A 144179-nucleotide genomic window follows, 5' to 3' on the forward strand; every position below is an offset into this window, starting at 1 on the left:
ATCAAAGGTTGCAATGATAGTATCATTGTTAAATCAATGTTCCTGATTTAGTCTTTCAACATTCATAAGGAAATCCATAGTGTCCTTGATATATGAATGAAGTTTATGGACCAGTGGTTGCATTATGGAGTCAATATATAGTGAAATTCTTTCAGTGACAGTATTGGTGGATGAAACAATAGGTTGTCTTGGGTTGTTGTTGTTTCTAATGGATCTTTGGTAGCATGTGAAATCTTCCCGTAAAGGAGAGGTTAATTAAAAGATCAGCAAACCCAGTAAGTTTTCAAGGAGAAATTTATGGATTACATTGCCAGTTTTTTTTATTTAGGTCAGCTATGATATCATGATTGAGGAGTTTGTATGTAGAGGTGTCATTTAGTTGTTTCAGACCTTCAGAAATATAATCCTGAGTCTTCATCAAAACAACAGCTCCTCCTTTATCAGCTGGTTTTATGGATATGTTCTTTCTAACTCCAAGTTGGCTGAGGGCCTCTCTTTCTTTTCTTGATAGATCATCAAAGATGCATCCAGGTTTGTATTTATTAACTCTTTCTTTAATTGATTAAAGGAAGGTTTCTAATACTGAATTTCTCTTTGGGTTTGGTGTCCGGTTTTTTATGGGCAGGAGCTGTGAGAGAGGATTATGGCGTGGGTTCACAATATGAGTTGTGCTATCATTATGGAAGACTGGCATCTTCTCTCAAATACTTTAATATCAGTGTTCACTTGGGCCAGGTCATGCTTTCTAGGCATAGGGCAGCAGGCTTTAGACAGCAGTTTAATTTCTGTAAGGGAAATTCTATCACCTGTTAGATCCACTATAAGAGTCTTTTTTTGAACTTAGGAAGTTTTGGGAGTACTTTTGGTGTGTAGTCTCACTGTACTGAAGTCTTATAAATCTTCTATTTAAGAAGTTCAGAGAAGCATGCATGGTACCCCCTCATATTCCATCCTCACAATACTAACCTACTGTAAGGTAGATTAGGCTGAGGGCAACTGTGAAAGGTCAAAGAGAGAGCTTCGGCTATTGGGCGGTATAGAAATGAAATAAATAAATAAAATAAATAAAAGAGCTTCATAGCTGAACAAGGATTTGAATTCAGGCCTCCCCTCCATGCCCTGTCTGCCTTGCACTGGATCAAAGTCCAACATTCTATCCATTAGTGTACTGAAAGTTCTATCTGAAAATTGACTAGAAAGGGAACTATCACATTTTGTCACATTTTCAGTTTTCTTAGTTATTCTCTCAGTCCCCTTCTTTCAAACAGGGTATTTATTTATTCCATTTGTACCCTACCTTTCCACCAAGAAAATAGTGTTCCGGGCTAAGAACACAAGAACAATGATGTCTGAGAATGACACTGCTGTAACTGACCATCTCCAAACAGTTCAGAGGTAGGAGTACTGCAACAGATTTCGGAGGGGGCGGGGGAAAATTATGCTTTATTTTAAAGTTAGTATTCATGAAATAGCATGCAAAATAGATTTCTTATGAAGTTGCATACAAATCAACATTTATTTAAATGTGTATTGTATTCTTCCACCACTAGATTATTACAGAATCATAATGAAATAAACATCCTTCACAATTCTGACTAGTATTCTTATCTCCTTGTAACAATGGCTGGAGAAACTTTTGTAAATTATGCCCTGGTTTTTGAGCAGAAAGGCAGACTAGAAAATGTAAAAATAAATAATAAATAAGTGTCAGTATGTTCCTGCTATACAGCCATTTGAAAAATCAGTTTCCAGCAGGAGTGAACCACATACAGACAATACTCCACTTAGATTTGCGGTGATGGAGTTTACAACCTCATCCTCTGGAGTGATTGGTGAAGAAGTACACTGGATTTTCTGTCTGTTTTATGTGAAACGATGAAAAGGAGTGTCCTGTTGCAGAAATGGCCACTGCTCTAGTACCTGTGTGTCTTCAAATCAATTGATTTTCTTTGCATTTATTGTAGGGGATTGTGAAACATCCATACAGATGTGAAGAGGTATGCAACAGAAAAATATGTGGTTTCTCGCTTTGCATCTGTAGAAATACATTTGCTGTAGTGGAATAGCACCATTTACAACAAATGTTATCAATCCATGAATGGGAGGGTGGCAAGAGTCCTTGCAAATCTGATGCTGACAAGTGGGATTGTTCTTCGTATTCCAACATGGCAGCGGCTGACAATTTTAAACTAAAGCTGACACACTAAAAGCACTATAGCATTGTGATACGGTGAAAGCCTTATAACAATAATTCAAGACGCTTTAAAATCCATAGTGAAATGTTACTAAAAGTGTTAAAACAGGTTTTCTCCCAAACAAATAAAAAATGCCTATAACACTGCAATTCTAAAACAGATTGGCTGTGTTCGAATGATTAGTCCACGGCTTCATAAAGCCATCACATCTTGGCATTATTTTCCTGGTTTGTAAACCAATATTATGCCAGAGTTCCCTGGTTCAAATGGAATGGGGAACTATAGCTTAAGGCAAGCCAAGATCTTAATGCTGAAGCTGGCACACGATAAGAAGAGAGGAAGGTTGAAGGAGGAATGCACAGTTACAGTGTTAGTCCATGGCATCATAAATCATGGCTTATGAAACTATGGACAATCATCTGAATGCAGCCGCTATGTTGACGTAACTCTTGTTGCAATCAATGGCATAAGCCCAATACAGCAAACACTACTAATTTTAAGTGAATATATATCTGACCCAGCAGCCCCAGTGTACACAACCCTACTCCAATCCTAGCAAAGAGAATCAGGTGGAACAAGGGTTACTTACTTCATTTATCGACATAGGGACAGACAGCCCTGGACTGGAATCCCCATTATGTGTGTCCGAACACTGAAAGACAGCTTGGAACTCCCTATGTAAGCAGAGTTACATCTGTACATCAGATCACCTCAAAGGCTTTGCATTGGTGTACACAAACTTTCTCTAAGATGAATCAATCCCAAATTACGACAGCCAATATTACTTTCCTTTACAGGTAAAGTATTTGGCTTTCCCCACTTTGAAGTGGATAATTATTCTGATTTGGTAGAGTAGAGCCATCAGTCATTAAGAGGGCTGAGCACAGCACTATATTGCTTAAGAGGCTGCAGCAAATCCCCTGCATTTTTCTGTTCAGTCTCTTCTGTATATATATTGTGTTGCTTAATGTAGGAAATAACTGAATCTGGAACCAGGTATTTTACACTTTGGCCTTTGCGCAAAGCACGCCTTATGTGTGTGGCGCTGATTTCATTCCGAATCCACTCTCTAACCAAGTGGATATTGTGCTGGTATCTACTTAACAGCACTGATTCAGTGATGCACTGAGAAAAATCACTGCCGGCACGACTAATACATACTAACCCAAACTTTCCCACTATTTCTAAAATGTGTTCTTCCTTCCAGAGGTTAGGTGTTTGAAACGTCTTCAGAAAATCAGCTCCACAAAGAAGTTTTAGCTTCGGAACAACTGCAAGAATATAACAAGCATTACTTGTATTATCTTTTACTGAAACATCTACCAGTAATGATTTATTTGCATCTGTAGTTTATAGGCACTCATACATGCACAGGCATGCACACACACACACAGCCTAACTGGCAATATGGTCCTTCATCAGTTGTATTATTTCAGATCACAAGTGGGATCATATTTTTTTAATCTGTAAGGGAGCAATTGTATGGCCGCTAGACAGTATCTAGATGGCCATAGGATTTTTCGGATCCCAGAAACCCCCCTCCCCGCTCCCTCCCCCGCTTTCTCATAGATGCTGTGGTTTGTCTCCATCTCCATGCTTGTAAATGTAGTGCAGAGCAGGCGAAAAGGGGGCATCCCTAGGGGTTGGGAGAAGACCATGGAAATGTCTTTATGACGCTTCCTATGCACCATCCTGCTTCCCCCCTCTGACACGCCCTGGCTAAATGGCCAAAATTGGCTGTCTAGCCGCAAATGCATGGTAGCCAGAGTGCAAAGGAGAGGATCCCCTCCACACGCCATCCACCCTGCACTGGATAGTCAGCTGCCTCCAAGTTTGGAAGTGGCTGACTATCCCCATAGGATTGCGTCCTAAATGTCTTAATTTCATTTTTCCCCTAAGATACATAATAGTTTTAACATAACCAAAACATCAACAGCACACAATACATGCAATACATGCAGTTACATAGAGTTTAAAAAAAATATATATACATATGCTAGTAGATACAGGAGACATTGATATGGGATATATGATTGTAAAATAAGTTTCATCTTCTACTGCTACCAGTAATATCCCTGTTTCAATTTCCAATCTTCCTAGCTATTATTCCCTTCCAGAAATATGATTTAGTATTTGGTGGATGCTGGTCTGTGGGCATGTATTAACAAAAGTTATAAAGGGAAGCCACGTTTCCATGAATCTGTCTTGAAACCCTTTCTCCCCCACGCTCCTCATACTAAGTTGTACATCTGAATGCACACCTATCTTTGTGAGTGCTAGTCAGATAATACACACCAAGAACAATCTAGGGATATTGTCTGATTTCTTTCTCACAAATATACCACACTAGCATTTAGTGGCAGAATAACTTTCACTTAATCAGAGTGTACCCCCTGACTGACCCATATCTCAGGGTGATTGCACTAACCCTTCCCCCTACCCATATCTCCAACATATAGATCTAGGATTATGTTAGCAGGTTAATTCATACAACAAAGAAACTTAAACCCTACATTATGAGAAGTGGGGTGAAGCAAAGGGGAGTAGTGTCAGTGCAATCAGCTTCAGGATGCAATCCTATACAGAAGTAATCCCACTGATTTCAATAAGGCCCACTTCCATGTGAGTGTTTATAGGAATGCAGCCTCAACCATCTAACAAAGTGCCTCCAATTCCAAAGGTGTACATATGGGAAAGCATTAATATCTTATTCAGCGGCATGCTGCTGCTTCTCAGAGAGAAAATTTCAAAAAGAACTGACTCTGTTATAACTGGCAGTCCAATGTATGTATGTCTAAATAAATACATAAATTAAAACTGATTAACTGGATTATCCATGAATGCATGTCTCCACTGATTTTTTAGCCTTTGGTTGCGGTCCTATGCACACTTACCTAGGAGTAAGCTCCACTGGACCCAGTAATACTTATTTTGGGGTAAACATATATAGGATTACATTGCTCATGAGATAATTTCCAAATCCTAATCCCAAAACAACGTTACAATATTAAGTAATATCTTGGGATGAGAGGAAGAAGCAGGAAATAGCTTTCTTGGAGAGGTGGGTTGTGCTTAAAAAAATAGGGCAGATGCGTAGTCTAGCACTAAAAAGCAAGATTGAGCAGCCTTCCAGGAACTAAATTAAGGGCACAATCCTATTCAGATAGGCAGCTCCCTCTGAACTTGGGGGTGACCGCCTATCCAATGCAGGGCAGGAGAAGCATGGAGGGGATCGTTCCCTCTGCACTTCTCCTGCCCTGCATTTTCGGTTAGACAGCTGATTGTGGCTGTCTAGCAGCGGGAGGGTAGAGCGGGGGAAGAGGCTGCTGTATGACACACTGGATGTGTCGTACTGGCATTTCCACTCTCCCCGCCCCGGAATGCCTTCTGGGAATGCCCCTTTTTGGCTGCTCCATGCTTCTCTTGCGAGTGCGGAGCATGGGGCTGTTCCACGCTGTCTCTGAGGCAGCGTGGAAGTGGGGAGAGGTTGGTCCTCTGGGAACCAACCTTGGAGCATGGGCTCTGAGGTCAATTCCCGGAAAACCAGATATCCTATGGCCGTTTAGCAGCCATAGGTTTGCTCCCTACATTATTTTTTTAAAGGTTCATGAAATGGTAGAGCATTGCCAAGAAAAAAGGGTAGTCTTGTGGTTTTAAAGCTAAATGATAGCTAGCATGCTGAAATAGCAGGACAGCAGGGCAACGTACAGCTTTCAAGCTAGAACAAAATATAGAAACACTTTTAAGAAGCCATAAACTGGTGCAGATATGTGTGCGTGTGTAGATTTGTGTCACTGAGCATGAGTGCTGCCCTAGACACCTCTGGAATAAGTTGCCGCTTGGGGGTCCACCAGGCTGTGTGTATGTGTGTGTGTATGTATAAATAAATAAATACAGGAGGGATGAAGGCTAGAGCGCCACTGGAGGAAAGCTTGAGATGTATCTGAACACAGACAAGATTCCAATTGGACACCTACTGTGTGGCGGTGAAGGCAGCTAAGAAAGCCAATGACCTGGTTTGGACGTAATGACTAACCATGAGTTGTTCAAACCATGGGTAGTTGGGATTGTGTGGGAGCGAGCTACCTCCTGATCTCCAGCTGCTTGCACTTTGCTAAACATCCAGGAATGCCCCATTCCTGGCTTGTGCTCCATGACATCCGAACCTGGAACTCTGGGTTGTTCAGGTAAAAATGTGTTGTCCAATCTGGATCTGGATTCTTTTCAGCTTGAAAGATCAGATTCATAGCTTGGGAGTGCTCCTGGATCCAGGTATCAGCAGAGCTGAGGAGTGTATATGCACAATTACATCTAGTGTGCCAGCTGCAACCATTCCTGAGTCAGTCTGATCTGACAAGAGTTATCCATGTATGCTTTATTTACATCATGGTTAGACTATTGCAATGCACCCTACATAGGGCTGTCCTTGAAAAGCATCCAGAACCTTCAGTTGGTTCAAATGTGGCATCTACTCTGCTAACCAGGGCATGGTATCATGATCGTACCACCTCAATACTGAAAAATCTGCACTGGTTGCCAATTGTTTTCCAGGCTCAGTTCAAGGTTGTTGGTTTAACCTTTAAAGCTCAATCTGGTTTAGGGCATGGCTGAGAGACTGCCTATCTTGACATGAACCTGTTTTGTTATTAAGAACAGCAGGAGAGGCCCTTTTGAAGACACTCTTACTTGCAGATACCTCCTCCTCAGGCATGCTGGAAAGGGCTTTCTCTTGTGTTGCTCCCAAACACTGGAACACACTCTCTTTGGAGCTGTGATTGGTCCCCACTCCTCTGTGTTCAGGAACAGGGTCAAGATATATCCTTTTAACTTGGCTTTTTAAATTGCTGTAATATTTTTAAAGGTTGTTTTTCATATTTTACTATGTTTTATTTTATTATGTTTTTTATTTACTGAACTTTTTGTAAACCACCTTGGTTGGCTTCAGAGAAGCGGTACATTTTTTATATATGTGTATTCGGACACGACTGAACAACAACAACAATGTGTGTATGTATAAATAATTATTTGTGGAATTTATATACCACTGAATATAATAAAATCTCTCAGCGGTTAATATAAAATTAACTTTTCAGGAGCCAATGGATTAGAGCTTCTGGTCTATGTGTAGCTATCCCAGAACTCAAGACCTTCTGCATGTGCTCCACATCTGAGTTATAAACACTGCACTGCTCAGTTCACTGCTTAGTTCTCTACAGCTTATTCTGACAGAACAGTTACAAGACTAGAAAGGCTTCCTGGAAATAGTATCTAACAACAGCTGTTATCCTGCCCTCAGTTACGTGTTCTTATTCCAATCCCAATGAATTCAGTGAGTATATTTAGCAAGGTGCAGTTTATATGTTGAAAATAAACGGCACATTTGAAGGTTACTGTGTTTTTTTTTTAATGCTTCCTTTTTTAAACTGGAAAAATCCAAACTAATCAAAGAAATTATAAAGCATCACATGCATGGTACCAGTATATGTTCTGAAGCTTTTTATGGAGATCAGCATAGCAGTTTTCATCTGAATGAATGTACAAGCAGCGCTCTTTGACAAGCGAAATCAACTGGCAACATGGTCAAGCTATATAGAATACACCATCATCTATCCATCCTGATAGTAATGAAAAAATAACCCATGAGAAGAGCATAAGAATCTCTTTTTTAAAAAGGCATCAAATCTTGGAATGATGAAACCAGAACTGAACAACTAAATTGGTTTTTAAAGAAGGCTGCTGATAGAATCAACTCCAGAGGGAAGAAGACCGAGAATATAATGTCCTTGGACTTTTGAGGGCTACTGTTAAATAATGATCTTGCACTTTCACAACTGATAATGCTTTTCTAAAGTCAAACGCCTGTAATAGTGTTCCGGTTTCTCATGTACCAGAGCCTTTATTTTTGTAAGCTTTTGACTGGTATATCTGAATCAATACTGGTGGAGAGAAAGTTATTATAATATTCTGTAAGACCTTTTCAGGAAGGAAAACCAAGCTAGCCAAAGGAGAAACCACTGTCTGTAAAAAAGGAAACAGCTGGATTTAACAGCCAGCAAGATCTCATTAAGAGACAAAGCTCTCAAACCAAAATAGGTAAGAAACCAGCCATGTTATCTGCCCAAGTTCAATTTGAAATGAAATAAAGATCAAGTGTCCCTTATAAAAGGGAAAAGACTACTGTGTATATGATGCTAAATTCGATGATCCTTATCAGAGATGTGAAGACCTGCTGAAATAAGTCACAGAGAAGCTAGAAGAGTATTAAATTGATAGCAGACCTTGTAAATATCTCAGAGGCGCTTTTGAAAGAAAACAGCAAATAACTGAGATGCTCTCAAAAATGGAAGATGGCTTTTACATTAACAAGGAAGTAGAGATGCTGGCACTGCTCTCCCAAGCCAAGCTTAGAAGAGAACTTTGGTGGCCCATTAAAGGCCACCTCAAAGGAGAGCCAAGCTTTGCTCTCCTCAAAGCAAAGCTTGGCTCTCCTTGCAAAGCTTGGCTTGCAAGCAAAGCAGAGCTTGGCTCTCTCCTCAAAGGAGAGCAAAGCCCCCAAATTCAGCTCAGATTGAAATCTGAGCTGGAGGCATCCCTGGCTGAACAATGCATTGCATGGGTAGGAGAGAGATCTTTCCTAGCTCAGCAAAGCCTCTGCAAGCCATGGATCATCTAGCAAAGTCTGAGTCTCCCTGTGAAGGTCTCTCAGCCTGGCCTTGGCCTGTTTGAGAGCCAGAGATTGCATGACTGGCTGGCACAGAGTCTCAGTGCATGCAATCTCTAGTTTCCAAAGCAGCTAGTCCAGTTACAGGCTGTAGGAGTGGAAGCCCATCTTCCTCACTCCATTATACTGAATAGGAGATTTCAGAGGTTGAGGGACAGGTTGTTTTTTTCAGTCACAGTTCAGGTAAGAAAAATGATCCAAGAACTTTCCAGTTTTGGAGGAAGATTTCAGGACATTTTCGAGTTAATCTGGGGTGAGTTTAGGTGTGCTTGTCCTTCCCTACACGGAAGTATTACTGACATACAACAGCAGGAAATACAATTTAGAAACAGGCATTGTGCAGGATATGGAAATGTTTGTCATCAGGCAAGCCTGCCCATAGCATGTTTTGGATTGAACCAAGTTTGGGAGAGGTTGAGTAGAAATCATTCACTGCTTCCAGGTGGCTGAAGGACATCTGCTGGGGCTTTGACTACACATCACTAAATAGAATTGAAATCTTGTTTAGAGTACATGCAGGGTAGAGAGAGGACAAGTAAGGAGGAAATCAGGAATTAAACCACGAAGTATAGTAATGGGAAGTATCCAAATCTTCCCTTGCACTAGTGGGAATGGCTGCTAGCACAACAGGAAACTAGCACTTTCTAGAGCAACTGGAAACTAGCAGAAACTAGCATTTCTGGAATGGAACAAGTCAGCAGAGCTCCCAAAAGGGAGCTCTGCTGACCTGCCTTGTCCTGGGAACATTTGATTTGGTGTGTTTCTGGTTGCTCTAGGAAGCACTAGTTTTCTGTTGCACTAGTGATTGTTCCTGCTAGTGCAACCTAAAAGAGTGCCAGTTTAGATACTGCCTTATGTATTTATCTAAATGAAGGCATCCCTGTGATCCACAGCATTTTCCATGTGTTCAAGGAGGATAGGCTCCACATCCAACCAAATGCATTCATTAGTCCCTGTATGTATAGCTGCCCATGGAACGTAACACAAGGCTAAAAGAGATGACACCGGAAGATGAGCCCCTCAGGTCGGAAGGTGTCCAATATACTACTGGGGAAGAGCAGAGGGTATTTCCAATTAGCGCCAGAAAGAGTGAAGCGGCTGGGCCAAAGCCGAAAGGACACTCAGCTGTGGATGTGTCTGGTCGTGAAAAGAAAATCCGATGCTGTCAAGAACAATATTGTTTAGGAACCTGGAATGTCAGATCAATGAATCAAGGTAAGTTGGAGGTGGTCAAACATGAGATGGAAAGATTGAACATCGACATCGTGGGAATCAGCGAACTAAAATGGACAGGCATGGGTGAATTTAATTCAGGTGACCATCATATCTACTACTGTGGGCAAGAATCCCTTAGAAGAAATGGAGTAGCACTCATAGTCAACAAAAGGGTGGAAAAAGGAGTACTAGGGTACAATCTTAAAAACGATAGAATGATCTCAGTACGAATCCAAGGCAAACCATTCAACATCACAGTAATTCAAGTCTATGCCCCAACCACTGAGGCCGAAGAAGCTGAGGTTGATGGGTTCTATGAAGACCTACAACACCTTCTAGAACTAACACCAAAAAAAGATGTCCTCTTCATCATAGGGGATTGGAATGCTAAAGTAGGAAGTCAAGAAATCACCGGGATAACAGGCAAGCATGGCCTTGGTGTTCAAAATGAAACAGGACAAAGGCTAATAGAGTTTTGCCAAGAGAACACGCTGATCATAGCGAACACTCTTTTCCAACAGCACAAGAGGCGACTCTACACATGGACATCACCAGATGGTCAATATCGAAATCAGACTGATTATGTACTTTGCAGCCAAAGATGGAGAAGCTCCATACAGTCAGTAAAAACAAGACCTGGAGCTGACTGTGGCTCAGATCATGAGCTGCTTCTTGCAAAATTTCGGCTTAAATTGAAGAATGTACGGAAAACCACTAAACCATTCAGGTATGTCCTAAATCATATCCCTTATGAATACACAGTGGAGGTGAGGAATAGATTTCAGAGATTAGACCTGATAGACAGAGTGCCTGAGGAACTATGGACGGAGGTCCGTAACATTGTTCAGGAGGCAGCAACGAAATCCATCCCAAAGAAAAAGAAATGCAAGAAAGCCAAGTGGCTGTCTGATGAGGCTTTACAAGTAGCTGAGGAAAGAAGGGAAGCGAAAAGCAAGAGAGAAAGGGGAAGATATATCCAACTGAATGCAGAGTTCCAGAGAATAGCAAGGAGAGACAAGAAGGCCTTCTTAAATTAACAATGCAAAGAAATCAAGGAAAAGGACAGAATGGGAAAGACTAGAGATCTCTTCAAGAAAATCGGAGATCTCAAGGGAACGTTTTGTGCAAAGACGGGCATGATCAAGGACAAAGAAGGCAGGGACCTAAGAGAAGCAGATGAGATTAAGAAGAGGTGGAAAGAATACACAGAAGAACTATACAGGAAAGATCTGAATGTCCCTGATAGCCATGATAGTGCGGTCACTGCACTTGAGCCGGACATCCTCGAGAGTGAAGTCAAGTGGGCCTTAGGAAGCATTACTAACAACAAAGCTAGCGGAGATGACAGTATTCCAGCTGAGCTAGTTAAAATCCTAAAAGATGATGCTGTTAAAGTGCTGCATTCAATATGCCAACAAATTTGGAACACTCAACAATGGCCGCAGGACTGGAAAAGGTCAGTTTACATTCCAATTCCAAAGAAGGGCAACGCCAAAGAGTGTTCAAACTACCGCATAATTGCGCTCATTTCACATGCCAGCAAGGTGATGCTCAAAATCCTACAAGCTAGGCTTCAGCAGTATGCGAACCGAGAACTACCGGAAGTACAAGCTGGGTTTCGAAGAGGCAGAGGAACTAGAGATCAAATCGCCAACATTCGCTGCATCATGGAGAAAGCAAGAGAATTCCAGAAAAACGTCTATTTCTGCTTCATTGACTACGCTAAAGCCTTTGATTGTGCGGATCACAACAAACTGTGGCAAATTCTTAAAGTGATGGGAGTACCAGACCACCTTACCTGTCTCCTGAGAAACCTGTACGAGGGTCAAGAAGCAACAGTCAGAACCAGACATGGAACAACCGAGTGGTTCAAAATTGGGAAAGGAGTACGACAAGGCTGCATATTGTCACCCTGCTTATTTAACTTATATGCAGAGTACATCATGAGAAATGCCGGGTTGGATGAATCAGAGGTCGGAATTAAGATTGCTGGGAGAATTATCAACAACCTCCAATATGCAGACGATACCACCCTAATGGCAGAAAGCGAAGAGGATCTCAAGAGCCTCTTGTTGAGGGTGAAAGAGGAGAGTGCAAAAGCTGGTTTGAAACTCAACATTAAAAAAACGAAGATCATGGCATCTGGCCCCATCACTTCCTGGCATATAGAAGGGAAAGAAATGGAAGCAGTGACAGATTTTACTTTCTTGGCCTCCAAGATCACTGCAGACCGTGACTGTAGCCATGAAATGAAAAGACGCTTGCTCCATGGGAGGAAAGCTATGGCCAACCTAGACAGCATAGTAAGAAGCAGAGACATCACCTGGCCGACAAAGGTCCGTCTAATCAAAGCTATGGTTTTCCCAGTAGTAATGTATGGCTGTGAGAGCTGGACTATAAGGAAGGCTGAGCGCCGAAGAATTGATGCTTTCGAACTGTGGTGCTGGAGAAGACTCTTACGAGTCCCCTGGACTGCAAGGAGGTCAAATCAGTCAATCCTAAATGAAATCAACCCTGAGTGCTCATTGGAAGGACAGATACTGAAGCTGAAGCTCAAATATTTTGGCCACCTAATGCGAAAACTCTTTGGAAAAGACCCTGATGCTGGGAAAGACTGAAGGCAAAAGGAGAAGGGGACGGCAGAGGATGAGATGGTTAGATAGCATCACCGATGCAATGAATATGAACTTGAGCACTCTCCGGGAGAGAGCGCAGGACAGGAAGGCCTGGCATGCTATGGTCCATGGGGTCACGAAGAGTTGGACACGACTGACCGACTGAACAACAACATGAAATTTGAGCCATTTTCAGTCATTTGTTTGTGTAATGTGGTGATGAGGGTGTGGCATTGCAATGGCAGACTCTTCCCCAACCTACGCATGTTCATTAGAATATGTATAGAGATCCCTGTGCGTGCAGCTAAATGCACAGAAAGCTTTCCAATCGACCGGGCAGAGTTCTCAACTGCTTAGAGATGGCCCTCTGTGTGTACGGCCATATGTGTGATGGACATGGGGGCTCCCTACAGAGCCTGCCACTGTGATGCCATCCCCATCCATTCACACCTGAACACCTGAAAAGGACATCATCAGTTTACAGTTGCATCCCCTGCAGCATTAGAGTCTCCTAAGTTTTGACCATGAAACGGCAGCCACCAAAAGTATGAATGTCCAACTTTCCCACTTAAGCACAGATATTAATCTGCCCAAGATGCAAGGCTTTATCACTTACACAAGGAACACTATTTATAGCATGAACAAACCTGTGAGTGATGAAGCAAACGATGCTGCTGCAGCTTTTTCTATGGGCCAATTGTTCTCCCCAGGCAGTTCTCTGATATGGTGTGATTTAAGCAGTTCTTTGTAATGGTGCCTGTGTTAAAATAAAGGGTTCTGTGTAAGGTAATCCTCTCAGAGATACACAAGGCGATTAACTTGCACTTTCAGTTTCTAAAACTCAATCGGCTTTTGTGCACTTTAGGGTTTAATTAGATGGTTGAAGTATTTGCCATATTAATTCTGCACACTGCAAGATTTGTGTCAATGGTGGCTCACATTCATGTCCAACTTGAATATCTTCGATTGACCATTATTTTGTTTTATGTTACTTTTACTCCTCTAGGATATATAATGGATGTAAAATGGTTTCTTTTGTTGAATCTCCACTTTACAAAACACAATAAAGTGTAATAAACATTTCAGGCATTTACATAATAAGTTAAAATACGATCACATTGAAAAATGAAAACCAATTTTAAACAGAGAAAAAGAACAAAAACAGAAGAGTCATTGGCTATGATCTAAATGACTTATTTAAGCATGCCCAGTGGATTTTTTTTAACCTTTTTCTTTTGAATAGGAGCCACCTGTGCTGTGTCAAAAACTGGCTTTGAAACTCCCCTTCATTCCAAAATATGTTCTCCATGGGTTGTTTAAGAAAGCACGAGTCCAAAGCTCCCTTGGATATGTAGAATGAGCCACAGTTATTTGGATTCCCCTTCATGGATCACTGCCTTGTTGTGGCGAAGGGGCTTGCGTAACTCAGTGAAGCCATAAGCTATGCCGTGCAGGGCCACCCAAGATGGACAGGTCATGGCGGAGAGTTCTGACAAAATGTAGTCCACTGGAGAAGGAAATGGCAACCCACTCCAGTATTCTTGCCAAGAAAACCCCATGGAACGTATCACAAGACTAAAAGATATGATGCTGGAAGATGAGCCCCTCAGGTCGGAAGGTGTCCAATATACTACTGGGGAAGAGCACAGGGCATTTCCAAGTAGCACCAGAAAGAGTGAAGCGCTGGGCCAAAGCCGAAAGGACACTCAGCTGTGGATGTGTCTGGTCGTGAAAAGAAAATCCGATGCTGAAAAGAACAATATTGTTTAGGAACCTGGAATGTAAGATCAATGAATCAAGGTAAGCTGGAGGTGGTCAAACATGAGATGGCAAGATTGAACATTGACATCTTGGGAATCAGCGAACTAAAATGGACAAGCATGGGCGAATTTAATTCAGGTGACCATCATATCTACTACTGTGGGCAAGAATCCCTTAGAAGAAATGGAGTAGCACTCATAGTCAACAAAAGGGTGGGAAAAGCTGTACTGGGGTACAATCTTAAAAACGATAGAATGATCTCAGTACGAATCCAAGGCAAACCATTCAACATCACAGTAATTCAAGTCTATGCCCCAGTCACTGAGGCCGAAGAAGCTGAGGATGATCAGTTCTATGAAGACCTACAACACCTTCTAGAACTAACACCAAAAAGAGATGTCCTCTTCATCATAGGGGATTGGAATGCTAAAGTAGGAAGTCAAGAAATCACCGAGATAACAGGCAAGTATGGCCTTGGTGTTCAAAATGAAGCAGGACACAGGCTAATAGAGTTTTGCCAAGAGAACACGCTGATCATAGCAAACACTCTTTTCCAACAGCACAAGAGGCGACTCTACACATGGACATCACCAGATGGTCAATATCGAAATCAGATTGATTATGTACTTTGCAGCCAAAGATGGAGAAGCTCCATACAGTCAGTAAAAACAAGACCTGGAGCTGACTGTGGCTCAGATCATGAGCTTCTTGTTGCAAAATTTTGGCTTAAATTGAAGAACGTCAGGAAAACCACTAAATCATTCAGGTATGACCTAAATCATATCCCTGATGAATATACAGTGGAGGTGAGGAATAGATTTAAGGGATTAGACCTGATAGACAGAGTGCCTGAGGAACTATGGATGGAGGCCCGTAACATTGTTCTGGAGGCAGCAACTCAATCCATCCCAAAGAAAAAGAAATGCAAGAAAGCCAAGTGGCTGTCTGATGAGGCTTTACAAGTAGCTGAGGAAAGAAGGGAAGCAAAAAGCACGGGAGAAAGGGGAAGATATATCCAACTGAATGCAGAGTTCCAGAGAATAGCAAGAGAGGGAAGAAGGCCTTTTTAAATGAACAATGCAAAGAAATCGAAGAAAACCACAGAATGGGAAAGACTAGAGATCTCTTCAAGAAAATCAGAGAAATCAAGGGAACGTTTTGTGCAAAGACGGGCATGATCAAGGACAAAGAAGGCAGGGACCTAACAGAAGCAGATGAGATTAAGAAGAGGTGGAAAGAATACACAGAAGAACTATACAGGAAAGATCTGAATGTCCCTGATAGCCATGATAGTGCGGTCACTGAACTTGAGCCGGACATCCTCGAGAGTGAAGTCAAGTGGGCCTTAGGAAGCATTACTAACAACAAAGCTAGCGGAGATGACAGTATTCCAGCTGAGCTAGTTAAAATCCTAAAAGATGATGCTATTAAAGTGCTGCACTCAATATGCCAACAAATTTGAAACACTCAACAGTGGCCACAAGACTGGAAAAGGTCAGTTTACATTCCAATTCCAAAGAAGGGCAATGCCAAAGAGTGTTCAAACTACTGTACAATTGCGCTCATTTCACATGCCAGCAAGGTGATGCTCAAAATCCTACAAGCTAGGCTTCAGCAGTATGCGAACCAAGAACTACCGGAAGTACAAGCTGGGTTTCGAAGAGGCAGAGGAACTAGAGATCAAATCGCCAACTTTCGCTGGATCATGGAGAAAGCAAGAGAATTCCAGAAAAACGTCTATTTCTGCTTCATTGACTACGCTAAAGCCTTTGATTGTGTGGATCACAACAAACTGTGGCAAATTCTGAAAGAGATGGGGGTACTAGACCACCTTACCTGTCTCCTGAGAATCCTGTACGAGGGTCAAGAAGCAACAGTAAGAACCAGACATAGAACAACCAAAATTGGGAAAGGAGTATGACAAGGCTGCATATTGTCGCCCTGCTTATTTAACTTATATGCAGAGTACATCATGAGAAACGCCGGGTTCGATGAATCACAGGTCGGAATTAAGATTACCGGGAGAATTATCAACAACCTCAGATACGCAGATGATACCACCCTAATGGCAGAAAGTGAAGAGGATCTAAAGAGCCTCTTGTTGAGGGTGAAAGAGGAGAGTACAAAAGCTGGTTTGAAACTCAACATTAAAAAAACGAAGATCATGGCATCTGGCCCCATCACTTTCTGGCATATGGAAGGGAAAGAAATGGAAGCAGTGACAGATTTTATTTTCTTGGTCTCCAAGACCACCGCAGACAGTGACTGTAGCCATGAAATTAAAAGACGCTTGCTCCTTGGGAGGAAAGCTATGGCAAACCTAGACAGCATAGTAAGAAGCAGAGACATCACTTTGCCGACAGAGGTCCGCATAATCAAAGCTATGGTTTTCCCAGTAGCAACGTATGGCTGTGAGAGCTGGACTATAAGGAAGGCTGAGCACCAAAGAATTGATGCTTTCGAACTGTGGTGCTGGAGAAGACTCTTACGAGTCCCCTGGACTGCAAGGAGGTCAAATCAGTCCATCCTAAAGGAAATCAACCCTGAGTGCTCATTGGAAGGACAGATACTGAAGCTGAAGTTCAAATATTTTGGCCACCTAATGCGAAGAGAAAATTCTCTGGAAAAGACCCTGATGCTGGGAAAGACTGAAGGCAAAAGGAGAAGGGGACGGCAGAGGATGAGATGGCTAGATAGCATCACTAATGCATAGGCATGTATGAAATTGGCCTTACCTGGCTCCGCCGGGTTCCGCTGGGGGGGGGAGGCGCTCCATCCCTCCCCCCCGGAATCCTGGCCGGCCGGCTCCGCCAGCAGCCAGACATCCAGCCGCTGGCTAGCAGGGACGCAAATGGAGGCAGCCGTAGCCGCCGCCGTTTGCATCCCTGTAGTCAGCCGTGATAGGCTACGTAAATCTTTATGTAGCCTATCATGGCTGACTTTAAAAAAACAAAACAAACGCGCGTATGCAGATGGCGGTGGCTATGGCCGCCGCCATTTCTGTTCCTTCTTTTGGCCCGTCTTGGTCTACGTAAATATTTACGTAGACTAAGACGGTGAAAATAAGGGGAACGCAAATATTGTTACGGACGCTATTTACGTTCCCCCTTATTTTCTCCGTCTTAGTGTACGTAAATATTTACGTAGACTAAGATGGGCCAAAATAAGGAATGCAAATGGTGGCGGCCGTAGCCGCCGCCATTTGCGTACACGCATTTTGTTTTTTTAAAAGTCAGACGTGATAGGCTACGTAAAGATTTACGTAGCCTATCACATTGTTTTTTTTTTTTAACCTAGCCATGGTAGGCTACGTAAATCTTTATGTAGCCTAACACTGGAAATGGCGGCGGCGGCAGCCAGTTGGAAGACCGGTTGCCGCCGCCTGGAAGGTCTGCCCCAGGTAAGTCTCGTCCTGGGGGGGATCCGCAGGGGGGCGGGGGGGTGGCAGGCCATTCCGCCACGGAGTTCGGGGGAATGCCAGTGCATTCGGCCTCACTGAGATCCGTGGCGGAATTCTCTGCCATTCCTACTAATGCAATGAATATGGACTTGAGCACGCTCCGGGAGAGAGCGCAGGACAGGAAGGCCTGGCATGCTATGGTCCATGGGGTCACAAAGAGTCGGACATGACTGAACGACTGAACAACAACAATTTGGATTGAAACAAAAAATGAAACTAACAAGGATTTTATAAGGGTGAGAATAGAAAGGTGGAAGAAATAAAGGAATAAAAATACATGAAAGACAGATCATGCTAGCTTAAGATGAGATACCCTATCTGACTTTGTTTCTGTTGAACTTGGGAAGAGGCAAAGCAGATACAGAGAAGGACCAAGGCAAAGGTGGCCTGAAGCCAGCAATGACAAAAGAGTTATCTAGTTGCCCAGGTCAGTGAGCAAGCTTGACCCAGATATCTTTATATGGGTTAAGGTGACCCACCTGACCTGCTCTGGCCTACTTGTGTAAAGAGGCTTCCTTGCTGATGTAACTGACTTCTCTGTAGTTTAATCTTTTGGGGAAAAGCTGTGTGGTAGCACACTGAATCCTCACCTCATCCTCCACCCCAAGTTCAAGGTCCACTGTGGGGGAATCATGACAAAATCAAACATAAGCCAGTATCATCATAACTAAGGGCCGATCTAGACTTATGGGTTTTTTCGCTTCCAGTGAGGTTTCACCGCCCGTCTTTCACACTACGCAGTGCCCGCCTTGAATTGGAACCGGAATTTCCCGCTTCTGTGCCCCCGCTTTCAATACCCTGATATCCCGGTATTTCCCCTTAATGTGCTCTGATTTTCCGCCTTCGCTACCGTAGCTGGTTGTAGTTCTCTCCTCTGCCTGTCCATATACGGCGGTGTTTGTATTTCCCTCCTGTCCAATCACAGCTCTCGATGTCCCCATGTCGTCTTCCGGCTACTGATCGCATAGCTTCCTCAGCACTCAATGTTTCCTCAGCAACAAGCAAAGGGTTGGATGTGTATGCACTTGTCTGGTCTCAGAAGCTAAGCAGGGTCGGCCCTGGTCAGTAGTTGGATGGGCGACCACCTGGGAATGCAGGCTTCCTGCACTGAGGAGGGGGTTGTTCTATCCCTTCAAATGAGACTAGGTTTTACCCCCTTCTATCCCCTGCTTCAGCTTTTTTTTTTTTTTAATTAAGGCGTTATCTTCGAAGAATCGAGGCTTCTCCGCAATTTTTTTTTTCTAATTCAGGCATGATCTTTGAAGATCCAAAGATTCGAAGATGTGAATCTTCGAAGATGCCAGCAACCCCTCCCCCCAAAATGCGAGAGCTGGGTGCCGCCACCACTGCCCCTCTTCCTCGCGCAGGCTGTCAAGGGCTGGCGTGGGGAAAAGAGCATTGGCAGACACCCCCTAGCCTCTTGCCCTGGCCTCCAGCAGGTGGGGGTGGAGAAGAGGATACATGCCTCCTTTTTCCCTCCACCCCCACCTGCTACAGTGGCAGCGGCAAGGGATAAGCTGGTTGTTTTCCCCAAGGCCACGAAAACATGCGAAAAATGACAAGCCTCTCCCGCGCCACTGCCGTGCAGTGGGCGTGGAATCAGCAGAAACAGGAAGAGTTTCTGATCCTCCAATGAGAGCTGCCGTGTTTAAGAGCAGGAAAACAGCACAGCGCTCGAGTGTGAACCGAGCTTGTGCATTCGATGAAGCACCGCAGTGGGGAAAATGGCTGAGTGTGGATAATCACGTTTTAATGCACGAGCGTTTAACCCGACAGGACACCAAATTTGTTGCGATGGCAGGCACAATGTAGATCGGCCCTCAGTCCCTATGGTGAGATTGCAAGAGCAGATTTTTGGTACAGTCAGGGCCTTTGCCAGGGGTGGGCAACTTGTGGCCTTTGAGATGTTTTGGCCTACAACTCCCATCATCCCTCACCATTGGCTATGCTAGCTAGCACTGATGGGAATTCTAGGCCAAAACATCTGGAGTGCCACAAGTTGTCCACCCCTGGTCTATGCCATTCAGGATCTTAAAAGCAGCAACACAACATTAATATGAATTCACTATTCTACAAGCAGCCTTGTAAGGGACATAAGGCAAGAACAACATGAGCATGGTTGCCAAGATCAGTAAACAATTGCACAGATGCATTCCAAGCAAGCTACAAGCGATGTAGATGACCCATTCAGGGGCCTACAGAGGTTGAGAGTATGCTAGAGTCTCCTCCCTATGAGCATTCTCAGGTCTGAAGTATGGACGTAAGTAGAAATGTGGTGGGTGCTTAGAATGCTTTAAGATAGAATAAAAGATTCCCCTTGTCTTGAGTGCCTCTACTGGAGGAAGTATCAACACTTTTTTCTAACAGCTTTGGGCTGCAATCCTATGCACATTTACCTGGAAATAAGCTCCACTGAACTCAGGGGGCTTACTTCTGAGAAGACATACGTAAGTTTGTGATGTTAATTAAATACAGAAATGCTGACTAACACTAGAAATTAAAACTCACACCAGATTTGGGAGCTCCAGTGTTCTGATTGTAACTCTCACAGTTTGGTTCAGCTGCATCAGTGCCACTAAGACCTGCACTGGCAGAGTCCAACCAAACTGAGGCACAATGTGAACTGAGGATTAGAGAAAAAGTACCAAACGATGTGAAGTTTACATGTTCATTTTGTATAGAGTTTTCTTACTCAATCTGTGCTAATTTCTGTCAGTGATTACACTTCTCCATGGCATTGCATCTTGCTTTATTTAGTTTATATTTCTCTATCTAAATTTTGCATTTATACAGAACTTGTGAACATGCATAAAACTTTTTTTATCTTGCCGATTCTCAACATATCTTACACGTAAAAGCCTGGTTATGCAATTTTTTAGATGCCGCATCACCAATCATTTCACTCACTACAGAAGACAGGCAGAGCACATGCATCAACCCTCAAACTGGGCAATGTGTGAAAACTGGGAAGGAATCCTCTCACAGCTGGACTGAGAGCATTAAGTAGTGTTTCCTGCTTTCACACCTTTTCCCAGCTGTTTCCTAGAATTAACAGCCATTTCCACTTGTCAAGACTGAAACAGAATCAAGAGAAAGAGAAATATAAACTAAATAAAGCAAGATGCAATGCCATGGAACATGATCAGTGACAGAAAATGATCAGTGACAGAACTGAGAAGTCACTGACAGAAATCAGCACATCTGGAGGGGAGACAGGGCACAAAGACTGCCTGAGCAGGGAGAAAGAAAGCTGGAATGCTTGGAACAGCTCTTCCTTGCCTTGTATTCAAATACAATTGTGACATCTGGAAGCTGCAGCAGTAGGCTAGAACTGTAAACACATCTTTTCTTGTTTTCATGCCTTCAGAAGTAAAGTTACATGACCCTAAGGGAATGCCTAAGGCTACTAATTCCTTGGGAGAAAAAAGATGTTTGCCCAGTTAGCATATGAAAGATGTAGTTTTTACACACACACACTGATTTAACATTACACAGACTTCTCCATCAGATGGAAGAAACTAGCCAGGTATTTCTAAACATTTGTCTTGTCTCCTATGTAGTTAATATTGAGAATGGCCTTTAATGCCAGCATATGGATGGGTGAAGAGTCACTGAGCCATAACGAGAAGCTACTGTGGGTGAATTTCGCCATGGGACTTCTTGTTGCGGTACTGGCCACCATTTTCAAAAATCAAGCCTGGGCAAGGGCAGTTTCCCATTACATGTTGAACCTGGCGAGGGTGCATTGTTGGGGTGATTAACAGGCCACCCAGAATCCATGGCCTGTTTTAGGGTTGCTGGTGGCTTGTTTACCATCCCAGCAATCTTGCTGCGTTCTCATACAACAACAAGTTGGAGTGCCCCCACCATGGCTTGATTTTTTTAAAATGCAAAACAGCAAGCCCTGCAGGGAAATTCACCCAGGGTGGCATGCTGTGACATGAGAACTAGGTTATTGTCTAGGAATTCCCACTATCTCAGCTACCAGATGAACAAGCCAGGGACATATGTAACCGATGTGTGCATGATAGCCTGAAACACATGCTACATGCATCGATGTATCACTGCTGGCCTCACAGTCATGATTGTGTTTCAGCTGGTTACTGTTACCATGTGACAGAGAAGATAAAAACATGTCAGATATTTCAAATGGTTCTGCCCTGTAATGGAGATAACTCAAATTTGCACTGAGAAGGAGAATTTTGCCTTCATCAGCGAATCAGTTCAGCAGGACTGCAACAAAGCATCCAAACATCACAGAACATCAAAATACTGATGGGACCTTTGCTGCAAAGAAGGGAAATGCACCTACCAGCCAACCAAAACTAAACCTATATAATCCAGACAAGCACAGATCAGACTGACTATATTAGAGTGCAATCTTCTGCATGATTAGACATAAAAACATCCCACAACTCCCAGGATTCCTAGCCAGCCATGTTGGCTAGGGAATGCTGGGAGCTGTAGGACATGCATGCTGGCTAGGGAATGCTGGGAGCTGTACGACATTTTTCTGTGTAATCATGCATAGGATTGTATCTTTAAGCTGTTTGCATAGCAAAAGAACTAGATGACGCAGGCAAACAAGGCAGCGGTAGCAAGAAATAAAATACCCACGATCACTAGCCGAGTTAGCCTGCAGAAAAGCCCTTCCTCGCCTCCTAAGTGTATTATATACATTTGATCTACATAGTTGTTTTGTTGACATTTACAATGAAAAGCATCCTTGAACCATACATAGGATGCTGCCTTTTTTGTGATCAAATGGTCCTTGACACGGCCCTCCATTTTGGGGTCTGCCATATCAGAGCAATGTGAAATGCATTCGGACACCCATTCTGAGGCATCCTTGTTAACGATGACAATGCCAAGGAAAAATTCCTTATATGAAGTACAAAGCCTAGGCAGTTTTTCTGAGGACTTCAGACTGTTTACTTTACTGCCATAGAAAACACAAGAGACTTCACATGAGGAATAGAAAATAAGTCTAATCACAGGAAAGGGAACAGAGTGACCTGGTTTGCCCCATCATTTTCAGCCACAGTGGCTTAAATAAGTCACTGTGGTTAGCTGCATGAGCTGGGCACCCATTCGTTAATACAACACCTGTTTGTAGCTTGTTGTGCTGTCCGAACCCAGTGACGGTGGGTTGTTGGTGTGGTTAACAAGCCACCCACAATCTTAAAACAGCTGAAAATTTAAGATGAAAATGATTGTCTGAATCCACTCTATCTGTCTGGAATGAGAAAGGGGGGAAAGGAGGAAAAATGGAATACCAAAACAGACTTCTGTCAAGCTGGTTGTAATTTTTTTTTACATTAAATGGTTTTAATGTTCTATATATTTTAAATTGTTTTATTGTGTGTTGTTTGGTTTTAATTTTTGTGAACCGCCCAGAGAGCTTCGGCTATTGGGCGGTATAGAAATGAAATAAATAAATAAATAAATAAATAAATAATAAAAAAAAAAGATGCAGGTAATGAAAAGACATGGCTATGAATGGAATTCAGACAATGGCCCAGTTTGCACAATCACGGCCTGTTCTTGGGTTATTTGAGGGTTGTTTCCCCCTCCAACAAGCCATGCCACCCAGGTTCAGAAGACATGACAAGGTGCACCCAGGCAGGTAATTAGGCAAATAGCACCCAGCATGTGCCGCAGCTTAAATAAACCACTGTGTCTTGTTTAAGCTGTGGTGATCATGTGAACTGGGTCATTAAAACAGTTAATACAACTGAAGGTGCCCTCCATGTACCATGGGGTAGGCAACCTGGTGCTGTCCAGATGTTTTAGACTACAACTCCCATAAACCCTGACTATTGGCCATGCTGGCTAGGGCTTATAGGAGTTCTAGTCCCAAACATCTAGAGGCCAGTAGGTTGCCGACCCCTGGCGCATTGCATGAGATTAGACTAAAGCCTCCTTCATGCGTTACTTGCATGAAGGGTGTCTACGCTAAGGAAGGGATCCTCCTGACATCAGGTGGCTTCCTCTGGCCCTGACACCCACGTTAGGCATGGAAATCTGAGCTGGGGAACCTACATGGAGACCTCTGTTCAAGTAGGCTTTCCCAGGAGATTAAGCCCATGTAATCAGGGTTCCAACTCCCGGAAAAGTCTATGTGCATAGTCTTCCCCATTGCAGTTGACCAGGGCTGGGGGCAAGGCCCTGCTTTCTATTCGTACACCCCTTTAATACAAGTAAATATTGAAGAGGGCTGAGGTCACAACCTGTTGTACCTGCACATGGACTGGGAGTAAAAAAATCCTCTGCAGAGAAGATAATTTAACAGCGCAAATCTCTGCATATCTACTTTAGAAGTCCCATTGAGTTCAATGGTGACTGAGCTCCACTGACTACAATGGCACTTACTTCTGCTTATACATGGGATTGAGCTATATGTTATATCTATATCTATAGACAGCTTTTAAAAATTACATATATCTAAAATAAAGTGACTAGTACGAGTACAAATTCAGTGTCTTGCTTTGTGGATAGGCTTACTGCATTACAAGGAGAACAACTGAACTATCTTTGAAGTTCATCAATTTGGTTAAAAAGTATTGCTTGTCAGGGTTTTGCAGACATCAAAGCATCCTTTCACTGAAGATTACAGTGGCATGGATAAAAGTCATCCAGTACATAAGATAAGTTGCTGCATCCTATATTATGTTTGCCAAAATCTGGGATTTCAGTGTACTTAAGAATTTCTTGTTGAGGACTGGGGCAATGGAAAGCTAACAGGCTGTTGACAATGGAGACAGTAGGATGCTGAGGCCCATCCCATGAGGAAGGATCTTTTCACTGAAGGTTACAATGACGTAGATAAAAGTTATGGAATACATGCAGCAAGCTGCTGTTCATGAACAGTTTGATACATGGACAGAGCCTGCATGAGGAACAATGTAAATCTAGTGGGGCCACCTTGTCATCTATTAATCTTCAAAATGTAAGTTAAAGAAACAAACTTAAGTTTATTTCTACAGGGTTGACCAGAAGATTATGGAAAGCATTTTCCTTTCTCCACCCACTTCCCACCTGCTTCTGAGCTACAGAGCCAATTTGTTGGCGTTGTAGGGCACATACGATAAGTTTTACTAAACCTAGCAATAATCTAAAATTAGACTATAGATAATAAAAGATTTCTTTCGCCTTTCTGATTATACAATGATTAGAACGACATTCGACAATTCGAATATTCTTTGACACACTCAGGGTTGTTGTGGAAGCGCAGATGCTTGTATCTGAAACATAACGCAGCATCCAGACTTTCAGTGCCGTATCTGAACTTTCTTCCTTTTTTAACACACTGAAGCAAGCCCGTAAGCCTGTGCAGAAAAAGTTCAAAGATGTGCCTGATGAAATCTCAGATGCTAGAAGGGACCAGGGATCTCAGAAAGATATCCTGTGGTCTGATGTGCTTCAGTAAAGGCAACATGGTGGCTGTGGGTGCACTCCTGGACACCCTTCTTGGTGCATCAAGGTGTGTGTGTGTGTGTGTGTGTGTGTGTGTGAGAGAGAGAGAGAGAGAGAGAGACAGAGAAAGAGACAGAGGGAGAGGAGAGAGAATTGAAGAGGGGAGTCTACAGGTGGTTAACCAGAGAAAGAGATGGGGAAATGTGTTTTCTGACAGAGCGATGGGAGAGAGAAAGAGTTTGCCTTTTATGAAATAGGCTTCTCCTGGCACTGAAAATTGAGGATTCAAAGGAGTTGTTTTGTGTATTGGGGCTCAGACCCCAACTCTGCCTTGCACTCCAATCTTTTGGGCAGGTTACTTGTCCTTTGTGACTAACTATGCCTCCCATGGTGGCCATTTCGTGGTGGTGCCCAGGGCAGTTTCTCAAATTGCCAAATGTCCCCACAGGCCCCCAAAGTTGCCAGCCACTGCAGTTCATCCTCTAAAACTCCTTGTGTCCTCTCCATGGGATCAGACTCTGCATCCTACTATTTCCAATGTCAGCAACCTGCCAGTTCTCCATTTCCCCAGTCTGGGTCAAGAAACTCTGAAAACCTGGATTTTGGAAAACATATGAGATGATGATTTCTTGAATTTGCTTGCCCTTAGAACAGAATTTTACTTTCAGTGTTGGTTAAACGTTCCTAAGATACAGCTTTTCCACGCTACCTTTGGATACACCAGTGTAAAAAAACATCATCGTCATTACCTGAGAACTGTAATGGTCTCACTCCAAAGCCTTTGCTCACTCTCCCAAGGATCAACTCTGACCCACTCGGATGTCTCCAGTGCAAGCTGAGCCATTGCTATCCGATGCTTTGCTGACACCAATCCTTGCTTTCCATAGTTGTCGCTAACAGGTGAAATTATACCTCCAATCACTTGGTACTTTCCTTTAGGAGAAAAAACACAACTCAGCGCTTTATATCTGTTTTGTAATGATGATAAATGAGAAACTGAAAGCTGTGTAAACAATAAAAACCACTGTTCCCTTTCCTCTGCGATTAAACTGTTCAAAGTTCTATTACTGAAGCATTACCTCCATTAGACAGTACTAAAAGGAAGAGTGGATAATCATAAAACCTTCTGCAAATAGAAACATTTTTCATCTATAATGCATAGGATGAGACAGACAGAAGATAAGGTTAATGAATTTTTAGTTCAAGTAACTGTACCAGAACAACTTCAACAGAGCTCAGTTGATGAATGTTTTAATTGACCAATGTTTATTTCTTAGTATCTGATGTATACTAGTTAACAAGATTATCATGCATTATCCTCATACAGAAGCAACAGTGCCATGTGTCTGTAAATGTTTTCTGCAACTAATTAATAGTGCAAATCAAAACAAATCAGTACAGACATGGGAGAGAATGGTTAATGAAAGGTTTTTTAACCCAAGACTGGAAAGTTATAGCAAAACATCTTTAACTGAACTTATCTCCTAACAGATCTCCATCCATATGACTGACCATGTTAATTAAAATATCAAAGAATCCCTTATATTTCAACAGTGCAATGAAATGTAACAAAATCATTATATACGTATTTAATTAATACACGTTTTTTGAGGCCAGCTCTAAAGTCCTCAATTTCAGTTGGGAGAAATCAGTACAAACTTTTCCTAAAAGTTGTAACATTTATCCAAGTATAAATAGCAAAGTAAGACTGCATGAGGACAAGCTTTCCTCCATCTGTCTCCCTACACTGCGTGCTAGATGAAAATGTCTAGCTACATAAATAATCTCAAATATTCTCATGGACTAACCATTGGGAACAATGTCAACCCGCAACTGACCAAGCTTACAGGCTTACTTATCAAAGAACATACATGAAGCTGCCTTATCCAGATCAGACTATTGGCCCCTCTAGGCCAGTACTGTCCACTGACTGGCAATAGTTCTCAATGATATTGAATCGATATATTTTACCTGCCTGCTGCATGAAACATGCAGAGGATGCTGGGGAGTCAATCTTGAACCTTATGAATGCAAAGTTCTCCACCACTCTGTCATCAATATCTCCCCTATTACTCTACTTATAGGTTTATTTATTTATCTATTTGATGCATTTATATCGACATTTTTAACCTAAATTAAGGTGAAGAAAATAGGGGCTCTACCATTATGGCATTATGAAAGAGTAGTATATCGTTTGTTGTTTAATTTCTATTGTATTTTTACTCCCAGGGAGAGGCACTGGTAGGGCATCCAAACTTGACCAGCTTTTGGTACGATGCACCTTGACTTAGAACAGAGGGTGCCATTTTCTGCTCCACCTCAGGCAGCAAAATGGCTTGGGATGGTCCTGCTTCACTAGCTTCTCATTCATTCCTGGGTCCTAAATGGTTGAAGTCCAGAACATGTAGAGAACTGCCTCCTACCATGTGAATCTGCTCATTCTCTCAGATCATCTGGGGAGGGCTTTCTGCATATCCTGCCATCATCTGAAATGTGATTGGCTGGAATGCATGATAGGGTCTTCTCTGTTGCCGTTCCTAGACTGTGGAACTCCCTGCACCTAGAGAGCCATTTGGCTGTGTCCCCAATGACTTTTCACTCAAAGTTGAAGAGCTTTCTGTTCTGGCAGGCTTTTAGCCTGCTGGACATTTAATTTTGATCCCCCCACCCCCGCCTCACTCCCTGTTACGTTGTTTTTTCACCAAGGAACCTAACCTTGTTTTTATGACTGTCTCCTGTCATTTTTTAACTTTTAATTGCTGTTTTTGATTTAAAAAATGTGTTGATGTAAGCCTGGGGTGGGCAACACACAGGCCACAGGCCATGTGCAGCCCCACCGTCACACCACAAAATTTGTGGTAGCTAGAAAAAGTCTATTTACCACTATGGGGTGGCAAATAGGTCAAATTTAGCTTGTTCTAAACCTAATTAACACTCCAAAAAAACCACTGACCCTTTTTGCAGCTGCCGCAAGGTAATTCCACAGGGCACGAGCAGGAACATGGCCTGTGGGGGTCCTCAGACCCCTGCAGTTGCTCACTCATTGTAAGCTGCCTAGGGTGTTTCTAATTGAGGCAGAAAGTTAGACATAGACATTTAAAATAAATATCCATATCCAAATAATCCAGAAAAATAGGTTTTCTGGTTTGGTTTCTTTGGGGTATTATCTTCTAATTGTCTCTCCAGCTTTAACCTACAACTGAAGCACCTGTAAAGCTGCTATCACCCCGATTACATTGCCGTCTTTTTTCTGGCACTTGATTTGACCCCCGAGGCCTTTTACTTAGTGCCCACCTTGGGTAACTGATTTCCTGAAGCTTCTGACTGAATCTGGGTCTCCCCTCCATTCTGCTGTATTTCTGGCACATCTCCCCCTGAGCACACCATATCAGCAATAAAGGCCGGCTGGGAACAGGAAAATAAAAGACCCAATGTAAAAATAAATGATGATGCAAAGCCAGGTGGGTGCCAAACATGGCAAGGGAAGGAGGAGCTAATGGCCAAGACCCAAAGCACCCTTGCCCTGTGGCCCACTTTCCCCAAAGACCAACAAGATCAGGGAGGAGAAAGCCAGTATCCTAAGCAGGAAAAGGAGACCCTGTAGGCCCAAGCTGTGCACAACCAACTGCTAGGACCCCAGGTGCAAGGCCTGGCACCGAGCTGGAGGCGGGAGGGGTCCCAAAATTGTAACCCCAAGTGGCTGCAAGGTAACTGCTGGGGCCTTCATACAAATTTACCCAAAAAGTATAGGGGAAGGGGTGAATGGAGGAGAAAGCAAAAAACTCCCTCCCCCAAAATAGGAGAACTCCCTATCCACATGAACTGCTGCACCTATCCTTCTGAAACTTTGCTGGTTTCTTACTTAGGGACAACTCTAGGCTGTCTGTAATTTTCAGAACAATGGTCCACAAGGAACATAGGGAGATAAGTATGTCCTCTTTTGGAGACCTCAAAATGTCAAGGCCACCCTTGCACAAAAACCCTTGTGGCTATCATTCTGAAATTTGGCAGACATGATCTCCTCTGATGGGACAATGAATCCTGAAGTTTTTATCCAATTCTTCCAAGGAATTAAAATGTTATTGGCAGTTCCCTTTAGAAGAAAATCAAAATATAAACCCTGCACCTATTTTTCTGACATTGGGCAGGTGTAATTCCCTTCTAAGGGATTACTATGCCTGAAATTATCATCCAGTTTTGACCAAGAGAAAAAAGTTACAGTTTTTCTCTAATTTCCCATGGCAGTCAACAGAAAGCATAAAGACTCATTTTTCCAAACATTGACTCAGGTTTGGTGCTGAGCTGAAGTGGTCTGACTACAAATTGGCCAGAGCAGAAGTGGGATGTTTTCCAAAATGCTGAAACGGGGTCTGAGTTGAAGTGGGGTTGGGGTCAGTGCACACTTCGCATGTATGTATGTATGTAATCTATACACACACGCAAGCACACTGCGTGCACACACCGCATACACACACACACTAGACGTGACTTAGACTCATATATATGGGCCTGTGCCCTGGATCTTTTAAGAACCCTGAATCAATGGGTTCTTAAAACCCATTATATCATTATGGGTTTTAAGAACCCATTATCATTATTAAACTTTTAATGATATGCCCCTGAATCATATCATGCCTGATCTGAGGTGCTGAGGATGTCTCCCTGAGTCCCACTCCCATTTGGTGTCCCGGTAACTGCTTGGGACTGCAACACCCACGAAAAGCGGCAGACTTGGAGTGAAGGCGAGAAGTTAACATGGCCTCTAGCTGGGTCTCGCTCTCCTCATCAGGAGCTATGACCTGTCTGTGTGGTTTGCTGGCCAAGAATGGAGGCCAGGAGGCACTGGTCAAGACCTTTAATAGCAGGAATTCTCATGACAGGGCTGGAATCCTGACCATCACACGATTTCAGACCACCCATTGTTTTGTGAAAGCCAGAATCCCCCAGCCATGAGAGTTGCCTCAAATTTTAGGTGAGTGTAGCCCGTGAAGCACAGAACTCCTCCTGCTATAACGTAACTAGTTGTAAATTCTGCCAGTTCCCAGAAGAGCATCTCCAATAAAAGACTATTGCCTATTGCAATTCCACCACCCTCGCTGTGTGATGGGAGTACCAGACCACCTTACCTGTCTCCTGAGAAACCTGTACGAGGGTCAAGAAGCAACAGTAAGAACCAGACATGGAACAACCGATTGGTTCAAAATTGGGAAAGGAGTACGACAAGGCTGCATATTGTCACCCTGCTTATTTAACTTATATGCAGAGTACATCATGAGAAATGCCGGGTTGGATGAATCAGAGGTCGGAATTAAGATTGCTGGGAGAATTATCAACAACCTCCAATATGCAGACGATACCACCCTAATGGCAGAAAGTGAAGAGGATCTCAAGATCCTCTTGTTGAGGGTGAAAGAGGAGAGTGCAAAAGCTGGTTTGAAACTCAACATTAAAAAAACGAAGATCATGGCATCTGGCCCCATCACTTCCTGGCATATAGAAGGGGAAGAAATGGAAGCAGTGACAGATTCTATTTTCTTGGGCTCCAAGATCACCGCAGACGGTGACTGTAGCCATGAAATTAAAAGACGCTTGCTCCTTGGGAGGAAAGCTATGGCCAACCTAGACAGCATAGTAAGAAGCAGAGACATCACCTTGCCGACAAAGGTCCGTCTAATCAAAGCTATGGTTTTCCCAGTAGTAATGTATGGCTGTGAGAGCTGGACTATAAGGAAGGCTGAGCGCCGAAGAATTGATGCTTTCGAACTGTGGTGCTGGAGAAGATTCTTACGAGTCCCCTGGACTGCAAGGAGGTCAAATCAGTCCATCCTAAAGGAAATCAACCCTGAGTGCTCATTGGAAGGACAGATACTGAAGCTGAAGCTCCAATATTTTGGCCACCTAATGCGAAGAGAAAACTCTCTGGAAAAGACCCTGATGCTGGGAAAGACTGAAGGCAAAAGGAGAAGGGGACGGCAGAGGATGAGATGGCTAGATAGCATCACCGATGCAATGAATATGAACTTGAGCACCCTCCGGGAGAGAGCGCAGGACAGGAAGGCCTGGCGTGCTATGGTCCATGGGGTCACGAAGAGTCGGACACGACTGAACGACTGAACAACAACAACAACCCTTATCTGAGACAAATGATTGCTCTGAAATTCAACAAAAATTCAGGGCTGGCAAAGGCTTTAGAATATTATCTAGTATATTTTGTAAGCAGGGGCAATCATACATAAACTAGCCCTGACAGATTATTTTTCTAGTTTATTTTTAGTAGATTCCATTAATGGGTCCTCTAGACTTTGCCAAAGTAATTTATGGTCTCACTTCAGGTGCACACTTTAATAGAAAGTACAAACCATTCTATTAAAGTGAAAATCTGAAGTGAAGCCATAAAATGGCATCATGTTTATTGCTGACCAATTACTTCAGGTCATTCATACCGGCTACAATTAAAGTTAAAAACTAGCTGTCCTACTTCCAGCCCTGTGGCAGAGAAATAAAGACATCCCTGGATTGTATGCTGAATCTGTAGCCATTTAAAATGTAAAGTTAGCCATTTTGAATGTGAAAAACTAACTGTACTGATCTCAGATACACAGGGCATCTATGGTGAGGCCTAATGATGGTGCCCCCCCCCCCCGCAATTGTGGAATGCCCTCTCCAGTGAGATCTCTCTGGCGCCAACACTATAATCTTTTCAGTGCCAGGTTATGACTTTCCTCTACTCCCAGACATTTGATGGCATATGATGGGGCTTTTTACTGCTAGTGGGTGTTTTTTTTTTTTTTTAAATCAGATTATGGTAGTTGCATTGTTAATTGTATTTCAAAAGGTTTTAATTTTTTGTATGTTAAAGGTTTTATATTATGTTTTATCATGTTGTGACCCACCCAGACAGCTTTCGCTATTGGGGAGTATAGAAATGTAATAAATGAAATGAAAGTGAAATGAAATTACCACTGTGTATTCTCAGATGTACTGATGAGGCCAAGGCAGCATCAGTTAGATCAGCTGTGCAGGGACCTTCTGGGTCATGCAACCCCATCCTAGAGCCAGGTGGGGCACTTTGTACCAATGAATTTGACCCTGTCTCAGTAATTTAATTGCCTTTTGGATGCATCCTAAATTAACAATTAGACCGTCTCCAGGAAAGCCTTCACAGAACAGGATGCCCATCCTGTCGACTGTGATTGGTCTAGGACCACCATTCAGTAATGATGTTCCCCTTCCCCTCCCGTTCATATAAGAGCTGGATCATGTCCTGTGTGCACAACCAATACAAAGATGAGCAATACTGAAGGTTCTAGATGCAATTCCTATATGGGAAGAAAAAATAATTCCCAATATTATGTGGTTTTGTTTGGTTAAGCAGTCTACAATGCTACACCAAGAGTAGGAATATAACATAATGAGTTTATATATTTATTTTATGACTTACAGCACCACCGAAGCTCCAGAGGCTTGAAGAAGGCACTGTTTCAGTCTTAAACAGAATTATCACAGATTACACTCTAACCTTTTCTCTAGATTACATGGAAATAACTTATCATGCAGTATTTAATTTTCCCAAGTTTCTGTAATGGAACATCAAAGTTAAACTCATGCCAGCAACTGCTGTGACATTAATTAAAACTGACACTAACCTGGCACCTGGGACCAGACATTTTCTTCTTTCAGTTGCCTAGCTGTTGGTCTAAATATGATGTATATCCCTGACTCAAAAAGAGAGTGGGGAGGGTAGTTGTATTAAATATCATGCCCCCTTCCTGTCTCTATCAGGTATCTGGAAACTCACTACGCATTCAACATCAGTTAATGAGGATTAAAGGGCAATTTCTGATATGGCTGCTATCAGGATTATACCTTGGTGCTGGAAAGGACCACACATTTGCTGGCAAGCAGTGGACATTTGGCTACCAGTGTATCAATCATCAAAAAGGATACACAACAATTGGTTTGGCAGGGTGTTCTTATAATGGATATCACATCATTTGGTGACTACTACTAAAGACGACAACTGGGACAGTACATGGGAACAAAAAGAACCATGATGTGTGGGATACAAGGATGATGCCCAGATGGCTTGTTATGCACTAAGACAAAGCTGCTCCCATAGGATATACCCACACTGACCTAGCCTCCAGTCAATTTCACCAGGTGGCTACACAGCATTTTCTTGCAAATGTCCAGCACATCCCGATTTACAGAATAGCAGGACAATGTTTCACTTTCTTTGTAAGAATAAGGAACAGGCAAATTCCCCCATGATCTGCTACTGACGTTAAAATGGATCATGTGATCCATTACTATTAACACTCCACATGGGATTTTGCCCCCACACAAGAGCTTGTACCTAATTCAATGGGCACAACCTTTCTACAAGCAGTCTAGACAGAAGACTTGTGCTGTCCCTCCCCAACCCCTGACTCATTCCACATCTCCCTTATCATAGGAGCTTTTAATTTAAAAAAGGAAGACTTTTTTTCACTGAATATATGCCACAATACCTATCTACCACCATGGCTGGATGGGGAACGTTGGAATTTGTAGGACTTTTTTCTGTCTAAATATGCATAGGATTGCACCCTTAGTGCCACAACTGATTCAACTTAACGGTTCCAAATCCACATTAGTTAATCAAAGTGTTTAGTATTTTAACCAGTTCTCAGTCAATACGTGATCGTGAATATGTTAAACTAGAACACTCCTCTGTTGAAGGAATGTTAATGATAGCACTTAAACTCATGAATTAGATTAAATACTCCTTGGGGAAACTCACAAAGATACTGATAGTGAAACTGAAACAAAATTTTTCAACATCAGAGTTACACTATTCTGTGGGTGAAGTCCACCCAAATTAGAAATAGATCCCAACCCCCAAATAATTGCAATCGAGCACTACTTTATTTTCTGTCCACTATATAGATTGTATATAAATAAGTTAATGTAACGCAACTGTTATATGGTTTACTCCTCTGTTGGAAAAGAACAGTATACACTACTTTTGTCCTTATCCTTTAACAATAAATTGTATGCAGCATCAAAACAACACCTTCCACCACAATATTTTTTTAAAAATAAACTACTTTCCTGGACACAGAACCAAAAGGTAAGAAGATGAAAGCTGCCTTGAGAGTATTACCATGCCTAAAAGAACTTTTAATTATGTATATGGATTTCCAAGGTTTCTTGCATCCTGGTACCAGCCTGGTCTACACATGTGTATCTACTAGAGGTGTGTAATGACCCCCATATTCAACTCAGACCCCAATTCGGCACTTTGGAAAACAGCCCAGTTCTGCTCAGACTGATTCAGAGGCCATACGCTTTGACCTGGGTACCAAACTGTAGCTGAGATTCTGAAATCTGAGGCTTTGTGCCTCCCACTGACCATCAAGGGAAATTTTCAAAAATCATTTTTTCTCTTAGTCAGAATTGGGTAATATTTGCAGGCATACTAACCTCTTAGGAGGGAATTACTCTTGCCAAATGTCAGAAAAATAAGTTGGAGGTTCTGTGCTACACATACACACCCACACACCCATCCATCCATGGGAACTGCCAATAACTTTTTATTTACTGGCAGAATTTGATGAAATCTGCAGGGATAGTTTCCCCTTCTGAAGGGATCAAGCCTGCCAAGTTTCAGATGAATAGGTACAGGAGTTTTTGTGCAACGGCAGTCATTTGAGGATATTCCACACTTATGCCCCTATATTTCTTGTTGACCATTGTTTAAAAATGACAGACAATCTAAAGGTATCCCTGTAGTTTCCAAAGGACAGGTGCAGCAGTTTATGTGAAAGTGGAATCTTCCTATCAGGGTGTGTGTGTGTTTGTGTGACAGAGAAAGAGAGAAAGAGATTCACGTCCACTTTCCTCCCCAGCCCTGGTTTTTTGGGCAATTTGTATGAGAACGGTGCAAATTATAGGTGTCCCCAAGCCAAGAAAACTGCAGTGTTTCAGAAGGATAGGTGCAGGGATTAGGGAGTTATGAAGATTGAAAACCAGTTTAAAGCATTTTTTAAAAAACAGTGAGGTCTGGTGGCGTTGGAAGAATGGCCATCTCACAGTCCTATCCTTGTCCCCCCCAAAGCACAGTGGCTGAAGCCCCTGGTAAAACATACCCTACAATTAAAAAGTGAGCCTTTCAGTCACTCAACTGCACTCTCTCTGCTGCCTGATCCCCTCACCCCAGCTCATCAATGCTTCACAGAAAATAAACTAAAAGACGTTATATGTAGGAGACATAAAGTCTGCATGTCTCCAAGCACAAGTTGGTAATGAAGACTCATTCTGGCCCAGGCTTGGTTCCAGTAACTTCAAAGGGAAGGCTGTTTTGCTTCAGGAAGCACCAGAAATGGCCTGAAGGGCCCCAATTCTGCTTGGGCTTTGGGTTTCATCTGAATCCAATGCTCATCCCTAGTACCTACATTAAGAAGCCTTAAGACCGTTTCCTTATCTTCAGTATTACAGGAAAGGAAAGCATTCATGTGATCTTATGCGATTCATTGTTGCAGTTTTTGGAAATAAGGAACAGCCCCATAAGGTGAACAACATATTGAATGGTATAGTATGATAATTTCACTTTACCATACCCCAAGTCTGAAAACAAGATTGAATTTGTAAAGCTGCCCATCTTCCAAGAGTGTGAAACATGAGCAAATCTCCCCAGAGCCTGTGAATGGGGGAGGAGGGAAATTATAAAGTAAAACTATCATCCTTTCTGAGCGGCAAGAGCGTATCACAAGATTCGTGCTTCGCGCAGACCCTAAAGAGAACCTGTGCAGTTTTGAAACTTGTAAGTTTAATGAGGAATTAATTATACTGGTATGTTTGCACAGTTCTGCATTCCTTCCCAAACAAGGAGCTCGCTGAGTTAAGGGGTTTCTTTAAAAATAGAAAAAAAATTAAAAAATGAGGTCAGACCTGAGTCTAACAGCCTGAACTAACACTCACTGCACAAGCAAGTTAAATTATAGGAATGAGCTGCCACAGCAACCACGGAACAAGCACAAACCATCCCCAAACACACCAATTCAGTTATTGCTGATGTGCAGGCAATAAAGTTTTAAGGCTGGGGAATGAACGCATTTTGTTAAAGAATTGTTGTTTCAGTTTGGTAAGAAACTGAGCATGATGACGGCTTTCTCGCAGGCTGGTCTCCGAGATTTCCTCCCATCCAACCGAAGACAGATGATGAAGCAATGGATTTATGAGGATAGGCACACTCCTCATGTCTTATGACAGAAAAAAATAATGAGAAAAGGATGGCGCAAGCTCTATAATATTACAGTACTAGTCACTAATGTTGCAAATCCTTGGTCTGAAGTGGAATTTTATAAGATCAGCACATAGCTCCTGGATTTATTATAGAGTATCTGCTAAACAGGTGGCAAAACCATGGGATGTACTGATTTGACTGCTACACATGTTCATCTGCAAGTTGATTAGATATATCAGAACAGGTAAAATTGCACATCCATTATTTCTATTAGAGCAGCAGCAAAAGCCATGGGAGATCTAATACCTATTTTTAAAGACAGCTTCAGCTATTGGGCGGTATAGAAATCAATCAATCTAATTCTAGAGGGAAAGTGAGTGGCTCAGGGACAGGACACATGCTTTGCATGCCGAGGGCTGTAGCTTCAATCCCTGCATCTTAAGCCCTGGTGCCATTCAGTGTAGACAATACTGAGTTAAATGGGCCAATCGCAGTGGCCCGCTAGTCACGGACTACCGGAGCCCCACAGTCCAGAGGCAGGGGCAACCCCAAAGGTGGAATCTGGTTGACTCCGTTCACTGCCACCATCGCACTGGGAGAAATGATTGCCATGAAAATGGAGTGTGGCTCCAGCCTCGGAGTCAGCCAGCACAACACCTTTGACTAGTACACACCAGCCAGCAGGCAACAGCGTTAGCTGCTTCACCAGCCTCCTAATTAGCTAGCTAGGAGGCCAAATGATGACCCCCTGCTCTGCAGAGCTTCCCCCCTCCCAGATAAAAAATGGAAAAAAAGCAGGGCAGTGGCAACAGGGAGGGAGCAAGAAATGTGGCACTTCCAACTAATAATAAAATAAAATAACCAAGCCAGTATAATTATTGCAATTTTATAGTTATATCTTATGGTTTTATCATTTTTGTTAACTGCTTTGATAATTCACTGGAAAGCGGTATATAAATGTGTGTAAAAAAACAAAACGGTTAAAAAGCAACAGGGCGGTCAATGTAGCAGGGGCACTTTTGCTGGGCCCCCTGCAAACCTAGTAGCCCCTCTGACTACTTGTTTGACTTGGTATAAGGCAGCTTCCTATGTTCTTAATATTATTAGGGAACGAGATCCTAATTAAACCTTTGCTATAGGTTTACGTTCCCCAAGCCCACATACTCTTGACTCTTCCTTCTCTAGTCCAATAGCTTATTTCTAATAATGGCTTGCCAGATGTTAAAATTGTCAGGCACTCCAATAGTACTCTTACCTGGGAAGTTCCTGTTTTGAGGTGTATAAGGTTTGCCTGAGGCCAAAATCTGAAGCCTTTTTATGTGGTGGCCAAAATGAATACAGCCAAGAAAAGAGGCAAAAAATAGTCACAAATGTTGTTAGTATCGAAGTGTGAGCACTAGGTGAGTGACTCCTTAACCAACGCCTTAACCATCTTACATTCTTCTCATTACAGTCCAAAACACTCTACTGAGAAAGATGTCATTAAAGGTAAAATATATAATTTCTGTTCTGCCAACCTAGCAGTTCGAAAGCAAGAAATTGCAAGTAGATAAATAGGTACCGCCTCGGCGGGAAAGGTAACAGCGTTCCGTGCACCTCGGTGTTCAGTCATGCCAGCCACATGACCACGGAAGCATCTTCAGACAGCGCTGGCTCTTCGGCTTAGAAACGGGGATGAGCACCGCACCCTAGAGTCGGACACGACTGGTTGGGGACACCTTTACCTTCTTATATAATTTCTGGCCATCCTTACATTGTAGGAAACATGCAAGATAATAACAGTGCAGAGGAACATGGGAGTCTGAGCAGATTAGCACTAACAAATTACAAAAAGATATTCGGCACCATCAGCATAGTACTAAAGGGCACTTGTAGGACAAGGAAATGAATCACATTATTGGGGTGGTAGGAGGGCTGGAATCTAACCATGATTCCAAGGCATGAAAAGTTAAATAAGGTTTCACATGAGTAATAATAAAATGCAGAAGGGTGCATTATTCTCCTAGCTATTCACTGGTATATCTGAAGCCTTTGCACATCCATTGCATTTAGGAAGTGATTTCATAACATTTGCCTACTGGTGTGAATAGAAAAGAGAGAAATTCTCTTAATGTACACAGACAAGGTTGCTTACATTAACGATTGGGAAACAGTGAATAAAATGCTGTACTTAGAATAGCAAATATGAAAAAAAATAGAATGATTTTGTGCGGAACTGAAAACAAAATAGTATAAAAAGTTACCAAAGGAGTAACTTCTACCAAGTGGAGAGTGAGGGGTGAATGGGGTATGGGGGCACCCACAGCCTTCCCATTCCTTTAATGTCCCACCAACTTGCTTGCCTGCATGCCTATGTTCGTGTCTGTGTGTACCGGTAGGTGTTAATGTTGAAACAGTGTACTGCACTCACAGAATCAATGAATTACACTCATTATGACCCTTAAGTTCAGAGTCATAGGTACTATAAACCATGAAGAAATGAAATTCAGAATTAGTTGAATAAAATTGCAGCAAAAATAATTCACTGGGGTCACATAAGCAGAAGTCCGCTCATACAGTGGGACTTTTCTGTCCTCCCCATTCCCCTGTAAACCCCTGCGTATTCCCAAATCTACTCCAGAAGGTCCCCCAACCCTCTGGAGCATATTTAGGGGGCACATTGTAGGAGGGAAGGGGAATCCGTTCCCCCAGCGGTGTCCCTTCCACTGGTGGGAAGACACCATTGGGATACAAACCCAAATTAGCTGCACTTAGGCCGCCCTAAAATCTCTGAAATCTAATTACTAAAATCACTAAAATCACTAAAATCGCTGGGAGAAACATTAACAATCTCAGATATGCAGATGATACCACTTTGATGGCTGAAAGCGAGGAGGAGCTGAGAAACCTCATGACGAAGGTGAAAGAAGAAAGTGCAAAAGGTGGGTTGCAGTTAAACTTCAAAAAAACCAAGATTATGGCAACCAGCTTGATTGAGAACTGGCAAATAGAGGGAGAAAACGTGGAGACAGTGAATAGGGATGTATGAAAATCACTTACCTTTTGGGGATTATGCTGATGGTGGGTGGGGAGGCATTCCATCCCTCCGCCCGGAATCCTCGCCAGGGGGGGAGGCGCTCCGTTCCTCCACCCCCGGAAACCTGGCTGGCCGGCTGTGCTCCGCAGCAATTCTGCGGAGCCGCCGGCTGGCTCTGCCAGCAGCCGGACATCCAGCCGCTGGCTAGCAGGGACGCAAATGGCGGCAGCCATAGCCGCCGCCGTTTGCGTCCCTGCAGTCAGCCATGATAGGCTACGTAAATGTTTACGTAGCCTATCATGGATGATTTTTTAAAAAAACAAAAAAACCCGAGCGTACGCAAATGGCGGCGGCCATGGGCGCCGCCATTTGCGTACGCGCGTTTTTTTTTTGCTTTTTGTTTTAATCAGCCGTGATAGGCTATGTAAAGATTTACATAGCCTATCACGGTGTTTTTTTAAAAATCTAGCCGTGATAGGCTACGTAAATATTTACGTAGCCTCTCACTTTTTTTGTTTTTTGTTTTAACCTGGAAATGGCGGCGACGGCAGCCAGTTGGAAGACCGGCCGCCGCCGCACCACCGCTGGAGCCGCTGCTGGAGACGCCGCCGCCAGGAAGATCCACCCAAGGTAAGTCCCATCCCGGGGGGGGGTGGGCCGTTCCGCCACCGATCTCGGGGGGCCGAATGCGCTGGCATTCGGCCTCCCCGAGATCCGTGGCGGAACATTCGTATATCCCTAACAGTGCCAGACTTTGTCTTTCTAGGCGCAAAGATTACTGCAGACACTGACTGCAGCCAGGAAATCAGATGACGCTTACTTCTTGGGAGGACAGCAATGACAAATCTTGATAAAACAGTGAAGAGCAGAAAACATCACACTGACAACAAAGGTCCGCATAGTGAAAGCAATGGTATTCCCTGTAGTAACCTATGGCTGTGAGAGCTGGACAATAAGGAAGGCTGAGCGAAGGAAGATAGATGCTTTTGAACTGTGGTACTGGAGGAAAATTCTGAGAGTGCCTTGGACTGCAAGGAGATCAGACCAGTCCATACTCCAGGAAAGAAAGCCAGACTGCTCACCTGAGGGAATGATATTAAAGGCAAAACTGAAGTACTTTGGCCACATAATGAGAAGACAAGATATCCTAGAGAAGATGCTGATGCTAGGGAAAGTGGAAGGCAAAAGGAAGAGGGGCTGACTAAGGGCAAGATGGATGGATGATATTCTGGAGGTGATGGACTCGACCTTGGAGGAGCTGGGGGGTGGTGATGGCCGACAGGAAGCTCTGGCGTGGGCTGGTCCATGAAGTCACGAAGAGTTGGAAGCGACTGACCGAATAAACCACAACAAAAAATCAATGAGCTGAATCAAGTTAGTCCTACTTAGAGTAAGACCTATTGAAATGAACAGGACCTAAATTACTCATTCATAAGTCTCATTGATTTCAGTGGGACTTAAGTGCAATTAGCCTAGTCTGGACCCAACCCACAGTTTGTGTTTGGCTTGCTAATAAGCTTTCGCAGCATCAGTGGTAAATAAGATAAGTTGGATGACCAGGTGCTCTCATCGGCCTTTTGCTTACCAAGGAATTACCTTCACTTAGGGCAACTGAAGAATCTATCTTGAGCAAATAACAGTATATGAGTCGACTGCCTTGACATTACTTTCTGCAGTGCAGGCCAGAGTGCCATTCCCAGGAGGTGGCTTGGACCACCCTTGTGCCTTCAAGTATGCTTCTTTTGTCAGAAGGATACAGAGGGAGTTTTAACAAGGTTCTGAACAATTAAGGGTCAAACTAGAGGTGACATCAATTGAGGGAATGTAATTAACATGCACTTTTTTGGTAATATAGATAGCCTGAGCAGCCTCCGAACCAATGGTGTGAAAGGATGTTTCCCTTGAAATGGAAATAGCAGCTTCAACAGGGTTTTTTTGTTGGGACCTTGGCCGGGAAAGTGTTAAATGTTCCCTTCTAAGCCATTCGGGCTTTCCGTGCTGCTATCTCCATAACAACAACAACAAAGAGTTCATTCATGTCCAGTTTGTACCTTAATAAGGGCAGGGCTGGATTCTTGTTCCTCTTTTAGATTCCTTTTACACTGATGCCTATGCTTTATAAACAAGTGACCAACAAGAAGAATTAATTGTTCCACTGATTGACTGATTGCATTTTTTTTTTTTTACTGCCTAACAGCCACAGCTCTATGGGAGGGGTTCACAAATAAAGTTTAAAACTATGAAATACTCAAAAGTAATAAAACACATAATGTAAAAGCTAACACAAATTAAAACAGCCACAGCATAAACGAAAATAAAACTAACAGCTGAGGACAACAACAGCAGCAGAGGACAGCAGCAGCGCAAGAATCTAAACAGCATTAACTCATTTTGAAAACTGAAAGCCTAAAAAGGCTAGGAAAATTACCCGGTGACTACCCGGCACCAAAGAGATGGCAACACAGGTGCCAGGTGAGGCTCTCAGGGCAGGGCATTCTATAATCGGGACACTACAACTGAAAAGGCCCCACAACATAAAACAAAAGGAGAGACTGGAAAGAAACACTGACCCAGTTCGCATGACATGGCAGGTTATCTTGTGTTAATTAACTAAATACACCATTTTGAATATGCAACCCCTGATCAGGCCAATCAGGATTGTCATCTGAACCTGGTCAAGGTAAGATATTCAAGGGTTACAGACGGATTGCAAATTGCACAATCAAAATGGCGGCTGCACACACCTGGCACATGCCACAGCTCATCTTGGGTTAAATAACCCATGATGAGCAGGTCGTGTTGTGCGAACTGGTCCATAATCTCCTGCTGAAATTGTCTTGTAACATCATAAGGGTAATCATAGGTGTTTTAGCCGTTAACAAAGCTTCCAACATCACAGTTGGTGTTGTCACTGATAATTGAGATTGTATTTGGTTCTGATTCTCCCAGTTACTCAGGCCTAGTTCTCCAAGCCTTAACTGTGAATGACTTTGTACTCTAAGGGTGCAATCCTATGCATGTTAAGCCAGAAAAAAAAGTCCTACAACTCCCAGCATCCCTCCAGCCAGCCATTATAGGCCATTTCGCTCTCTAAACATACATTGGATTGCATCCTAATGCACTAATATTGTTTTAGTATTTTTGGATCACCCATGCATCAATCTGCTGACTGCTCCTGAACTGTTTCCTGATGGTTTCCAAGCATCCACGTCTAACACTCCAGCTGTCAATGATTCTAAATCTCAGTCCTTTAAATTAATAAATTACCTGGTCTTCCCTATCTTGGATTTTTGCTGGTACCTCAGTGAACATGACTCAAAGAGCTACCTGGATCATTAGCTATTGTGCTCATCTTAGTGGAACACAGATACTGTTAAATCATTACTCTTCCAATCTATTTTGCAAATTCTGTTGGGATAAAACAGTTCTACATCATAAGGTGCTTTCATCATGCAATCACCCTGCCTCATTCATGGAATTTTACAGGGGGACGGGATCCAGATGTCATTGACCGGGTTTGGATAACTTGCTGTGGCTTGTCATGCATTGTGTTGTATATCCAACCCCCACTTGGAGGTTGTCGTGCAAGCATGGGTTATGCGAGGATTAAACCATAAAAGAGACCATGGGTTATGTGAGGGTTGTTTAACCCTCACACAATCTATGCTCACCAGGTTCACACAACACAAGAACCCTGAAGTGGGGATTGCATATTCAAAATGGCAGCCTCACATGCCACAGGCTAACCCACGGTGGCCTGTCGTGTCATGCAAACAGCCCTATTGTCTCCCAGTTGTAATCCTCCAATCTTTCCTCACTGCTTCTCCTGTCTTTTCCTCCCCCCACAAAAAATACATTAAGGAGGAAAAGATGGAATAGCTGCTGTCTTTTGGTTGGCAGCACTAGGAGCCATCTGTTTGGAAGCACCTTTAATGAATGTGCACTGTGTTTTCCCAATTTCTTTCTAGTTTATTTAGATTAAATGATAAGATAGATGTGACATTGCAATGTGTTTCTTTGCTCCTCCAAAAAAAAAAAAAGTGGAGTAAGGAGTAATCCTGTTTTCATTTCATTTAAATATGCAACTATGCCACTAAACCATTGACAAAACTTCAGTGTAATGGTGTGAAAATCCTATTTTATATCTACAGATTTTGTGCCTTATTTCAAGAGGCGATAAGGGTGCAAAAATCTCTATTTAGTATGCTGTGAAATATCTGATCTAAGTCTTGAACTTTAATTAAGAGGAATAAAAATGTGTGGAAATGATGTGAAACGTTCCCAGATTTCAAAGATCTGAACATTTCCTTATTCCAGAACAGCAGACCAATCTTCTGGAGAGGTTCATAAACTGACCTGTTTGATGAAGGTGATCTTTCGCCAGTTCAAACAAACGCATGTGCATATTTGTTATGGGGTTAAAGGAGCCACAGGCAAGAAGGACGAGGGGTGTCAGATGCTTCATCTAGGCAAGCAATATTCAGTTGCAACACCTCTCACCTTAAGAAGAAAAACAACAATCAATATAGCTCACCCAATTCTGAGCTTTCTAAAGTTGTTACTCAAAAGAATAAGCAATAAACCATCATTTTCAAAGAGTCCATCACTCGTTCACAACAGGTGAACAGAACGTATACCATAAGGCAGCCTTCCCCAAACTAGGCCTCTCCAGATGTTGTGGGCTACAACTCCCATGAACCCCAGAAAGCATGGCCAATGCTCAAGGGTGATGGGAGTTGTAGTCCTAAAAATCTGAAAGGACCCAGGTTGGGGAAGGCTATCATAAATACTAACGCTAAAATCAACGCTTTTATTTAAATTAGTTTTTAAAAGGGCAGAAAGACACAAATGCATTATATCAGTTATTTTTAACATTTACCCCCATGACATTGTCCCATGGGTTCCACAGAGTAGATCACAACACAGAATAAAATACAATAAAGTCATAAATATTCTGTGCAAGTGATTTCATAAATAATTTTCTCCCATCCTCACAGAAAGGTCTTTTTTTTTGGTATCAGCATTGATTCAGTCACTTTATCCTCTGCACTGATGGGGCCTTTATCTACGACCAGTCTTCCCCAATCTGGTGCCTTCAAGATGTTTTGGACTTCAGCTCCCATCAGCTCCAGCCAGCATGGTCAATGGTCAGGAATGCTGAGAGTTCTAGTCCAAAACATCTGGAGGGCACCACCTTGGGGAGGGATAATCTATGGAATACTCCCCCATTACCACTACAAGGAACAGTTTTGGTTGATCATGATCACAATGAGCATTTTCAAACATAGTGCATAATTTAAGCTTGCAAAAAGTTGTAGCCAAATAAATATATACGTGGTGACAGACAGAGAATGGGATCTGCTTTCATTACAGCATAACTGAAACCAGACACTGAGGCTGCTAATTGCTCCAGGGAGAAAGCTGCTATTGTTGCTAACAGCAGCTTCCCTTCCTGAGAGAATAGCAGCTTGGGGGGTGGGAATGGGATGATTTTCATCAGGACCATAGTGCAGCTTGACCCCACTGTCCCCATCCCCATCCCATGTGCGGTGGCTCCCCCGCTTCCTGCATTTACTTCTGCTTTAATAAGAAAACACAAGAAATGCAATCACACATTTCTTGTGTCGTCAGTTTGGCCCTAAAGTGCTAAAACAGAATTCTCAATTCAGTGACTTTTCTGTATAATCTCCAAAGACATTAAAACCTGTGAAGGCACACAAGAGGTTTCGGATGAATAATTTTAAACACAATTTGATTCCATTCCCGTCTTAGTTTGTGTCCTGGTCTGATTCTGTCAACCTTCTACCCAAGTTCTGAACTGCAAATATTCCATGTTTCTTTAAAAAGTGAATATTCAAAACATTACCTCAAACTTGCTATTCTGCAAGAACAACCACTGTCTACATAAAAGGGAATTCCAGATGCTTCAGCCCGTTTGAACTATGCCAGGTTTTCTAAATTAGGGGAGAATACACATGTGAGGAGAGGAAGCATGGTAACCCGACACTTTTCGTTGCCACTTTTGGTGCCGTCTACACATAGAGGGCAACTCTATGCAGAGGAGAATCTCCTCTATCCATGGAAGCTCTCCATGCAGTACAGAAAAGTGGGAAATCACTGTACCTGAATGTCACCTTGCAGAGGCATTTCCAGAAGCTTCCATGTGGGCTTCTGGAAAGATGTGGCCAATTCATTCCTCAAATTGCTTTGGGATTTGTGCAAATGAGAAGCAGTACAGAAATATTGCTAGTAAATAACAATAATACTCAATAAAAATTAAAAAATGATGTCTGTGTGTCTGTCTGCGCCACGACCATGAAACAGACATCTGAAACATGGCATGCATACTAAGGGGATGCTAGGGGTGTGCACCTCTGAGTTATTTTGTTTTTAAACTACACTGATTAATTTTAATTACTTTAAATGTGACTATGCGTTTGAAGCCTGGAGTACCATCTTCAGCCACTAGGAGCAGATTTCCCTAACCAGCACCCTTATTTATTTTTAAAATGTATTTATATACCACTTGATATCCTAAGATCTCTAAGTAGTTTACATAAAAATACATAAAATACAATATAAAAACCAATGTAAAAACCAATATACAATAAAAACACATTTTAAACATTAGAAGAACAGTAGAACAGAGTAGTACAATTACAAGTCAAGGAACGCCTGTGATGGGAAGCTTTGCAATCCATAGAGTTTGAAGCCAGTGCTGATCGGTAGGCCAAGAGACAGGGATTCTATGCCTGCCCCCTGCTGTGGGGCTGCCCCTCTCAAGGGAATGGAGAGGACAAAGGGGGCTTATAGGGTGCACTATGGCAGGGACTGTGCCTAGGAGTGCCAGCAGAGTTGGCTTCACTCAGACGCTTGGACTTCACAATGCATCCAGCTCTGACAACTGTATAAGTTTACTTGAAGGCTTTGTTGTATCAAACCTATGGCTATTCCAACCCGTGCAAAGCTCTAGCTCTGTTCACTGTTGATAATGATAATATAAATAAATGGGATACCAAATCAGAAGCAGAAGTGAATTTAGGGGTCATGGGTTCTCTGGCCTAGTTCTAGGAGTCTGCCTATGAACTAGACCTGCTGACTCATCTGGTTGACTGAAACATCTGTCACTGGTACAATCACAACTGGGATTTGGAAAACCATCTTGCAGCATGGAGTGCTGCTGTCAGGGTTGGCCCTACCATTTGGCAGAGTGGGGCAGTTGCATCAGGCGGCAGATGCTGAGAGGCAGCAGCAAGGTGCTAGAGGACAGAGCTGTGGGTGCCACACAGGTCATCTCTACACCAGCCTAACATCCTGCATTTAAAATGGGGCTTTCTGCTTCCATTTTAAATGCAGGATCACAACTCCCTTTTTCACCCACTTCCTTTCCCCCCTCCTTCTCCCCATATCTGAATCTTCCATTATCTTTCATTGATCTCGCCCCTCTTCTTTTACACTTTTACTCCTTTCACGGAGGAAACTGAAGTGGAACACAACAGGGTAATTTGATATCTCATTATCTGCGATCTATTTAAAACAGAATAAAGGGCATTTAGTGCAGGAGACACCTTGGAGGTTCACGGTGTCATGTAAAGATCCTGCAAACTTCCGTGAAGGAGCAATCTCAATCGCAGGATAAAAGTGCCCTGTCCTGCACCCCCTAAGCTAGTCTGCTCCCTTCAGGTGTGGCAGAGGATGCTATTCCATCACTGCTGTTGAAGAAAGCTTTAACGGTCATCCAGTCAGCTTTTGTACACAGAATGGGAGGGGGCACCATCATGTTCTTTGTCTCAGGCAGAAAAATATCTTGGGCCAGCCTCGGCTGCTGTTTAGGATTCCAGCTGCTCCATTTCATTCCCTTGTGGTTTTCCATCAGCATTTCAGGGCCATGAAGTACAGTTAGTCCTCACTGGGCTGTTTGGATCCCTTCTCTCCAACCAGGTTCTTTTCTTTATAAAGATGTTTTGTACTTCTGCAAACTTTGGGGTTCCCCCAAGCCTGCTGATAACTCCTTTTTGTGCATAGGTGGCACTATTTTGGCCACATAAGCAATGACACTCACCTCCTGAACATCGGAAATAGTGGAAATGAGTTGGGAAGAAATACATATTGCTTATATCTGAAACATTCAAGTTATGTCACGCTGTATACAAACAGGATATCCACAGGGCATTTTTTTAAAGATAAAATTCTATTTATCTCTAAGATTGAACAATACAGTAACAAAGGAAAAAAAGAGAAAGAAAAAAAATGCCTTAGAGCTCTCAAGGGAAATCTAACACTAGGGAAACCTTATCCTGTAACTGGTATTTCCACAACATAAAATATGATTCCTGTATTTAAGGACAAGGCTGGTCAATTTATTTTTCCTCTGAGAAAGCTTCCTTAGCTGCACTGAAGAAGCTGAAAAGAAAATCAGTTTCACTTGGCTCTAGCCTAAAAGCAATGGCTCGTGGCATTCTGCAAAAGCCTCTCAAATTGCCAGTATTGAGCCCTGGTTCTTCTCAGGGGTAAAAAAGAAGGTAATATCCCTAATAGCCAACTCTTTGGATGAATGGCAAAATCTTCCTCCAACAAGAACAAATTGTGAGCAGCCCTATATATACAGAACCAAACAATCCCAAAGAATCCATTTGCATTTCTTTTTTTCCAATATAGCTGATTTGCTATAGCTACAAACTCACAAAAACACTCAGCAAATAAGTGAATGTGTGCATTTTATTCTTGCTGAGAAAATTCTGGTATACAGTTGTAAACTAATGAAAGCCTAATTGAAAATGTATGATTGCTGTGAAGCTGCAGCTTTTACTGCAGTTTCTGTAACAACAAACATTGTACATTAAGGGCCATTAACAAAGGCCCTGAAACAACTTCGCTTTGCTTAAAGACCAAAGAAGCACTATCAAGTTAGCAAAACCCTGCTTAGATATAAATGTACGTCAAGAGACATTTTGCACTTTTTTTTCAAATAAGCTCACAACACTGTGGAATAAAATCTGCATACATTGTGCATTCTCTGGAAGAATGTGTTTCCTAAGAATTGCCCCTATTAAGCAGGCAAGCCAATAATCACAAAAAATGCCAAGGAAGAAGAAACAGGCCAAGGAATATTTCCCCTACACTTGTACATACAGAAGAGAGACAAAAAAGGAGGAGACTGTAGACCTCTTCACACATCCGCATGACGGGGTCTGTCATATTCCCGAGTCTTGACCCATCCTCTGGCTCTGAAAAGGCAGGGGAGGCTCCCTCCATAAACCCAACTCCTGCTGTGCCAGGGCTGTCCAGCCCAGAGGATGTGCCTCTACCTGACTCCTCAGATGCAGGGGACACTTCCCCATGACAGCCTTCACCACCACCACCACCCCGTAGGAGCCAGCGGCTGCTAGGAATGTACGGACTGTGTAAAATCCGTTTTGTCTGTGTTTCGCAAATTGTCAGGTGCCTTTTGTTCCGTCGTCCACCCATCGACAGAACCGATTTTTTAAGTTTCCGAATTTGTGCAAATTTGCACATGCAAAAATGTACACATTCCCCCAAATGTGCATTTTCACGCATTAGCCTATGGGGGAAATGTGCATGTTTGCCCCTTTTTTTTTTTTTTTAGGAAAGTGACTTACCTTTTCGCGGATTCTGCTCATGGTGTGTGTGGGGGAGGCGTTCCGTCCCTCCCCCCGGAATCCTCGATGGGGGGGAAGGCAATCCAGTCCTCCCCCCCGGAATCCTTGATGGCCGGCTCTGCTCCGCGGTGGCTCCGCGGAGCAGCCGGCCAGGCCACGGCCGTCTGCAGCCGGATTTCCGGCTGCGGTGGCTGCTGGGTAAAAAAAACGGCATACGCAAATGGCGGCTACGGCTTTTTTTTTTTTACAGAGATGTGATAGGCTACGTAAAGACTTACGTAGCCTATCACATCCCGGTTAAAAAAAAAAAGATGGTGGCTACGGTCACCGCCATTTGCGTTCCTTATTTTTCGCTGTCTTAGTCTACGTAAATATTTACGTAGACTATTACAGCGAAAAATAAGGAACGCAAATGGTGGCGGCCGTAGCCGCCGCCATTTGCGTACGCGTCTTTCTTTTTTTAACCGGGATGTGATAGACTACGTAAGTCTTTATGTAGCCTATCACGTCTCTGTAAAAAAAAAAACAGCAACCCAAAATGACAAGACTGCAAATGGCGGCGGCAGTGGCAGCCGGTCGGAAGACTAGCCGCCGCAGCCGCCGCTGCTGAAGCCACCGCCACCCGGAACATCCGCCCCAGGTAAGTCTCATCCCGGGGGGGATCCGCGGGGGGGATCCGCGGGGGGGGGGCAGGCCGTTCCACCACAGATTTCGGGGGGCCGAATGCACTGGCATTTGGCCTCACCAAGATCCGTGGCGGAATTCTCTGACATCCCTAGTTTTTTTCCTGTATTTTTCTATGACTAAATTTGCGCAAAATTCCCAAAGGTTAGAAAAACGGTCTACAAGCCTATGGAATCCACCTGACAGGGGAAAAGCCAGTCCACTGCAGAATCTGTGGGTCGGATTCATAAAAAATCCGAATTAATTTGGTTCCATTGCAGATTTCTCCGACACCCCTAGCGGCTACAGAGGTGAGGGGCAGTGAAGGCAGTTGGGCAGCTGGAACTCCAATCCTTTCCCAGCAGATACAGAGACAAGCTTCTGCTGTCTCTCTCCTACTCAGAATCAGTGTGGGGCAGCAGAGAGGGGTGGCCTTTCTCTGCTTCTGCCAGATGGTTAGAACTCCAGCACGCAGCAGTGTAGAAGCAACCCAAGTTGCCTGTGCTGTCCCCGGAGCTTGGAGCCAGAGAGGAGAGGCAGAAGTTTGTTTTTGCTCTTTGCTTGAACTGGCAAATGCAAAGCTAAAACAAAGACATCCACCCATGTGTGTGGGTGGGAAGGGAGTGGAGATCATCCTTCCCCCCTGTTGCTTCAGCATTAGGAGGAAGCCTTGTACTGCTCACCAGAGCCTGGATGAAGTTTCACCATGACAAGAAGGGTGAGCAAGCTTGTCAAACACAGGTCAGCAATTATTTCAGATAAAGGTTATACTTTCCAAGTAACTGTTGTGCCTTCAAGCTGTCTTCATAATAACATAAGAGCCATGCTGGATCAGACCAAGGGTCAATCTAGTCCAGCATTCTGTTTACACAGTGGCCAACCAGCTGTCAACCAGGAGACAACAAGCATGGCATGAGTGCAACAGCACCCTCCCATCCATATTCTCCAGCAACTGGTGTACATAGGCTCACTGCCTCTGGTACTGGAGGTAGCATATAGCCATCGGGACTAGTAGCCGTTCATAGCCTTTTCCTCCAAGAATTTGTCCACCCCCCTTGTAAAGCCATCCAAAGTGGTGGCCATCCTGTGGTAGCAAATTCCATAGTTTAACTATGTGCTGTGTGAAGGATGACCCTGGGTTCTGAGACGGGGAGAAAAATGTTGCATGGCATTTCGTATGGCAAAATCAGTTTGCTGCCACACTGCTGAGAGAGTGAGGCCACAACCTGATTTCAGCATATTTGCAGAACAGGTATCTTATTGAAAGGAGATCAGCACCTGTCCTATAAGCATCCACTTGAAACGTAGGGTTTGAATTTCCATTACAAAGACTTCTAGTAAAATTGAGGCCTTTGGAATTCCAGATATAAACCAACCCTCAGGAAATCATTAAAAAAAACAACCAAGAACCAAAACAGGCAATTGTGTTTTAAATAAAGATGTGCTGGTACAGCATCAGATCAGAAGAAGATACATAGCTGTAAGGTTTACTGCTTCAAAGCAATGCTTTAGAAATACTTCATTCTCTTTCATAGTTGTAGAGCACTGAAATGTCTACAATGACAGTGAAGACAAAGGAAAGATCTTCAGCTAAAAATACCCAACTCTGCTCAATAAGCACATAAACCTAAGTACCCACATCACAACCAGGACATAGCTGGGCATATCCCACCCACGTTGTTTCTACTCCATTTGTATGATCTTGCATGTTAACATTATTTCATCCCAACCAAAGCCTTCACTGCATCTTGAACTGGAGGGTCAAAACAGATATGTCAGGGCATCTATGTGTCTACCCTGTTCAAGGGCATCTCTACACCAGCCTAAAATCATGCAGTTAAAATGGGGCTTTCTGCTTCCGTTTTAAATGCAGGATCACATCGACTCCCTTTACCTGCTTCCTTTCCCCCCGCCCCTTTACCCCCCCTTCTCTCCGTATCTGAGTCTTCCATTATCTTCCATTGATCTCGCTCCTCTTCTTGCCATTTTAACCCTTTTCACGGAGGAAACTGAAGCAGAACACAATGGGGTAGTTTGAGAGCTCATTATCTGCAATCTATTTAAAAACGGAACAAAGGGCATTTAGTGCAGGAGGCGCCTTGGAGGTTCACAGCATCATGTAAAGAGCCTGAAAACTTCCATGAAGGAGCAATCTCAATCGCAGGATAAAAGGTCCATGTGAAGAAAGCCCAAATATGAAGCAGGGACTGGACAGGTCTATTCTTTACATTAGCCATGAGGGAAAGCAGCCAAACCCATTCTCTTTCCTCGCTGCACTTTAAGCAGTTTTCTCCCAGAATGGCACATTTCCAAAGAAAGGCTGGAAGAAAACTGTTTAAAGTGGTGGAACATAGTGAGGTTAAGGTACAGAAGGGTGAACAGGGTTTGTTTCCCACCACCACCACTTTTAATGTAAAGAGTAGATCCCTCCCTGCTTTGTAAGTGAACAGGACAGATGTAGGGCCCTAGGCACATGTGTATTTTCAAGGATTATTAATATGTGAATTTTCAATGAAGTGAATTGCTAAAACTGAAGTTTGTAAAATGTACAGCTACAGATTAAAACAGGTAATACTCAAATTCCAGTTTCTTATATCATAGTGATAAACTGCTGCAGAGAGAGAGAGAGAGAGAGATACTAACATGCATCCTCCTCTATAATCTGCCTCCAATTTAAATCTTCCTTATGCTGTGGTAGTTTAAATACAGTCAAGGCCAGAAATATTGGAGCAAGGATAACTGCTTTGGCAGTTGGCCTCTGCACACCACTACATTGAAGTTGAAAGGAAACACATCCAGATGGGAGCGAGGTCAGGACTTTCAGCTGTAATTCAAGGGGTTTGACAAAAGTGAGGCACTAACCATTCAGGAAGTACAGCCAGTGGCATACACACACACCCATTGTTGGGGGCCCATAAGTAATGGAACGAATGGCTAACAAGCAGCTGCATGGTCAGGTGTGGCCTGTTTCCTGGGTACCCCATGACCAATCAAGCAGATACAAGGCCTGGAGGTGGTTCTGAGTGTGACATTTGCATTTGGTAGCTGTTCACTGGAACTCCCAACATGAGGTCCAAAGAGGTGTCCATGTGAGTGAAGGAGGTCATCATTAGGCTGAGGAAACAAAATAAGCCCATCAGAGAGATAGCAAAAACAGTGGGAGTGGCCAACACAACAGTTTGGAACATCCTGAAAAAGAAGGAATTAACTGGCAAGCTCAGCAACAGCAAAAGGCCTGGAAGACCACAGAAGACAACTAAAGTGGATGACCGCAGAATTCTGCTCATGGTGAAGAGGAACCCTTTCACAACATCTAGCCAGGTCAAGAACACTCTTGCGGAGGTAGGCATGTCATTGTTAACATCTACAGTCAAGAGACGGCTTTATAAATGTAAATACAGAGGCTTCACAAAAAGGTGCAAACCACTGGTAACGCTCAAAAACTGAAAGGCCAGATTAGCCTTTGCCAGCAAACACCTAAAAAAGCCTACCCAGTTCTGGAATAAGATTCTTTGGACTGATGAAACCAAGTTTAACTTGTACCAGAAGGATGGGAAGAGAAAAGTATGGAGAAGGAAAGGAACATCTCATGATCCAAAGCATACCACATCATCTGTCAAACATGGTGGAGGCAGTGTTATGGCATGGGCATGTACGGCTGCCAATGGAACCGGTTCACTGGTGTTTATTGATGACCTGACTGCTGATAAAAGCAGCAGGATGAATTCTGAAGTATATAGGGCTCTACTTTCTGCTCAGATTCAGCCGAATGCTGCCAAACTGATAGGACGCTGCTTCATATTGCAGATGGATAATGACCCAAAACATACAGCAAAAGCTATCCAAGAGTTTCTCAAGGCAAAGAAGTGGGATGCTCTTCAATGGCCAAGTCAGTCACCTGATCTCCACCCAATAGAGCATGCTTTTCACTTACTGAAGACAAGACTGAAGGCAGAAAGACCCACAAACAAGCAGCAGCTGAAGGCAGCTGCAGTAAAGGTCTGGCAAAGCATCTCAAGGGAGGAAACTCAGCATTTGGTCATGTCCATGGGAGTCAACTTATGAGCCACCAACAATGGGTGTGTGTGTATGCCACTGGCTGTACTTCCTGAATGGTTAGTGCCCCACTTTTGTCAAGCCCCTTGAATTACAGCTGAAAGTCCTGACTTCACTCCCATCTGGGTTTATTTTGTTTCCTCAGGCTAATGATGGCCTCCTTCACTTGCATGGACACCTCTTTGGACCTCATGTTGGGAGTTCCAGTGAACAGCTACCAAATGCAAATGTAACACTCAGAACCAGGCAGTCATCGACTGCAAAGGATTTTCATCCAGCTATTAAAGGCAACCCTTAAGTTTGAAGTGATGTTGGTTTGTTCCATTACTTATGAGCCACCAACGATGGGTGTGTGTGTATGCCACTGGCTGTACTTCCTGAATGGTTAGTGCCCCACTTTTGTCCAACCCCTTGAATTACAGCTGAAAGTCCTGACTTCACTCCCATCTGGCTGTGCTTCCTTTCAACTTCAATGTGGTGGTGTACAGAGGCCAACTGCCAAAACAGTTATCCTTGTTCCAATGTCTCTGGCCCTGACTGTAGTCCTTATAATCCCAGTTTGTTATCCAGGAAAAAGAAGCAGGTCTTCTCCTCCCTTGCCCCTCTTCTTACCTCCTCCTTTTGTGCTCCATCTTCGGCACTTCACTCCTGGTCCATTTAAACCAGAATTCCCAATACTTCCAAAATGGGAAAGCCTGGTTTAATGTCAGTTTATCAACCAAATACTGAAACCACGGTTTGTTCCTGTTTAGTAATTCAGCATTAAACCAGAATTATCTGTTTCAGACTTAACAGGGAACTCTGGTTTAAAATCACATATTTTTACCTTTGCACTTGCTAGTGCAAGCAGACAGCCAGAACTGAAGTACTGAAGCCAGTGCACAAGAGGACGAGAGAGGGCAGGGGTGACGGAGAGCCACATGAACCTGACAGTCATTTTCCTGTTATTTTATTTATATATAGCCATGCAAACCAAGCAATCAGATACCTTCACCAAAGCACAAGTTATGTTTTACCCCCATAAAAACATTTCAAAAGATAAAAAGAAAAACTACCATTTTCATAAGAAATTGTACATAGATTCTTCCTGTTCCTATAAGGTACCAATAACAAATGGTAATACCAGTGACCACAGAAGGTTCTGCTGAAATAATAAGTTATTGGAGACCTTTATGATTAATTATGAGTATCTATGATATAGTGCTGTGCTTGCATTTTAATTTATGAGCTCCTGGACGTGCTGTAACATTAGTAAAATGAAGGGGAAGAAGCATACAGGTACACTGGACTGAGAGCCAGAGTGAATCTTGCAAGAATAATTGAAAGTAAGCAATAAGCAGGTGGGACAGCAAGGGAATATGTGTTACTCCCTATACTTTATATGAAGAGTAATCAACTGGCATAGGGGGTTGGACTCAATGGCCGTAGGCCCCTTCCAACCCTACTATTCTATGATTCTGATATTAGATCACTCAACTTTAAAGGCCTTTTCACAGTTCCCTTCCTAGCAGCTATCTTTTACTAGAAGATTGTTGAAAAGTGGCAGCTCTTGTGAGCCCCCCAGCAATTTCCAATAGTGAAAGCTACCTTTGCGTGGAATTGTCTACCCAAGAGGGCTCACAGTATATAAAACCTGAAGAACTCCCCAGAGGCATTTCGAGGAGCAGGAGGGGCTGGCTGTCCAGGTCTTTCAACAGAGGAATTTGAATAAGTCTGTCACCTCCAAGGTTGTTCGAGCTTGGTCTTCCTGTTAAAGGCGGTATGGCACAATTTGAGCCAATTTGCTGGTGTCAAGCATTCTACCCTTTACACTGGTAGCTTCAATTGACAGATTATGGAAGCAGTAGGCCCTGCTTGAAGGCTCCGCTAGCTTTTCAGCTTAGATTAACTCTCCTCCTGTCTTTAGACTCTTTTTCAGGTCCCATGTTGCATCTTACTTGCAGGTGGTAATGCAGGGGCGTCAAATCTCTTTCAGCCTGAGGGCCAAATGTCATTTCCGAGAACTTCTCAGGAGCCACCGTGCAGTGGTGGATGTGGCCAAACTTGCTAAAACACCAGCATATTTAGGTTAAAGCTCTCACTGGTGGTGACTATGCCTTTCAAAGCATTTCATCCTTTTAGAGTGGGGGAAAGGGTGTGTGGCCACCATGAAAATCCCAGAGGGCTGGATGTGGCCCATGGCCCTGCGGTTCTGCACCCTTGCTGTAAAGTGTAACTGGATCTCTGCAACAGGGCTGGCCCTGGCATGCAGCAGGGTCATTCCTAATCACGGGGGATGCCTACATGTGTACAGCAGACTCCCCTTTAAAAATGTTTCCCCGCATGTGGACAGCACTTGACATGATCCCACGCTCCTCTCCCATGCAATTACAAATGTGTGTCCCATGCAATTAGAAATGTGTGGAAGGAATCTTCAAATAGGACTATTACTAACCAGGAAAGGAAGGGGAGATTCATAAGAGCAGGGAGAATGGCTAAGGAGAACTAATATTATATGGTTTGGTGATCATGCGAATTGAAGCTGAGTGTGGACTAGCGATTGTATTCTAGGCTTCTAACATTAACACATTTGTATTTTATTTAAAGCATAAAATGAATAGTTTAGGGACCTTTTTCAAATCGTGACTGCATTACAATAACAGTAATAATCTGAGCCTTTTCATAATCAGTTACACAGACTGACCTGGATATTAAATTGCAGAACAGCAGGGTACAGATTGCTAAAATCTAAGTCTTTTACACAAGTCCTGTAAAAGTTTTTCAAAAAATCTTCCATACAAAGCAACTTGTGCATTGTAACTTTATCATCCCCTGTGTAAACAATTCAGTATTAGCATATTGTGTGATGTTTTATGTCACTTTTAAAACTCCCATCAATTACATTTCAGTTGCAGGCTGTCAAGTGTCCATTTTATTTTGGGGTATAAAGCATTGGTTTTAACCAGCAACAGAGTTGATAAAAATCAATTTTTTTTTAATCAAAATATCCGATTGTTTTTATTTAAATCCAATTTTGAAATTTTCTTAAAACAACTGGTAAAAAAAAGAGCCTAGGTCAAAGATATCATCACTAATACTAATTATATAACTTCTAATTAAATTCTATGAATATGTTAACAGCATTTTATGGAGATAGGAGATAACCTGATCAGTCCTATTCTGTACTGCAGGTGAAGTCTCTCTCTCAAGGCCTTGCCTCTCTCGAAGTGCAAAGATAGGGAAGGTCAATGAACAGAGAATTTCGGGAGATGGAGTAGATCTGAACAAGGAGGAATTTAGATATAAATACAAGGGAGGGGATTTGAAAATGAAACCAAAAGTGAACAGAACATATTCATTCAGTCCTGACTCCTGAGGAAACTTCTGCTGCATGTATCCTCCACAAAAATTCATGTGCGTGTTTTGTTAATGATGTTGTTTGTTGAAGAAGAAAACTAACTTAAGAATAAACAATCTTATTAATACAGTTTAAAACCCTGTTTGGTGGTGGTGACAACCATCTGTCAGGGATACTCTGACTTGGATTCCTGCAGTGAGCAGGGGGTTGGACTCGATGGTCTTGTAGGCTCCTTCCAACCCTACTATTCCATGATTCTATGACAAAAATATCATGATTAATTGAACAGTTGGAGCTGGTTCATCTCCTGAACAACTTCACAAGGTCATTCTTCTTTAGTACTAAAATGATCAAATTATCATCATTTGATAATTTTTAATTTTTTTAAAAATATTAATTTTAAAAAAATTAAAAGTATTTTTATGAGAATCTCAAAACAATTCAAAATAATTGCTTAGTGTGTGCCTACCTTCTAATGAAACCTACATCTCTGAATATGTATTAAGACTATATTAAACAATAATATACTTCTACTAAAAAAAATATGATTAAATAGAATCTTCCTCACTGGTGATTTAAACTGTGATTTAAATCATTAAAATTGAGCCCTTCAAAGAAGTAATTTAAATCATGATTTAAATCAATTTGATTTAAATAAAATCAACCCTAAACAGCAAGTGGCAATATTTCATCCATTGGCACAACACCTAACACTCAAGAAGCACTATGTCTTCATATCACGAATTCCAAAGTCTCGAGAGTCTAGCAGAGATAGACAGCTCTTTGGGACAGCCTATCATTCTCTTGAAGTTGCAATCTCTTCTGACTATAAGACTGTGTTTCATATTTGGTGTAGTTCATAGCTGAATAATCCAAACACAATCACTAACACAAACGCACTCAATCCAGCTTTTCACATTTTGAACCAGTTGTAAAGATTATTTTAATTCTTTTTTAAACTCTCAAATCTAGCTGAATTCTAACCCAATGCAGAAATACAGCACAGACGTTAGTTTCCAGTAAGGATGGACAAGGAGAAACAGTGGAGGCAACAGTGGAGACAGCATGCCCTTAGCACAGCCTGTTTTCCTGCTGGAGACTGGGATTGTAAATCCAAGAAACTCGCAGTGAGAACTTGGCACTCAAATGTCATTTCTGCCATATAGATAGCCCCTGGGCCAACTTCACCACCTTCTGCTGACTGAACTGCTTCCATCAGTGGAATGGGGAGAGGGACAGCTCCCTCTCTTCTGTACCCCGCCCCATGCACCCTCAAAATCTGCTCCATAGGATTAGGGGACCATCTCAAGCAGATACTGAGAGGGTGTGGAGGCTGCAGGGAGGAGTAGAGGAGAAAGTCTGACACTCAAGTGTAAGTCCACTCTTGTAACATTGGATCCTGCCCCTCTTTTAAGAAAAAAATGTGTTGTTTGTTTACACTTTTTACTTTTTACATTCTCTATACTGACAAATGTAGTATCTCAGATAATAAAATCAGAAATGTTAATGTTATCAGACTATTCAACTTTTTCAAGTTTCTGTCAACTTATAACAAAAAAACTAATTGGAATTTAATTGTGCACTTTCCTGTAATTCTAAAAATATGCCATGTCTAATAGTGATTTAATTATATAGTACTTAGCTGCAGAGCCTTTGCTTATCTAATATTCAAGCAAATAAAAATTGTCCATTTCCAACCATGACCATGAAACGGTAGGAATAAAGGAACAATGATGTGAAAAGCTCAATTAGGACCAAGCCAAATTTCAGGTCCCATTATCTCACCCTTCCCCAAATTGGTGCCCTCCAGATATTTTGGACTTCAACTCCCATCGTCCTAAGTCAGCATAGCCAATGGTTGGAAATGCTGGGAGTTCTAGTCCAAAACATCTAGGGGGCACCAGGTTGGGGAAGGCAGTATAGTCTGGCATAATTACCCAAGAGTTTCCCGATGTGCCCATCCCGTTCTTTGCAATGGGCTCTTTTAACAGTCCCTATCATTCATAACCATATTGTCAAGGGCTCCTTGGAGGCCTCTCTCAGTCTAATCCAGTAGCTAAGTCCAGACACAGACAAAGGGATTCTTTTCAAAGCTTTATTCCTCTTTTACAACTTAACAACTCTACCGTTAGCAACTAGATATGAGCAGCAGAGTGCCTATGCCCTAAGTTGGAACAGTTGGTCCCCGTTTGAAGGAGAATCACTGGCAGACCCTGAACTTATGGGCTAGGGAGAGTCCCTCCCCTTTTCCCTTGGATCCTCTGGGCGCAACCGTTGTTTGCGCGCCAACCAGGCACTACGCCTCCTTTCCGCGCCCTCCATTTGGCGCCGCTCCCTGCGTCGGCATCGCGCGTCCAGCAAGTCTGCTTCCCGCGCTCTGTCACTCCCAGGACTGCTATCTATGCTAGGAATGCCGGTGGGAGGAATCTCTGTCAGCTGTTGGCCCTGGGAAGGATGAGCACGCTCCTCTCCCAGGAGCGGCTGCTCTTCCTCAGAATCAGAACTACTCTGGGATTCTATGGGCTCAGTGTCCACCCTGACACTTATTGCAAGAAGAGGCACTAGGTGCTGTGGCCAAGTTTCCATAGGAAGTAAGGTTTGAGAAATCAGTAATGTTCAGTCGTAGCCCCACCAAGTCACAACCCAGAGATTCCTAGTGGATTCTACTGTGATTCTACTGACTCACAGTGGAATCAGGAGATGAGGCAGCCACATTGTACTCTACCCTGTCCATTGGTTTTCCTCCATTCTCCACCTGCTGCAGCCAGTATGGCCCCAGATGTTGCACACAGCAGTGGAGGAACAGAGACTGATGAAAAGATGCAGAGGGGCAAGCATTGCCACGCATTCCAGCAATGGCTGTAAAAGTGATAATAAAGGAAGCTCCAAGGCTAGCTTAGAGCTGGCGAGGGGCAGCAAAGCCAAGCGGGCTTTCTGTACCAGGCAGCTGGAGCTCTAACCACCTAGCAGGTGCAGACAAGCCTCAGTGCCTCCCGTCCCTCTCCAGTCGGGAGATGGCAAGGGGTGGTGGAGACTTGCGGGCTTTCTCTGCCTCTGCACTTGTTGGGCAATTGTCTGGAGCATGGGAGCTGTCCAGCCAGAAAAGGTCTGGGAAGAGACTGGGGACTTACATACGTCTGTCCCTAATTCACCAGCGGCAGCTGGGCCTGCTTCTTTGCTGGCTACAGCTGGATCTTCCTCCACACAAGGCGTCCCTTGCTCCCAAATAGACCCTTCCTCCTGAGTAAGCCCTGGGCAAAAGGGTCTTCTGCTGGTCAGGCAGGCCCTCCAACGCCAACTGTGCATCCCAGCTGGTTTGAAGCCACCAGTGGTCCGCAGAGCCGTGGGACGAAGGAAGGGTCAGGAACCCCGGCAGGGCTTGGGATGGGATCAAAGGGGCTCAAGAGAGGCAGCCCTGCAAAGGGACTCAGGTTGCTTCATGTCTTCTGTGGGAGTGGGGTTTGCTGAGGAATCCCACTCCTCCTCCTCCAAAGAGATCTCCCCTGGGCTTAGGTCAGACAGAAGCCTGATGCCAGTTGCTCCCCATCCTCCAGCAATTACAGATATGTCTCCACTGTCCCTCTCTTGCTCAGAATTGTGAGGGGCCATGGAGATGTACAGGGTTTCTCAACTTGTACTTCTGCCTGCCACTGGAGCTCCAGCCTCCCAGAAAGTGCTGGGACACGCCAACGCACCTGTGCAATCCCCTTCCAGTTTGGAGCCGGAGAGGGAGGGCGGAGGTTTGCTTTTGCTCTCTGCTTGCAGCTATCAAGTTCAGAGATTAAACAAATGGCAGGCTTCCACCCATGTTTGGGGTGGGGAGGAAAAGGGAACCATCCCAGCCACTCAGTTGCTCCAACTTTGGGAGGGAGCCTCGGACTCATCTCTCTCGCCAGGGCCAGGCTGACTGCTCACCATGGCGAGCCGGGCAAGCAAGATTCTTTAATGCTGCCATGAGGATCAAGTTAGACAACAAGGCACAGTTGTTTGAACTGGTGGTGTAGTAGATCCAGGGCTCGCGGGGACGTAGTGCATGTGCCACCCCCCAACCCATCAAAATTTGATGTTCCCTCTGAGCGAGCTGCAATTCTCACAGTAGCTGGGGGAGAATGAATTTTCCCAGCAACAATATACTGTTCCCTACTGTAATGTAAAGTATTTTGGGGTAGTTTGGTCATGAATGGCTAATTAAGACCCATTAGCTTTACAAAAGCTCTTGGTGGAGATGAAATTATTCCGCCTGCATTATTGGACCCCCCCTTGGGCGGTCGGAGGGGGTGGCTATGACGACTGTCGTTATGAGCACCTGCACTTCAACATTTTCTACTACACCAGTGGTTGGAACCGAAGTTTCTTGGGAACTAAATTATAAAAGGACTGGAATGTTATCTAAACTCCAAGAATCTATTATTATTATTATTATTATTATTATTATTATTATTTCTATACCGCCCCATAGTCAAAGCTCTCTGGGCAGTTTACAAAAGTTAAAACATTAAAATACAATATATGAAGTTTAAAAACCATTTACATAAAAGCATACAGACAGTATATACAAACAACATATAACTAAAAACAACTTTGAACTAAAAACAATTTTTAAAAAATCCAATAATGAAAGAACGGAGCTTAAAAACAGTATACAAGTCAGCCAAAGGAACAAGAGTTCTAAAACGGGGAGGTCTGCCAGAATAATAGAGCCTTAAATTGCTGCTTAAAGACTTTCAAAGAGGTCAGCAGGTGCATTTCAACCAGCAGGTCATTCCACAACTGAGGGGCGGCAAAGGAAAAGGTCCTGTTGTGTGTGGCTGCCAGTCTCACATTAGGCAGCCGCAGCAGATAGCCCTCAAAGGACCGCAGGTGCCGGACTGGGATGTCTTTTAATGAAGATGACCCATCAAGGCAATTCTTAAAACTTAGAAATTAAGCCTAGATTACCATGCCCACATACAGGGGAGCATGCCCCGTTGAGCTCAGTGGGCTACAATCCTATACTCAATTACTTGTGAGTAAGCTCCAGTGAAAAAGTAGGGCTTGCTCCCAAGTAATCTTGTGATCATAAACACACTTACCTGTGACCATAAACACACTTACGGAGGCTACTCAGGAAGGAGATGTGGGGAAGAGGACCAGCTGCACCAGGTGGACCCTGAGCCTGTCACTGCCCCTGCCAAACAGGTACTTAGGCGGGGCTGCCAGAGGCTACTGGGAAGGAGCTTGTGGGGGAGAGGACCAGCTGCACCAGGTGGATCATAGCGTCGCACTTGGAGAAGCATGGAGGAGCATATGAAGACCTACCCACCGCCTCTCCAGAGATACCAGCAACCAGAGATACTAGCAGCAAATAGCAGCAGCAGAGGGCAGCAGCTTTAAAGACCAGGAAGAAAGGGGCAAATGCAGATCTTATCTGCTCCTTCTTAGCTGCTGCACCCTTTTATATTCTTTTATACTGCTTTATATTTTACATCTGAACATTTTAATATGTGCCTGGGAAGTCCATTGAGCAACTCAGGGGGTCAGGGAGGTGCCACCATAAATGTGGGCATGGGTAGGGGGAGGTATGGCGTTGGGGGATTAGCAGGCCAGCTGAGGAGAACAGGGGCTAGACACCTTATGGCTATCTCTTCTGGTTCTTCCCCCAGCCTGATGGTTCCTGGCAGCCTCACCAGTTTGCCCTCGGGTCTGGTGGTGCTGCTACTGAATGCCAAGTCGGTCCAAAATAAAATCTCCCTCATCCATGATTTGATTGTGGATGAGGGGGCTGACCTGATATGTATTACTGAGACCTGGGCAGGGGAACTGAGGGGGGGGGTTACTCTCTCCCAGCTGTGCCCTCCTGGGTACACAGTGCAGCACCAACAACGACTTGAGGGTCGGGAAGGGGGGGTTGCCGTGGTCTATAGGAATTCAATCCCACTCTCTAGGCTTCCTGCTCATTCAAGTGCAGATCTTGAGTGCTTGTACCTTGTGTTGGGTACCCGGGACAGATTAGGGATTCTGTTGGTGTACCGCCCACCCTGCTGCCCATCAGACTCTCTGCCTGAGCTGATGGAGGTGGTCTCGGACTTGGTGTTGAGGACCCCTAGGATGATGGTCCTGGGGGATCTCAACTTCCATGCCGAAGCCGCTGTATCCGGGGCGGCTCAGGACTTCATGGCCGCCATGACAACCATGGGGCTGTCCCAACATGTCATCAGCCCAACACATATTAAAGGGCACACACTTGATCTGGTTTTCTCGACTGGGCAGGACGATGGTGATCTGAAAGTGGAGGAATTAACATCTGTCCCTTTGGTCAGATCACTTCCTGTTGAGGTTTAGACTCTTGGCAGCTTTCCCCATCTGCAAGGGTGGGGGACCTATTAAAATGGTCCACCCCGGAGGCTAATGGATTCCGATGGATTCCAGAGGGCTCTGGGGGATTTTCCTGCTGGTATGGCTGGTGCTCCTGTTGAAGCCCAGGTCGCTCTGCAGCGGTTGACACAATCGTGCCCAAGCGCCCTCTCCCTCTGAGCAGAGCCTGGCCAGCTCCTTGGTATACACCTGAGCTGAGGACAATGAAGCAAGAGGGGAGATGGCTAGAACGCAGGTGGAGGAAAACTCGTGCTGAGTCTGACCGAACACAGGTAAGAGCTCACTATCGAGCCTACTCTGTGGTGGTGAGGGTGGCAAAGAGACAGTTCTTTTCCTCCAGCACTGCATCTCCTCAGTGTCATCCAGCAGAGCTTTTCCGAGTGGTTCGCAGCCTGTTACATTCTGGGCCAGGGAAAGAGACTGCGGAACCCTCATTTGCATGCTGTGACAAGTTTGCATGGCACTTTGAAGACAAAGTAGCTCAGATTCGTCATGAATTGGACACCACAATTAATGCCGTTCCACTGGTAGAGGCGTTCAGAGCACCGTCTGGTCCAGTTTTATTGGATGAGTTTCAGTTACTGAGGCCTGAGGATGCAGACAAGGTGCTTGGTCAAGTCTAATGGATTACTTGTGTGCTTGACCCTTGCCCTTCATGGCTTATTACATCAAACAAGCAGGGGATGTCCGGCTGGGTCCAGGAGGTTGTAAATTCCTCCTTGAGAGAGGAAGTGGTACTGGCCGCTTTAAAAGAGGCAGTAATCAGACCACTCCTGAAAAAGCCTAACCTGGACCCGGAGGATGTTAACAGTTATAGGCCAGTGGCCAACATCCCCTTCTTTGGCAAGGTGCTTGAGTAGGTGGTTGCAGGACAGCTCCAGGCACTCTTGAATAAAACGGATTATCTAGATCCATTTCAGTCAGGCTTCAGGCCTGGTTTTGCACGGAAACTGCCTTGGTCGCCCTGTGGGATGACCTCTGCCAGGAGAGGGACAGGGGGAGTGTGACCCTGTTGATTTTCCTGGACCTCTCAGCGGCTTTCGATACTATCGACCATGGTGTCCTTCTGGATAGGTTGTCTGGGTTGGGAGTTGGAGGCACTGCACTGCAGTGGTTCCACTCCTACTATGGATGGCCAATTCCAGAAGGTGGTGTTGGGGGGTTATTGCTCTGTGCCAAAGTAATTATGCCATGGGGTTCCACAGGGCTCTGTTTTATCCCCCATGCTGTTTAACATCTACATGAAACTGCTGGGGGAGGTTATCTGGAGGTGTGGGCTGAGGTGCCATCAATATGCGGATGTCACCGAGCTCCACCTCTCTTTTTCATCAAAACCAGGTGGGCAGTGGCTGTTCTGAATCAGTGCCTGGGCATGGTAATGGACTGGATGAGGGCCAATAAACTGAAACTCAATCCAGACAAGACGGAGGTACTGTTAGTCGGTGGTTCGTCTGCCCAGCTAGGTGATATTCAACCTGTTCTGGAGGGGGCTGCACTCCCCCTAAAGAATCACGTTCGTAGTTTGGGGGTGCTCTTGGACCCAGAACTGTCACTTGAGGCACAGGTGAACTCAGTGGCACGGAGCACTTTTTATCAGCTTAGGCTGGTATACCAACTACGCCCTTATCTGGACAGACACAGCCTAGCTACAGTTATCCATGCTCTGATAACTTCTCGTCTGGATTACTACAATGCATTGTAAGTGGGGCTGTCTTTGAAAACGGTCCAGAAATTTCAGCTAGTCCAAAATAGGGTAGCAAGACTGTTAACAGGGACTGGCCAACGAGCTCATATTATGCCAGTACTTTTCCAGCTGCACTGGCTGCCAGTCCATTTCCAGGCCTGATTCAAAGTGGTGGTATTAACATTCAAAGCCCTTAACGGCTTGGGCCAGGTTATCTGAAGGATCACCTCCTCCCATATGTGCCTGCCCGGACCTTAAGATCATCCTCAGCGGCTCTTCTCCATGAGCCCCTGCCAAAGGAAGTGAGGCGGGTGGCTACTAGGAGGAGGGCTTTTTCTGCTGTGGCATCCCAGCTGTGGAATGAGCTCCTTAGTGAGATTCACCTGGCACCTACATTGTATTCTTTCTGGTGCCAGGTGAAGCCCTTTTTATTTTCCCAGGCATTTTAGCATTTTAGCTTTCTAGACCTTTAGCTTTGCTGTTTTAAATCTGTATTTTAAATCCCTGCATTGCTGCCAGGTTTTATTCTGGTTTTATTCTGGTTGTATTGTTATACTGTGGTTTTGATGTTTTATGTATTTTATATTGTTTTATTGTGTGCTTTTTGGTTTTTGTGTGCTTTGTGAACCACCCAGAGAGCTTCGGATATTGGGCAGTATAGAAATGAAATAAATAAATAAAAATACCTGTGAGTAGGTCCCACTGAAACTCAATTTCAAAGAGATACACATAGGATTGTGCTATCAATAAAATATAAAGGCATATGATCACACTAACACCCACCCCACCCCCCATTTCAAACAGTTTTTAAACTGGTCCCTGAGATTTCCAAAACTCCTGAAAAAAAAAAAAAAAGAACACACACAAAGTCCCAGTTCTAAAATAAGTGTTTGCACACATTTTACATTGGCAACTTTTTGAATAACATTCTATATCAACTGCAAATTGCTTATTCCCTTTTATAATTATTTGTAATTTCTTCCACATGAAGAGCATAAATTAGCTAGGTCTGAACTGTGAACTGTCAGTACTTACCAACACCTGAAGAGAAAGGAAATAATTGTATGTTATATATTGGATCAGTCTGCACAATCTCTGCTGGGGAAATAAGCTGCGGTGGCTTATTTCCCCCACTATGTGTGCTGGTCGCATGCCAGGGGAATCAGCACCCTCAGCAGCGTAGCTTGTCATGTTGTGCAAACCCAGTGAGGGTGGCTTGTTGCCATAGGTAATAAGCCACCCAGAACCCTACAACAGCCCTAACTGTGGATTTGGTTGGTGTGTGTGTATTTTAAATATAAAGGAACCAGGGATTAGAAGGTACTTTACCCCTTCCCTGCTCACCATTTTTCTCCTCCAAATCAACCCCCACCTCTTTTCCACTGTGCAGAATTCCAGAGGAATTCTTACCCTTATAAGCACACATTAAGGAACTGGAGGAAGAGCTAGTGGATTTTATGTTAGGAAAATGTGTGGCAGGGATTTACTTTGTTTTCTACTAGAACCCCAACATCATAGGAACATAGGAAGCTGCCTCATACCGAGTCAGATCATTGGTCCATCTAGCCTAGTACTGTCGACACTGACTGGCAGTGGCTCTCCAGGGTTTCGGGCAGACATTTTTCCAGCCCTTCTTAGAGAGGCCAGGGATTGAACCTGGGACGTTCTGCATGCAAAGCATATGTTCTAACACAGACAGGGCCCACCAACCTGAGCCCCGTGCAAAACACACAGTTAGAATTAAAGAACAGGATGCTTCTGATCATGTTCTGAGCCCAGGAATTTATTTTCAGAACTGAACTGAGCTCACTGCCTTTTCACATAAAAGTCCATTCCTGGTTGCCTCAAGCTTTCTTCATTTCAGCAGCCTAATTTAGGTGGAAAAAGTCATTTTGTTCTTGCTGTTGTTAAAGAATTGGGAGTCAGAAACCCTTAGAGATCTACTGCAAATCATCCAGGGATCTATCAGCAGATCCCGATCAACCATCCCTGACCTGAACCATTGTCACCAGTTTCTAGTGGAAGAGCTGCTATACCTTCAGATAGAACCTATTTGGAGTGCTTCTCTATGACCACCACCCCTGCCCCAAAAAGATGACTGATGACTGACACTGCCTGTCCTGATCACTGCATAACTTTACAGAAACAGAATACCTTACATCATTTAAATTAACTGGAATTATAATCCATTTCTATAGACTCTGGTTCCCCCTAAAACGTTTATCTCATGCTACATGCCACATTATTAACCATATTCACAAGCTTGTCTAAAAAGTGTTATAGACAAAGGGGTATTTCTCATGTTTCTTGTGAAAGCAGTATATATTTTAAAGATGTACAGAAAAATTAAAAATGGGAACCAGCCAAGAGTTTCATCTGTACACAGTATTAATCATATGAAAGCCCATGCCATGCTGAAAGGATTCAAACAGTATACAAATGATGCATACTGGAATTGCTTTACTACCTTTGGGGTTAAAAATTATAGTGATTTATTACCATACACCACATCACTGTGTAGGGCAAGGAGAAGAATCATCAGTCCAGCTGTAACTTTAGCTAAGAAGGCTATTAATACTCAAGTTGTTGGGATTTAGTAGAACCAGGATTTTCCTTACCACCAACAGTCACCTCAATATTTCGTAGGGAAAGCATAATCTACTGAAGCACCTTCCCTGCCCTACAAATTCACTTGTACCTTTATACAGCCCAATCAGCTCAATTCAGCATGCAGAATTCAGCCCAATTCAGCAAGCAGCAAGTCCTTGAAGCAGTGGTGCAGCTAACGCTGGACCGTGGGGCCAAAGTCATGCCACACAGCCCCCCTCCCCCCCAAATCACCACCCAGGGAATGGTAGGTGATGAGGGCAGCAGAAACAAACTCCATTTTACTCCTAGAGTTCATGATATCCTTCTCCTGGATGGTATCCTCCTGGATCGACTCTGTGGGACAGGTATCGGAGGCACTGTCTTACAGTGGTTCTGATCCTACCTATGGGGCCAATTTCATAGAGTAACATTGTGTGACATTCCTCAGTCCCTTGGCAATTGTGCCATGGGGCTCCACAGGGTACCATCTTGTCCCCAATGTTGTTTAACATCTGTATGAAGCCTCTGGGAGCAGTCATTAGGGAATTTGGAGCCAAGTGCCATGAGTACGCTGATGACATGCAGCACTTTCTCCCTGTGACATCTGAATCAGGAGAGGCTGTGCAAGTCCTCAACCACTGCCTGAACTCAGTACTGGGCTGGATGAGGGCCAATAAACTGAAGCTGAATCCTAGCAAGATGGAAGCCCTGTGGGTGAGTGGTTCCCAAGTCTGGGAGACAGGCTCACTGCCTGTTCTGTTTGGGGTTGTACTCCACTTGGAAGATCAGGTTCATAGTCTGGGGGTACTCCTAGATCCATCATTGTCGCTGGAGGCCCAAGTGGTCGCGGCAGCTCAGAGTGCCTTTTACCAGCTTCAGCTGGTTCGTCAGCTATGGCCTCTCCTGGACACAGATACCTTAGCCACAGTGGTACAGGCATTAGTAACCTCAAGACTGGATTACTGCAATGCGCTCTATGTGGGGCTGCCTTTAAGGCTGGTCCAGAAGCTGGAGCTAGTGCAGAATGGGAGCTCCCCCTTTTCAGTATACAACTCTTTTGCTGAGGGAACTGCACTGGCTGCCTATTCACTACCAGGCCAGGTTTAAGTACTACTGTACAAAGCCCTAAACAACTTGGGACCAGGATACCCGAGGCAGTGCTTTCTCCCTTACCAACCTGCCCGGTCACTGAGGTCATCACATCAGAGGAAATGCTCCTGGTGACTCCAAATGGACCCATGGCCCAATTGGAGTCCACTAAGAAAAAAGCCTTCAGTGTGGTGGCCCTCTTCCTATGGAATTCTCTGCCCTTGGAGGTCAGGCAGGTGCCAACATTGTCTTGCTTTTGGCACCTCCTGAAAACATTGCTATTTCAGGAAGCCTTCCTCGAGTGACCAGCCATGCTTTATCAAACTTGGTTTTATCAGAACTTTGTTTCTTTTTTTAAACAAAATTAAGGGCGCAATCCTATAGGGATAGGCGGGTGCCTCCGAACTCGGAGGCGACCGCCTATCTAATGCAGGGCAGGAGAAGCACGGAAGGAATCATTCTCTCCACGCTTCTCCTGCCCTGCATTTGCAGCTATACAGCCGATTTTGGCTGTCTAGCCGAAAGGGAGGCAGAACGGGAGAGGAGGCTAGAAGAGAACACAAAAGATGTGTAATATCAGCATTTCTGCCTTTCCCACCCTGGAATGCCCCCTGGAACACCCCGTTTTGGCCACTCCATGCACCTCTTCTGAGTGCGGAGCACAGGGCCGTTCCGTGCTGCCTGCGAGGCAGTGTCAGGGTAGACACTGAGCCCATAGAATCCCAGAGTAGTTCTGATTCTGAGGAAGAGCAGTCACTCCTGGGAGAGGAGCGCGCTCCTCTTTCCCAGGACCAACAGCTGACGGAGATTCCTCCCACCAGCGTTCCTAGTTTAGTTAGCAGTCCAGGGAGTGACCAAGCACAGATAGCAGACTTAGTGGATGCGCGACGCAGACGCAGAGAGCGGCGCCAGATGAAGGGCGCGGAAAGGAGGCGAAGTGCCAGGTTGGCGCGCAAACAACGGCTGCGCCCAGAGGCTCCAAGGGAAAAGGGGAGGGACTCTCCCTAGTCCTTAAGTTCAGGGGTCTGCCAGTAATTCCCTTTCAAACGGGGACCAACTGTTCCAACTTAGGGCATAGGTACTGTGCTGCTCAGATCTAGTTGCAATCGGTATAGTTGTTAAGTTGTAAAAGAAGAATAAAGCTTTGAAAGGAATTCCTTTGTCTGTGTCTGGACTTGGCTACTGGATTAGACTGAGAGAGACCTCCAAGGAGCCCTCGACAGGCAGCACAGAAGGGGGGAAGGTCAAACTACATATCCTGTGGCCGTCTAGCCGCTGACTAGTGGCCATAGGCTCGCTCCCTAAATTATTTTAACATGGTGTTTTTACTCTTTATCCTGTTTGCTGATCACCGTTCCGAGATCTTTGGATGTGGAGCAGTATACATTACTGTAAATAAATAAATAAATAAATAAATAAATAAGCTGCTATGATTTAAGTGAGTTTAAAATACAAAACTGCACATGTTCAGGTTTTTGGGGTTTTTTATATCATTTGGTCCAGGACCTAAAATTACCTAGCTGCACCACTGCTTTGAGGAATAGATGGCTGTGTGTTGTATTTCATATTCAAGCACTTATTTAATAAACCAGAGAGAAATCACGAAGTCACTGTTTGAGACAATGCAGCTGCAAGGGAGCTTCTGGGTTAAAAGTAAACCATATAATTACAGTAATTAATTATGACTCTTCAGGATCGGACAGTAAAGACACTCTTTTAATAGCTTGGGCCCACTACTCGAGGAAAATAATAAAAACACATACTGTATCAAGCTTGGAGCACAATTCTATGCTTGCACACACAGAAGCCTCCTGGGCCTATTGCTAAGTAAGGGTGGATAGGACTGCATGTAGTAGGCCCAACAATGCCAAGCATGCCATGATCAGGCCCCCTGACTGTATGTTCAATGATATATTGTTTGTATTCTGACAGACGTGAGCAGAAGCAGTTGAGCTGGAGACAGCCAAATACTCAATACTCTGTTCCAAGCAGAGAGTTCGACAATTTGGATTTTGCTTATTTCCCTCTTATATTAGGAATATTATTGAGCCATCGCTTTATTGGCACATACTATGGTACGTATTAAATGTATGAAAGTACAGAAAATTTTACTTATATTTCTGAAACACTACTTATTCTTGTATGTAACTCAACCCAAGCCAACATAACCCCCTTCCCTTCATGTGTCACTCCCATGAAGGTGGTCCACACACGGAAAGGCAAAGAGGAGTCATGCTGCTGGCTCCGCTCCAAGGTCACATGGCTTCTCCACCCACCCACATGTTGGGCATGGGCGTGAGCCAGGGAAGCCTGCACACCTCCACAACAGGTGGAAATCTGATAGTGTGTGGTTCCAGCTCACATGGTCTACACGTTTAGGCTTCCCCAACTCAGACATCCATGTGTAGACCTCTACATGCATAGCCTTCCACAGGAGCTGGAATTATGCACAATCAGGGTTCCATCTCCCACAGAGGCCAAGGCTCCCCTGGCTCAGACACCCATACCTCATGTGTGGATGTCAGGGGAGGGCCTGGGGAGAGCCACACCTCAGAGGGGGACCATCGCAGTGCCCCCACTTTGTGCCTGTGCACCACTGTTCACTACAGTTTAGCACTTCCCCTTCCTACCTGTGGACCCGTTTCACACAAGCAATGCATGAAGGGGACTAAGGACTTTTAGATGAAAAGCCAAATTGTCCTTGTACCAGTAGGCATGGATTGCTCAACAGGTGGTTGGCGTTGCCTAAAAAGTGAACATGCCAAGCCAAGGGAAAATAAAGTGGTATAACTATCTCTCCTTTTGCAAAGAAAATCCCTGGATAAGAAACTCCAGAAGTAATTATGTTTTAACTTAAAATATTTATATCTTGCCTTTCCGAATGGTTCAAGGTCGCTTATCCCCAACCTATGCTCCTCTTTTTGAACCCTTCCAGAATCACTGGGTTAGATTTCAAGAACTCCAGGTGCTTTCATTTCTATAGTATCACATTAGTTCTCCTCTGCCTTTTTTACCCTGCTCAAACATATAGCTTAAAATCCTATCAAACTTTCATGGGCTAGCAGACATCTCACACATATCTGTATGTTATATCTGTAGAGCTCACATTTGTATCAGAAATGCCGTTTTATTCCTGCCAGGGGGTGTTTTTTTGGTAATGAAACCCCTAAACAGCATATGCTGCACAGGAGTGGCAAATACATAGATGCAGTTGATAGCACATATAAATGTAAATATGCCTAAATCAATCTAGAGGACTGGATTAATATTACAGATGGGCTGATGGCATTAATAAATCCAGTGGTAACTATCTTCCTTTTGGTTTACATGTTGAATTGAGGACTAGCACCAACCAGCACACTAAGCTCCAAGTTGCAGTGAGACTCCTATAGTGCTACCACAAAACAAGCATGGAGAATATATATCCCACAAATATATTACCAGCTTGCAACAGTAAATGTTAGGTTTCAAATCTATCTCAAACCCACACCCACCCATCTACAGAAATGACTCTTAAACTTGGGGAGGGGGGAACGTGGTTAATTTGGATGAGGAAAGATACTTGTCACATGCATAAGCAGTTCACGTATTTGTCGATGGCAGAAGTAGGTTTGAGTGCTAAACCGTACTGAACAGTGGCGCACAGGCGTGAAAGTACACAGGCTGCTTCCAACCCTCGTATCTAATAAACTGAGATGGGCCTCAAGTGAGTTATCAACTTCTGAAGCAGCCCTCCTTCAACAGCAGCCTGATCCTCTCTATGCCAGTATGAAAAAGCTTCACTTTCAGATATTTATTTGTCTATCAAAACCCTGTTCAAGTGTCAGCAGCAAGCCAGGCTTGCTGCGTTTTCTTTGTATTGTTCCTTTTTTAGCTACTAGACTCAAAGCCTGCCATTTCCTTACACGGCCTCTTGGGGGGGGGGGGGAGACACCCGTAAAGGCACAATCCTATGCATGTTGAGACAGAAAAAAAAATAATCCTGCAACTCCCAGCATTCCCCAGGCTGCGGGTGGGGGGGGGGGGAGCTTTTTCTGTCTAAACATGCCTAGGATTTCGCCCTAAAGTGATAAGTGGGAACCTAGACGGGTGGTAGATGCTCAAGGATGACGGGAGGGCGTTCTGCACGCGCTCAGGAGCACTCCCCCGCCCTTCTTCTTGGAAGTTTCATATTGCGGCGAGAAGTCCTTCCTCGTTCCAACCCCGGTCGCGCGCGGCTAGCCTAACACGGGGCAGGCGCGGCCACAGCGACGAGCCCACAGAGCGCAAGGCTACGCGTGCACACGCGCGCCCCGCCTAGTCCTTGCGACGAACTTCCCCGTTCGCTGCCCCCCTCGGTAGCTCGGCTGCCCGCGCCATGCTCGGCTCTTCCACGCCGGATCCTTCCTTCCTTCCCTCCCTTACCCGCGGACGCCAGAAGTCGGTAGCCTCCGCCAGGCTCCGTCGGCCAACTTACTCCGCTTCCTTCGACAAGATCGGCCCCTCTGGGGGAGGAGCCTTGCCCGGATCCAGCCGACTCTGGGATGGGGGGTAAGCCGTGGGATTGGCTGCGGCGTGGCTGGAGAACGGCGGCTGGGTCCCTGCCGGAGTTCGGAAGCCTACCCCGCTCTAACCTCGCCCGCCTGCCGCCGCCCTCCACGGTGGTTTGTTTCTAAATGGAGCGGACACGGGGCATAATGGGGTTTGTTGGTTTTTAAATGATGCCCCCAAGTCGTCCGTGGGAAAGGCCTTACTCTGCATGCACGAAGTCGCAGGTTGCCTCTTTTCTGGGTCTCCGGTAGCTGAATTACCCGAGAGTCACGCCAGTTAGAAGAGACAATACTGAACTCGGTGAACAACGCGCTCTGCAGATGCCCAGGGGCACTCTTCTTCCTTATTGTTTCCCATGTTCCAGCAGCTAAAACATTTAGTGCGTGTGTGTTTAGGCAAAAGCCTACTTCATCAGATGCACGAAGCGCGCAGTGAAGGGGAGGGGTCTGTTTGGGGACAGGTCCTGTTTCCTGGATCCGAAAACAGGTTCCGGTGCTGTCCATGAAACTGGTGAAAGTGGGGGAACTGAAAAGCAGAAGCCCGTTAGATAAACATTAGAGAGATTTTCAGCATCATTAAGTTCAGAAAGAAAAATACATTGGCATCAGAGTAATACAAATATTTTATTTACAACCCCCTCTTGGATACATATAAACTGTTTACATGTAATAAAGTTAAACATCAATTTATGCATATTGAATTCTGGAGGCAGCTCTCAAGCAACATCAGCAACTTTGGATAATGGGTGAGGGTTCCTGACTAGGGATGTACGAAAGGTTCCTTATTATTGTGTTCCTTATTTTGGCACGTCTAGTCTACATAAACATTTACGTAGACTATGGCGAAAATAAGGGGAACGCAAATAGCGTAGCGTCTATTTGCGTTCCCCTTATTTTTGCCATAGTCTACGTAAATGTTTACGTAGACTAGACGTGCCAAAACAAGGAACGCAAATGGTGGCGCCCATGGGCGCCGCCATTTGCCTACGTGCGGTTTGGTTTTGTTTTTTAACTTAGCCGTGGTAGGCTACGTAAAGATTTACGTAGCCTATCACGGTATTTTTTTAAAATCTAGCCATGATAGGCTACGTAAATCTTTACGTAGCCTATCACTTTTTTTTTTTAACTTGGAAATGGCGGCGGCGGCAGCCGGTCGGAAGACTGGCTGCCGCCGCCACCGAACCGGAGCCACCACCGCCAGGGAGATTCGCCCAAGGTAAGTCCCGTCCCGGGGGGGTGACGGGGGGTGGCAGACCATTTCTCCACCAATTTGGGGGGCCAAATGCGCTGGCATTCAGCCTCCCCAAGATTCGTGGCGAAATTCTCTGACATCCCTATCAACAGGAAGAAAAAGTTACAAACCTCTCAGCTGTCTTAGAAGTTTTGAGAAGAAGGGGGGGGGGGAAGCCGCTGGGAGGTGTGAAGTGTTTCCATCAGCTGGCCAGGCTGGTGGGGACACTTATTTTTCTAATGCTCAACTTGGCTACAGAAAAGTGGCAGCAATGCTTGAATTTTTTTTCAAAAACGTCTTTAGACAATCCATGTAGTCTGCTGTAGTCTCACTTTTGTTTTGCTTACAATTGATGATTATTTTTTTAGCCTAATCAGTTTTCTGCAGCATCGGATGCATGCTTGGTCTAAAGTATTAAGATCATCTGGTTCTTGATTTGGCCAGTTTGTTTGTTCCTTTAATCTAGTGCACACTTCTTGTGGCAAAATAACTCTCATGAGTTGGTTCATGCTAGCACAATTAGAATTTTAACAAGTGATCACTGTTTTTCTAATTTTTTTGTGGCTTTTCTGATGTTTCAAAGTTTGACCTGCTCTTTCAACTTTTGTTGGGAGTCCTTAGGACTCCACTCCCCGGAACTTAGGTGACTTTGGGGTGGGGGGGTTGGATGTCTCAACATACCAATCAAATAATGCATTCTCATTGACCCTGTGCCACCTTGGACCTCAAGATTCCAAGGCTCCCTTTAAATGCACAATTCTGTTCAAATCAAAGGTCCCAACCAAGGGAAATCGTTTGGATGGGTCAAGTCCCATTTGTCCAAAACTTGCTATTCCTGTACATGTACATTGGAGGCATCCCCTTTAGGCTATGGAATTTCTTTGGAAGAATCTGACCCCATCCTCAATTCACACAGGAGCACACAGGAAAACAATCAGGAGGTCTCCACAGGTTGCGAGGAATGAAAGACACTGCCAAATTCCGAGGTACAGTCAGAGACCACTCTCAGTGAATTGGAGGCACAATCAGTAAGTCACAGGCTAGGGAGCTCATACCATGGCAGGGAGTGAAGGAAAGGTCGGGTCACATACTGCAATCTCTGTTCATTCAGGAATGATTTATTCAGGAGGTCCGTGCCTTGACAGCAGGCTCATACCATGGAGCAAAGAAGGAAAACTCATTCACACAAAGCTCCAGAGAGTCGGAGACTATAATTTGCCTTGGTCCTTTTTACCTCAATTCATACCAGGCAACTCTCATTCTATTCTTTTCCTCAATTCACACAAGGCAACTCCCATTCACCTGACGCCATATCCCACGGACCTCTGTAACCCCCCAAAACAAACAAAAACAAAAACTTACCAAATGCTTAAATTACTGACTGTTTCTTTAAAGGTGTTATCCCATCAGCCGATGTAGAATCGTCCTACATGCAGCCTCACACTGAATCCCAGACTTACAGATTTCAAAAGGTCTCTTACCTTGGTGCACGCTTCTGGGATGTTCAGTGAATGGCAGTCCAAAATGATTTGATTCTCAGCATTTGGGATCCGAGTCACGGCACCAAACTGTTAAGGAAGTACCCAAGGTAGGTTAGGTTGAACAGTCAGAAATGTATTAAAGCACATCACGGCTGCGGGAGAGACAGACGAAGCTGTGTCTCTCCCCCCAAAAGAAAACGATGCATTTATACAGACTGAAAATTGGAGAACAAAGAAAAACACTACACATGCTCAGAACACTACACATGCTCAGAAACCAATTAGTACTCAACACAGTCTTATCAGCACAACGGCCTTCTTATCTTTAGGGATAAGTTACTTTGGTGGATAGGAATTTCTTGCTTATGAGCAAGTTATAATTACCTTCTCATGGTCAGACACATACACATACAATCCCATTAGGCATCTCGCCTCAACCAAACTACTTACAAGACCTAGTCAGGCTGTTGCACAAAATGCTAGTTTCGCCCCCTGGAGGCTAGTCCAATTTGCCCCAAAGAGGAGAGTCAACTTCAGGCTGGGTCCAACTCTATTTTATTGTCTGCAAACAGTTCGACAAAGGAGCTCATGCTCAAAAGCAGAGTCAACCCTGTGCAGCTCTCGCGCTACAGTTTTATCACCTCAGCTTGCATTCCTTAGCTAGCATGTTACTTTGATTGGTTGCTAGCAGTTTGCCTAGCTACCTTATCTTAGGGTTACTTAGGGGTGCACGAAAGTCCCTTACCTGTCCTCGAAGATTTTCGCGGAGGGGGGGAGGCGCTTCGCTGCTCCCCCCGCGAAGTTCAGGCTGGGGGGGGGAGGCTTCCCGCCTCGCCCGGCCGAAATTCAGGCTGGGGAGGAGGTGCCTCACCTCGCCCGGCCGTGAACTAAAAAGTAAAAAAAAAAAAACGCCCCCGTGATAGGCTACGTGACGATTAACGTAGCCTATCACGGCTATATCTGCAAAGTCAGCCGTGATAGGCTACGTAGATTGTCACGTAGGCTATCACGGCTGACTTTGCAAATCTAGCCGTGATAGGCTACGTTAATCGTTACGTAGCCTATCACAGGGGCATTTTTTTTTTCTTTTATTGGAATGGCGGCGGCGGCGGCAGCCGGTCGAAAGACCGGCTACCGCTCCCGCCCCAGACGAAGACCTGCCGGACCCGCCGCCGGGAGGGACATTTGCCAAAGGTAAGTCCCGTCCCGGGGGGGGGGTGCGGGGGGGTTGTGGAGAATTTCTCCCCGAAACTTGTTCGGGGGGCCGAACACGTTGGTGCTCTGCCCCCCAAAGTTTCGGGGAGAAATTCTCCGCCAACCCTAGGGTTACTGCTCACTCATTCCAGGCATGCGCAGCTCTTACAATACTATGTACTGCTTAAGTAGGGATGTACGAAAGTCACTTCCCTGGTCCTGCAGCTTGCTTCGCGGTGGGGGGGAGGCGCTTCGATTCTCCCCCCGAAGTTCAGGCCAGGGGGGAGGTGCCCCGCCTCGCCCGGCCGAAATTCAGGCTGGGGGGGAGGCACCCCACCTTGCCCAGCCAAAATTCAGGCCGGGGAGAAGTGCCCTGTCTCCCCGGCCGCGAAATAAAAAAGTGAATGTAAAAAAAAACAACACACACGTGATAGGCTACGTAACGATTTACATAGCCTATCAAGGCTAGATTTCCAAAGTCAGCCGTGATAGGCTACGTAAATCGTTACGTAGCCTATCACGGGTGACTTTGAAAAAAAAGCGCGTACGCAAATGGCGGCGCCCATGGGCGCCGCCATTTGCGTTCCTTATTTGGGCCCGGGTAGTCTACGTAAAGATTTATGTAGACTAGGGCGAAAATAAGGGCAATGCAAATAGCGTTGCCCTTATTTTCGTCGTAGTCTACGTAAATCTTTACGTAGACTACCCGGGCCCAAATAAGGAACGGAAATGGCGCCCATGGGCGCCGCCATTTGCGTACGCGCTTTTCTTTTTTTCAAAGTCAGCCGTGATAGGCTACATAACGATTTACGTAGCCTATCACGGCTGACTTTGGAAATCTAGCCGTGATAGGCTATGTAAATCGTTACATAGCCTATCACGTGTGTTATTGTTTTTTTACATTCACTTTGTAATGGCGGCGGCGGTAGCCGGTCGGAAGACCGGCCGCTGCCCCCGCCCCCGCCGAACCGCCGCCGAGAGGGACATTCGAGGGAGGTAAGTCCCATCCCGGGGGGGGTGGCAGGGGGGTGGCGGAGAATTTCACCGCCAATTTCGGGGGGCCGAATGCGTTGGCATTCGGCCTCCCCGAGATTCGTGGAGAAATTCTCCGCCATCCCTATGCTTAAGACACATACAATGGCCTTTAGGTTATATTTTTACTACACTTCCCCCCTCAAAAGGCTTTTCTCAAATTTATACTCTCTTTGGTCCAGCGGTGGACTACACACTTAAAGGTGCAAACTATTATTAGTGTGGCATTGACGGTTTTCTCTAAAGAGCAAGTGAGGCCTAGGACACCTTTGTTTTAGCTACTAGAATGTTGATGATAAAAACACATTTTTTTGGTGTAAGTCTGGAATTTGTACTTTTGGAACACAGTTTTGTTCAGTTCATCAGGAACCCTTGAAACAAGAGCGCCCTCTTTCTGTAGAGCTACCTGTGGTTTTCTGATTAAGGCAGGCAACAACGTAAAGTTTCTGACAGTTGATGGGTGTTCTTAATAGAGAGCAAAATCATCTCTATTGTGCTTAAACATAAGCTCAACATGCCTCTTAAACTAGTTTTTGTTGTTGTTTTACTTGAGTGGGGAGTGTTGAGACAACTAAACTTAAGAAGGAGAGAATAATGTGCATGAGTAAGCGTTAGGAGGAAGCTCTCTCATGAACAAATACTCGAGTCCCTCCAGGGGTTCATTATTCCAACGGCTGCCTTCGGGTCAGTCAGCTTCCGGTGTGACTTTCTCTGGTGCAGGTGATGCCTTTATTCAGTGTAATGAATCCACTTCTTCCCTTTAGTGACTTTTATAGCAATGGGAGTGGTAAGTAGGATCTGAAACGGACCCTTCCGCTTCTCGGTAGGGAGTTCATCTTTCTAGGACTGGATCACCGGGATTGAGATTATGCACTGGAGCGTCAAAAGTCCAGGATTAGTGAGGTGTCGCAAACCTGTGAAAACAAAACAGACTGCAAGGCAGTAACATAATCTTGAATCTTAAAACTTTTACTTCTAAGTTCACATTTAAGCTATCAGCCATAGGTAATATCCGAGGTGGGCGCTTATTAGGGATGTCAGAGAATTCCACGACGGATCTCTGTGAGGCCGAATGCCAGGGCATTTGGCCTCCCAAAATCCATCGTGAAATGAAGCCCCCACCCCCCCAACCCACGAAAGGCACATGGGACAAAGTCCCCGCCACCCCCAACCCACAAAAGGCATGCGAAACAGAGCACTTACCAGCTCCCGTCTGCGCTGCTTTGCGAATGGCAGCCGTCCTGCGGCTGCCATTCGCTTCCTCCTCTTCATAGCCATGATAGGCTATGTAAATACTTAAGTAGCCTACCACGGCTAACGCAGGGATGCCATTTGCATCCCTGAGGAGGCCGTGATAGGCTACATAAGTATTTATGTAGCCTACCACGGCAGGGGGAAAAAAAACCCAGCGTACGCAAATGGCGGTAGCCACTGCCATTTGCGTATGCTGGGTTTTTCCCCCCTGCCGTGATAGGCTATGTAATTATTTACGTAGCCTATCAAGGCAGGGGGGGGAAATACCCAACGTACGCAAATGGCAGTGGCTACCGTCATTTGCGTATGCTGGGTTTTTTCCCCCCTGCCGTGATAGGCTACGTAAATATTACGTAGCCTATCATGGCTAAATACAGGGACGCAAATGGCGGCGGCTATGACAGCTGCCATTTGCGTCCCTGCAGGGCTGCCCAGCGGACGGATGTCCGGCTGCGGGCGGACGGAGTTGGCCGGCGGCTCCGCAGCTTGGCTGCAGAGTGGAGCTGGCCAGGCAGGATTCTGGGGGGGAGGACCAGATCGCCTCCCCCCCCCGTCAAGGATTCTGGGAAATCCGCGGAAACAGAACGGAATGGAAGGTAAGTGTTCCGTCCATCCCTAGCGCTTATATAACGTTTAAAGGGTGTCAGTGTAATACTTCCCTTGGGGGTGCACCATACTCGAGTCAAGGTGATTGGCAAGGCCTGTGGCCTTTCAACTTAATTTTTAAACAAATTCTAGTGAGCATTGTCTTTAAGGTGCAGTTCATTTTCTCAACTTGACTTGTGGATTGAGGTTTCCAAGGGGGGTGTAGCTTCTAGTTAGTTTGTTATGCCTGGGCCACTACTTGCGCCACTTGTCCAACAAAATGGGGCCCCTGATTTGATTCACTGTCTTTAGGTAACAAGAGCCTAGGGATTACTTTTTAACAGGATCTTGGCTTCTGTCTGTGCGGTGTAGTCAATTGGTTTTATTATTACTAGCAGGTACCAATAGCCATGAGTATGGGGCAATTCTGAAAAGTCAATTTGAAATCTCTGAAAAGGATAGTAAGCCCATGGGCAACTTCTCTTTTGAGCTGGGGGCTCAAACATCTTTGAATCGTTTTTGAGGCACAAAGGACAGTTAGCCACTGCTCTCAGGTCTTGCACCAACCTGAAGGAGGTGCTATGCGCCTTGGGCACACCCAAAATCGGGGTGTTAAAGGGAGTTGAGCCCTTTATTAGCTAACCATAATTTTTTTAACTTCTCAGTGAGTGGCTTCAACCCTTCACAGGTGGCTTTCTTCAGAGAATACTGCCTCACACACACAGGGCTCTCTCCCTTTTAAAAGAAGATTTTAACTGGTGTTATGCATTTGCTCGGGCAGGAGTTCTGTCTGCCCACACACATGGATCAACATTCTCTAAAATCTCAGTCCCTTTGGCCTCTGACACAATCTCAATTGCCTGAAGGGCCCTCTGATAATTTGAGCCCTGCTTTATTGGTAGCTGTACTACAATCTGATTATCACAGAAGATTTTAGCTTGCAGTTTTGTTAACAAGTCCCGCCCCAAGAGGGCAACTGGGCATGCAGATGAAACTACAAAGGCATGTTCCAGTATGTTATTTCCAATCTTCATGAGGAGGGGCTTACACACAGGCAATTTAGTTTTTTTCCCTTTAATTCCTTTTACAGTTACATGCTTTCCACTTTCCCTTGCTGGGGGGACTTCACAGGGATCATAGAAAATGTGGCTCCAGTACCTACTAGGGTCTCACAGTCCCTGCCACCAACCCTTACTTTTACCTTGGGATTCTCCTGAGCATTTGTTCGTAGGGTGGTGGCCCTTCAGCTAGACTCCCCCCCCCCCAGAGGACCCTGCCCATGTTTGGCAGCCTTCAGGGTGAGTCTCTTTTCTCTTTCAACTCTGGACAATCTTTCTTCCAATGTCTCTTCTCTCGGCAATATGCACATTTATCGAGCCCTGGTCGGCCCTTTCCTTTTCCGCTTCTGTGCTCTCGAGCTGCGGTTTATATTTCTGCCCATGGTGGCTGCCAGCATTGCCTTTTCCTTTTTTCAGAAATGGCAGTCTTTTCATGTGCTCTCACATGCACCATAGCTACTTCTTTTGGCTTCATCAAAGCATCTAAAAATTTCATGATCTGGGGTCTAATAAGGCTAAAGCAGGTGGTGATATTAAGGCTTGCTTCAATTTAAGAAAAGCCTTTTTTATTTTAATTGTCCACTTCTAGTGGGTAATATTTTTGTTAAAGCTTCATACGGGGGCATCGCCCCTTTTTATGGCTTCTATAGCCTCCCTCTTGTAACAGGCACACTTATCTTTTGGCTCGCCTGTTCTGCAGATCATGTTTCAAACTCTCTGTACCATGCACCGGCTTTAACTCTTTATTTGTCTTCTCTGCAAGTTAGGCTGTTTGCCATTGCTTCGACAGAAACTCACTTGCTTAGACCTTCTTACTAATTTCAACGACACACATTTGGGATAAGCTCTCTTTCTTCTTTAAGCCTTTTCATCTGCTACTTTCTTCTGCCTTCTTTTATACCTTTTTCATATCATTAAAATCTAACACCATGACTGGAAAACATTTGTTTTGCATCGTAGGGCATGGTGGAACAGATCTAACAATTATACTGCTCCTCTGACTGCATGGTCAAAGCCCATCAAAATCAATGGAAGGGCATTCTCATACATGCAAAGAGTTCCAAGCCACCATTTTTGCATCGGCAATTCCACGCTGCATTAGTTTTGGCAGAGTGTCAGGTTTGCCTCTGAGCAAATGGAATGTCAGAACAGTTCAGATTTTGAGAAAGAGCTGGAACACATGGGGCAGGAACTTTCTCAGGCTTCAGAAACACAGCTGGGCTTAGAGGTATCACGGGAGAGTGGGCGGGATCTTTCCCTCTCACCTCTTTTAAGTTAAGAGAATTTGCTGCCCCCCTTTTTAAAGGGAAACTAACTTTCGTAGTATGGGGCCGCGGTGGCTTGGTGGCTAAGATGCTGAACTGCAGACCGGAAGGTCGGCAGGACAGCAGTTCGAGACCCAAGTGCCGCGTGATGGAATCAGCTCCCGTCTTCAGTCCCAGTTCGTGCCAACCTAGCAGTTCAAAAGCAAGAAATTGCAAGTAGATAAATAGGTACTGCTTCGTCGGGAAAGGTAACAGCGTTCCATGCACCTCAATGTTCAGTCATGCCGGCCACATGACCACGGAAGTGTCTTTGGACAGCGCTGGCTCTTCGGCTTAGAAATGGAGATGAGCACCACACCCTAGAGTCAGACACGACTGGTTGGGGACACCTTTACATTTTTTTTTTTAACTTTCGTAGTTTCTCTTTGAACTTTTTGAAGGCTGTTTCCTTTGTAGTCTGTGAATCTCTAGCAACTTTCATCTGTATGCTTCATTAGGGTAAATGAAATCAAAGCCTTGGAAATCATAGAATAGTAGGGTTGAAAGGGGCTTACAAGGCCATTGAGTCCAACCCCCTGCTGGGTGCAGGAATCCAAGTCAGAGCATCCCTGACAGATGGCTGTCCAGCCTCATCTTGAATACCTCCAGTGTGGGAGAGCCCACCGCCTCCCTAGGGAATTGGTTCCATTGTTGTATTGCTCTAACAGTCAGGACGTTTCTCCTGATGTTCAGCTGGAATCCGGCTTCCTGTCACTTGAGCCCATTATTCCGTGACCTGCACTCCGGGATGATCTAGAAGAGATGCTGGCCTTCCTCTCTGTGACAACCTTTCAAGTACTTGAAGAGTGCTATCTTATCTCCCCTCAGTCTTCTCAAGGCTAAATATGCCCAGTTCTTTCAGTCAAATGCAGCTTTTTATCTGAGTGTTGAAATCACAAATCAAACTGTACACTGAGCTGATCACAAACAAACACACAATCTACAACAACAGGGAGTTTAAGGCTATGACAAGCCTCACAGTATTTTTTTATGGCAAGCCTTTAACTGTCCAAAGTTCCAGTCCATGTGCAGAGTGCCTCTCAAAAGTCTGAACAATGATAGATCTAAACAAAGAAGGCTTTGGGCCATAAAGATGGGAAGTTTTAACAAAAGCTCTCTGTCACTTCATCAGTTCAAATGGGGAAGGTGTAACCTTACACCTCTTCTAGATTCCTCCACAGATAAGAACAGAGCAGTGCTGCTCAGCTTTCCAGCTGTGATTAGGGATGTCAGGGAATTCTGCCACAGATCTCGGTGAGGCCGAATGCCAGTGCATTCGGCCCCCCGAAATCCATGGCGGAATGAAGCCCCCGCCCCCCCAACCCACAAAAGGCGCACAAAACAGAGCACTTACCTGTTGCCGTCCATGCTGACTTGCGAATGGCAACCTCCCTGCGGCCGCCATTCGATTCTTCATCATAGCCATGATAGGCTACATAAATACTTACGTAGCCTACCACAGTTAACACAGGGACACCTTTTGCATCCCTGCGGAGGCCGTGATAGGCTACGTAAGTATTTACGTAGCCTATCATGGCAAGCCAAAAAACGGCTAAAATGGCTAAAAATAGGGAATGCAAATGGCGGCTGCTGTAGCCACCGCCATTTGCGTACACTGTTTTTTTGTGGGGGGGCTTGCCATGATAGGCTACATAAATTCTTACGTAGCCTATCACGGCAGTTTTGCGGGACGCAAATGGCCGCTATGGCGGCCGCCATTTGTGTCCGCAGCAGCCTGTCCGTGGCCGGAACTCCGGCTGTGGATGGCCCTGGCCAGCGGCTCTGCGGAGCTGCTGCGGAGCGGAGCTGGCCCAGGGAGGATTCGGGGGGGAGGGACGGAGCGCCTCCCCCCCACCGCGAATCCAAGCTGCGAAAAGGTAAGTGACTTTCGTACATCCCTAGCTGTGATGCTTTTCTTGTTTTTTGCAAATCTCACTCTTCTGGCAGGTCCTCACAGACACCTTCCAGCCTGTCTGCTCGCTAAGGCTAAACCAGCGGCAGTGAGGGGGGTTAGGTAACTCCCCCTTGGCTCTGCTCTGAGCAGGCTGACAGAGATAAGCTTACACAGACCCTGATATTTTAAGAACTTGCTCTATCTTTGTTTCTTGATTTTGCCACAGTCTTTAAGACTTCAAAGAAATCTCTTCAGAAGTTGCAACTTTTTCAACTGCTTTTGCTTCTAACAAACTTGGATACAGTGGCAGACAAACTGTCTCTGGAGGGACTCCTCCCTCCCCCAACAACCTCTCCTCCCAACCTAACAGACCGAATAAGATGAGGGGGAGCTCAGGGCACTTTGGGCAGGGTCTCCCAATCTTCAAACTCCTTCCATGGGGCTTGAATCTGGGAGAACGGGCTTTGGGCTTTACCTCGGAGCATACCATTATGACTTTACAATATTGAACTTTATATTCAACCTTTTCTCGCCTTCAGTGGATTTTGGTCAGCACTTATCCAAATGCCGATAACCTCACTTTCCCTGAGGCAAATCTATCTCACTACTTGATTCAGACAGTACCCGGGGTCTCTTGCCCCTGCGGCCCTTTGCCAGTAACACATTTACACATTTACACTTCTGTAACTAAGGGGGATTCTTTCCACACCAATTCAACCAACAATCAATATAGGGGAATTGATCCCATTGCCCATTATTCACCACATTTTTATATACACCATTTACAAGATTTACATCAAAAGATCCTATGTCTGGCCATCTAATTCCAAATGCTGGCCAGTCCAGTTGGCAAAAGAAGGTCAATTTACCCTTGGCCATCTTAATTCTAAAATCTCTTTTGAACTTCCTAAAGTTCCTGAGCATGCATTCCAGTGGGGTTGCAGAGTTTTCTTAACGGGAGCTACCCGACCGCATTGTGCCTACCTCTATTCAAAACCATACACGGAGCCTGACAAACCTCAGACGCTCCCAAGGCAACTTAAACAGAAAGACACAAGGGAAATCAAATACTTACTCCACCCATCACCCTGGCGTCATCCCTTCGGACCCGTTCAGCCTGGTTGACTCAAACAATGGAGCCCACGCCTTTAACCTCCTGGGTGTCCCGACCCCCATGCTCTGGTGCCGTGGCAGACCACAAAGGCAGTCTGGCATGCCCCACGGGCACCTTCGCCAGTCTTGTCGTTCGACCCCGGGGTGGTCCAAGGGGACTCTGGACTTACTCGCCGGATTGTTGCACAAAATGCTAGTTTCGCCTCCTGGAGGCTAGGCCAATTTGCCCCAAAGAGGACAGTCAACTTCAGGCTGGGTCCAACTCGATTTTATTGTTTGCAAACAGTTCGACAAAGGAGCTCACGCTCAAAAGCAGAGTCAACCCTGGGCAGCTCCCGCGCTACAGTTTTATCACCTCAGCTTGCATTCCTTAGCTAGCATGTCACTTTGATTGTTTGCTAGCAATTAGGGATGTACGAAAGTCACTTACCTTTCGTAGATTATGTTGATGGTGGGGAAGGAGGCATTCCGTCCCTCCCCCCAGAATACTCACCAGGGGGGGAGGCGCTCCGTTCCTCCCCCCCGGAATCCTCCACAGCCGGCTGTGCTTCACAGCATCTCCGCGGAGCAGCCGGCCAGGTCCAGCCAGGCCAGAGCCGTCCGCAGCCAGATTTCCGGCCGCGGAGGGCTCTGGGTGAAGAAAAAAAAAAGCATATGCAAGTGGCGGCAGCTACGGCCGCCGCCATTTGCGTTCCTTATTTTTGCCGTCTTAATCTACATAAATATTTACGTAGACTATGACGGCAAAAATAAAGGGGAACGCAAATAGTGTAGCGGGCGCTATTTGCATCCCTTTTTGATTCGCTGTTTTAGCCTACGTAAATATTTACGTAGGCTAAAACGGCGAATCAAAAAGGGACGCAGATAGCTCCCACTACGCTATTTGCGTTCCCCTTTATTTTCACCGTCATAGTCTATGTAAATATTTACGTAGATTAAGATGGCAAAAATAAGGAACGCAAATGGCAGCCGTAGCCGCCATTTGCGTACGCGGTTTTGTTTTTGTTTTTAAACCCACCCAACCATGATAGGCTACGTAAAGATTTACGTAGCCTATCACGTCGTTTTTTGGGGTTTTTTTTAAACCTAGCCATGATAGGCTACGTAAATCTTTACGTAGCCTATCACATCTTTTTTTTTTTTTTTACAAGCCTGGAATAGGGATGTACGAAAATTCTGCCACGGATCTCGGGGAGGCCGAATGCCAGCACATTCGGCCCCCCGAAATCGGTGGTGGAATGGCCCATCACCCCCCCGCCACCCCCCCGGGACGAGACTTAGCTAGGGCGGATCTTCCTGGCGGCGGTGGCTCCGGCGGCGGCTCCAGCGGCGGCTACATAAATGTTTACGTAGCCTATCACAGCTGACTTAAAAAAAAACCAAAAAACACGCGTACGCAAATGGCGGCGGCTAGGGCCGCTGCCATTTGCGTTCCTTATTTTGGCACGTCTTAGTCTACATAAACATTTACGTAGACTAAGACGGCAAAAATAAGGGGAACGCAAATAGCGTAGATGCTACGGTATTTGCGTTCCCCTTATTTTCGCCGTCTTAGTCTACGTAAATGTTTATGTAGACTAAGACGTGCCAAAATAAGGAACTCAAATGGCAGCGGCCGTGGCCGCCGCCATTTGTGTACTCGCGGGTTGTTGTTTTTTTTTTTAAGTCAGCCATGATAAGCTACGTAAACATTTACATAGCCTATCACAGCTGACTGCAGGGACACAAACAGCGGCGGCTATGGCCGCTGCCATTTGCATCCCTGCTAGCCAGCGGCCGGATGTCCGACTGCTGGTGGAGCCGGCTGGCAGCTCCACAGAATTGCTGCGGAGCACAGCCGGCCAGCCAGGATTCCGGGGGGGGGGGGAGGAACAGAGCACCTCCCCCCCGGCGAGGATTCCGGGGGGAGGGACGGAATGCCTCCCCCCAACCATAAACATAACCCGCGAAAGGTAAGTACCTTTCGTACATCCCTAGCCTGGAAATGGCGGCGGCAGCAGCTGGTCGGAAGACCAGCCACCGCTGCTGCAGCTGCCGCCGGAGCCACCGCCGCCCAGAAGATCCACCACAGGTAAGTCTTGTCCCGGGGGGGATCTGCGGGGGGGCGGGGGGGCAGACCGTTCCACCATGGAGTTCAGGGGGCCGAATGCACCGAGATGGCGGTGCAGTTGAAGGCACACTTGGAAGAAACTGATTATCTAGACCCATTTCAGTCGGGCTTCAGGCTTGGGCATGGGACAGAAACGGCCTTGGTAGATGATATGAGGAGGGCTCTGGATAGGGGTGAATGCTCCTTCCTTGTTCTCCTCGACCTCTCAGCAGCTTTTGATACCGTTGACCACAGTATCCTCTTGGACCGCCTGGAGGGGTTGGGCATTGGAGACACCGTATTGCGGTGGTTCCGGTCCTTCCTCTCTGGCAGGTACCAGAGGGTAGCACTGGGAGAGGAAGTTTCAGACCCGTGGCCACTTACTTGTGGGGTGCCACAGGGTTCCATCCTCTCCCCGATGCTATTTAATATCTATGTGAAGCCGCTGGGGGCTATCATCAGGAGGTTTGGGGTGCGGTGTCATCAATATGCGGATGACACGCAGCTCTACCTCTCGTTCAAATCTTCACCAAGGTTGGCCATAGAATCCCTGTCCAAATGTCTGGAGACGATGAATGGCTGGATGGGGAGGAATAAGCTGAAGCTGAACCCTGACAAGATGGAGGTACTTTTGGTGGGAGACAAGAGGAGCCTGGGGGATGTTGACCTGGTGTTTAATGGGGTACGGCTACCCTTGAAAGACCAGGTCCGCAGCCTGGGGGTCATTTTGGACTCCCAGCTGTCCATGGAGGCTCAGGTGTCAGCTGTGAGCCGGACAGTGCTGTATCAACTCCATCTGATACGGCAGCTACGCCCCTTCCTTCCCGACCATCTGCTCCCATCGGTAGTACATTCCCTGGTCTCCTCTCGTTTAGACTACTGTAATGCGCTCTACGTGGGGTTACCCTTGAAGACGGTTCGGAAACTGCAGCTGGTACAGAACGCGGTGGCTCGCCTGATTAAAGGCAGCCGCCGGCGAGATCACATCACTCCAGTGCTGAAGGAGTTGCACTGGTTACCAGTTGTTTTCCAGGCGAAATTCAAGGTGTTGGTTTTGACCTTTAAAACCCTATATGGTTCCGGCCCAGCCTATCTTAAGGAGCACCTCCAGCAGCACCAGACAGGCCGCTTAACAAGATCAGCCTCGGATGGCCTTCTCTCTGTCCCATTAGCCAGGACAGCTAGACTGGTGGGGCGAGGGAGAGGGCCTTTTCTGTGGTGGCCCCCACTCTGTGGAACTCCCTCCCTAGGGAACTCCGTCATGCCCCCTCTTTAATGAGCTTCCGTCGTGCATTAAAAACGTGGTTGTTCAGGCAGGCATTTGGGGTGGGTTAGGGTATTTTAGAAAATGTTTTTATTGTAGAATTGTATTGTTTTAAACTGTTTTATTGTATGTTATACATCGCCCAGAGTGGCTGGGTGACCAGCCAGATGGGCGATTAATAAATTTAATAATAAATAAATAAAATAAAAAGATCCGTGGCGGAATTCTCTGACATCCCTACTAGCAGTTTGCCTAGCTACCTTATCTTAGGGTTACTGCTCACACATTCCAGGCATGCACAGCTCTTACAATACTGTTGTTGTTCAGTCGTTCAGTCGTGTCCGACTCTTCGTGACCCCATGGACCATAGCACGCCAGGCCTTCCTGTCCTGCGCTCTCTCCCGGAGCGTGCTCAAGTTCATTGCATTCGTGATGCTATCTAGCCATCTCATCCTCTGCCGTCCCCTTCTCCTTTTGCCTTCAGTCTTTCCCAGCATCAGGGTCTTTTCCAGGGAGTTTTCTCTTCGCATTAGGTGGCCAAAATATTGGAGCTTCAGCTTCATTATCTGTCCTTCCAATACTACGTGCTGCTTAAGACACATACAATGGCTTTTAGGTTACATTTTTAATACAAGGCCTACCTTCACACAGGGTAGCTGGTAGAACATCTGGAACTCTGCAACTTCAAGTTCCCTCTACAGTAGCAATCTTGCTCTGCTTTAGACTGGACTGTCAGTGCAGGATTTCCCTGTTATGTGGGTGATGTGCACATCAACACAGCTGGGGACCTTAACACTGATTGAAGAGGTCAGGCTGTTTGAGGTGTCATCAGAGGTGGATGATTTTTCTCCCTTGGACTGTACTTCGGGGACCGTAGCTCAGTGGTAGAATACTTGCTTTGCATGTGGAAGGTCCCAGTTCAATCCCTAGCATCTCCAGGTAGGCCTAGAAAAAATCTTGCCTGAAACCTGGAAAGCCACTGCTAGTCATTGTCAACAATATTGGGCTAAATGGACCAAGGACCTGACAGGCAGCTTCCTATGTTCAACATCTAAGGCCCTCCTCTGGGTGCCTCCTCCGAGGAAAGCTTGGAAAGTGGCAACAAGGGAGAGGGCCTTCTTAGTTGTGGCCCCCCACCTGTGGACCAATCTCCCCAATGAGGCCTGCTTGGTGCCAACATTGTTGTCTTTTCAGCACCAGTTAAGACCTTCCTATTCTGTCAGGCATTTGGCAGCACATGATGAGATTTTAATTGGTCATGGATCTGTCTTTGGATATGACTCACTGTTCCAAGTTGTTTATGTTGTCTTTGTGTATATTGTCTGTGTGTTTTTTATGTAAGTGACTTTTAAACTTTGTGTATTGTATTTTAGTGTTTTAATCTCCATAAACCACCCAGAGAGCTTTGTCTACGGGGCGGTATAGAAATGTTTATTGTTGTTGTTGTTGTTGTTAATAAGGGCAGGGATGGCATAGACTGCAGAGCCATAGCCAGAGCTGCACCACAGATACCATGGAGGACAGCCACCCCACAGATGTGGAGGCAAGACCTCCCAGCATACCAACAGTCACCTATAGTGCCTCTGCTTGGTTGAATTACTGAAAGAAATGAAGTCTCAGAATGTTCAAAAATATAAATATAAAATTTCAATACCCCAAGACTTGGTCTTTTTGTTCCTTTTGGTTAGTTTGGATGTTCTCCAGTTTTCTTTGACCCTGTTGAATTACTGCAACAGGAGCCCAGACATGGCCTATCTTAGGGATGTACGAAAGTCACTTACTGTTTCACGGATCTGCTTCGTGGTGGGAGGGAGGCACTCCGTCCCTCCCCCCGGAATCCTCGATGGGGGGGAGGCACTCCATCCCTCCCCCCGGAGTCCTGCCCGGCCGGATCCGCTCCGCGGGGATTCCGCGGAGACACTGGCTGGCTTCACCCGCAGCCGGACATCCGGCCGCTGGGCAGCAGGGATGCAAATGGTGGTGGCTACGTTTGCGTCCCTGTACTTAACTCTGATAGGCTATGTAAATATTTACGTAGCCTATCACGGCAAAGTAAAAAAAAAATGCATACACAAATGGCGGCGGCTACAGCCGCCGCCATTTGCGTTCACTATTTTTTGCCGTTCTAGCCTACGTAAATTTTTACGTAGGCTAAAACAGCTAAAAATAGCGAATGCAAATGGCAGCCGCCGTAGCCACCATTTATGTACGCTGTGCCCAGCCACCCCTGCCCCCGCCCCTGCCGCCGCTGCACCTGCCGCCCCACCGCCACCCCCGCTGCTGCCCCCTGCTGCCCCCGCCGCCGCCACGCCTTCCGCCCCTGCTGCAGCACCTGCCGCCCCCGCCGCACCTTCCGCCGCCACCGCTGCACCTTCTGCCACCGCTGCACCTTCCGCCACCGCCGCACCTTCCGCCGCCCCCGCACTTTCCGCTACCGCTGCCGCAGCACCACATCCGCCCCAGGTAAGCTTCGTCCTGGGGGGGTTCCGCAGGGTGGGCAGGGGGGCAGGAGGCCAGTGAAATTCCAGTGAAAATTCGGCCTCACTAGAATCTGTGGCGGAATTCTCTGCCATCCCTAGCCTCTCTTCCCTTCACCACGGCAGCTGCTGCCATAATTCTTTCTAGACTATGGCACCCAGGACTGGTTCTGGCTGAATGTGAAACACTGCCCCTAACACCCACTGGTGTGGTGGGGTTGTTAGGGGTAGTAAGTACCCCTTAAAATTGCTGCTCTGTATGTGTTTTCCTCCCTTCCTAGTAATGTCTAGTTTCACACAACTGTCCTTTCATGTCCTTGTCCCTGCCTCCAACTCAGATCAGTATGATGACAAAATGTTGTGTGTTGTGTAGAACTAGATGCTACTAGTAAGGCAGTAAAAGAGACATGGGTTCATCACACAAGGCTGTTTATTTAGCAATTTACCGGGGCTTCTGTTTCCGCATTCTGTTGTTGTTTATTCGGTCAGTCGCTTCCGACTCTTCGTGACTTCATGGACCAGCCCACGCCAGAGCTTCCTGTCGGCTGTCGCCACCCCCAGCTCACCCAAGGTCGAGTCCGTCACCTCCAGAATATCATCCATCCACCTTGCCCTTGGTCGGCCCCTCTTCCTTTTGCCTTCCACTTTCCCTAGCATCAGCATCTTCCGCATTCTAAGCGAGATAAAGATCAGCTCTTTACAAAGACAAGTTCTCCACAGCCTCGGGGCAGAGAGCAAGTGGCGAATTAGTGGGTCCCCAGAGGGATTCAGGACATCTCTCACTGGCTTTCTCTCTGTCTGCAAAGCAGTGCGAGTGGTGGGGATGCCTTCATTGCTGTCACCCATTTACATGGGGAATCGCTGTCTTCTTCCTCCCACAGCCAGCTCTGTGCTCACTTTGAGCCTCTCCTAGCCCAGCCAAGAAAACTCCTAGCCCAGGTCAACAGGCAAGTCATGCTGGAGGAGGGGGCTGGGTGGAGAGCAACTGTGATTTTTCTGCTCTTCTCAATGGCTTCTTCTTCCCAGGCTGTGGTTATTGTGGAACCATACATTTACACACAGCCATTAAAGTGGATTTACATTTAAATAGTGGATTATCTCAGGGTGTGTTTTTTTAGTGGACAGAGATTATCTACAGCTGGATGTGTCCTGGAGGTTGATGGCATCATGTAAATGTAGCTCTTGTAATGCAGGCTATAACCTGATTAAAGGAAACTTACTTGTTTCTAAGAATTTTGACAGTTGTAGGAGTGTTTTCTCCTGCGTGAGATAAAATGGGGAATGTCTCTTCTAAGATGGCACTACCATCTGTTGTTTTTGTATATTAAAATATGTATCATTTCATAATTGCCAATTGGCAGCACCTTTCTATCAATTAATAGTTTTGTAATCCATTAATGAATTAATGGCACAATCCTATGCATGTTTAGGCAGGAAAAAGTCCTACAATGCCAAGTGTGACACACACACACACACACCCAAGGGGGAAGGAGGTATACTGGGGAGGGGGGTGTTGGGAGGGTGATCTGGGGGAGTCTGTGGATCTGAAGGCCCCACATCTCTCCTGACCCCCAGAGATGCCCCCAAACCAAATGGTAACCTGCACCAGCTCTGGAACTGGTATAGATTAATTACCTCCTGCTGGTTTCAGTGGAAAGGACTCAGTTATATTTTTAAAAAGTATGGCTGGGGAGCCAAAAATGAGCAGAAATGCTGCTCCCCCCCCTTATTCCTGCTCTGCTAGCATGAGCCCAGTTGGTCTTTGGACATTTTGGAGACTCTGATGTTGGAGCTCTCTGAGATAAAGGTTAGGATTATTCTGTTAACAATGCAACCCTAAGTTACAATGTCTAGTTCAGCCCTTAAAATAATAGGATGCAAGAATTAATGGCAAGTTTTGAATTTGGTTTCAGATCCCAAAATTATACAATGCCATAGTAAAAATAATATTGTTCCTAGAACTGTATTTCTTTACAACATTATTTTTATTTTTACTTATTTTTCTTTGTTTACATTTATTATTATCTTTGTTAGCCATTTTATAAAATACAAATCTCTAAGTGATGTAAAAGTTAAAACAAAATTAAAACAATAAAAAATCCAACAATTAGCAAAAAAATCCAAATCCAACAAAAGGATAAATGCCAGCACGAGTCAAAGTCAGTTACAGTACAATCCTAAATGGCTCTACTCAGAAGTTAGTCATACTGAATTCAAGCTTACTCCCAGATGAGTGGGTATAAGATGGCTAAAACAAACTCAGTAAAAGAGAAATGCAACCAAAGATCACCAGCAACAGAGACTAATAGCAAAATGATGTCAGCATCGCATTAAAAATGGACTGAGAGAATTAAAAATGTCTTAGCCTGGCGCCAAAAGGACATTTGAAACATCTGTACCAGGGCTGCAGTATCACTTTTGGCCTGAGGGCTGCATTCCAGTGGTGTAAAGGGCCAAAACAAAAGTGTGGGCCCCCAAATAGCAACATATTCCAGCGTAAAGCTCTTCCTGCTAGTAGCTAAGTAACTTAGGAGAGGCATTTCAACCTTTTAAAACTTTGCAAAAGCCGAAAAAACGCCAAATGATTGGTGGTTGGGGGGAAAGTGTGGGGCCAGGAGAAGGAGGGTCAGATTGGAGCTACCAGAGGGCTGGGTTTGGCCCCCAGGCTTGAGTTTCTGCACCCCTGATCTGTACCATGCCTCTCCAAAGCTCAAGGCAGCTTATAAAAATATTAAAACAAGAAAACCGTGTTGGGAATAGTGCAACCTCGTCTCTAAGATACTGGAAGGGTGCAGTGTTGCAGTTAGTTCATGGGAATTTAGGCTACAGCTAGCCTTAGGATCTCTATGGCCCCTAGTGCGGTTTCCTGTGATTTGTTCGTTTTGCTCCTCCCCTTCCTCCCCCCACCCTCTCTCTGGCCTCCTCCATTGTTGAGAGCACTTGTTTCTGCTAGGGATGTACGAAAGTCACTTACCTTTCGTGGATTATGTTGATGGTGGGGGGAGAGGCGTTCTGTCCCTCCCCCCGGAATCCTCGCCGGGAGGGGAGGCGCTCTGTTCCTCCCCCCCGGAATCCTCCGCTGCTGGCTGTGCTCTGCGGCAGCTCTATGGAGCAGCCGGCCAGGCCCAGCCAGGCCAGAGCCGTCCGCAGCCAGATTTCCGGCCGCGGAGGGCTCTGGGGAAAAAACAAACAAACTAACACCTGCGTATGCAAATGGCGGCAGCTACGGCCACCGCCATTTGCGTTCCTTATTTTTGCCGTCTTAAACTACGTAAATATTTATGTAGATTAAGACGGCAAAAATAAGGAACGCAAATGGCGGCAGCCGTAGCCGCCGCCATTTGCGTACGCGATTTCTTTCTCTTTTTTTAACCCACCCAGCCATGATAGGCTACGTAAAGATTTACGTAGCCTATCACATCGTGTTTTTTTTTTTTTAACCTAGCCATGATAGGCTATGTAAATCTTTACATAGCCTATCACGTCTTTTTTTTAATATATATAGCCTGGAAATGGCGGCAGAGGGCAGCAGGTTGGAAGACCAGCCGCAGCTGCCACCGGAGCCGCCGCCGCCCGGAAGATCTGCCACAGGTGAGTCTCGTCCCGGGGGGGATCCGCGGGGGGGCAGGGGGGGCAGGCCGTTCCTCCACAGAGTTCGGGGGGCCGAATGCACTGGCATTCGGCCTCACTGAGATCCGTGGCGGAATTCTCTGACATCCCTAGTGTCTGCTCTTTTGCTCCTGCTGGTGTGCTAGAACAAAAATGGACTGAACAAACTCTTCCTTTTGAAACTGCTATGAATTACAAGGCCCACTGAGGTGCTCAAGCAGGGCCCTGACATAAGCGCTCATTCTGTTCTGCCTTTCGTGTTCTTTGCTAACTGCCTTTCTAACAGGAGGCATCAATACTAAATAATTCCCAGCAAACCACAGATTGATAACCTCCCTGATAAATACATTCTCCCACACAGAACAGCAAGAACCATATAATTTATAACAGCAGCAGGAAGACATTGTGCCCCAAAGCCCTTTGGAACTGGTGAACTTTACAGCTTCTCCAGAAGGCTGAAAGTAGGGATGTTAGAGAATTCCGCCATGGATCCCAGGGGGGGCCGAATTCCAGTGAATTTAGCCCCCCAGAATCCATGGCGGAACGGAGACCCCCGCCCCTCCACCCCTCAAAAGCCCCGCGAAACGGTGCCTACCTGGCTGCGGCTCTGGCTGCGGCTCCGGCGGTGGTGGTGGCGGCTGCAGCTGCTGCTGGGCTGGTGCGGACGCAAATGAAATCCTGAGTAGCGGACACCATTTGTGTCCCTATGGTAGCCCATGATAGGCTACGCAAATATGTATGTAGCCTCTCACGGCTAAAGCAGGGATGCAAATAGTGTCCCCTACGCCATTTGCATTCCCGTTTTATCCATGATAGGCTACGTAAATATTTACGTAGCCTATCACAGCTAAAGTGGGAATGCAAATGGCGTAGGGGACACCATTTGCATTCCCGTTTTATCTGTGATAGGCTACGTAAATATTTATGTGGCCTATCATGGGCTACCATAGGGATGCAAATGACGTCCCCTACTCAGGATGCCATTTGTGTCTGCACCAGCCCAGCAGTGGCTGGAGGCCCTACTGCAGGTTGGCCTGGCCAGCGGCTCTGCGGCCTGGCCACGGAGTGGAGCCGGCCAGGCAGGATTCCGGGGGGGAGGAACGAATCGCCTCCCCCCACCTGCGGAACCCGGCGGAGCCAGGTAAGCGAGGTTTTGTACATCCCTAGCTAAAAGAGAAGAATAACTATGAACCTCATGGAGAGTCCGTTTCATTGGCCTGAGGCAATTGTAAAGGCTCTGCTTCTTATTGCAGCATAGTTGCTGTCATTTCACAAAGCACAGGGGACCCAAGCTATGGTATGCAAACAACAGTGGGACATGTGGGGAAAGGTGGTTTCCAAGGTAAGGGATTAACTCATGCAGTTCCTGAAATGGAATCAAGAAATATTCTCACACCCCAAAGATGCCATTTTAAAGATCATGACTAAAAAGGCTGGTGTTCAAGGACAAAACCACTATTATGGAACTCATAATCAAAATCTGTATGTGAATGGTGTAATTTCTTCCATACACAATAATTGCACCTGTATCAATCAATTAATTAATTAATTACCTGGTTAATTACACTTGTTTGCTATCACTGTGGCTATTAGAAGTATTCTGGTTAAAACACAATGAAAGATGTAGTGTATTTGATGGGAATTTGCAAAAAGAAAAAGAAAAATGGATGGCTTGCAATTTTGAGTACACGTGTATCTGTGCTTGGGAAGGGAATAAGAGTACAAATGGCAAACAAAAGGCTGCCAATTACACAGTCTGTCTGGAGGATGCCAGGGTTCAGCAATCTTGCCAGAAGCTTGGCATTTATGGTGATCCTTCTCATTCAAAGTTCCCTTGAACTGCAACGAGAGTTATGAATATAGAAATGCTGCGGAATTTAGCTATGGATTTCTAAGATCTCCAACAAATCAGCAGGGTTAGCCAACACAATTGCTTGTTTTCCTGGCACTGGCCCTTATCGACGCATTTATCTAGCACAAGGAAATGTGTTAGCAACATAGGAAAAATATCGTGGTGCGTTTCCTTTCAAGGAAAGGTTACAGGAGATGTCTGTAATAATCTGTTTCTTTTATGCAGGTTGTTTAGGAGGTGCAGAAACGATCACATAGGCAGGCGGCGGTTATCCCATCAGGACATTGTTCCTATATTCCTCCAAATTCAAGCCAGTTATCTCCTATGGAGATTCAAACAGATGCTTGCAAATCTATTTGCATACACGCAGTTCGAGGTTTGAACCCTCACCCCGGCAGAAGGGTGTGTTTGGTAAGCTGATGGATGATCACTGTTGTATTGTCCAATAGCAGCAGGAGGCCATACTAAAAATAAATAAAAGGTAACTTGGTATAGGATGCCAATGTGTTTCACAAATATTTATTTATGAATATATTGATTTTAAACACTTGTATTCCACCTTTGTAACAAAGTGAATTCAAAGCTGCTTACAGAATAAAAAATATAAGAACATAGTGCAATTTTTTTTTAAAATATCCAATATAAAATTACCCTCAAAATCAAATAAGAGCAAGTAAAGATCAGGTGGGAGGTAACACTAAACAAATAAAGTCAAGAGAACAGTCAATTTAAAGCCTTCTGAAATAGCCAAGTCTTTGCCAGTTGTCTAAAAGAGCACAATGGTGGGGCCTGATGAACTTCCATCAAGAGGTCATTCCACAAAGTGGATGCCATTACCAAAAGGGCCCTGCTTATAAGCAGAAGGAAAATGTGGATCAGACAGGTACTCTCCAAACTTAACAAACAAAAAACTAATAAAACATCTTGTGCAGAACATTTTTCTAGAAAAGATACATCTGCAATATGCCCCCTAACTGACACTGCAGTACACGTATTTCCCACCTTCCCAATAGGGATATTGCATACTTGCAGATATTCATACAGTGAGTTTCATTCCATATACATTTGAATTATCCTTATGCATGCTTGTTTTGAAATAACTTTATTTTAATGGGGCAACAGGGCAACAGAGCTACCGGTGCTGAATAGGAATAACACTAGTAAAATCATAGGAGACATGGACTGAACCTTTGCAAAAAGGACACTGTCTAGGACAGCCTTCCTCAACCTGGGGCCGATCTACACTTACGGTTTTTTACACTTCCAACGAGGTTTCACCCCGTCTTTCGCATTACGCCGTCCCCACCTCATATTGGAACCGCAATTTCCCACTTCCCTGCTACTGCTTTGAATACCCTGATATTCCGGTATTTCCCATTCTTGTGCTCTGCTCTTCCATGTTCATCACCATATAAAGTCGTCTTTGTTCCCTCCCACGCCTGCCCATATACAGCAGTGTTTGTATTTCCTTCCTGTCCAATCACAGCTCTCAACGCCCCCAGGCAGTCTTCCGGATACTGATTGCATAGCTTCCTCAGCACTCAATGTTTCTTCATCAATCAGCAAAGGGCTGGATGTGCATGCACTTGTCTGATCTCAGACGCTCAGCAGGGTTGGCCCTGGTTGGTGCTTGGATGGGCGACCGCCTGGGAATCAGACTTCCTGCATTGAGCAGGGGGTTGTTCTCTCCCTTCAAATGACACTAAGTTTTACCTCCTCCTATCCCCTGCTTTTGCTTTTTTCCTTTTTTAAAAAATTAAGGCATTATTTTCAAATCTTCGAAGAATCATAGCTTCTCCGGCCCAATTTCTCTGCACACTTGCCCAGGCAAGTGTAAATGTTTTCACAGTCCCCACCATGCTTGCAGCATGGAAAGAAACACAGACACATATCCAGGCAGACAGTCATCACTACTCATGGACTAACATCAGTAAAAATGTCCGTGGACAATTTTAGCATCATCTCATGAGAGGCGGACAAACACAGGGCAGACTTCAAAGCTTCGAAGTTTCAAGGACACTAGCCCCCCCCCCCAAATGCAAACGCTGGGTGCCACCACTGCCCCTCTTCCTCACGCTGGCTATCAAGGGCTGGCGCAGGGGAAAGAAAATTGGGAGACACCCCCCAGCCTCTCGGCCTGGCCTCCAGCAGGTGCGGGGGGAGAAGATGATAGGTGCCTCCTTTTTCCCTCCACCCCCACCTCCTACTTACGGAGAATGACCAGCCTCTCCCACACCACTGCCTCTGTAGCAATGATGGGGGAGGATGAGAGGTGCTGCCTTCTTCCCCTCTTCTTGCTGCGGGAACTGGTGTCCAGGGGGGTGGGGGGGTGGAGTGGCAACTTCTTGCCAGGCTTCGAGCCCCAACAGGATGCTCATGCCATCTGTACACACACACAGGGATAGAGGAAGAGAGGGACGGTGGGCAGGGGATCAGCTAAAACAGGAAGAGTTTCCGCTCTTCCAAAGAGAGCCGCCTTGCTGGAGAGCTGGAAAACAGCACGGCGCCAGAGTGTGAACCATGCTTGCACATTTGACGTGCACATTTGACGAAGTAATGGAATGGGGAAACAGGGTGAGTGTGGATAATCACGTTTTAATGCGATTGCGTTTAACCCAAGAGTACGCCAACTTCATTGCGATGGCGGGTGCAATGTAGATCGGCCTCTGATGCCCTCCAGATATTTTGGATGACTACACCTTCAAGCATTTTCTGGCAACATGTAGACATATGTTGTATGTAACATTTGTTGTAGCCTACTATATTTTTGTCTTGCTCTTTGTCTATCTCTTCCTTCCTCCCTCCACAGGTCTGTTTATTCAGTGTCCATTCTAAAGGCCTACATAGGAAGCTCTGTGCATAAAGCAGGACTTCTGAGCCTTTCCTTTCTGAACGCAGACTCCCATCCTGCCAGCTAATTGTTGGGTAGCATCAGAAGTGACCTCAGACAAAACTGTGAGGAGCTTCTTTCAAAAGGTAAAACAGAGCCATAGTGTACCTATACGTGCCATCCATTCCATATCTCTAAAGAGTTTTGGGATCATGATGGTCATAATTTCCAAGAAGTGGTCAGGATCAGATGTAAAAAGACCAAAAATAGTTCTTACCATAGCTTAGTATGAGGGTTAATGGCAGGAGTAGGTTACATTTAGGGCACGATCCTATGGGGATAGGTGACCACCTCCAAACTCAGAGGCCACTGCCTCCCCACCCCGGAACGCCCTGCCCCAGAACGCCCTGTTTTGGCTGCTCCGCGCTCTTTGGCGGAGCACGGGGCTGTTCCGCACTGACTGAAAGGCAGCAAAGAAGCGGAGGAAGGTCACTTCTCCAGGAACGGGAGTTGGACTCGATGGCCTTGTAGGCCCCTTCCAACCCTACTATTCTATGAACCAACCTCGGAGCACAGGCTCCAAGGTCAGCTCCCGGAAAACCAGATATCCTATGGCTGTCTAGCCGCTGACTAGCAGCCATAGGATTGCTCCCTTATTTTCTTAAGTTTTTATCTCCCTTTCCTCATACACTTTGCCTGGGTAAATACCAATGAAAAGTAGTTCAGAACAGAGGGAACTATGGAAAGAACATTTACAATAAATGGGTCACTTAAAGAAAACCCTTCTTCACTGCCACCCACTCAAATTCTTGTAAAAAAAAATCTAAAAGGTCTTGTAGGTCGCAGGTGGAAGTCTGTTTTGGAGTGTGACCACTCAAACCCAGTGCTGGCTTCAGGTTTCTGAGGCCCTTGGGCAAGACACCCTAAATGGGCCCCTCCCTCAATGAATCTACCTTCTCACCACTATTGTCAGCTGCTGTGATTGTTCCTCATCCTCTTTCTCATCATTGCTGTCACTTGCTTGCTTGACAGGCAGAGAGCCAACAAGCAAGCATCTTTTGCTTCTCACCACCACCACCGCCACCATTATCTGGGCCAGAGCAAGAGGCAGACTGAATAAGCAGATTGCAGTGGTGAAGAGGAAAACAACTCCAGGGGGCTCTTGTCAGTTGACTCCTGCTGGGGTGTGGGCCCCTGGTAGATGCCCCACCATGCCTACCCTTGACACTAGCCCTGTCTCAGATCACTTACCTGACCTCATCATTTAGACATGACACAAAATAAGGGCCTATGAATAAGCTTTTAATGGATTGAACAAGAACCTAGTGCAGAATGAGGTCTGTAGAAAAAACTGAAGGTCTAATCATATTTGTGAAGCAAATTTAGGATGGCACTCTTCCGTCCAAACTGACCAAAGCCATACTTGGAACAAATAAATATAGTGGGCAGAGACCTTGCTGCCATCTACATGTGGAAGGAGAGGCTGCCATCACTTGCAGATGTAGTACAAAGATGCCTTTTGCCATGACCGCCGCCTACAGTGTTTTCAGGAAGGGGAGAATCCCTTAGTGGTGGCTGAAGGAAGTTCTTAGAGGACCATTCTTTGCTTCTGGAGGGGCTTGTCTAGTGTGGCTGCTGCAGTCTTTCTAGCTGGGTTGGGCTTTGTGCACCAGCACTATCATGTTCATTGATCCCAACTGACAACTCAACTTGTTTCACAGATCCCTGCCATTAGATCATGAGTGCATCACCACTGTTCTGACCACCTGAAGTGGACACTCAATATCTTGGGCAGGGGAGGGGTTGCCAGCATAATATGCCTGACATAACTAATGGTTGTGTGTATTATACACGTGTAAACAGATAATTTGGTTAGCATTGCTCAAAGCTTTCAATCCTTCCCTGTCTCCCCCTTTAACCCTAATTTATAATAAAAACCCAATCCTTGGCACCCAGCTGACAGCCAATTGTATTGAAAGCAGTGAGGAATTGCTTTCCAAGTAGGGATGTACGAAAGTCACTTACCGTTTCGCGGATCTGCTTTGCGGTGGGGGGGGAGGCGCTCCGTCCCTCCCCCCGGAATCCTTGATGGGGGGGAGATACTCCGTCCCTCCCCCCAGAGTCCTGCCCAGCCGGCTCTGCTCCACGGGGATTTCGCGGAGCCGCCAGCCGGTCCGCCCGCAGCCGGACATCCGGCTGCTGGGCAGTAGGGACGCAAATGGCAGCTGCCGTAGCCGCTGCCGTTTGCATCCCTGTATTTAACTGTGATAGGCTACGTAAATATTTACGTAGCTTATCACAGCAAAGTAAAAAAAAAAAAAAGACCAGACTGCAAATGGCGGTGGTGGCAGCCAGTCGGAAGGCCAGCTGCCGCCACCAAAGCCGCCGCTGGAGCTGCCGCCGTCCAGAACATCCGCCCCAGGTAAGTGTCGTCCCGGGGGGGATCTGCGGGGGGTGGCGGGGGGGGGGTGGCAGGCCATTCCACCACAGATTTCAGGGGGCCGAATGCCAGTGCATTCGGCCTCACTGAAATCCATGGCGGAATTCTCCACCATCCCTATTTCCAAGACACTCAGTTTATGCTGTCCAGATTTCTAGGTGGAGGCTTGTGCCAAAGTTGATAAGGAATTGGCTCATTGTCGTTGCTGCTGATATTGGTAGATGGGTTGCTTTTGCATCCCACAAGCAGAGTTTAGGGGTGGGTGAGCTGGGTGGTCACCCAGGTGCCAAGCTGAGGGGGCACCAAGCTGAGCTCAGTGGCTGTGTTTTTTAATGTACTGTCTGCAGTGAGCTACAGTGGCAAAAAGCAAATGTCTGTATGCTTTCTTTCAATGTTCTACAGGTTGTTTGGTTACTAACTACAAAAATGATCTTCCCTCATTTAGCTCTAAAGTATGTTTCTTTTTCAATTTCTAATTCCATGTCATTTGCACTAGGTAAAAATCAGCGCAACACAGCTTTACTTTGAGGCAACGTTACAGAGCGCTTAGCACTTCAAATGCTGTAAACACTATAAGCACTATATAATGAATAATAAAATAAGCTGTAACAGGTCAGCTTAATACCTTTTTTATTTATAACTTTTCCTTATTATTCTGAGAGTGCCTTGGACTGCAAGAAGATCAAACCTGGATTGATAACCAGCAAACAGAGGGAGAAAACGTGGAGGCAGTGACAAACTTTGTCTTTCTGGGCGCAAGGATTACTGCAGACGCTGACTGCAGCCAGGAAATCAGAAGACACTTACTTCTTGGGAGGACAGCAATGACAAATCTTGATAAAATAGTGAAGAGCAGAGACATCACACTGACAACAAAGGTCCGCATAGTTAGAGCAATGGTATTCCCCGTAGTAACCTATGGCTGCGAGAGCTGGACCATAAGGAAGGCTGAGTGAAGGAAGATAGATGCTTTTGAACTGTAGTGCTGGAGGAAAATTCTGAGAGTGCCTTGGACTGCAAGAAGATCAAACCAGTCCATACTCCAGGAAATAAAGCCAGATGCTCACTTGAGGGAATGATATTAAAGGCCAAACTGAAGTACTTTGGCCACATAATGAGAAGACAGGATACCCTGGAGAAGATGCTGATGCTAGGGAAAGTGGAAGGCAAAAGGAAGAGGGGCCGACCAAGGGCAAGATGGATGGATGATATTCTGGAGGTGACGAACTCGACCTTGGGGGAGCTGGGGGTGGCGACGGCCGACAGGAAGCTCTGGCGTGGGCTGGTCCATGAAGTCATGAAGAGTTGGAAGCGACTGACCGAACAAACAACAAAAATGGATATTCTAAAACAAAGAATGCTTATCAAAAGATAGGAACTGCTACAAAACAAAAAATATTAAAAGTAAAACCTGTGATAGTTCTGCTGTGTTGCATAGTGCACTGCCACTGCTCAGAATGTGGCTTTTCAAACTCTGGCTTGTGCAAACTGAATCACAATGGTTGAGAGATCAAGGTTTTTGCAATGTCGTTCTCGATGGACATCACACCTGCACCAGGACCCATAAATTCCTTGGGTGGCCCTGCAAAACTGACTACGGGAGGCGGGGGTGGGGGGAGACAAAGGCACGCCTTCCCCAGGGCGCTATCTTTCCTAGGGCCAGCCCTGCCCATATGTCTTCTTAGTAGCTCAAAACGTTCTATCCTCACAGCAACATCGTAAATTAATCCTAACAACAGAGGTTAGCCCAAGACCAGCTTTGCCATCAGTGATGGGTAAGGCCTACCAGTGTCCCTCTCCCTACATGGAAAGAGATGACTCGTGCTCACTATGATCTGTGTCATGCTAACCTGATTTGTTTCATTGTCTTAAACAGTATAATGCTGTAAAAATAGTTATAAAATACAAATTCTAGAGATGTATAAATCTGGTCTCTCTATTTAAGAAATAAAACTGCTCAGGTAAACTAAAGTTATTTGTGTGATTAAGCTGGGTTTTCCCCACTTGGCTATAACATGTTTTAGACTCTTAGACAGTTTGATGGATGATGTGATAAAGCACACCCAGAGTAACCTTGAAATATGGTTTTACATCATTTAATACACAGAATCTTACACAAAGTGGCAATTGGCTGAACAAATCATCAAATCTCCCATCCATCTTTATTGTTTTGCATTTAGGCCCAGATCCCTGCTCACATGCCAGATGGCAGTTACAGCAGAGTTTTACATTTTAGTTGCAGTGTATGAGATGATAACTGCCTCTTGAGGACAAGGAAAGCCAGGTTGCATATTCCTTTCGGTAGGTGACTTATTGCCAGTCACTAACTGGCTTGTCTGTATGTAGCTAATTCAAAAGCTTACGTTCAGCCTAATTATTTTTGTAGAGATCACTGGTGAAATGAACCCTTGAAGAGAAGCATCCTGTATAAAAGAGCCTCAGGAAACTTACCTTCCTTTGCAGTATCATCGTCTCAAGGCTTTGTGTTTGAGAGAAGCCAGAGAATGCCGGATAGTTTTAGTTTTAAGGTTGCATCTGCATGCAGCTTTTGGAGACTGGATACAGTTTAACCCTGGAGGGGGAATTACATGGGAGTAAACCCAATCCCCACCCCACCCATTGCACTGTATTAAAGAAACTTTCTAAAAGAAGGACACAAAACAAAGTAGATTTTTTTTCAATATATTTCTAAGGCATGTATAAAATAAAATGTTCTACTAATTAAGGTGCTGCAAATTAATATATGTGACTAGAATGAGGTGTATTTAGTATTGAAAACAACATTCCCCCAAATGGCACCCATCAGATGTTTTGTACTACAACTCCCATCACTCGCAGTTGGTCTCCCCCTTGGCTTGGAGCTTTTCTACACCAGGCTGTTAATCCACTGTATCGTCTTTCAGTTTCACCGCGGAATTGAAATCCAAGCACTACACAAAGAATGGTTCCTCTCCTGCTTTTCCACTACATAACCTCTAGGAGGTACTGTTGTATGGAGGAATAGTGCAAATAGGTAAGAGAAAATAGTGCTTTATTTCGCTTTTACAATTAAATGCCGCATTTTCTCTGCTCTAAAAAAACTGCTGAAAGTGCTGATTGGACACCAAAGCAAAACAGGAGGGTCACAACCAGGGCTGTGCATTGACCCTCCAATCCAACTCGGAAGCTGCTTCGAGGCTTCTGAGGCAGGGCCGATTCGGCTTGGCCTGATTCGCCCCCCCCCCCCAACTTGGCCTATGAAGCCAAAGCAGGATTTGGACATCCGAATCCCACTTTGCCCCCCACAACACGCTGCCCAACCCCTAGCTCCTCACCTGGGTGCTTGTTCTGGGGGGGCATTGCCACCAGGGGAGCCACCACTGTCACTGCTGCTAGTGCCACTGGTGGAGCCGCTAACGGTACTGCCAGGGAAGCCACTGGGGAAGGCACTGCAGGCACTGCCTGTTGCAGTCCACCAACCACCTGTTCCGCCTTCTTTGCAAGGAGGTAAGAACAGACGATTGGCAGGAGGCACCGACCGCCTGTCAAGCCTGCATGGCCTCCTTCCTTGCACGGAAGGAGATCATGCAGATTGGAAAGGCACGAGGGCAAGAGTCACCTCCAACTGTGTCCTCTCCCTTCTTTACGAGGAGAGAGAGCGCCTGGTTGGAGGACGACTCCTGCCTCTGCTCAAGCCTTCATGGGTTCCTTGTTTGTGAGGAGCCCATGAAGCCTTTAGTCAGGCCAGCAGAGGTAGCTCACATTGAGGGCAGGCTGCCACCAGTCCTGCTAGTGGAGTTGCTGCCGCCACCAGCTCCTAGGCCCTCTGGATACATACTAGCAGCCGTCTTATTGTTCCAGGGAATGGGAGGAGCCCTTTTAAAAATGGCGACTCCCTGTATTTCCAGAAATACAGGGAGTCACCACTTTAAAAATGGCTCCTCCCCTCCGGAACAACAAGATGACTGTCGGCGCATGTCCAGAGGACCCAGGTAAAGCGCTCGGGGCTGGCGCTGGGCTTCTGGATCGCACTGAAGCACACCGAAGCACTTCGGAGTGGCCTGATTTGCTTCAGGCCCCTTCTGCCTTGACTCAGAAGCGGCCCGAAGCACCCTGCTTCAACTCAGAACTTGGGCTTCAGGCTGAAGCAGTGCACAGGCCTAGTCACAACGTCTCCTAAAACACCTGCAAACAACCATGAGTAGGTAATAATGAGTGGATGATAAATACCTCATGCAGGAAAGCCCTTGATGTTTTTCCTGGGAAGCAGGGGGTGCAACCTCCTAATGGCCCTAGGTCCCCTGGCTGATGGCAGAAGCCAGAGTGTGTTTCCCTCCTGCTCTCCAGCCCCCCAGGGCAAGAGGTTGCTGCTGTTCTTATGGATCGGCTCCTATGCCTTTAACATAATAGGGAGACATTCAACAAATAGATCTTTAGTCAACATGAAGATGAAGTGATGGGGAAAGTTTCATCTTTAGAATTTCTGTCTGCCACTCAGTTGCTAAAAAAAAGTGGAAACCCTGCCACAAAAAAGTGACATATACCAGCATATTTATTCATTCATTCATTCATTCATTCATTATTTTTCTATACCGCCCTATATTTCTGGGCGTTTCACAGAAATTGAAAACTATTAAAACATATTATACAAAGTACATAAAAGCATTTATATAAAAACCCATATAAGAAGATGGCATACAGAGAGACAACATATATCTAAAAACAATTTTTTAAACAATCATCCCAAGACAATCCAGGACTTAAGTAAAACTCATTTTATGATGCCAAATGCCTGAGAGAAGAGGGCAGTTTTAACCTGGTGCCAAAAAGATAAAAATGTTGGCACCATGTGGGCTTCCGCAGGGAGGTCATTCCATAATGTCATTCCATAATTGGTGGGGGGGACACCACCAAGAAGACCCTCTCTCTTGTTGCCACTGTCTGAGCCTCCATCAGAGGAGGCACCAAGAGGAAGGCCTTGGATGCTGAACGTAGTGTATGGATAGGTTCATGCCGGGAGAGGTGCTCCATAGATCAAAACCAGCATTGCAGGCCATTAATCTGGTGTTGCAGAAGTGCTGCTATAGCAGAGTTTCTAACAACAAAAAATATTTTCCAAGGTTTTAAAATTATTATTCATAGAACAAAAATCAGCAATTTTCTTTCTATTACAGTATTCATATAACTATTTCTTGAAGGTATTCCATTTAAAGCACTTTCTCTTGTTTTTCTTCTGTTTCTCCCAGATGCCTGGGTGAAACAGAGAATTATTTGCAAACCGATGAAAAACACCTGGCTCTGTTAAAAAATAAATACCATTTAAAGAATACAATCTGCATAATTAAAGCCTTAACATGTAATCTCTGTGTCACCACCAGTAACAAAATCAGAGTCAAACTGATAATACAACTGGTCCTAGTGTGAAAGTACTACAGATCAGAAGCTGTGATTCTAGAAAAAAAAATGAAGTTCCTTGTTAAATAAATATTAGGTGCTGTTAATCAATAGGCATGAATAGTGTTTGTCAAAGAGTGAGAAAAACATGTGAAGGAAAACCTGCTAATGAGAATGTGCAAGGGCATGATAACAAGGTTCACTAGCACAGTGAAACAGTGCACATAGTCATAAAATCTAAAGGTGGATATACTCTGTTTCCTAGGCCTGGGGTCCTGAGCATGAAGGCCAGGCTGAGATGCCTGCCCAGCTATTTTTACCCTCTGCAAATGCATGGAGCAATTTCCCTATTCAGTTGTATAGGGGTTCAGGGGAAAGTGCCCTACCAAAAAATGAGGCAGGGGGAGAGGCCTACACTACACCAGGGCCCTTGGGGCAAAAGGGTCCTTGGTGAGGGGATGCCTTTCCCTGCCTCCAGTTCACTTTCAGGAGGGCAGCTTTGCCTCACTCCGTGCAAATGACTAGAGAAATTGTTCCACAGCGCATGCACACAAATACATAGGGGGGGGGCTGTTCACACATCATGCTAACCCACGGTCAGTGGTTGAGTGTGGGTTGTTGAACCGTGGGTTGTTTGTTGAACTGTGGGTTAGCGTGTTTTCTGAACCCAGGACATTTTCCACAGGGTAGCTTGTTAACCATGGAGTGTGGCTTGTTAACCATCCTGATCAACCTAACAGCAAACCATGGGTTCTCGAGGTGGATTGTTTAAAAAAAAATAAGTCACACTGCATGGTTAACAAGCCACTCTGCAGAAAATGTCCTGGATTTAGACAACACACTAGCTCATGATTCAACAAACAATCCACGGTTGATGGATGATCCCGCACAACTTTGCACAGGGTATGCCTTTTCTCCTGCAGCCTTTGACCTGAGTATTGGCAAGTGACACCTCTCTGTGTGGTTGAGTGACACCTCTCTGTGGTCCTCGGAAGGGGACCGTAGAGTCCACTACGGTCCCCTTCCGAGCCAGGGCATATGACTAGACTCGGAGAGGTCCCTTCATATCAGTGCTCTAGAACTATTGGTGGAAAAACTCTCCTATCTTTCAAGAGTTATCTTTCTCACAGGCATAAGAACATAAGAAGAGCCATGAGGGATCAGACCAAGAGTCCATCTAGTCCAGCATTCTGTTCACAGTGGGCCAACCAGCTGCCCACAGGAAACCACAAGCAGGACACAAGTGCAATAGTCTCCTACCACCCCATGATCCCTGGTCATCTGTGTATTCATGAAACCCACCCACCATCCCCACTTTGGTGTCAATGTCCTTATGTCCCGTTGATACAGGAATGTAATGTTCTCCTCAGTTACAAGGCCAGCTAGTCAGTCTCAAGGAAGTGAGGAGATGTGCAGTAGCCCACTGGGACATGCACAGCCTTTCCTCATCAATAGTTATTTATTTTATTTATGTATTTAAATATTTCTTGGCTGCCTTTCAATGCAGGTGCCCTCTCAAGGCAGCGTACAATAATAAAACTCATAATAAAAACTGGTGTGGTATTAAAAATGGTAAAAACACAATAAAAATGGCAACAGTAGCAAGCATTCTAAAAAAAGGGGGGGACATCAACATAAAATGTACAATGGACAAGTATAGCTACAACCCAGTGTGATAAAACATAACCAGGAGAAGGCCAGAGTAAAGTAGGAGGTTTTCAGGACCTTCTTAAAAGCCTGCAATGATGGCACCTGGCAGACCCCCAATGGCAACTTATTCCAGAGGTGTGGGCCACTGCAGAAAAGGCCCTCTCTTGTGCACTCACCCACCTAACTGCCCTCACAGGTGGGCAAATGAGAAGGCCTCTCTTGCTGATCTTGCAGGCAGGTTGATATGGGCCCCTGGTGGGCAGACTGCGGAGACACACATTTGGTCAAAGTCTTCCGAGATGGTGAGATATACTGTATTTCTATTTAAATTATATTTATTATTTCTAAATTTGCATCCATATATATAAATTAAAGCATGCAAATGTTATGCAAATTGGTTTCCTCTTTTGTCATTTTTTGGGGAGGTGATGCATTTCCTCCTCTTTTGGGTGATTCATAAGTATACGGCCTAATTGGTGTTCTGATTGGTTCAGCTCGACTTTGGAAGCGTTGGCCCTATCAGGGACGGAGGGGGAGAGGCAGGCTGCCATTTGGGCTCTGCTTCAGGCAGCAAAATGTCTTGAGCCAGCAGTATGAGGAATTTGGGCTCTGCACCCTGGTCCTGCTTATTCAAAGCCCTGCCTGCATGCACAAGGAGTGCACAAAACCCTTGAATGTGTGGTGGGGTCCGGACCAGGAGACAGGACTCCCAGTAAATCATACATGCATCCCAATCTCCCAGTTGTCCATGACTTCCAACATACCAATAATTTGAAATATGCCAGTGAGGTCTGAATAGCTAGGGATTTGAGACAGGCCACCCTGCAATACTTCTACACAAGAATTTGGATTGCTGAGCAATACCGTCCCCATTCTTCTTGCAAAGAAAAGGGAAAATACTTTCACTTGCCTCTCTTCTAGGCAGAGAAGGTGAGGGAGGAAAGAATTCCATTCCTTTACTCTCGTTGCAAAATTCATAGTGGGACATGAATAAAGACAATGATTCTAGGATTCCATTCTAGCCATGAAAAGGAGGATTAGTAATGGAAGAAATTGGCAATTGCATGTTCTTAATCTATGGTATTCAAAATCACAAAAGATAATTAAACAAACAAAAATACTGTGCATGGATTGCTGAAAGAGGGCTTAAGTTCTTTTATTGCAACATTTATGGCCTTGCAAGTGATGATGAAAGCAATCAAATCTCATGCTTCACAGTATATATTCAAGTCGTTTTCTTCTCCCCAAATACAAAATTTGGCATTCCACAATGAGCTAGGATCTATGTTGAATAATTGCTTCCCTTGGAATCATCCATTACTGGCCACAAGTGAATGGAATATGATGCAGTGGCTCTTTTAATAACCTTGAAGTCAGGATTCTAGTTCTTACAAAAGGTTGATTAATGCTGAGTGAAATATTTTGTGGAAAATGACCACAATCTCCTGCACAATGTGAACACACAACTTTTCCATGATTCTAACTAAAGCTTTGTTTGGAGGAAACAATACGTACACGAAAGAGTTTGATCTCCACCCTGCCTAAGCCGACCCTTCTCATCTGCTGCTCCTGAAGGTGGTAGTTTGTCTTATGTGTGACATCTACTTCTGTGAGACATGAATTTACATGAGCAGGTTCAGTAGACAAAGGTTACCCATATATATGGTATCAAGTAAATAATTTTGATAAAGGTCTAGGTGGCATAGAATACTGGTTTAAAGTTTGGGAAGATTAATGTGCATGAGAAACTCACTAGAGCTATCCGTTATCTTCCTCTAGCACCCACCTATATGATGGGTTATTATTTACCTTCTCTTACAGAAGTCAATATGAATCAGTCATTCCTGTGGGAGAGAATAAAAGAGCTGTTGCTGGAGACCTAGTTGAGATGGGAGCAAACTGAATGGCTCTCATTGAATTCCAGGGAAGAAAGTAAATAGGCTGTCATCAGGACACAGCTGGGCCTGCCCCAATCTCAGACACTGGTGATCCATAGGTATGTATGAGGAATTAGTTTCAGTTTGTTTTTGACAAGAATTTACCCGGTTTGCACCTCTGAGAACTAGGGGTGCTGGAGAAATTTGAGATGGACTAAAATGGACTCAGATTTCTAAGAATCTAATTTGTGGAATCCTCTGCAGACTGGCCCCTTCGGGCCACATAGAGTCTGTGGATTTTTGAATCTCTTGTGTGTGAGTGCTTTCCTGAACTTTACACAAATTTATTCATGGGAAAATGCACACGTTTCTGCTCAGACTGGTAAATATACATAGGGAAAAGCTGAATGGAATGGGAGACAATATGCAAAATGTTACATATAATGCAAATTATATACATTGTTGTGAACCCTCTAACGAAATAATTTGCGTGTTTTTCTGCATAATGGATTTTTTTTTGGAATTCATCTGTGAAAGGGCGCCAGAACAAATGACACCGCACAATCCATGAACCACATGCATGCAGGGCAGATTTCACAAAAACTGGACATCCCTACCCAGAACCAAATGCGGACCTGAACACAATTTGCCGCTGAAGTTTATACTTTGTCAAGCTTGTGATGCGATTTGCAGAACACAAAAAGGTGTGTTTGTAAAAATGTGTACATTTGAAAAACGTTCATGAAAATGCATGTCAATATGCTTAATCGATGGAAAAAATGTGCACGTTTAAAAATGAGCACAACTGATGCGTACATTTGGGGAAATGCACGCAGAAATATGCATGAATGTTCATGCAAAACAAACAACAAAGCTCACAATCGGATATGAACACAATTCAGTATGAGCTTTGAGGTGGAATTCGGACAACTTGATGAGCCCGATTTTTGCTGTTTGCATACCTCTAGTGACCCAAGTATTGGTAGAGGAGACTAAGCTTTGCCTTTCTCAGCCCTAATAATCTTCCTGATTGAGGCTCAATAATTGTCTCACAAAAGTCAATGAGAGCCACTGACCAATAAGTAAGAAAGAGATGCAGCATGGAAAAGTGGGCAGCTTGGCTTCCCTTAAAGCGATGCAAGTGCCACTGCTCAGTCCTCTCATACTGGGGCGGTAACAGTGATGAGAGACAATGGGCCTCTGTGTGCTTTGTCACTGGAGACCCATTCCAGTAATCTTCTCATATATCAGTGTGCAGGAGAGCAGGAAAGGGGAGGAGACTCTGTAGCAGGAGCCAGGCACGAGCAAGTGACATTTAGAACTGGCATTTATATATTGTTTAATTATTATTTTTTATTTGATTTGCAGCCCGCCTTTCTACCAAGAAAAATAGCACTCAAGTCAGCTTATAATCACAAATAAAACTTGATTAAAACAATAATAAAACAAATGAATTAAAACACAATTAAAAAGACAGCAATAACAGAAGAAAGACAACATCCAACCCAAGCTTACACATCAAAGGCCTGCTTGAATCACAGGTCTTTGCCTGCCAGTGGAAGGACAGCAGAGGAGGAGCAAACCCAGCCTGCCTCAGCAGGGAGTTCCACATCCCAGGAGCGGCCAGCGAGAAGGCTGTCTTTCACATTGCCACCAAGCATGCCTCTGAAGGTGGCGGTCTCAAAAGAAGGGCCTCTCCTGAAGATCTTAAGGCAGGCTCACATGGAAGGAGGTGGTCATTCAGGTAGTCTGGTCCCAAGCCACATAGGTTCTGCTCATCCCTCCCTCTAGACACGCAAGAAGTTCGACAGCCCTGACATAAATGATCATTCCCTATCCTGTGTTCTCCTATCAAGGTGACATGGAAGCCAGTTTGGCTCTTTTAACCAAAGCAAGATACATTTTGAGCCTGAGCCAACACACCAAATGTTTTATGAAGAATATTCCAATGAACCATCATTAATATACAAAGAGCTTTGGTTTGGAAGCACAGAGGTGATTAATACCCTGCATCATTTTAGGTAAAATACTGTATAGCTGTAAATGGCCACTGCATGTGCTGATTCTGCAGCATCTCCAAATATTAATAAATTACGATCTATAAACCTGGGACATCCAATCTATAAGAGACAACATGGACTTTCCTTTGAAACTGCAGGGAGATTTATATGTATGGCTAGAATTCTATTGCAGAGTTTGCTTCCTCTTCCACTGATAATTGTACGGCACATAGCTTTGCTGAACACATCAGTAGGTATTGTTTGGGGGACCATAATGCACTGACTCACTAGCTGATGGTCCAAAGCCTATGCTGATAAATCATGTGCATTAATATATCATCATTTTATATCTACCAGTTTTAAGATCTTGTTTTCCAAGCCACACGTGGGCCTAGATGCATTTTTTACACTTGGTCTGAATACAGCAGAGAACCTTGCAGCCCTTAGAAGATCATGTCTGTAATTCATAGCATGAACATGCTGAGGCATAGACAAAGGTGAATTAGTTCCAGACAAAAATGCTTCAATGCTTTATTGAATAGTCAATTATTAAATACATAATGGGATCTGTGGTTAGCAGCGCATAGTAAAGATGTGCAACGTCTGCAAAATTTGTTTCTGAAAAGGAATAGTATTGGGCAATATTTAAAAGGCAGGCAATGAAAATTATGTTTGCAAACTTTAAAAACTGTTGATTGGGGCTTGTTTTACCATTACACTGGATATGATTTTGTGTTTCCTGCACAATTGCCACAGAAAGAAAGGCATTTTATTGCATTCTCAAAAGGAATAATGGAAAGTACTTTATCTGAGATACAAATATTCTTACGTTAATCAATTCTACCTTGAAAAAACAACTTATGCTGCTTTTTAGAACATGATAAATAAAACTGAATAAGGACTAATTGTATGTTAATTGATGGGGAAAGGTGACAGAATTGCAATGAATAGAGAATATGCTAACTGATGATTCCTTCATAACGTAATTATTTTCTATTGTATGTAATGAAAAAAGTTCATTAATACTTCCTCGTTCCATAAGAAAAAAAGAAAAGATGGCAACATGAGAGACTTCACCACTTTTTGTCTTTCAGGAAGCTATATCCATCCATCCATCCATCCATCCATCTATGTATCTATCTATTACTTCATCTCATTTCATTTCATTTCAATACTGCCAAATAGCCAAAGCTGTCTGGGAAGTTCACAAAAATTAAAACCACAAAGCACACCATAAAACAGTATAAATACGAAAGCTTAAAACTACAATAACAATACAACCAGAATAAAACCTAGCAGCAATGCAGAGGTTTAAAATACAGATTTAAAACACCAAAGCTAAAAGACTAAGAAGCTAAAATACTAAAATACTGGGAGAATAAAAAGGTCTTTACCTGGCGCCAGAAGGAGTACAACATACAAATCTTTTCTGTATCAGTCTCCCTTAAAACAGATAGACTCCTAATTCAATGCTAGGTACGAACCGCCACCTGGATCAGCTGGATGTGTGATGGAATGGTGGAATGCTGGCAAAAATGGCAATAATAATGGTCTTAAGTACTCCAAACAAAACAATCTCACCACACAACCCCTGGCTTCAAGCCACCAGCTGGGGGCCCTTTGGCTTGTATCTTAGGCACTGCAGAGTAGGGCTGTGCAGGGACCCTCTGACCTGCCCCGGAGGCCACTTTGGGGCTTCTGAGGCAGGCCCAACCTGCTTCAGGTCCAACCCAACCTGCTTCGAGCTCCAGGGCTGAAGCAGCTCTTTTCCTCCCCCATCCCATGGACATGCCATGTGAGCCCCCTGAGCCTTACCTGGACCCTCATCACACACACCGTCGGCCTCTTCAAGGGAGTTGCCATTTTGGCAACTTCCTCTATTTTTGGAAATTGAATCCTGCACAAATAGTGGCTGTAAGGCTGTCATGTATGCAACATTACAGGCTTCAGATTGCTTTGGGCTGATCCTGACCCACTTCAGGTATGGCCTGAAGCACCCCACTTGGGCTCAGAATTTGGCTCTGGAGCAGAAATGGTGCACAGCCCTACTGCAGAGCCCTTATACATGCTATAGCAGAGAACACAGCTTCAATTTGGATTCAGAAAATGCTACCACAATGCTTTCTTACTCAGTGGTGGACTTTTGCCCAGATAGGGGTGATGGGGCAAAAGAAAAGATGGGGTGTCTAAAGAAAATGGTCTCAAAGCTAAGAATGTGAAGCAGAAATCTTATGCATATTTACTTGGGCTTAAGCCCCACTGAATGAGCAGAACCCATTTCTGAGTAAATGTGCATAGGATTAGGCTGTGGTTGATATAACCAACCAGCCCACAAAATCTATAATGTCAAGTACCAGCATATATCATAAGAACATTAGAAGAGCCAGACAGAATCAGACCAAAGACCTTTCCAGTCCAGCATTCGGTTCACACATATGAGATGTGACAAAGTTACTCCATGGAGTAGACTGGAAATGTGTTGCAAAATGTTGTGATCTTGTATGATGCATCATAAAGTAATGCTACATAGGTAATTCAGGTCTTCCTGTTTCAAAAAGAGTCAAAACAAAATGGTAGGGATTTATGGAATCAAAGCTGTTCTACTCAGCACACAATTTAAACTATTATATTGCCAACAGGACATCAGAAAGCATTGCTCTCCCCAACTACTGATTCTAATGGTTAAAAAAATATTCATTCATTCTGTTAAGAGATTTTGTCTGTACTCCTTCCTGCCCAAAGAGGCCCACTCTTATCCTTTCAGTGCCATGCAACAACATTTTTAGTCTCCCAAAAAGGCATTTTTCTCTCTTAGCATTGTTATATTTTATTAGTGTATCTTATCTTCTTTTAGTAAACCACCTTGGAAGCTCTGCTGAAAACTGATATATGAAACACATAGATGTTACACAGATAAAAAATATAAGTGATAGTTGCCAGTTGTAGTACAATGCATGTGCGTCCTTCACATAATAGATCTCTTTTGTTTATACACAGCACTGTTTTTAACTTATTAATCTATATCAAAATACATTTAGCAAGATCTATTTATTAAACTAAAATATGAAATATATAGCAACCCCCAGCTAGACACCCTGCAAATGTTGCACTGAGTCAGGACAGGAAATTACTGCTGACATGTATAGGATTGGATTGTTAATGTTTTTGTGGATATCATGAGTTGGATTTCCTAGTTCTAGCTGATTTGCTTGTGTAAACCACTTTTCTGGAAATTTGTGTATTGAGATTGTAGTTCTCCATACGTGACTGAACTTTTTCCAAGGTTATTTCCAAATGTGGCATTTGGGACATTCTCAACTCATCAAGATTGCAAACAGTGGCCCTATGATAAAATTCAATATAGGTGAAAGCAGACATTGTGGAAGACACTGATCTCTGAGTTAAAAACTCCAAATGGTGTTCTCTTGCAGTGAAAATGTAATAGTAAACTAACACACAATTTAAGAACATAAGAGCCATGCTGGATCAGATGAAGTGTCCATCCAGTCCAGCATTCTGTTCACACAATGGCCAACCAGCTGCCCATGGGAAACCCACAAGCAGGACATGAGTGCAACAGCACCCTCCCACCCATGTTCCCTAGCAGCTGGTGTACATAGGCCTACTGACTCTGATACTGGAGGTATCAGCATGTAGCCATCAGAACTAGTAGCCATCAATAGCCTTGTTCAGTCGTTCAGTCGTGTCCGACTCTTCGTGACCCCATGGACCATAGCACGCCAGGCCTTCCTGTCCTGCGCTCTCTCCCGGAGTGTGCTCAAGTTCATATTCATTGCATCGGTGATGCTATCTAGCCATCTCATCCTCTGTCGTCCCCTTCTCCTTTTGCCTTCAGTCTTTCCCAGCATCAGGGTCTTTTCCAGAGAGTTTTCTCTTTGCATTAGGTGGCCAAAATATTGGAGCTTCAGCTTCAGTATCTGTCCTCCCAATGAGCACTCAGGGTTTATTTCCTCTAGGATTGATTGATTTGACCTCCTTGCAGTCCAGGGGACTCGTAAGAGTCTTCTCCAGCACCACAGTTCGAAAGCATCAATTCTTCGGCGCTCAGCCTTCCTTACAGTCCAGCTCTCACAGCCATACATTACTACTGGGAAAACCATAGCTTTGATTAGACGGACCTTTGTCGGCAAGGTGATGTCTCTGCTTCTTACTATGCTGTCTACGTTTGCCATAGCTTTCCTCCCAAGGAGCAAGCGTCTTTTAATTTCATGGCTACAGTCACCGTCTGCAGTGATCTTGGAGCCCAAGATAGCCTTACCCTGCATGAATTTGTCCACCTTTCAAGCCACCCAAATTGGTGGCCATCACTACATCTTGTGGAAGTGAATTCCATAGTTTAACTACGTATGTGCTGTGTGAAGAGGTACTTCCTTTTATCTGTCCTGAATCTCCCACCAATCGGTTTCATGGGATGGTCCCGGGTACTAGTATTATGAAGGAGGGAGAAAAATATGTCCCTATCCACTTTCTCCACACCATGCATAATTTTGTACACCTCTAACATGTCTAACCTTACTCACCTTTTTTCTAAGCTAAATAATTCCAGCTATTGTAACCTTTCCTGATAAGGGAGTTGCTCCACCCCCTTGATAATTTTAGTTGCCCTTTTCTGCACTTTTTCTAACTCTGCAATATCTTTTTTATGTGTGGTGACCAGAACTGTACACAGTATTCTACATGTGTTTGCACCATAGATTTGTTTAAGGGCAATATGATATTGGCAGTTTTATTTTCAATTCCTTTCTTAATTATGCCTAACATGGAATTTGCCTTTTCTCACAGCAGCTGCACACTCATTTTCATTGAGCTGCCCACCACAACCCCAAGATCTCTTTCTTGGTCAGTCACTGCCCAGATCTAGGCTGACTATATTTCCTTGAGACAAAAATGGGATATTGGGATGACAAAAATGGGACGGGGTTATGTAATATTCCGTATTCATGAAAAAGTAATGATGGGCGGAATGATGGTAGAAATAACAGTAAGACTCACCCTCCTGGCTCCCACATGCTGAATGGGGCTTAGCGACCGCCTCTTGAATTACCCGCCACTGCAGACAGGCAAGGGGGTGGCGTCTGATCGTTGCTAGCTCAAGAAGCCCGGCTCTGACTGGATAAAGTAGATGGAACTTCCTCTTTCGTCACACTAGTAGTTTTACTGCATGCATTGATTAGCATAGAGCCTTATGATAAACATGTTCAGTTTTTTGTACAAAAAATTAAAAACGGGACAAAATTGACATTTATATTAAAACGATGGGACGGTCGGGAAATATGAAAAAAATGGTACTGTCCCGTTTAAAATGGTATGTATGGACAGCCTACCCAGATCCCATCAGCTTAAACTTGAAATTGGGATTTTTTGCCCCAATGTGCGTCACTTTACACTTGCATACATTGAACTGCATTTGCCATTTTGATCACCTTTCAAGTTGAGAGAAAACCTTTTGGAAACTCTCACAATCCCTTTTGGTTTTACCCAAATAATTTCTAAATAATTTGGTATCATCAGCAAACCTGGCCAGTTCACTGCTGTCTCCTAATTCCAGAACATTTATGAATAAGTTGAAAGACTTGTCCCAATACATATCTCTGTGGAACCCCACAGTTTACAGCCCTCCATTGGGAGAATTTACCATTTATTCCTACTCTCTGCTTTCTGTTCTTTGACAAGTTACTGATCCACAAGAGGGCCTTTCCTCTTATTCCATGACTGCTAAGTTTGCTCAGTGGCCTTTGGTGAGGGACTTTGTCAAAAGCCTTTTGGAAGTCTTTTGGTAGTCAGAGAGCTTCAGCTAGTGGGTGGTATAGAAATGAAATAAATAAATAAGTCCAAGTAAACAAAGTCTACTAGATTACCCCATCTATATGTTTATTGACACTCTCAAAGAACTCTAAGAGCTTCTCTACATGAGTGATTTATTGCATGCTCATGATTGGTCACTCATGGAAGTTAGTGGGTCCTTTACATGATGTTGTCAACCTCCAGGACATCTCCCATTTATTTCACTTTCAAAAAGACAGGAGATAATGAGAAAAGGAACATTATTCCAATCTATCAGCTGTGTGAAATGCTTGTGTAGCACTATAATGACAGCACCATCTAGTGGCTGTAAATTGAAACACACAGAAACATATAGAACTTGCTGAGGATGGACTTTCCTCAATTCAAACCACATGTCCACCATGTAAAGGAGCCAATTGTAATCCTGCAAAGAAACTGAAAGCAAAAAGCCCTGGTAAGGCTTTGGGGTTTTTTGCTCAATGCAGAGAAGTCCTAAAAGGTTAGTGAGACAGGAATTACCTTTGCAAAAGCCATGTTTTTTTTCAGCAGGGTTTGACCTTCTATATGCATACTAATTTTATCTTTAATAATGCTTTCAACCAATTTATCTGGAACAGACATTAAGCTAACTGTTTTGTAATTTCCTGGATCCCCCCTGGATCCCTTTTTAAAAATTGATGTTAAATTTGCCATTCTCTGGTACAGAGGCTGGTTTTAGGGACATGCTACATATTTTTGTTAGAAGATCAGCAATTTCATATTTGAGTTCTTTAAGAACTCTAGGATGGATACTATCTGGACCTGGTGATTTTTTAACTAAAGTTTGTCAATAAGATTGAGACTTCATCTTTTGTCACTGCTATTTGCCTCAATTTCTCAGATTCCCTTCCTGAAAACAGCCATTCAGGCTAGGGATGGGCAGATTCCCTACCTGTGGTTCCAGCCAGGAATCCGCCCTAGGGGGGAGACGATCCATTCCTCCCTCCGGAATCCTCTTCGGCTGGCTCCGCTCCACGGCGATTCTGTGGAGCCGCCAGCTGGCCCCAAAGTGCCAGCGATATGGCCGCCATGCTGTATCGCTGGCTGAGGGGGATTGACTGCGGATGCAAATGGCGTAGTGGATGCCATTTGCGTCCCTGCTTTTTTTTTTTCACACGATAGGCTATGCAAATATTTCCATAGCCTATCGTGTGAAAAAAAAAGCAGGGACGCAAATGGCATCCAGTACACCATTTGTGGCCGTAAATGTCTTAGTTTAAGCTAAATGCAGCCATTTATGGTTTAAACTAAGACCTTTTTGGCTGCAAATGGCGTACTGGATGCCGTTTGCATCCGCAGTCAATCCCCCTCAGCCAGCGATACAGCATGGCGGCCGTATCACTGGCGCTTTGGAGCTGGCCAGCAGCTCCGCAGAGGATTCCTCAGGGAGGCAGAGGATTCCTCAGGGAGGATCCGGCTGAAGAGGATTCCTCAAGGAGGCAGAGGCAAGTGCTCCATTCCGCCATGGACTCTGGGGGGCCAGATTCTTTAGAATTCTTTAGAGAATTTAGAATTCTCTACCATCCCTAATTCAAGCACAGGTATCTGTACTATAACTTCTGCAGTGCAGACAGATGAAAAGAATTCATTCAGCTTCTCTGCAGTCCCCTTAACCTCTTTTACTACTCCTTTAACTCCATTATCATCCATTGGTCCAACTGCCTCCCTAGCAGGACCTGCTGCTTGCCCATTTTATGTAAAATCGGACTTTACTGAACAGGCTGCCTCTGCCTGGGCTCTTAACCCTTTGTGCTCTCCTTGCAAGGAAGGAGAACACAAGAGGCCTCAGCCACCAGAGTAACCCCACCTCCCTTTGCCAGTGCCCGGCAGAGTGGGACGCAGTTGTTCTCGGTAGTGGCAGGATGGGAGCTCCTGGTCAACCTCCAGGGTGTCTCCTGCACTAAATGACCCTTATTGCATTTTTAAAAGATCGGAGATAATGAGCTATCAAATTACCATGTGTGAGTTCTGCTTCAGTTCCCTTGTGAAAAAGGAAACACTGCATTAAGAGGAGCTGGACTACAGTGGCTGTATAATGAAACATATGGAAGACTCAGATAAGGGGGAAAGCGGCGGGTGGTGGGGAGGAAGCATGTGTAAAGGGGGTCTGCCGTGACCCTGCATTTAAAATGGAAGCAGAAAGCCCTGTTTTAAATGCAGGATTTTAGGCTGGTGTAGAGATGCTCTAAATCTGCCACCTAATGGTAGGTCCAGTCCTGGATCAAACATATATTTTTTCTGTTTGGATCTTACTATACCAGTCATAGAGAACATGTGGCCCTTTAGATTTTGGACAACAGCTACCAACATTCCTGATCATTAGCCATGCTGGCTGGGACTGATGGGACTTGGAATCCAACAACATCTGGAGTGCCACACATTTCCCACTACTGGTATAGTAAGAACCAAAGTTTAAAAAAAAATTACCCAGGGCTGGTCCTACCATTAGGTGGCATATTTAGGGGTAATACCCTGTCATTAACTGAATGCAGGGTGTTTTATAAGCTCACAAGATTACCCCTGCCTATCTAGGCAGGTCCTGTAACGTATCCTTCTGCTTGGTGGGATCTGATCATAGATAAACAAGTTCCATGTGGTTATTTAAAACGCACCATTGTTGTTGTTGTTGTTGTTGTTGTTTGGGGGGATGTGATCAGTGCCTGATAATTTCTTTAAAGACTTTCTTTCAGTCAACAACATCTGAAACATCTTCCTGCCCTCACCTTCAAAGTCCCTGCATCCTGTCCTTTTAGAGACACATAGTCCATGATTTTATTCACCCTGCCCCCCAGAATCAGCAAAGTTCCTAGCTCTCCATATTCAAACACTTTAACATCTTAAACTTTTGTACAAGGAAAAGAAAAAGAATTAAAATTATGATGCACATTAAAGTTGTGATCACATACCCACTTCATTGGCAGTAGGCCCCATTGAACTCAGTGGAAGTAATTCTGAGTAGAGATGTATAAGATCACACTCAATGGTATAATTGTTACAAAATCTGAAGAGTTTCAATATTCCCCATTTCCCCAGAGCACTTTCATTTTTCAGTGACTCACTTCTCTGATTAGAAGTTAATTTGTAAGATGAACAGTATTTAATTGGCAGAAACTTTGGCCAAAAGGCTAGAACATTTGTATTCTTGGTATGTAGCTGTTGCTGACAAGAAAAGATCTTCTGAATGGTCCAACCTAATTTAGGAAGGAAAACAGGAACAAGACAGCCGTAATTGAAAAAATGATGTGCCACTCGATGTGTTCCGGCAAGCCTGGGATGCACTGAATGAAACTGAACGCTGCCATATTTAGAACGGTCCCAATCTGTTACGATTTGCAAGAAGAAGCACCACAGGATGGAACAAGTGAAGGAAAAATTAATCACAGAATGACAATAAATGAGTATTTTTAGAAGAGAGGGGTAAAAACCAAGGAAAAGCAGCTCAGGCTTTCAGAAAAGACTAAAAGCCTGTAGCCAAGAAATACCTAGAGGGTCCAATGTGGAGCCCTAGCTCAGAGAAGGCAAAGGCATTTGATTGCTGGCTATAAGATCCCAAGGAAATGGGGTGGGGATAGCCTGCCATATACATAGGTATCTAAGGCAGAGCAGTAAATAGCCAGAGTAACTCGCATATGGACCAACAATCTTGGTCAAAAAATTAATTGATGCAATCATACTCCAGAATCCTTAGATTTGCCCATCCACCTCCATGTCATGCTACTATGCCCACCTGTTTATTATGATGATTGTAAGTGAGCGCGGATCATTTTCCCAGCCACCTCATCATTCCATGAACCCTAAATGCTGGGTTTATTATCACACCAGTTGTTACAGGTAATGCCCTGGATATTGTGTAATTCAATAAACAAAGAAATAAACAAACAACCCTACAGTTTATAGGGATGTACGAAAGTTCCGCCACGAATCTCGGGGAGGCTGAATGCCAGCACATTCGGCCCCCCGAAATCGGTGGCGGAATGGCCTGCCCCCTCCCCCCCCCAGGACGAGACTTACCTTGGGTGGATCTTCCTGGCGGCAGCGGCTCCGGCAGTGGCTCCGGCGGCGGTTTGGCTGTGGCGGCTGCGGCGGCCGGTCTTCCGACTGGCTGCTGCCACTGCCATTTCCAGTTAAAAAAAAAACACACGTGATAGGCTACGTAAATGTTTATGTAGCCTATCACGGCTGACTTTAAAAAACAAAAATGCGCGTATGCAAATGGCGGCGGCCATGGCCGCTGCCATTTGCGTTCCTTATTTTGGCACGTCTTAGTCTACATAAACATTTACATAGACTAAGATGGCGAAAATAAGGGGAACGCAAATAGCGTAGATGCTACACTATTTGTGTTCCCCTTATTTTCGCCATCTTAGTCTAGGTAAATGTTTACATAGACTAAGACGTGCCAAAATAAGGAACACAAACACACGTTTGCATACACACGTTTTGTTTTTGTTTTTTAAAGTCAGCCGTGATAGGCTACGTAAACATTTACATAGCCTATCACGGCTGACTGCAGGAACGCAAACGGCGGTGGCTATGGCCGCCGCCATTTGCGTCCCTGCTAGCCAGTGGCCAGATGTCCAGCTGCTGGCAGAGCCGGCCGGCGGCTCCGCAGAATTGCTGTGGAGCACAGCCGGCCAGCCAGGATTCCAGGGGGGGGGGGAGGAATGGTGCGCCCCCCTGTCCAGGATTCCGGGGGGAGGGATGGAGCGCCTCCCCCCCCACCATCAGCATAATCCCCAAAAGGTAAGTGATTTTCGTACATCCCTAACAGTTTACCACCCAGAAGTTAAGGCTATACAGTTTTGAAGCAAGCACTAAAAAGCAGGGGAAATGTGAGCTAAGGCTCACAAGCCTTAACACCACATTCTCCCTAAAGAGGAAGGAAGTGCAAGTGAATTCTCATTCTCCCACAGCAGACATGAACGATGTGCACAGGATGGAAAATGTGATATGCAGAGGTGACTGTGGGGTTGTGGAAAACTGATGTCAGGGTGGAAACTGAGCCCAGAGAGCCCCAGAGCAGTTCTGATTCTGAGGAGGAACAGCAATCCGTGGGAGCAGAGCCAGCTCATCCCTCACACGCTCAGCACCTGGCAGAGATTCCTCCTCCCGGCATTCCAGAGATACTTAGTGACCCGGGTAGTGAGGGAGTGCGGGAGGGGGGCTTCTTAGATGCTCAACGCAGACGCAAAGAGCAACAAGCGATGGGGGGCGTGGAAAGGAGGCGTAGCGCCCGTTTGGCGCTCAAGCAACGGCCGCCTCCCATGGACCCAAGGAAAAGAGGGAGGATCTCTCCCTAGCCCATAAGTTCTGGGTCTTCAAGTGACTCTCTTTCAAACGGGGATCAACTGCTTGCCTGAAGCTTATGCCACGCTCCTGTCCCTTCCTCTAGCCGCTGGTGATTAGCATCTGAAAGAGTCATTAAGCTGTAATGGGATTAAAGCTTTGAAAAGAATTCCCTTTCATCTGTGTCTTGAGTTGGCTATTGGGATCTACTGGGGGAGGCCGCCAAGGCATTCCTGACAACTGATGGCAAACAACTTATCACCACCTACTTCTTTTTTTAAGACCTTCTCCAACCTGGTGCCCTCCAGATGTGTTGGTCTGCAACTCCCCTTATTGCCAGCCAGCATAGCTATTGGCATCCTCTTTTCCATAATTAGGATAGGACAGATGCAACCCACCAAGGAACTCCAAAACAGGTGCAGCATTTGTTGATCACACCATTTCATTTTTATAAAGGCTAGAAAGACCCATCTCCAATCATCATTTAACAGGGTGGAATGCTCAGTTTATTGATGGACCTTAACCTAACCATCACGGCTGTGAGGTTAGGTTAAGGTCCATCATTTTGGGATAATTTCAGGACATTTTGGAAGGAAAATAGTGGCACCATTATTATTTTTTAAATTTTGGTGGAAGCCCCAGGGGAATCTTGGGAATTCTGGGGGGAAATGTTGCCATCAGGAGCCACCTGAAAAGTCATCTCTCCTGCCACTAGAGACAGGTAGGTCATCTCATCCCAAACAGCATCAGTGATGGAATGGGTTCTGACCACACCACACCACTTTGGAATGTGGTTGGTACACTTTTCATTTATAGTAGGCCACTGTGCCTTTGGAAACTGCATGACAGACAGAGGAGCAACAGGAAAAGATGTCCCCATGCTGGGTAATGTTGCACTAGTTACATTAATCTCTGTGGTGCATTCTAGGAAGGCACAAGAGCCCTGCTAGAACACTAAGGTGGCAATGCTGGCTGTAGGCCTCAAGTGTGACATGGGGTTAGTGAGCATTCCTAAGTGTTGAATGGCTGCCTAATTGTCTCTGGAAAGCAAGAGAAAGGTGGGGATGACAGTAAACAACAGGCAGCAGCTTCAACAGATAGTTCCAGTGACTAGATGATTGTTAAGCGGGGCTGTTAAGTGAGGACAAGTGAGAAAGGGTGATATCATCTAGATGCTCCTCCATTTCACATGCCTCAGCCTGGCTCCTCATACTCCCCATTGACAGCCTCCCTGATATCTATGTTGGGGGGCATCTCCTGGTGTGTGTGTGTATAATATAGTAATTAAGGCAATACAGAGATCTTTGACTATTGGACAGTATATCTATATCTATATCTATCTATCTATCTCACCTATCTACTGTAGAGAGCTGTATTGGAACTCTGGCTGCAATTTCTGTTTGTTCAGTTCAATATCCAGCAAGGAAATACTAATTGTGAATTACCACTGTGCAATTACCATAGTATCATTTCAGAGCACAGATTGGGGCTTACATGGTTGGATTCTTCTTCAAACAATAAAATAAAATAATCAAGCAGACAGGTTCTAGCGCAATCTTCTCTCTTGACATGCTAGTTTTCTGCGTGGAGGGAGATTGTATTTTGTTCTTGTGTTTTTGGTATGGGGGAGCCTAACCTGTAGTCAGTTTCAGTACAGAGATAGGGATTACCACCACCACATCCCCTGTTTGTGAGAACCTGACTTCAGTAAGCCTTCGAATATGATTTTATTTGAGCTTTTATATCAGAGTAGGGGGAAAACCCAGTACTACTAAGTGGTGCGATAAATCTTGCTGATGTTGCCAAGTTAATAGCCTGACTGTAGTCTCCAACCTGTAACGAGATGGGTTCAGATACTGATTTGCCATCAGATCTTTCAAGACTGACTCACGCAGGAAGTTCTATTATAGTGAATGTCAAAATCTGAGCTACTGAGAATTTCTCATAACATAATAGCAATGCAGGAACTTGATCTGGATGACAAATGAAAATTAGTTTGTGATCTCACACAAGTTCTATACTGTTATCTGTAAACTTTTCCTGCAGACCTCACTCACGTGCCAGAGCAAGCGTTCTAGAAGCAGAATGCAGGCTGCTAGAAGCCTCTGCACAAGAACAACATGGCCCAACTGCACCAAGCAATGTTGACCCACCACTGCCTATTGTCCTATCTACACAATTATGGTGTCTCTTCCCGTCTTTGGCTGCTTCTTAGACCCAGTCTAGACATTACACAGGGCAGGCCCTACCATTAGGCAGAGCAAGGTGGTCACCTCAGGTGGGAGGTGCAGGGTGTGGGGTGGAGGAAGAGGCAGTAAGGTGTTGAAGGACAGAGCTGTGCATGCCATATAGCCTGCTATAAGCTAGCCTGCTGCTTTCAGATGCAGTGGAGGAAGATGTCCTGCCACCAGTGTTGAAGTAAAATTTAACTGCCAGTTAGGCATGTACATTGAATTCAAATGAAGCCCGAAGTCTGAGAAGAATCGGTCTGCTTTAGTTTGGTCCTGGTCCTTCCTGAGGTGAAGTGGACTTCCCTCTGAAGCCACCAGAACCAAAGCCAGAGCTGAATGAGGCTTCATTACTGACTTATGTTTTAGTGATGCAGGAGACTTTATGTCTCCTGCAAATAGCATCTTTTAGTTTTGTTTCTCTGAAATGCTGAACGGCAGGCAGGGAGGGAAGTTCAGTGACTAACAAGTCCACCTTCTAATCCTAGGCCATATCTTACCAGGGGCTCCAATTCCTGTGCTTTGGGGAAGAGATTGAGTTCTATTGAGGGTTTCAATAAAATTATTCCTCACTGTCTTCTGTTTACTCTGTTGTACATTGTAGCAGTTTGGGAGTAGGAAGTGAAGTGATAGGTTCTTGTCAAGCTGCTGCCCCCGCGTAGCTGGCCTGGAATGGGAAGGGGAGACTGGAACGATCTATGTGTCCATAGGCTTATATGCAAGATTCACGGCTCTATTTTGCGTATAAGTCTATGGGCACATCTTGCCGATCGCCATTTTTTAAAGAAAAATGGCGGTCGGTGTGGAAGCGAATGGTTCCAGTTCAGCCTCAAGCAGCCGAGTGCCATTCCGACCTGAATCCTCCTAGAGCGGAGGTAAGTGGGGCCATTCCACCGTGGATTCCGGAGGCTGGATTCCAAAGAATCTGGCCTCATTTGAATCCACAGCAGATTTCCCTGACATCCCTAGTGGCAGCATCCTAATAAAGCAGTTCCTTAGTTATATTTGATGTATTCCTTCACACACACACACACACACAGACACACACACACACAAAGGTATTATGCCAAGGAAGAGGTTGACAGAATATAGAGGTACTGAAATTCTGGAGCTAGAATCAGTACTTGGTGTTGTCAAAATATTTATGAGGAGTGGTGACGTTCTAATAATCACAAGTGGGGGAAGGGTGATATGTCACACGTAGCACAAAGATGATCTTTCTGAAATTTGGCAAGCATAATCCCCTCCTCACTACTATGCCTGCAAATAATCCAATTCTGACAAGAGAAAGGGCCGCTCTGCATTTTGATCGCTAGCGCAAAGAAATTGGTATAAATTCAATCGCATTAAAATGTGATTATTTGCATTCACTCTGTTTCCCTGTTTCAGTACTTCCTTGAAACCGTAACCTTGATTCATACTGTTCAATCAGAGAGTCTTCAATGCGGTAGAAGTGGACGGATTGCAGAAGGGGAGCAGTCTCTTTTTACTGGTTCTCCAAATTCCCAGCCGTCTCGCCCTCCTTCCTTGTTCTATGGACCTCAACCTTAACTGTTTCAGCACCTGGCCCCAGTGATTTTTTTTTTTTCCTTCTGGCTTAATTCTCCAAAAACTTCAATCCTTCGGAGGGACTGCTCCTTCCGTGTGGCATATTCATTTATTTTTTGCATGATATGAAGATCAGAACCTGTACATGGCTGGCTGTATTTGTGTGTGTGTGTGCATGATATGAAGATCAGAATCTGTACATGGCTGGCTGTATTTTTAGCTGTCAGTCTTCCCTATTTTCTGTGTTTGTGTGTGTGTGTGTGTGTGTGTGCACACGTCTTCCTGTGTGTGTGTGTGTGCACCTGTGCCTGTGTACGTGGAACCCAGTGAAGCCTCTCTGGAATGAAACCGGACAATATTTCTTCTGCTCTGGGTTACCCTGGCAGAGGTGGCTGAGAAGGTGCAGTTCCTGGAATTTCATATCCTTTCATGGGCATTCCAGAAAGGTTGTTTGCTGGGAGGTTGCCTGCAGAGAGGAAAAACACCCATTGACAGCATTCTTGCCTTCAATCTAATACACACTTACCCAAGAGTAACTCTCATTGAAATTGAGACTTGCTCATTGACTTGCTTTTGCATAGACATGCACAGGCTTAAGCTGCAAATTCCACAAGGTTTCTCCAAGATCCCACTGAACACAGCAATGCTTAGTTCTGAGTAAACACATTGGGAAGAAAGAAAAACAAGGATCCATGCAATCCAAAAGGGATCCTCATTATTTCATTTGATTTTTAAAGGGGAGAACCCCCAAACCACCATGTGTGTAGCCACAGCCCCAAAGCAGGGATCTGAGGCAGGGATCCCCAGTGATCCTCATGATTTTAACAAGACACAGCCCCCCAAACACCATCCTATCACAGAGCACGCCTGCCTCCATGGGCTGAAGTTGAAAAATATGGCTCTTCCACCAGCCTAAAATCCGGGGTTTTTCTGCTTCCGTTTTAAATGCAGGATCACAACTGACTGGCTTTACACACGCTTCCTTCCCGTCCCTCCTTCTCCCAGTAGCTTAACTTCTGCTGTACTGTTTTCTGCCAATCCTGGGCACTTACTTACTTGGGAATAAGCCACATGGAACTCAATGGGCCTTACTTCTGAGTAGACATAAGATCACCCTGTAACTCTGCATCCCTCCAGGAAGCCCCACTGAACCTAATTTGTTGTTGTTGTTGTTCAGTCGTTCAGTCGTGTCCGACTCTTCGTGACCCCATGGACCATAGCACGCCAGGCCTTCCTGTCCTGCGCTCTCTCCCGGAGCGTGCTCAAGTTCATATTCATTGCATCCGTGATGCTATCTAGCCATCTCATCCTCTGCCGTCCCCTTCTCCTTTTGCCTTCAGTCTTTCCCAGCATCAGGGTCTTTTCCAGGGAGTTTTCTCTTCGCATTAGGTGGCCAAAATATTGGAGCTTCAGCTTCAGTATCTGTCCTTCCAATGAGCAGTCAGGGTTGATTTCCTTTAGGATGGACTGATTTGACCTCCTTGCAGTCCAGGGGACTCGTAAGAGTCTTCTCCAGCACCACAGTTCGAAAGCATCAATTCTTCGGCGCTCAGCCTTCCTTATAGTCCAGCTCTCACAGCCATACATTACTACTGGGAAAACCATAGCTTTGATTAGACGGACCTTTGTCGGCAAGGTGATGTCTCTGCTTCTTACTATGCTGTCTAGGTTTGCCATAGCTTTCCTCCCAAGGAGCAAGCGTCTTTTAATTTCATGGCTACAGTCACCGTCTGCGGTGATCTTGGAGCCCAAGAAAGTAAAATCTGTCACTGCTTCCATTTCTTCCCCTTCTATATGCCAGGAAGTGATAGGGCCAGATGCCATGATCTTCGTTTTTTTAATGTTGAGTTTCAAACCAGCTTTTGCACTCTCCTCTTTCACCCTCAACAAGAGGCTCTTGAGATCCTCTTCGCTTTCTGCCATTAGGGTGGTATCGTCTGCATATCGGAGGTTGTTGATAATTCTCCCAGCAATCTTAATTCCGATCTCTGATTCATCCAACCCAGCATTTCTCATGATGTACTCTGCATATAAGTTAAATAAGCAGGGTGACAATATGCAGCCTTGTCGTACTCCTTTCCCAATTTTGAACCAATCGGTTGTTCCATCTCTGGTTCTTACTGTTGCTTCTTGACCCTCGTACAGGTTTCTCAGGAGACAGGTAAGGTGGTCTGGTACTCCCATCACTTTAAGAATTTGCCACAGTTTGTTGTGATCTACACAATCAAAGGCTTTAGCGTAGTCAATGAAGCAGAAATAGACGTTTTTCTGGAATTCTCTTGCTTTCTCCATGATGCAGCGAATGTTGGCGATTTGATCTCTAGTTCCTCTACCTCTTCGAAACCCAGCTTGTACTTCCGGTAGTTCTCGGTTCGCATACTGCTGAAGCCTAGCTTGTAGGATTTTGAGCATCACCTTGCTGGCATGTGAAATGAGCGCAATTGTGCGGTAGTTTGAACACTCTTTGGCGTTGCCCTTCTTTGGAATTGGAATGTAAACTGACCTTTTCCAGTCTTGTGGCCACTGTTGAGTGTTCCAGATTTGTTGGCATATTGAATGCAGCACTTTAACAGCATCATCTTTTAGGATTTTAAATAGCTCGGCTGGAATACTGTCATCTCCGCTAGCTTTGTTGTTACTAATGCTTCCTAAGGCCCACTTGACTTCACTCTCGAGGATGTCCGGCTCAAGTTCAGTGACCGCACTATCATGGCTATCAGGGACATTCAAATCTTTCCTGTATAGTTCTTCTGTGTATTCTTGCCACCTGTTCTTAATCTCATCTGCTTCTCTTAGGTCCCTGCCTTCTTTGTCCTTTATCATGCCCGTCTTTGCACAAAACGTTCCCTTGAGATCTCCAATTTTCTTGAAGAGATCTCTAGTCTTTCCCATTCTGTTGTTTTCCTCGATTTCTTTGCATTGTTCATTTAAGAAGGCCTTCTTGTCTCTCCTTGCTATTCTCTGGAACTCTGCATTCAGTTGGGTATATCTTCCCCTTTCTCCCTTGCTTTTCGCTTCCCTTCTTTCGTGAGCTACTTGTAAAGCCTCATCAGACAGCCACTTGGCTTTCTTGCATTTCTTTTTCTTTGGGACGGATTTCGTTGCTGCCTCCTGAACAATCTTACGGACCTCCGTCCATAGTTCCTCAGACACTCTGTCTATCAGGTCTAATCCCTGAAATCTATTCCTCACCTCCACTGTATATTCATCAGGGATATGATTTAGGTCATACCTGAACGGTTTAGTGGTTTTCCTGACGTTCTTCAATTTAAGCCGAAATTTTGCAAGAAGCAGCTCATGATCTGAGCCACAGTCAGCTCCAGGTCTTGTTTTGACTGACTGTATGGAGCTTCTCCATCTTTGGCTGCAAAGGACATAATCAATCTGATTTCGATATTGACCATCTGGTGACGTCCATGTGTAGAGTCTCCTCTTGTGCTGTTGGAAAAGAGTGTTTGCTATGATCAGCATGTTCTCTTGGCAAAACTCTATTAGCTTTTGTCCTGCTTCATTTTGTACACCAAGGCCATGCCTGCCTGTTATCCCGGTGATTTCTTGACTTCCTACTTTAGCATTCCAATCCCCTATGATGAAGAGGACATCTTTTTTTGGTGTTAGTTCTAGAAGGTGTTGTAGGTCTTCATAGAACCGATCAACCTCAGCTTCTTCGGCCTCAGTGGTTGGGGCATAGACTTGAATTACTGTGATGTTGAATGGTTTGCCTTGGATTCGTACTGAGATCATTCTATCATTTTTAAGATTGTACCCCAGTACTGCTTTTCCCACCCTTTTGTTGACTATGAGTGCTACTCCATTTCTTCTAAGGGATTCTTGCCCACAATAGTAGATATGATGGTCACCTGAATTAAATTCGCCCATGCCTGTCCATTTTAGTTCGCTGATTCCCAAGATGTCGATGTTCAGTCTTGCCATCTCCTGTTTGACCACCTCCAGCTTACCTTGATTCATTGATCTGACATTCCAGGTTCCTAAACAATATTGTTCTTTACAGCATCGGATTTTCTTTTCACCGCCAGACACATCCACAGCTGAGTGTCCTTTCGGGTTTGGCCCAGCCGCTTCACTCTTTCTGGCGCTACTTGGAAATACCCTCTGCTCTTCCCCAGTAGCATATTGGACACCTTCCGACCTGAGGGGCTCATCTTCCGGCGTCATCTCTTTTAGCCTTGTGATACGTTCCATGGGGTTTTCTTGGCAAGAATACTGGAGTGGGTTGCCATTTCCTTCTCCAGTGGACCACATTTTGTCAGAACTCTCTGCCATGACCTGTCCGTCTTGGGTGGCCCTGCACGGCATAGCTTATGGCTTCACTGAGTTACGCAAGCCCCTTCGCCACAACAAGGCAGTGATCCATGACTGAACCTAATAGGGCGCTCTAAAACAACAGAGGAAGTTGCTTCTGCGCTTGGTGGGGTGGGGGATCAGATGTGTCTCCCTTCATTGCAGGGAGACATTTTACCCTCTTCTCCCTCCAATTGAGAAATGCAGAGGCAGGAGACACTCGAGCTGGGGAGAAGGGGGTCTTCGAAGCTTTGAAGAATGCCCTGTTTTTGTCCTCCACTCATGAGATGACGTTGAAATTGTCCACGGACATTTTTATTGATGTTAGTCCTTGAATAGCGATGACTGTCTGCCTGGATGCGTGAGTGTGTCTGTCCTGCTGTGAGCATGGGGGGGCGGGGACTGCTAGTGTGCAGAGAAATCGGGCTGGAAAAGCTACGCTTCTTTGAAGATTCGAAGTTAACCCCTTAATTAAAAAAAGTAAAATAAGCCAAAGCAGGGGATAGAAGAAGGTAAAGGATTATGGCCTCATTTGAATCCGTGTCATTGAATTAGTGTCATCGTTTGAAGGGAGATAACAACCCCCTGCTCAGTGCAGGAAGCCTGATTCCCAGGCAGTCTCCCATCCAAAATTCTGATCAGGGCTGACCCAGCTGAGCTTCCCAGATCAGACAAAAGCAGGCATGTCCAGCCCTTTTCTTGTTATTACTGAGAAAACTTCCAGTGCTGAGGAAACTAATGCTATCAGTAGCCAGAAGACCAGATGGGGGCATTGAGAGCTGTGATTGGACAGGAGGGAAATACAAACACCACCGTACATGGACAGGCGCGGGAGGGGACCATGACCATATATGGTAACGAGCACGGTAACAACAGAGCACTTTGATGGGAAATTCCAGAATATGAGGGTGTTGAAAGCAGTAAAGCGGAAGCAGGAAATTCCAGTTCTGATATGAGGCGAGTCCTGCGTAGTGTGAAAGACGGGATGAAAGCTCTTTGGAAGCGTAAAAAACCGTAAGTGTAGACTGACCCCAAAAGTTCTAGCAGTTTTAAAATTCCCCATGATAGTCAATGGGAGGCGCAAAGCCTCAGATTTCTGAATCTCAACTTTGGTCCAGAACCTGAGTCAAAGTGGATGTACCCTGAATCATTCCAAGCTGAACTGGGCCATTTTCCAAAGCACGATTCAGTGTCCAAGTCAAATCTTGCGTGCATACCTCTACTGCCAGTGCATATGAAATGGGAGGGGGGACACCCAGGCAGCAAAATGTTTTGAGCCTGCCCTGCACAGCACAGTGATCTATATCCTCCAGGGTGAACGTCCCACCTCCTAGACAATCCTTTAGAAAACCTACCTTGTGAATTAAGGACATCAAGCAAATGGTGGAGTTGGCAGGTGAAGCAAATTACGTGGTAGGCTTGACTCATGTGGCAAGCTATGGCTGGGGAGGTGCGAAATAAGATGACCTCTGTGGTGAATGTAACTGGTAGGATGGTGCTAAGTTATGGTGGCTGAATGTATCAGCACAATGTATACCGCCAGGGTAGGGATGGCAAAGAATTCCGCCACAGATTCCAGTTAGGCCGGATTCTTTAGAATCCAGCCCCCCAGAATCCGTGGTGGAATGGCCTCCTGCCCCCCGCCGCCCCGCAGAATCCCCCTGGGATGGAACTTACCTGGGGCGGATGCGGCGGTGGTGGCAGCTCTGGCGGCGGCTCCGGTGGCGGCGGCTGGTCTCCCAGCTGGCCACGGCCGGGCTGCTGCGGCCACCATTTGAGACCTTGCAGCCATGATAGGCTATGCAAGTATTTACATAGCCTATCACAGTAAAGGCAGCCACGCAAATGGCGTAGCGGCCACCATTTGCGTGGCTGCCTTTACCGTGATTTGTTGTTTATTCGGTCAGTCGCTTCCGACTCTTCGTGACTTCATGGACCAGCCCACGCCAGAGCTTTCTGTCGGCCATCGCCACCCCCAGCTCCCCCACGGTCAAGTCCGACACCTCCAGAATATCATCCATCCATCTTGCCCTTGGTCGGCCCCTCTTCCTTTTGCCTTCCACTTTCCCTAGCATCCACATCTTCTCCAGGGTATCCTGTCTTCTCATTATGTGGCCAAAGTACTTCAGTTTGGCATTTAATATCATTCCCTCAAGTGAGCAGTCTGGCTTTATTTCCTAGAGTATGGACTGGTTTGATCTTCTTGCAGTCCAAGGCACTCTCAGAATTTTCCTCCAGCACCACAGTTCAAAAGCATCTATTGTCCTTCGCTCAGCCTTCCTTATGGTCCAGCTCTCGCAGCCATAGGTTACTACGGAGAATACCATTGCTTTAACTATGCGGACCTTTGTTGTCAGTGTGATGTCTCTGCTCTTCACTATTTTATGAAGATTTGTCATTGCTCTCCTCCCAAGAAGTAAACGTCTTCTGATTTCCTGGCTGCAGTCAGCGTCTGCAGTAATCTTTGTGCCTAGAAAGACAAAGTCTGTCACTGCCTCCACGTTTTCCCCCTCTATTTGCCAGTTATCAATCAAGCTGGTTGCCATAATCTTGGTTTTTTTGAGGTTGAACTGCAACCCAGCTTTTGCACTTTCTTCTTTCACCTTCGTCATGAGGTTCCTCAGCTCCTCCTCGCTGTCAGCCATCAAAGTGGTATCATCTGCATATCTGAGATTGTTAATGTTTCTTCCAGTGATTTTAACTCCAGCCTTGGCTTCATCAAGCCCAGCACATCGCATGATGTGTTCTGTGTACAGGTTGAATAGGTAGGGTGAGAGTATACAACCCTGCCGTACTCCTTTCCCAATCTTAAACCACTCCGTTTTACCGTGGTCTGTTCTTACTGTTGCTACTTGGTCGTTATACAGATTCCTCAGGATGCAGACAAGATGACTTGGTATTCCCATACCACCAAGAACTTGCCACAGTTTGTTATGATCCACACAGTCAAAGGCTTTAGAATAGTCAATAAAACAGAAATAGATGTTTTTCTGAAAAATTCATAAATTGGAAGAGGTGTGATGGTCCCAGGTGTCATGCCTCCACTGGACCAATCTTCTTCAGAGGAAGAGCTAGAGATCCTGGAGGTAAACCACAGCAATGAGCAGCCTATGCCAGGAGACTAGGATATGGACTAGGAGGAGATTGGGCTCTTGGGAGAGATGTCTGTGGGCTCATCCCCACAAGAGTAGGAGAGGTCTGCTCCTGAGATGGAGGCTGAGCAACCACCTAGCCCCTGAGAGCACCATCATCTCAAAAGCATTGTTATCTCAAGATCCATTTATGTGAGAAGAAGTGTCCAGTTGCAGAGGAAGTCTTCTTGTGAGTAAAGGACTCCTAATGAGCAGGGCCCTCCTCACAGGGAGGACTTCTTCCAGAAATCTCTGATGAGTTGCAGCTATATCTGGATGTGGGCTGGGAGATTTGGATATATAAGCCTACATTTCAGACCTGTTAGCTGCTGGAACAACATCCTTATTTGAGCTCCCAGTACCTTTCCCCTAGCTTTCCTGACCTTGCTTCTTTGGACTGATCCCTCATGTTTCTGACCCCTGGATTCCTGCCTAAACTCTGTTTCTTGGATTGTGCATGTATTGGACAGTTTGCCTGTGCTTCTGACCTCTGTCTGCCTTTTTATCTTTGTGATAGGCTTGCCCCATGGGCTGCCTCAGGACTTGGCCTGAACTGGACACCGCAGGGCAGGAGTAGATGTATGTAGGGGTGTACGAAACCCCACTTACCTGGCTCCGCTGGGTTCCGCTGGGGGGGGGAGGTGCTCCGTCCCTCCCCCAGAATCCTCACTGGGGGGGAGGCGCTCCGTGCCTCCCCCCGGAATCCTGGATGGCCGGCTCCACTCCGCAGGGATTCCACGGAGCCGCCGGCCGGCTCCGCCAGCAGCCAGACATCCGGCCGCTGGCTAGCAGGGACGCAAATGGTGGCGGCTTTAGCCGCCGCCATTTGCGTCCCTGAATTCAGCCGTGATAGGCTACGTAAAGACTTATGTAGCCTATCATGTCTGGGTAAAAAACAAACAAAAAACACGCCGCTGCCATTTGCGTTCCTTATTTTTGGCCGTCTTAGTCTACGTAAATATTTACGTAGACTAAGATGGCGAAAATAAGGGGAATGGAAATAGTGTAGCGGACGTGGGGGGTTTTTTTGTACGTAAATATTTACGTAGGCTAAGACGGCCAAAAATAAGGAACGCAAATGGCGGCGGCCATAGCCGCCACCATTTGCGTACGCGTTTTTTTAAAAAAACCCAGATGTGATAGGCTACGCACGTCTTTACATAGCCTATCATGAAGGGGGGGGGGAAACAGACTGCAAATGGTGGTGGCGGCAGCTGGTTGGAAGACCAGCTGCAGCTGAAGCCGCCGCCGTCCGGAACATCCACCACAGGTAAGTCTCGTCCCAGGGGGGATCCGCGGGGGGCGGGGGGGGCAGGCCGTTCCGCCACGGAGTTCGGGGGGCTGAATGCACTGGCATTCACTGGAATTCTCTGACATCCCTAGATGTATGACTGAAACAACATATGCCAGTCTATCTTCTGCCTTTTACATTCTACAGGAAAGATCCCTATTATCTGCTTGACTTCTTAAAAGTTACATTTACTTGCACATCTGTTGATACTTGATGTGATATAGAAGCTGTCTCTCAATGTAGAACTTCCTGTCCCATATTACACCTCCACTGGATGCCAACTGCTTTCCAGGCTCAATTCAAGTTGTTGGTTTTACCCTTGAAAGCCCTAAAGAGCTTAGGACCTGGCTATATAAGAGGCCGCCTATCTTGTTTTGAACCTTCCAGGTATTAAGATCTGCAGGAGAGGTTCTTTCAAGAGCATCATTACCCACAGAGCCCGGTTTGTCAGACACACATGAAAAGGCTTTGTCCGGTGCCATTGCCAAGCTGTGGAATGTGCTCCCTCAAGAGCTATGATTGGCCCCTGCTCTCTTGGCTTTTACAAATGGTGTGACTATGCAGCTGTTTAATCTAGCCTTTTCAATTATGTGGTGATTTTAATGTTCTAATATTTTACTGTTTTTAATGTTCTCATTTTTTTTAGGGTTTTATTGTTTTAAATTGCTGTGAACCACCTTAGGGAGCAATCTGCCTTAGGATATCCCAGTTTCCTGGCTCTGAGCTCAAAGCTAGGAAACTGCACTCCCCTCCCTCCCCCTCACAGCCAGTGTGGAAAGAACCATGCTGGATGCTGCTATGAGCTCGCAAATGTGAGCTCATAGGTGGTGAAAGAGGGGATTCCCCTCCGGGGAGGGGAGGAGAGAAGATTGGGGATGTGAGCCTATGAAGTATCCCCAGCCATCCCAGCCTCCTTCCCTCCCCCTCCCCAAAGCCTCTGCTAAACAGATGAAAACGCTAGTCTAGCTTAAATGCAGAACAGGAGGTGCAATGCACCTCCTGCTCAGCATTGTATACTCGTAAGCCTCTGATTCGAGAAGATTGTGCCCTAAATGGCTTTTTAGGAGATAAGGCTGTATATAAATAGGAGAAACCTACCCATATAACTGCTGAAATGGAGAACACCAGGCTTTGAGCAGAAATACTCCCTATAGGTGTACTTTGAAATTCTACATTGTTCTAAATCTCTCCCAAACATGTTCCACCCCCCCACCCCCCGTATCTCTGATACAGCTTTGTGCTGGGAATAAATGACTTTTGCCTCGAAGGAGAAATTTTGCCCGTACATGAAAAGAATGCTTAAGGCCCATCATAAAAACCAAACCTCTTGCAACTATAAAGTTAGGGTTGATGCATTCTGTTCAAGTAATCCTCAAATAAGAAGGAGCAATGGAAGTTGGACATACTGGAGGAATCTTAGGAGCTAATGGGTTCATTTTAAACACCGTAGTATTTTGGGTCTCATGTGGTAGATATTTTTCCTGATAAATGTTTGTTTTTCCTGAGTTCTTCTTCCTAGCTAACAGAAGTTATTTCCATGCTTGCCATTTAATGTGGAATTGTCATTGCTTGTTCTTTCCCTTCTTATGGAGAATCCAAATGATAATGTGCCAGCCTGTTGCATTCCATTGTGTTTTCCATTGTCCTCCTGTCTTTCTTTCTGAGTTCTCCCCCTCACCCTGCATTTCCTCTCACTAATTTTTTTTAAGCTTGCATGGCTCCTTCCTTTTGCATACAAGTCACAATGCACATAAAGGCACATTAGAATGGCATGCATTACTGCCCTATATACATTTGTAGGCAACTATGTGCAGAGTACTGCATGTAATATAGAAGTAGTGCAGTCACTTTTGAGAGGCCTCACAATCTGGTTAGATGAAAGAGGGAAGGATGCAGAGCAAATCAGGAATTGATGCGAACTAGCAAAGATGAGGAAAATCAGCTGGTAGTAGAGGAAAAAGTCAAGATGAAACTCACTCGACTGAGGAAAAGGATGTCCAAAGAAGGCTTTTTCACTACATGATAATTGGTCTGGAAGTTCCTTTCTGATCAGGCGCCATCTCTCTCATTTCCTTAAAATTCCTCTTCAAAACCATCCTCTACCATTAAACTTTTGACCCAACACCACTTTCTACCCTCAAGCTGAATATGAGCCAACAATGTGATGTGGCTGCAAAAAAGGCAAATGCTATTTTAGGCTGCATTAATAGAAGTATAGCTTCCAAATCCTGGGAAGTACTAGTTCCCCTCTACTCAGCACTGGTTAGGCCTCATCTTGAGTACTGTGTCCAGTTCTGGGCACCACACTGCAGACAAATGCAGACAAACTGGAAAAGGTTCAGAGGAGGGCAACAAAGATGATCGGGGGACTGGAAACAAAGCCCTATGAGGAGAGACTGAAAGAACTGGGCATGTTTAGCCTTGAAAAGAGAAGACTGAGGGGACATATGATAGCGCTCTTCAAGTACTTGAAAGGTTGTCACAGAAAGGAAGGCCAGGATCTCTTCTCGATTATTCCAGAGTGCGGGACATGAAATAATGTGGTCAAGTGACAGGAAGCCAGATTCCGGCTGAACATCAGGAAAAACATCCTGACTGTTAGAGCAATAGGACAATGGAACCAATTACCTAGGGAGGTGGTGGGCTGTCCCACACTGGAGGCATTCAAGACGAGGCTGGGCAGCCATCTATCAGGGATGCTCTGACTTGGATTCTGCATTGAGCAGGGGGTTGGACTCGATGATCTTATAGGCCCCTTCCAACCCTACTATTCTATGATTCTATGAAGTGTGTGTGTGTACGTGTTTGTCTGTTTACCTGCCATTTAATGTTTATTATTGTATTTTGTTGTTTATATGACATATTTATTGTTCACAGCCCTAATATCTTTTTTTTATGAAGGGTGGTTTATAAATATCCAAATAACAGAGGCTGGACAGCCATCTGTCAGGGATGCTTTGACTTGGATTCCTGCATTGAGCAAGGGGTTGGACTCAGTCTTATAGGCCCCTTCCAACCCCACTATTCTATGATTTTATGATTCTATGATAACCATAACCATGCCTAAGCTCATATAACTGCATCTGCCCATAATTGTCCCTCGCTGTTACTATCCTTTCTTTCCCATTCTGCCCCTCTCTTCCCTCTGTTGTCTTCCCCACTGTCAACATTTAGATCACAAGCTCCTCGGGGCAAGACCTGTCTTCTATGCATACATCACTCCACAAAGCACTCTGTACACCAATGGCACTCTGTAAATATTATAAATAATTCAGAGCCACAGGAATGCTTGAATGACTCCATCCCATTGTAATATAGTAAGACATTTCTTGAGAGTAGATGAGTCCTATGGAAGTCAGTGTATGTGTGAGTCTACTAAGATATCCCTTATTTCCAGCCCCTTCTTCTTAGAACTGAGCCAATGCTATGGCACATTTCTGTACACAGCTGGGGTTGGGATAATCAGGAATTTTGTGCTCCACTCCTAGGGATATATGGATTGCATGAAATCCATTCTGTCTGCGTGCTGCAGATTGTCTGGCACATTTCCTTCCATTATCCGCTCATTGGTGGAATCAGATTTTCCCCCAAAATGCACAAATTCCCCCCAAATGCACATTTTCACACGTTAGCCTATGGAGAAAATGCACATTTTTGGCTGGACGTTTTTTTAAATGTATTTTTTTAATTACTAAATTTGGGTGAAATTCAAGAAAGTTAGAAAATCGGTCCACAGGCCCATGGAATCCATGCAATTAGGGAAAAGCCAGTCCACTGCAGAATCCATGAGTTGGATTCATAAAAATCCATACTCATTTGATTTTGTTGCAGATTTCTACAACATCCCTATCCACTCTTTCCTTTCCAGGACCTTAATTGTTGTTGTTCAGTCGTTCAGTCATGTCCAACTCTTCGTGACCCCATGGACCATAGCACGCCAGGCCTTCCTGTCCTGCGCTCTCTCCCGGAGCGTGCTCAAGTTCATATTCATTGCATCAGTGATGCTATCTAGCCATCTCATCCTCTGCCGTCCCCTTCTCCTTTTGCCTTCAGTCTTTCCCAGCATCAGGGTCTAGGACCTTAATTACCTCCTCTCTTATCTCTGTGTGTACTTCCCTCCCCTCCCGCTATATGCTGTAACCAGTGCTGTGTCACTCTGTTCAAACCTGATAACACTAAGCTAGTCTTGCACAGCCAGCATAGCCAATGGTCAGGGAGAATGGGAATTCCTGAGCTCAGAATTCATTGATTCTAAGTGTATGTCTTTTGCACCTGGCACCAGCTGGTGGTTCTCAGGGTTCTAGTAAAACACAAAGTAGATCTTGACATCTGCTCAGCCCTTTTACCTGGGAGTAATCCCCATTGAACTCACTTCAGTGGGGCTTACTTCTAAGGAGATATGCACAGGATTAATGTATTTAGTTGCTTTATCTGATGAATGATGGGCTTGTAAAAAAAATGCAGCTCAATCATTTGACAAAAAAAGGTCCCTTACATTTTAGGAAAATCAGATGAAACACTGGTGGACTTGAATCTTAAGAGAGACTTAGTTGTACCAGCAGAGGGAGCCTTGTAAGTAACAATCCTTACTTTGAGGAAATTTGACTTCACAGCACAATACATAAGGCCCCTTATGTACATGAGCAGTTCTGATTTCCATCAGATTTTCAGTATCAGTATGTCATAAAATGGATGACAAATTGCTCATTTACACGAGAATACTGATGGGAAAGGCTTCCACACACACATACCCTTAGACGTTCCTTTTCCAGATACTCACGTCAGCAACTAATAAACAGAAGCTGTTTCTCTATTTAGGCACTACAGAGCCTTAACCAGGGAAGGAGTTCCTTTACATGGAAATCTGGACTCCCCAACACAGCAGTGCTGAGATGTTTTGATCGTCAGCACTTTACATATATAGCAGGATTTTTTACATCTGAAAAGAAGCCAAGCAGTGACTAAAGATCTGTGGCTGGTTGAGTCATACCTGTCATATCGTTCTCATTAGAGAAGACACAGCAGCATGCCAAACTTGTCATTTTTTCCCCTGTGAAAGACAGCTTATTTCATTAGTTGCAGCAGCTGACTACACTCCTATTTGAACACACTGAATTTCTTTCTTTTCTCTTCTTTCTTTTCTGCCAGACCCAGGAAAGAAGACAGGACACAAGTGAGAGAGTTAAACGATGGCCACAACTTTCTTGAGAACTGCAGATGTGGAAAACTAACTTGCAAAATGTAGAAAGCTAAATCTGAACTTACTTGTCAAGTTCCAAATGAGGCACAGGTAATATAAATCTTTAAGCATTAAACAACACATGTACGAACCCCCTGCCCCTACTGGTTGTCCAGGCCCCATTCCCTTGTAGCCCGATTGTTTATTTATTTTAAAGATTCCTAACTCTCATGGTAATGATGAAGTAAAGGTCCTAATGCTACACACTCCAAGAAGAGTGGAAATTGTAAGCAGTCAAGACCGAATACAGTCTCGCATATTATGTTCACTTACAAATTAGGCTCCAAGAACTTGGTCTTTCCCTTCAGCATTGGGCTTAGGGTGGGGCATGGGTCAAGCCAGAAATTCAACAGGTGCAGCTTTCCCAAGCACTTGCTACAGGTGCACTTGATGTTTTAAGTATCCACACTTAGTCAGAGAAACTCGCTCAGTCATGGTATATGTTGCATAAAATTTTTAAGTCAGTAATGTATGGAGGCTATTCACTCACATACCACTGCTTCTTTCCATCTTAGTCCCTAAATTGAGTCAATGAGGCATTCTTCCCCCAGTTTCCAGGAATTCCTTCCAGATGGCTGGCTCTCTTTGACTGGCCCCAGCCCCATTGCTTCTATAGCATCAGGGCTTGGAGTATCTTTCCCCACAACAAGTATAGGTCATGTTCATGTCTAGTGCCAGGGATATTTCCCCTTGGCCCTTTTCTCCCCGTGCCTCAAGATTTCTAGTCTCTTTAATCTTTCTATCCTACTTCTGTAGCTCCTTTGTCAGTTTCTCCACCCCTCTGCCTCCACCACTTGGCTCTTGCAGTCCTACCTCTGGTCTCTTCTCATGCTTTAACCCATGATATCATTTCCAGACAACCCGCACTGCTGCAACTAAGCTTTCTGGTACTCTCCTCAGCATAGGAGTGGAGGAGGGCTTGGCCACATCTGATGTTGAGCCCCCATGTCCAACTTGAGATCTCTCTAATGTAACAAAAGGAGGATGTAACCAGCCTTTGGTCTACATGCCTGCATGGTGCATCCTTGACTTATTTATTAATTTAAAATTATTTTTAGGCTGCCTTTAAGGGTAGAACCTTCTCAAGGTGGCATACATGATAAAAACAAAACAAAACAATTTAAGACAAATGCAATAGAAAAACTATTGATCAATATTCAGTAAAAATACTATAAAAACAGATAGCACCAATAAAACAGGCTATGGAAAGGCCAACAAAAACAGGTGGGTCTTCAGAGCCTTCCTGGAGACCTGCAAAGATGAGGCCTGATAAACCCCAGATGAAAGACAATTCCTGAGGTGTGGGGCCACCACTGAAAAGGCCCTCTTCCTTGTACTCACCATTCTAACTGACCTTGGTAGCGGGCAGGTGAAAAGGGCCTCTACTGATGACATCAGAGTGTAGACAGGCTGGTAGGGGATAAGTCAACCCCTGAAGTCACTTGGGCCCAGACCTTATGTAAATAAGTAGATGTGACTAGACAGACACCAGAATTGTGGTCAAAGTAAAGGCATGTAGGGACTCAAATATCAATATAAAAACTGCATGCTAAAGAGGATTGGCAGGGTCAAAAATGGCCAAGAGAAATGGCCAGTTGAGGCTTTAAACCTATACCTACTTGGGAGTAAATTCCATTGAACTCAGTGAGACTTACTTCTGATTGGACATGCACAGGATTGCACTGTAAAGGTCAATAGGGAAATGTTGACCGTAGAGTCGGACACGACTGAACAACAACAACAACAATTGCCAGTATCCACAGGTATAATAATTGTTAAAATTTCCTGTGCTATTTAAAAGGCAACTCAACACTATCTCCTATTAGCAGAGTATGCCTCTACTCTTGATATTTATTTATCATAATAATTCATAGCATTCTGGGAATTGTAGTTCAGATGACCTCTGTTGAGACATTGTCAATTAGAATAACTAAATTCCCTTTGCTCCCTCTTTTTATTGAAAATGTTTTAAAGATGAACTTTCCCTGAACCAACTACCCTAAGGCATTTTTTAAATGCCATGACTGCTTTCAATAATGTCACCTAATTTAATTTAAAAAGGATACAAATTTGATAGTTGAAGAAAGACTAAAGTCTATAACCTGCTTTCTCATACAATTATGAAACAATCTTATTGAGGTTAACTTCGAAGCACT

The 144179-nt window shown here is 44.9% G+C and overlaps 1 protein-coding gene across 2 annotated transcripts; it reads right to left on the bottom strand.

Moving 5' to 3' along the window:
- Positions 1-1424: 1424 nt before the first annotated feature.
- On the bottom strand, positions 1425-73501 carry NMNAT3 (nicotinamide nucleotide adenylyltransferase 3). 2 transcript variants are annotated; one of them, XM_084847082.1, is made up of 6 exons: positions 73423-73501; positions 43983-44126; positions 26133-26316; positions 13394-13503; positions 3361-3466; positions 1425-2869 (listed from the first exon to the last, which is right to left on the bottom strand). In XM_084847082.1, the coding sequence occupies exons 2-6, from the start codon at positions 44089-44091 to the stop codon at positions 2761-2763; spliced, it is 618 nt and encodes a 205-aa protein (XP_084703208.1). In that variant the 5' UTR covers positions 44092-44126; positions 73423-73501; the 3' UTR covers positions 1425-2760. The 2 variants fall into 2 exon arrangements, with proteins under 2 accessions (XP_084703208.1, XP_084703207.1); XM_084847081.1 differs by adding an exon at positions 45493-45580 and having other exon boundaries at positions 1425-3466.
- Positions 73502-144179: the final 70678 nt, after the last annotated feature.

This window comes from Heloderma suspectum, chromosome 3, assembly GCF_057233095.1.
Source record: "Heloderma suspectum isolate Gila_16-S chromosome 3, 16-S_ref, whole genome shotgun sequence".
NCBI classification, from domain to species: Eukaryota; Metazoa; Chordata; class Lepidosauria; order Squamata; family Helodermatidae; genus Heloderma; species Heloderma suspectum.

What these genes read in the sequence shown, in the direction of transcription:
- NMNAT3 (XM_084847081.1), bottom strand. Translation starts at nt 44,091, where the DNA reads ATGAAGCATCTGACACCCCTCGTCCTTCTTGCCTGTGGCTCCTTTAAC. An exon ending in AGATCACCTTCATCAAACAG is followed by an intron (nt 26,317 to 43,982) that starts GTCAGTTTATGA and finishes TTTCTCCTAAAG; the next exon opens with GAAAGTACCAAGTGATTGGA. An exon ending in GTTTGCTTCATCACTCACAG is followed by an intron (nt 3,467 to 13,393) that starts GTTTGTTCATGC and finishes ATATTCTTGCAG; the next exon opens with TTGTTCCGAAGCTAAAACTT.